The sequence below is a fragment of the Sus scrofa genome, chromosome 6 (genome assembly GCF_054392235.1).
Source record: "Sus scrofa isolate SSC_HxYL_T2T_F1_AM1 chromosome 6, Sscrofa_HxYL_maternal_Yorkshire_Landrace_v2.0, whole genome shotgun sequence".
In the NCBI taxonomy this organism is placed as follows: Eukaryota; Metazoa; Chordata; class Mammalia; order Artiodactyla; family Suidae; genus Sus; species Sus scrofa.
In genome coordinates, this window is record NC_139388.1 from 56,386,698 (window position 1) to 56,527,119 (window position 140,422).

General features: G+C 50.6%; 5 protein-coding genes and 3 long non-coding RNA genes across 35 annotated transcripts in view; 6 read left to right on the top strand and 2 right to left on the bottom strand.

Moving 5' to 3' along the window:
- Positions 1-3,184: 3,184 nt before the first annotated feature.
- Positions 3,185-4,576, bottom strand: LOC146402395 (insulin growth factor-like family member 1). Its single transcript, XM_084965672.1, is given in 4 exon segments — positions 3,185-3,376; positions 3,379-3,471; positions 3,584-3,626; positions 4,562-4,576. Coding segments are annotated over 4 exon segments (306 nt in total). The 3' UTR covers positions 3,185-3,221.
- A 728-nt stretch (positions 4,577-5,304) lies between these two features.
- On the top strand, positions 5,305-8,328 carry LOC146402396 (uncharacterized). The gene is made up of 4 exons (XR_014806392.1): positions 5,305-5,393; positions 6,368-6,512; positions 7,497-7,706; positions 7,787-8,328. It is a non-coding gene; the product is annotated as an uncharacterized LOC146402396 (long non-coding RNA).
- A 5,140-nt stretch (positions 8,329-13,468) lies between these two features.
- On the top strand, positions 13,469-46,898 carry HIF3A (hypoxia inducible factor 3 subunit alpha). 27 transcript variants are annotated; one of them, XR_014806398.1, is made up of 15 exons: positions 13,469-13,530; positions 19,551-19,741; positions 20,264-20,409; positions 22,831-22,915; positions 23,240-23,352; positions 23,840-24,054; positions 26,437-26,543; positions 26,707-26,854; positions 32,949-33,296; positions 34,394-34,584; positions 35,532-35,636; positions 38,885-39,156; positions 40,056-40,173; positions 41,766-41,847; positions 43,519-46,898. XR_014806398.1 is itself a non-coding variant. In XM_021094603.2 (15 exons), exons 1-15 carry the CDS (start codon positions 13,505-13,507, stop codon positions 43,614-43,616), a joined length of 2,016 nt encoding a protein of 671 aa, XP_020950262.1. In that variant the 5' UTR covers positions 13,469-13,504; the 3' UTR covers positions 43,617-46,898. The 27 variants fall into 27 exon arrangements, 8 of the variants coding, with proteins under 8 accessions (XP_020950262.1, XP_084817349.1, XP_020950261.1 ...); XR_014806399.1 differs by having other exon boundaries at positions 41,782-41,847; XM_021094603.2 differs by having other exon boundaries at positions 33,178-33,296.
- A 2,427-nt stretch (positions 46,899-49,325) lies between these two features.
- Positions 49,326-72,626, top strand: PPP5C (protein phosphatase 5 catalytic subunit). Its single transcript, XM_003127234.7, has 13 exons — positions 49,326-49,460; positions 55,966-56,207; positions 63,299-63,446; positions 64,139-64,260; positions 67,037-67,102; positions 67,404-67,502; positions 68,303-68,408; positions 69,715-69,857; positions 69,942-70,029; positions 70,701-70,741; positions 70,836-71,014; positions 71,857-71,938; positions 72,109-72,626. Exons 1-13 carry the CDS (start codon positions 49,340-49,342, stop codon positions 72,169-72,171), a joined length of 1,500 nt encoding a protein of 499 aa, XP_003127282.4. The 5' UTR covers positions 49,326-49,339; the 3' UTR covers positions 72,172-72,626.
- Positions 72,627-77,876: 5,250 nt separating this feature from the next.
- LOC146402397 (uncharacterized) lies at positions 77,877-87,626 on the top strand. Its single transcript, XR_014806413.1, has 3 exons — positions 77,877-78,014; positions 85,622-85,661; positions 87,394-87,626. It is a non-coding gene; the product is annotated as an uncharacterized LOC146402397 (long non-coding RNA).
- A 12,464-nt stretch (positions 87,627-100,090) lies between these two features.
- On the top strand, positions 100,091-104,140 carry PNMA8A (PNMA family member 8A). The gene is given in 6 exon segments (XM_005664614.4): positions 100,091-100,297; positions 100,299-100,479; positions 100,482-100,574; positions 100,576-100,722; positions 100,725-101,504; positions 102,005-104,140. Coding segments are annotated over 6 exon segments (1,317 nt in total). The 5' UTR covers positions 100,091-100,229; the 3' UTR covers positions 102,053-104,140.
- Positions 104,141-130,066: 25,926 nt separating this feature from the next.
- PNMA8C (PNMA family member 8C) lies at positions 130,067-130,959 on the top strand. Its single transcript, XM_084961226.1, is given in 3 exon segments — positions 130,067-130,630; positions 130,632-130,765; positions 130,768-130,959. Coding segments are annotated over 3 exon segments (609 nt in total). The 5' UTR covers positions 130,067-130,208; the 3' UTR covers positions 130,821-130,959.
- Positions 130,960-138,496: 7,537 nt separating this feature from the next.
- Positions 138,497-140,422, bottom strand: part of LOC146402399 (uncharacterized) — a 12,269-nt gene continuing 10,343 nt past the window's right edge. For both annotated transcript variants that reach the window (XR_014806412.1, XR_014806411.1), the window contains exon 2: positions 138,497-140,422. This exon is cut by the window's right edge and continues 151 nt beyond it. This is a non-coding gene — a long non-coding RNA (uncharacterized LOC146402399).

Consider the following 140,422-nt stretch of genomic DNA (forward strand, 5'->3'; position numbering starts at 1 on the left):
ACGGCCTGGGGCCACATTCCTACCCCCTCATCTGCAACCTTCCTCATCTTCTCTTTAACTCAGTTCTCAACAAAGCTGCACCTGCATCCAACCCCTTCCTGGAATGTTCTAGTGAAGAATGACTTGAGAGGGTGTCCCAAGGCCACCTTCTCCCCCTGGAACCAAACTCCTTTCCCTCTCCTTGCTCTTACTTCCCGGGCCAGTCCCTTCCCTTCCTGGGCCCAGGGTTAGTGGTAAACTTATGTAATGTATTTTTTGAATTGTGAAAGCAGTGAAGCTGATTTTCTACCCATTAATTTTATTTTATTTTGTGTGTGTGTGTGTGTTATAGAGCCACACCCATGGCACATGGAAGTTCCCAGGCTAGGGGTGGAATCGGAGCTACAACTGCTGACCTACACCACAGCCATGGCAATGCCAGATCCTTAACCCACTGATCGAGGCCAGGTATCGAACCCACATCCTCATGGATACTAAACGGATTTGTTTCCTCTGAGCCACAGCGGGAACTCCCTAATTTTATTTTAAAACAATTTTAGGGGGTTTCTTCATGGTGCAGCAGGTTAAGGATCCTGCGTTGTCACTGCCGTGGTGTGGGTTTGATCCCTGTCCTGGAGAACATCTGTGTGCCGTGGGCACAGACCCTAAAATAAAAATTAAAAAAATTTTATTTCAAAATTGCTCAGAATAGAGTGATACTCTGGGCTCTTGATTTGGGGTGTCCCAAACGGGACCTCAGACACTCATGACCACCCTCCCCCGCTTTCTGTTCCAGACCCTTAGGAAATGCTGGTGTCACAGGAGGGGTCCTTAGAGGGACCTGGGCTGAAACCACTTTCAGCTGAAGGTTCAAACACTCTAGATATTTCCAGGCCCCTCATTAACCAGAGCTCACTCCAGAAGGGGATTACAGGTCATCCACTCTGACCTTTTCCTCTGCTTTGAGTTAATACATCCAGATCTGTTTCCAGAACCTTATAATGCTGACAATTTTGTTTGTTTGTTTGTTTGGTCTTTTAAGGGCCGCACCCATGGCACACGGAGGTTCCCAGGCTACGGGTCAAATTGGAGCTGTAGCCGCTGGCCTAAGCCACACCCACAGCAATGCCGGATCCCTAACCCACTGAGTAAGGCCAAGGATCAAACCTGAATCCTCATGGATGTTAGTCAGATTCATTTCTGCAGAGCCACCACGGGAACCCCCAATGCTGACAATTTTTGATTTATTCCAAGGAAATCCTTTTTTTTCTTTTTCTTTTTTTTTTTTTTTTTTTTTTTTGCTTTTGCTTTTTACGGCCGCACCTGCGCATATGGAAGCTCCCAGGCTAGGTGTCCAATCGGAACTGCAGCTGCCAGCCTACACCACAGCCATGGCGCTGCCAGATCCCAGCCACATCTACGACTACACAGGCAAAGTGGGATCCTTAAGCCCTGAAAAGGGCCAGGGATTGAACCCGCGTCTTCATGGATCCTAGGGAACTCCCAAGGAATCCCTTTAGGAGACAAGAAATTCGTAGTGTGTGAGAGTCCCAACTCTCCACACCACAGTTTACTGGCTGGTAAACGTCTAGCCCTGGGTTGGATTTTCCACCAGAGTTTTCTCCCTGCAGCTCGAGGGCACCCCCTCCCTCCCTGGTCCACGAGCAGAGCCGCCCCGCCCTGTCTTGAGCCAGTGCCCTCCAGGGGGCGCGCCGGCCCCGGCTCCGTCCTTTGGGGAGACAGGTCTGGGCTGAAGCTCAGCGCTGAAGGCCCCTCCCTCCCTGAGGGAGGGCTCCCCCACCCTGTGCCACACCCTGTTGAGGTCCACGCAAGTGAGCTGAGCTTGCGATTGAGATGGCACTTTTATTCAGTGAGACCAGGAGGTCATGAATTTTTTCATAGGCAGAGCTCAGGGGGTTAAGAATCCGACCTGGTGTCCGTGAGGATGCGGTTCCACCCCTGGCCTCACTTAGGGGGTTAAGGATCCCGCACTGTCGGGAGCTGTGGTGTAGGTTGCAGATGTGGCTGGGATCCCGAGTTGCTGTGGCTGTGGTGTGGCCTGGCAGCTGCAGCTCCCATTCTACCTCTAGCCTAGGAGCTTCCACATGCCACAGGTGCAGCCCTAAAAAGAAAAAAGAAATTGTTCGTATACAGAAAAGCAGGCAGACCTTGCCGCCTCTGGAAGCTGGCAGAGGTTTATGACTATTCTCAATACTTCAAGCTCCCACCGTGACTGTACATGCAAAATTGCAAAATGTGGAAAGTACCTCATGTTTTGCACCTGGTGGAGAAAAATGCCGAAAGCTACGAAATCCCTCATGAAGGGTCCGCAGTGCCGGCCTGGGGACTGTGTCTCATGATATTGGCCATGGGGTGACTGGAAGAGGTCAGGGCTCATGGCACCTCCAATGGCAAATAATCTCTCGTGATCGTCCATGGTCCCAGAAAGGGGACCGGTCATCCTACTCAGGACAGATTTGGGGTGCATGTCAAGGAGGGGGAAGACCGAGTCTGAGTGTCCTTGTCCCCAGATGCTCATTCCACCTCCCACTTCTATGGCACCACCACATCCCTCTCACCAGGCTTATCCAGGAAGCAGCATCCAGCCACTTTCTGGTACCCTGATTCCCTGTCAGCTGACACTGAAGAGGGAGACAGAGAGAGAGAGCAAGAAGGGGATGGACAGGGGTGGAGGGATAAGCAGATCATGGGCAGAGGAGTGGAAGAGAAAGATGCAAGATGGACAACAAAGGATGCGAGAGAAATAAAAATGAAAGGAGAAAGAAGCAGCAGAGAAAAAGAGAGCGGTGGGGTGACTAGAGGAGGTGGACAGGGACAGAAGAAGGACACTGAGAAAAGCCCTGGGGGGGTGTTTAATCCTAGAATGAAGAGGCATCCAGACCTTGCCCACTGCCCCTCACCCCCTCATCCTTTGGATGGAAGGGACAGAACCCCACCTGTGACAAACCCTGTCATCCAAGGATGGGGTCAGGTAACAATTTTGACCTTTCTTTTTTTTTTTTTTTTTTTTTTTGGCTTTTTGCTATTTCTTGGGCCGCTCCCGCGGCATATGGAAGTTCCCAGGCTAGGGGTCGAATTGGAGCTGTAGCCACCAGCCTACGCCAGAGCCACAGCAACGTGGGATCCGAGCCGTGTCTGCAACCTACACCACAGCTCACGGCAACGCCGGATCGTTAACCCACTGAGCAAGGGCAGGGACCGAATCCGCAACCTCATGGTTCCTAGTCGGATTCATTAACCACTGCGCCACGACGGGAACTCCAATTTTGACCTTTCACCTTCGTCACGAAGGATTCCTGGGGCCTCTTCACTGACCATGGGCAGCACTGCTCAAAGCTGACTCTGCAGGTGCGGTTGCCACACTTCCGGGTCCTGTGTTGTCATAGCAACAGTGCTGCAGCGGGTTGTAGAACTTGTCCCAGGAGCTCCCGCGCGGCTGGCACAGCATCAGGTGAGGGCGCACGGGGGACACTGGAGGAAACAGAGCTGGTGTGGCCCAGGTGGCAGGGCAGGCAAAGCCCTAGGCTGGGTCTTCTAGGAGCTGCCCCCGACCCCTAAGCACCTATGTCCCTCCTGGTCTCACCTGGGGCTCCGTGTGAGCAGAGGAGCAAGAGGATGCAGAGTGGCTGAGACAGCGGCGGGAGAGGAATGGAATGAGGTGACACTGATGGGACGGCCTCTGGTCCACCCCAGGGAGCCCTGCCTGGAAGAGGGGAGGGTCTGAGGGGCATCTGTCCTGACCGAGGCTCAGGGACATGTTAGCGGCAAATCTGTTCAGGTGTCGAGTAATTACGGATCCCTGGAAGTGGAGGGGATGCCGGCGGTGCTCTTAGAAGAAATGGGTTTCGGGTTCTGAGGAATGTGGGTGTTTCCTGGGAGGGAAGAGTTTAGAGTAGGAGGTTCAGCTGGGGTCCGGCTCTAAAGGGGCTGAGCTGACACTGGTGTCGTGTTGTGAATGTGACCTATGTTAAAATCTAGAAGATTGGGGAGTTCCTGTCAGTGGTAATGAACCCAACTAGTATCCATGAAGATGTGGGTTTGATCCATGGCCTCACTCAGTGAGTTAAAGGATCCAGTGTTGCCTTGAGCTGTGTTATAGGTCGCAGACATGGCTCAGATCTAGTGTGGCTGTGGCCGGCAGCTGCAGCTCTGATTTGACCCCTATCCTGGGAATTTCCATATGCAGCACCCACTGCCCTAAAAAGACAAAAAAAAAAAAAAAAAAAAAAATCTAGAAGATCGGGTTTGGAGTGGGAACCTGGGATATGCATGGCATTGGGCATGTGTGGGGGAACTGGGTCAGGGATGCGGATGGGGCTGAGCGTGGGCATGTGGAAAAGGTGTGGCTATGATGGAGTCACTTGTCTGGCTCGGGGCTGGGAGGAGGATTAGGCTGAGGTAAGGATGAGGCTGTGGCTGAGACTGAAGATGGGCTGCCGGGGAGTTGGGGTTGGGTCCTTCTTACCCAGGATGCAGCGTCTTGGAGTCATGGCTCTGGGGTGGCTGCAGTGGAGTCAGTGGAAGTTTGGCACATCCCAGCTGGTGCTTTTTTGCCCCCTACCAGAAATAAGCTCATGATGTCATCAGCTCTCCAGCTTTCCTGCCTGGCCTGCAGAGACACGCTGGGCCCTTGGGGCAGGAACAGCTTTCAGACGTGGAGTCCATCGCTCTCGAACATTCTTAATCTTTTTTTTGGCTGTGACAGCTGCAGGCAGAGGTTCCTAGGTCGGTGATGGAACCCACACGGCAGCAGTGACCCAAGCTGCTACAGTGACAACGCCTGATCCTTAATCCACTGAGCCACCAGGGAACTCCCCAAAGTCACAATTTTCATGGAGTTCCTGAAAAGAGAGGAAGAGAAAGACAAAGAATCACAGTTGGAGTTGCTATTGTCAATGTCACTATCAATATTCCTTGTCCGTGGGGGGAATTCCACCCCCACCAGTAGATTCTCAAGGCTTTGACACTTAGCATGCATGTTTAGCGGGAGATGGATGTGTAATTTTTTTTGTCTGAGAAGCACTGCCTTGGGATCTGCATGTGAAGACAGAAGGGGAGCATCCACTTGCCTGAGGGATGCTGTGGGCTCAGTTCTGCAGGTCGCTCTGTGCAGTGCAGACTAGAAAGTCCTTCTCCCAGATCCTGCAAGAATCCATCTCTTGGGGCGGGGAGACACTAGACTGCCCCCCAGCAAGGACAAGTTACTCTCCAGAGCTTGGAAGGGTGACTGGTCACATCTGTAGGGCAGCTGCACCCCGTTTCCTGCACTTGGAAAATCCCTGCCTTCTGTGTCTCTGCTTCCCCAGTGGAGCCTCCAGTGCTGGTCCTCTCTGTGGAGCCCAGGCCCAGACGCAAGCTCCTCTTGAAATGCTCCCCTTCCGGACAGAAGCCATGTGAGTGACCCAGTGGAGAGATTCCTTCACGGTAAGGCAGGAAGTGCATCAGTGTCCAGACCCAGCAGGAGCAGAGGATTTGGGGGAATAGCCAGGTCAGCTCGAAAAGTTGTCCCCATGCACATTCTGGGGGTCCCCCGGGTGAAGGCAGAGGGGTCCTCACCAGCCCAGTTCTGGGGGTGGATGTGGTGTAGACACTGATGTCCACATGTCCGGTTTCCTGTTTGGAAGTTGGCTTTACCCCTCTGAGCCTCAGTTTCCTTCCCTGTAAAATGGAGATAATCAGCTCAAGTTGAACCCCTCTTTTTTTTGCTTTGAGGGCCACACCCACAGCACATGGAAGGTCCCAGGGTAGGGGCTGAATTGGAGCAGTCACAGGCACACAGAATCCAAGCCCCGTCTGCGACCTACACCACAGCTCATGGAAATGCTGGATCCTTAAACCACTGAGAAAGGCCAGGGATCGAACCTGTGTCCTCCTGGATGCCAGTCAGATTCATTAACTGCTGAGCCATGACGGGAATGCCAGCATTTTTTATTTTTGTTTATTTTTCCTTTTTAGGGCTGCAGGCTAGGGTCGAATGCAGCTCCCGGCCTATGCCACAGCCACCATAGCCACAGCAAGGGGAGCTGTGGGGTAGGTCACAGATGCAGCTCCAATTCGACCCTTAGCCTGGGAACACCCTATGCTGCAGGTGCGGCCCTCAAAAGGAAAAAACAAACAAACAAAGAATTAAGGAGGTATTTGGATTTTAGGGAGACGGCATGTGTATATGAATATGAGGTCAGCCCCGCTGGGTTCAGGGTGGCTCCTGGAATCAAGAAGATCAATATTTCCTTGGTGAAATGTGGGCTTTTCACACCACAGTGAGATAAACACAGATTTAAATATTTATATTCAAATTTATTTGAATAGCCTGTGTCAGGTCATGTTTCGCCATCAAGTATGCCAGACAACAATCTCTCCTTTTCAGAGCTATTTGGATCATGGAATTGTGGATGACTGAGGGCGAGCCTGCAATTTATGATACCTATGAAGTGTTCCATTAGGGCCAATGTTCACAGACATTACAGGACCAAATATTCCTGCTGCTGACGGGTTGTAAGTTTAGATTTAAGGTAAATAAGACAAGATTCAGTCAAATATCTTTCATTATAGTTGACACTTTGAAATGAGCGCTAAATAAGTATGTTCATATGTCGGAATTCCCATCATGGCGCAGTGGAAATGAATCCGACTAGAAACCATGAGGTTGCGGGTTCAATCCCTGGCCTCGCTCAGTGGGTGAAGGATCCAGCATTGCCGTGAGCTGTGGTGTCGGTTGTAGACGCGGCTGGGATCCTGTGTTGCTGTGACTGTGGTGTAGGCTGGCAGCTGTAGCTCTGATTCGACCCCTAGCCTGGGAACTTCCATATACCGCGTGTGGGGCCGTAAAAAGAAAAAAAAATTCATATGTCTATTAAGAGAGAAGTCACACAGATCCCTGGTGGCCTAGTGGTTACGGAAACAGAATTGTCACTGCTGTGGCTCAGGTTCAATCCCTCACCCAGTAACTCCTGCACACTGCAGATGCGGTCAAAAATGAGAGAGAGGAGAGAGAGAGAGAAGCCAAAAAAAGACTGTAACAGGCTAGATAGTCTGGGATTCCAGTGCCGTAAAGAGACTGACGTGGGTGCTATGATTCTGTGACATGGCCAACACTCCCAGGATCACTTCTGCCCTCTTTCGGGTATGATCATTCCTTTTTTTTTTTTTTTTTTTTTTGCTATTTCTTGGGCCGCTCCTGCGGCATATGGTGGTTCCCAGGCTAGGGGTCAAATCGGAGCTGTAGCCGCCGGCCTATGCCAGAGCCACAGCAATGCGGGATCCGAGCCGCGTCTGCAACCTACACCACAGCTCACGGACAACACTGGATCTTTAACCCACTGAGCAAGGGCAGGGACCGAACCCGTAACCTCATGGTTCCTAGTCAGATTCGTTAACCACTGCGCTACGACGGGAACTCCCGGGTATGATCATTCCTTGATTCACATGCAGCTCCTGGGAAATTCAGAGTACATTAAAATAGTGCAAAATTCTTGCACTCTTGCTGTTTATTGTAGAAATGGGAGCGGCTGTGGCCTGAGCTGTTAACAGATGCTTCCTGCGCCCGCGGACTCCCGCAGGACCCAGGAAACCCTTCCTGGTCTGGGCTGCGCAGTGCATCGCAAGAATGTGGATTCCCTGGCCCCGGCCACCAAAGCCTTACAGATTTACACGCATCTCCCAGGACGGGCCCCATCTACAGACTTACTGAACCCTGAGAGAGGGATGTGAGCGCGAGGGGGCGGGACTCCGGGCGCTGGGAGGGGCCTCCCGGCCTCCCAGAGTCGAGCCAGAGATTTTCCTGCAGGGGGCGCCAGAGAACTGAGCACGCGAGCGGGGGACTTGAACCGCAGGCTCTATCACACTGTGGCGGGGCAGTCGCGTGCACCTGCACCAACAGATACATCAGCGTCTGCACAGGGAACCGTGACGTGCAAGAGACTTTTCCCTGCGTGTGGCTAGAGACGTGTGTGTGAGTTTCACATGTTTTATTGGTGACAGGTGCCTTTATTACAGAACCCAGTTATGTACCCATGTCATTGTCCCTGCATGCAACATGCTTCCATGTGCTGACACCAACAAGCAGGCTGACATCAAGGTACACCTAAGACTCAGGCATAGCTCTTGATCATGGTATGTGCAGACGTGTATTTGTCAGGACCCGCGTGTTCATGCTGCATTTTGCGTTAATGGCAGCCTGTTACATGTCACTTACGTGTCTGACATCAACATGCACATGGACACATGTGCCTGTGGACATGTGGACAGTGAAAGTGCCTCTCTCAGCCTTGTGTATCCAACCTCCAGGATGAAGCCCCTTGGCTGGAGATTTGGAAACAATAATCCAACCTACCACACGGGGTATTATTATTATTTTCTTTTAGGGATATATATTCCTGTGGCATGTGGAGGTTCCCAGGCTAGGGGTCAAATCAGAGCTGCAGCTGCCGGCTTACGCCACAGCCACAGCAGTGCAGGATCCCAGCCTCATCTGCAACCCAAGCCACAAGATGTGGCAACTGGATCCTTACCCACTGAGTGAGGCCGGGGATGGAACCCACATCCTCATGGACACTATGTCAGGTTCTTAACCTGCTGAGGCACAGTGAGAACTCTGGGGATAGTATTTTTTTATTAAATGCATTTTTCAGAAATGACTCTCTGAATCACATGCCCAAGGTCACACAGCTGGCAAGTGATGGAGCCAAAATTTGAATCCAGGCTGGCTGGTTCTAGAACCATGGGTCACAACCACTAACCTACAGGAAAATAAGGGAGCTCGCCTAAGGGAGCTGTCATGAGGTTCCAATAAGAGCAGGAACAGCACTTGGCACTGAACCCGGGCCTAAGGCTTAGGGCTTGTCCTATTTACTTCCATCACCTAATTCCAGCTTGGCCTTGGCTCAAGTTTTGGAGGGAGTTTCTGCCCCTGGCAGTGTTCCAGGAATGCCAGTTGACCTTTATAAACCGGTATGATGAGGAGTCAGCGTCAAGGGAAGGGAGAGCGGAGATAAAATCAGATCACAGGAGGCAGCTATTGAGAGGTTAGGAGTCATTCCCCACAGTCTTGGGCAGCAGGGAAGGCGAGTCACGCAGTGGTGAATGAGCAGACGCGCGGCAGACAGTGGCCAGAACCGCTGACGTGTCAGATTGTGTGTGCACATTGTTCTTCGGGCGTTATTGCTGAACCCTGTTTCTCTGTTGATAAAAAGCATCCCCCCCCCCCATATCCCAAAACCTAAGACTCCACTGCCATGGCCCCGCTCATAGGCAGAGCTCCAAGACAACATCCCATGAAGAGTGTGGCAGATATTTCTTCAAAGTGGCCACAGTCATATTTCCAGGTCCACGTGTTCTTCCCTGTGGAATCTTGAGCTTTCCCATCAGGAAGTGGAGTGTGTTTCCTTCCCTTGGGCCGGGAGGCGTGACTGCCTTGATGAAAAGAATGAGGAGGGAGTGACACTGCATGACTCCCAAGGCTAGGTCTTAAAGGAGACATGGTGTGCCTGTGCCATCTCCTCACTCCCGCTCCCTCACCCTTGTGACCAGCCACCATGCTGTAAGGAAGCCCAAGCAGCCATGTGGGAAGGTCCCATGTAGACAGTCCAGCCACAGCCCCCCCTCAGATCATTCCAGCCCACAGTCTATAAGCTGCCCCAGCTGATGCCATGTGGAGGAGAGATGAGCTGTCCCCACTGAGCCCTGCCCAGACTGCAGATTTGTAAGCAAAATAAATCCTGTTAGGATGCTTTGTTTTGTAAACCAGGGAACTTCCAGGTCTTTCTAACCTGAGAGGAAAGAGGACTTCATTCAGACCTAATTGAGGGAGTTCCCTGGTGGCCTAGTGGTTAAGGATCCAGTATTCTCACTAGGGTGGTATGGGATTGATCCTTGGCACGAGAACTTCTGCATGCCAAGGTCGTAGAAAAAAAAAAAAAAAGGAATTCCCATGGTGGCACAGTGGAAACAAATCTGACTAGGAACCATGAGGTTGCAGGTTTGATCCCTGGCTTCACTCAGTGGGTTAAGGATCTGGCATTGCCATGAGCTGTGGTGTAGGTGGAAGATGCAGCTCGGATCCCACATTGCTGTGACTGTGGCCAGCAGCTGTAGCTCTGATTCGACTCCCAGCCTGGGAACCTCCATATGCCATGCGTATGGCCCTAAAAAGCCAAAAAAAAAAAAAAAAAAGAACTACTGTGCTGATTTTTTTTCCCCCACCATAGATGAGCCTTGCACGTTCTGGCACGTCTTAGAATTGATGTCACATTGCATTCTCTTTTGTGTCTGCCTTCTTTCATTCTGCATAATAATTCTGAGATTCATCCATATTGTATGTGTATCATAATTCATTCCTTTTTCTTACTGATAGTATTCATTGTATGGGTGTCCCTCAGTGTGTTTATCCATATCGATATATTAATATATTAATATATGCATGAGTCTCAATATCTGTCACTCTGTCACCTCTCCTCTACCCCCTTGGCCCCTTCCTTGGCCCAGACATCTCTTCTTTACACGCAGGTCTGCACCCCAGCCCTCTTCCTGTTCTCTGACCTCCAGTCTCACCTGTGTTATCCATTCTTTGTACAGTAACCAGAGGAATCTTTATAAGGCGCACATCGTGTTCCTGTCCTGCTCAAAACTCTGCCATGGCTCCCCAGGGCTCCCAGGACATTGCCCAGCCTTCTTTAATGGTGTTCGGACCTAGTTTGATCTCACCTGCTTGCACCACTCCGCAACCACCTCTGCCTCCTCTCTTTACACACCATGTTGTAACCATAGGTAATTCTCAGGTATCTCAAAGTACCAAGACTTTTTTTTTTCTGTGGCCACACCCATGGCATATGGAAATTGCAGGGCCAGGGACTGAATCCGAGCCGCAGCTCTGCAGCCTATGCCGCATCTGGAGCAACACCGGATCCTTAAACCCACTGGGTCAGGCCATGGATAGAACCCTTGGTCACCATAGAGACCAGAACCACTGCAGTCAAATTCTTTGTGTGTGTATGTGTTTATTTATTTTATGGCTGTACCTGCAGCATATGGAAATTCCCTGGGCTAGGGCTAGGGCTTATGCCACAGCCACAGCAACTTGGGATCTGAGCCTCATCTTCGACCTACACCACAGCTCACAGCAACGCTGGATCCTTAACTGACTGAACAAGGTGGGGGATTGAACCCTCATTCTCACGGACACTCTGTTAGGTTCTTAACCCACTGAGCCACAACAGGAACTCCTGCAGTCAGGTTTTTAACCCACTGTGCCACAGCGGGAACTGTTTTTTGCCTCTGAGCCATTGTATTCTCTTCCCTCTGCCAGGAATACTTTTCTCTCCCGCCCTCTTTACCTTCTTCACTCCTATTCATCCTTCAAGTCTCCATTTACATGTCACCTCCTTAGGAAATCTCAACACCCCCACAGCCTGGGTGAGGTGACTCCATTAAGCTCCCAAAGTTCCTGGTGGCTCGGATCACTCTATATTTTATCTTATTTTATATTATTTTATTTTATTTATTTTATTTTTTGGCCACACACACAGCATGCAGAAGTTCTGGGGCCAGGGATCAAACTTGAGCCACAGCTGCACCCTGAGCCATGGCAGTGACAACACCAGATCCTTAACCCTCTGTGCCACCCAGGAACTCATCTACATTTTACTAATGACAAATTCTGCCCTAAACTTCTGCTCTGGGACCAAAATTTGTCTCTTGAGACAAACAGAACATATCCTTCTAGTAAGAGCTCAAAACCATTTCAACAAACACATTTTCCATATTGCCTTTGCTTCCACGGACCACCAAGTGAAGTTTAACGCTAACCTACATCATAGATGCTTCATGCATCCATGTATAAAACTTTTAGTTCTGTTTTAAGATTTGTTTAACAAGCGCCAGTTTGCCTCGGGCACTGGAAATCCTCAGATTGCCTATCTGGTAGGACTCAGATAATCCCTGCTTCTTTGGATAGGACACTGCTTCCCTGCAGCCCTTTCTAATTCAAGCCTCTCATTCATATCAGCCCCAGTCACATATCCCACCCGCTTGGCAACTCCAGCAGAAAGAGAACCTCTTTCGTGGTAGTTGCAGCAAATGTCTCAGGGTTGCTTCTCACTGGACCAGGTTAGGGCACATGCCTTCCTGGAACCAATCCCTGTGATCAGGGGAAGAGAATAACCTGAAGAGGTCTAGTCCCTGGAGCTGGTGAGGGGAGGGGTATGGCCAGCCATCTTCAAATTAAATAGAATGAGAGGGGAGAGAAGTGGTTTCCCCAAAGAAAACTGAGTAGGATGCCAGGGTGGGCAACAACCACAGACTCTGCTAGAGTGTCCTCTTCCGTGCCCCAAACTGCATCCAGAATACTGATGCAGAAGTCTTTGGAAGTTCCCATGTGACACAGAGAGTTAAGGATCTAGCGTTGCTGCAGCTGTGGCGCAGGTCGGAATGCCAGCAGGGGTTCCATCCCTGGTCCCAGAACTTCCATGTGCCACAGGTGCAGCCAAAAAAAAAAGAGAGAATATTGATCCTCTTTGGATAAGTGCCCCACTACACACACCCACACACACACCCACACACCACACACCACACACACACACACACACACACACACACACACACACACACCCTCCTGCTTCTTATCCAGTTGTAATCCTTTGGCCACTCCTTGGTGACATTGTGCCTTTCACTTCTTACTTCGCTGATAGAAAGTCAGCATTTCTCTGCTCTTCTTAAAAGTGGCTGTGATTAACTTTGACATGTTTACTTGACATAAAGTTAATCACTCAACACAATGGGAACCTGAAAAGGGAGAGGCAAGGAGGTGGGGCTGGGGTACAGAGGGTGCCAGACCGGAGGAGCTGGGGCCGGAGGGAGTGGGCACCAGAGGAGAGATGAGGGTGGAAGGAAGGGGCCGGGGACGAAGAGGGAACGCTGGGGGTAGAGGGGGCGGGGATTGTAGAGCTGGGCTGGGGCGGGGAGTTGGGGGCGGAGGAGAAAAGCGGGGGGTCTCAGCGGACTGGGAAGAGAAGCTAAAGGAGGCAGAACTGGGCTACTGAGGGGTTGGGCTGGGAGGTCGGAGGGGCCCAGCCGGGGTGGGAAATAGAGGGATGGGAGTGGGAGTCAGAGGGCGGGGCCTGGGGTGTAAGGAACAGAGTGAACTTGGTGGATTCCGAAGAGTATTGGTGTCCGAACTTGGCGAGAGAGCCTGGGCCAGAAGTCTCGGCCCTCGGCCCGTGCGTGGTGAGGGATACACTGCCGAGAAGTCCGCGGCCACGGGTGTGGCTGGCGGGGGGTGTGTGTATTCCATGGTACCCGCCCCCCCATATACACACACTCCGGAGTTCCAAGTCTTCGTCTCTGGTCCCGCCTCTTTCTTGGAAGTGACAGGCCGCTCGCCCAATTAGAGCCGCGGGCCTGGCGCGGCGCAGCCAACCGCGCGTCGGGGGGCGGAGCTGGGGAGGGGGCTCGCGGGCCAGGGGAGGGGGCTGGGGGCCTCGAAGGGCTCCAGAGCGGCGAGTGGCGAGCCATGGCGCTGGGGCTACAGCGCGCAAGGTACTGGGCCTTGGGGGGCAGGAATGTTAGGAATTGGGGGGCTCTTCTTGCAGCGACCCCCTGAGCCGGGTGGGGAAGACGTGAGTGCGAGCCTAGGGCGCCCTCGGACGCGCGGTTGGAGGTACATCCCCGCCTCCCCCTCCACCCTAAGGGATTGCCGGGTGGGGGCATTTCCCCAAGTCCCCTGCTGCCACGCCCCTCTAGCCTAGGGCGACTTCGGGGTCTAATCCTTGATTTCCTGCTGCTCCGGGTTCGCTTCCCCTCCTCGTAGGGGGTGAAACTCGGGGTCCCCACAGAGTTGGGGGTGGTTGCGTTTGAGCAGTTCCCGGTTTCTGCAGGAGGTATTTTCCGTCCGCATATTGACCATCTGGCCCCTGACCCCCCAGAAGTGAAGTTGTTCGTTGCCACCAGACCCGTGGGATCCTAGGGGATACGAGGTGTCTCCAAATTGAGCCTTCCCAGATATAGTCTCTAGGAAGCGAAATCCCCTTTAATTGGACCCTCCCTGACATAGTCTTCCAAACCTTAGGTTCCCTAGAACTAGGCAGAGGGGGTCACCTTTCAGAAGCCACCTGGGACCCTTCCCAGGGGCCTTTTTGTATCCTTTGGAAGGTGGGGTCACCCCTTTAATACCAGGAAAACAACCTGACCCAGTTATCAAGGTCCAATCTCTTATCTCACTCATCCACCCCCACGTAGTCCCTGAGAGGCTGGGAAGGGGCACCCAAGCCTTATTTTGGGAAGACCCCAGAGAGGTGCCCAGCCTGATTCAGGTCCAGCTGTGATGGGAGCGCCCCTTGCCACGGGCCCAGGTGGGGTCACCCTGAGCAGGGGGTGGGTTTCTGTGTTCCCTCGCCAGCAGGTGCAGATCTGCTGGGGCAGCACAGACTGGTGCTCTAGGGCCACTGTCAAGGGGTCCTCTCTGGTCATGTTTTCATGGGACCCGGGAAAATGTCCCTGACCCTTAGGTTTCCCCCATCTAATCTGAGGCGTCCAGGAAGCCTCACCCCTTCCCCTCCTCCCTGGCTTTGCAGGTCTGATTGGATCCGTCCACACTTCCATGTTTTCTAACCCCACATCTATTCCCCCCCACCACCAATTCTATTCCAGTCTCTGGCTCTGGGCCTGCCAGGGAACTCTATCCCACCCTTTCTGGGCCAGCCCTGGCCCAGCCCCTTCCAGCACCCCCTCCTGGTCGGGTGGGGGCCCCTCTTAGCTGAGCTGGGGCGCGCCCCCCTCCCCATCCAAGGCCAGCCCTTTCCTGTGGTGTCATCCGAGCCCACGCACCTCCCATTCATAACTCGCACCCCGATCCCGGACACACTCCATCCCCTCCTGCACCCCCAGGATGGCACGTAGGCCAAACAGGGTCTGGGTGATGGTGAGTGGGGCCCCCCCATACTCCCTTACCCCCATCCCTTCTTCCAGCGTGGCCTTATGCCACCCCACCTCAGGCAAGGATGCTTCTCGGGGGATCCCTGATGGGCACTCAGCCCCAGGCGTCCCCAGGTCAGAGGGTTCCTGGAGAACATAGGACCTCGGGCACAGGCCCCTCCCTGGATTACCATGTCCTTGGGAATTAACAGAGTCAGGGGTAGAGAGACTCCCCCCAACCCCAAGTCCCTTCTCAAATCCAGACTCTGGCTCTGGCCCCTTGGGTCTCTCAGATCACCTCAGGGCAATCCAAGAGGCATCTCTGCATGGATTTCAACCTAAACACCCCCCCAACTTCTGCACTCTCTGTAAGACCCCCAATATCCAGCTGAGTGTCAGAAGAGAGAGGTCCAGGGGCAGCGCTGAATGTGAGGGAGGGTGTCCCGCTTTCTCCGTGCCTTTGCTCCTGGGGGCAAGTTCTTCAGGGTGGGGAAGAAGTGGGCTTCTCCCTCTCTTGGCTGGGGTTGGGGGGGCACCAGGCCTCTGTCCCCGTTCCCAGACCCTACCGTGGGGCCTCCCAGCCTGGCCCCGCCCCCTGTTCTCTGCTGGAACACAGAGGAAGGGTGGCAGGGTTCCAGCTGCACGTCCCAACCTGGGCAGAGTGCCAAGGGGCTGGACCAGGGCCGGCAGGGAGCCAGCTGTGGAGAGTGGCCAGCTGGGGAAATCCGGAGGCAGTGGGGTGGGACAAGGGGAAAGGACTGGGACCACTGGGCAGAGAAGGGGCAGGACAGGGGTCCTTCGAGTGGCACGCCCACCAAGGCATGGCATTTAAGAACACAGGCCCAAAGTCAGGGTTCACATCGCCGCTCACCCACTTCCTGGCTGTGCGGCTTTGTGCGGGCGATTGCCCTTTGAGGCTCAGTCAGTTTCCTAGCCTGGGCAGTGAGGGTTATGCCCCCCGACCTCGGCCCCTGCACCAGAGCAAGATAAGGAGCAGTGAGGGGACGGATCTTAGGGGTGGGCCACCTCAGAGGTGGGCAGTAAACTGTGCACAAGTCAAACCAAGTTCTGGGCAGAAGCAGGTACGTGGTGGGACCGACAGACGCGGTGAGCGTTGTTGCACATTGGCCGAGGGCCCCAGGATGACTACCTAGGTTCTTTGGGCCGGATTAATGCCAGTGCTTAGAGCCTCCGTTTCTGACTCTATAAAAGGGAGCTCGCCTTTCCTGGTTCATAGAGTTACTCCAAGGATTTAATGGGGTCTCCAAGCTCGCAAGTGTCCAGTACAGCAGAGCGTTCCTTATTATTGCTGTCACTATGATTTAGTCTTCTTTTCACAATCACACACACACACACCCTGTGGGGTTACCACGGAAGCCCAAGGGTTTCTCTAGTGCCTAGGAGGCTCCTAAACCTTCCACACCTGATGTGGACAAAAGCTTTATACAGCACTAGCCAATGGCCAGGCCTGGTACCAAGCCTTTAATGTATATTCACTGAACCTTGACAACAACCCTGTGAGTTTGTGTGGTTATTAGGCTCAGAGAGGCTGTGCAACTTGTCTGAAGTCACACAGCTAATAAGTAAGTGCCAGAGTGGAGATTGGAACCCTCGAACTGGAGGAACCAGCCACTACTCTGTTTAAAGAGAAAGGCTAGATCATCTGTGAGGCAAGCAAGAGGCCCACACTTCCTGTCAGAAGAACCTCTGGAGAACTGGCTGGGAGCTAGAAGGAGGGTCCCTCCGCAGCCACTAGCTACTCCTTCTATGGAGGGAGCAGGCACTGGGCCATGGAGAGGATTATAGAGCCCAGCTGCCCAGGAGGTGGGGGGCCAACCCCACCCCCACCCCATTCCTCTTCCCACCCCCTGTTCCCTGGGCCTGGGCCCCCAGCTCAGGGAGGCCCACCCACCCCCACCCTCTGGGCAGGAAGACAAACAGGGCTGGAGCAGAACGGGACAGGAGGACGGAATGTCCTCTGGGCGGAGCAGGACTGGAGGCCCCTGCCCCCCGCCAGCCAGGCGGGAGAGGGTGAGGGCAATTGCTGGCTCCCTCCATGCCTCCCCCAGCCTGGCCCCTTCTATGCCTCCCACCCAGTTGCAAGGAACAGTTTTTTCCTCATCTGTCTGCGGAGAAAGGAGAGTCCCCTCCTCTCCCCGGACCAAGCCTCTGGGTGGGCCCGGAGGTCTCCTGCTGGGGAGGACAAGGAGTGAGTCTGGTGCCAGAAGTAGCCTCTGGCTCTTAGGAAGGGGCAGCTTTCCCTCCTAGAGTTTTGTTTGGGATGTGTGTGTGTGTGGGGGGGGCGTGTGGTGTCACAGGGAAGGAATTAGAAAAATGAAGGGTTTGGAACCTCACTGTCTGAGTTCAAATCCCAGCTCTGCCAGTTAATGGCTTTGTGACTTTGGGGGCAAAGGACTTCACTTCTCGGAGCCTCAGTTTTTGTTTTTGTTTTTTTTTTGGAGCATTTTTGTTTTTATTTATTTTTTAAGGCCACACCTGGAGCATTTGGACGTTTCTGAGCTAGGGGTCAAATCAGAGCTGCAGCTGCCAGCCTACGCCATAGCCACAGCAATGCTGGATGCAAGCTGGATCCTTAGCCCACTGAGGCCAGGGATTGAACCCGAATCCTCACGGACACTGTGTTGGGTTCTTAACCCATAGAGCCACAATGAGAACTCCTGAAATGGAGGTTTAAAGTGCCCTTTGCCTGGTGTTCTCTTGGGATTGAATGAGTATCTGGAGGCTGAGCACTTACTTAATGCAATGCCAGACACATAAATACCTAGAAAATTATAGCTGCTTATTAATTGTTTTATCAATATCATAAGTATAGAGAAGATTACATATACTATATTATATGCAATACATGCTATAATTTTTTTGTCAAAACTATAGAGTTTGGATTCAGACAGACCTGGAATTTAACTTTTTTTTTTTCTTTTTTGTCTTTTTGCCTTTTCTAGGGCCACTTCCACGGCATATGGAAGTTCCCAGGCTAGGGGTCCAGTCGGAGCCTGGAACACCACAGCTCATGGCAACGCCAGATCCTTAACCCACTGAGCAAGGCCAGGAATCAAACCCGCAACCTCATGGTTCCTAGTTGGATTTGTTAACCACTGCGCCACGACGGGAACTCCTGGAATTTAACTTTTAAGACAGTGGCAGAAACAGGGAGATGTACTGAAACCTGGAGATAAACTCAGGGACATACAACTGAGGAAAGCGAAGGGTTCAGGAGTTCTCACTGTGGCTGATCAGTAACAAACCCAACTAGTGTCCATGAGGATGCAGGTTCGATCCCTATCCTCGCTCAGTGGGTTAAGAATCCTGTGTTGCCTTGAGCTGCAGTGTAGGTTCTGGATGTGGCTCAGATCCTTCGTTGCTGTGGCTGTGGTGTAGGCCAGCAACTGTAGCTCTGATTTGATCCCTAGCCTGGGAACTTCCACATGCCGAGGGCGCGGCCCTAAAAAGACCAAAAAAAAAAAAAGGAAGTGAAGGGTTCAGGCATACCAGTGTTCAGACCTGGGCTTCACTGCTTATGCCCAAGCACTCTCCCTCTCTGAGTGTCATCTCTTTTTTTTTTTTTTTTTTGGTCTTTTTGCCATTTTCTTGGGCCACTTCCATGGCATATGGAGGTTCCCAGGCTAGGAGTCGAATCAGAGCTGTAGCCACTGGCCTACGCCAGGGCCACAGCAATGCAGGATCCGAGCTGAGTCTGCGACCTACACCACAGCTCATGGCAACGCTGGATCCTTAAACCACTGAGCAAGGGCAGGGATCGAACCCTCAACCTCATGGTTCCTAGTTGGATTTGTTAACCACTGAGCCATGATGGGAATTCCTGAGTTTCATCTCTTTAGTGAGGATAATTTTATTACCCTGCTTCTAGGGGTGTCAGAGCTAAAGGGGTTAATGTAAGTTACACATTTGGCACAGGCTCTGACACAATAGTAGAAGCTGGATAAGTGGCAGATATTTCTGAAAATACGATACTCATCCACTGCTTCCAACCCCAAAGGCAGAATCCTGGCATTTGAAGTGGATTAAAGGGAAGGAATGAGTGGTTAGCCGTTGGCTGGACAGACCCTGGGGTTGGTTAGCTGTGTCACCCTGGCAGGGCCCCTGATGGTGGGTGGTTGGACTTTGAGATCTGTGCGCCAAGATTCTGAGAACTCTGCTCAGATGAGGAGGGGAAAGGGCAGGAGAGGGGGTTTTGGGAGGCTGCAGCGGTGGGGACCTGCGGGGGCTGTAGGCATCTTCTTCATGCGCGCTCTCTTCCCTGGCTCCTGGCCAGCTCTGCCACCCTCCTTCTAGCAGGAGGCCTCCCTGTTCCCCAGTCGCCCCAAGCGCGGGGAATAAACAGCAGATAAGTCAGGGAGGGGACAGAGCGGCCCTGGGCAGCCTTGGAGAGAAGTGAGGCGCCAGAGGGCAGCATGGGCTAGCGCGGGGACAGATAAAAGCCACTCCACGGTATAACCCAGCCAGGCCCTGAGAACTCTGGGAACTCACCAGGGCCACACAGCGAGGCCCTCACAGTCTCGGCCCTGCCCTCTGTAAGCCCAAGGCCCATGTGGCAGCACCCCATGCGCTTGTCCCATCCAAGTCCCTTCCGGGGCGCCGCCAGTGAACTCTGCCCATGCCCTCAGGTCGAGCACCGAGCTGCGCAAGGAGAAGTCCCGGGATGCGGCCCGCAGCCGGCGCAGCCAGGAGACCGAGGTGCTGTACCAGCTGGCACACACGCTGCCCTTCGCGCGTGGGGTCAGCGCCCACCTGGACAAGGCCTCCATCATGCGCCTCACCATCAGCTACCTGCGCATGCACCGCCTCTGCGCCGCAGGTGAGCCCCGCCCCTGGGAAGTCCCCCCTCGGCGAGGCCCTGCCCCCGAAAAGGTACTTCCCCAGGGAGGCTCCTCCTCTGGGAAGCCCTATTCCGACAAGGCCCCGCCCCTCTGGAATCGACAGCCCTGCAGAGGCCCCGCCCCCTTCGAGTTATGGGCCCATCGGAGCCCCGTTTCCTAGAAAGCCCCGCAGTCTCTCATTTGCGAGGCCTCGCCCCTTGGAATGCGCCCCTGGGGAGTTCCACCAGGGAACGGGAGGCCCGCGAACTCCCAAGGGTTTTCCTTTGGAAGATCCCTACCTCCTTGGAATTCTGCCCCACCCCCACCCCGGAGGCCCTGCTCCCTTAGAATTCCGGTCTGTGGTGGTCCCACCCTCTTCTTGGGACTCCAAGCCACTGGGACGTGCCCCGCTCCCCTGGGAGTAACTCTAAGTTCCTCTGAGTGAGGGAGGGAGAGGGTGGCTAGCCAGGACGGGCTCACGGCTGACTAGAGATGCCCCATGACCCTGGCCGGGACACCAGGGGAGTGGAACCAGGTTGGAGCAGGGGGCGAACCATTGGACGCCTGCTACCTGAAGGCCCTGGAGGGTTTCGTTATGGTGCTCACCGCCGAGGGAGACATGGCTTACCTGTCGGAGAATGTCAGCAAACACCTGGGCCTCAGTCAGGTAAGAGGAGCTGCCGGCTCTGAGCAGGAAATGCAGGGATGCAGAGGTGACCACAATCTCCTTAGCCCTGTTTTGACACAGCACAGTGGGGAGACAAATATGTCATCAGACAGGAAGATGTGGAATGCGCAAGGCTGGGGCGGGGCAGCCTGGGGGCTGTACAAGCCTGGCGTGGAAGGTGGTACCTGACCCCTTCTGGGACGGAATTGAGGGCTTCCTGGAGGAGAAGGCATCTGAGCTAGAACCTGAAGGACTTAGCCGGGGGGCATGGATGGGGCCAGAGAAGACTGGCCTTGTACGTGGCTGAGGAACAGAATATGCAAAGACACAGAGGTGAGCCAAAACAGCATTTTCAGCATTCTCTGTGGCACAGCAGGTTAAGGATCCAGCATGGTCACTGCAGTGGCTCTGGTCACTGCTGTGGTGCAGGTTCGATCCCTGGCCTGGGAATGTCCACATGCCAAAAAAACAAGAACAAAAAAAACAAACTCCCACCTGAGCATTTTGGGGAAAGAAAGGCATTTATACAATCTAGATGTAGAGGCAGTGGGGAAAAGTGAGAGAAAAAAAGGCTAGACAGGTCATCATTTAGGACCAGAATAGAAGGTTTATCTCCAGGGTACTGGGGAGCCATGGAAGGATTATTAAGCACGGGAGAGGTTGTGTCAGAAAGGAAGAACCTGATTTATACTGTATGAAAGATCCCTCTAGGTGCTGCACAGAGATAGGAATTGGAGGGAGTGAGACTAGAGGCTGGAAAATCCATAAGGAGGAGGATGCAGGGCCCCAGGTGGGAGAAGAGGAACAGGGGTAGCGACCTGGGGATGAGAAGACAAACAAGAGACATGTGGGGAGTAGAACCACTTCCAGCTGCTCCTTACAGCGAGCACCTGGAAGGGCTGCCAGCCTTCCGCCCAGCTCACATCCACAGTTGGCATCCGTTCCTTTCCCCCGCCTGGTTATCCCACTTGGTACCAGTTTCTCTGTCAGTCTGAGCTACAAGAGCTACTGTCAGGAGTTCCCATCATGGCTCAGTAGTTACTGAGCCGGACTAGTATCCATGAGGATGAGGGTTTGATCCCTGGCCTCGCTCAGTGGGTTAAGGATCCGGTGTTGCCGTGAACTGTGGTGTAGGTCGCAGACGCAGCTCAGATCTGGCGTTGCTGTGCCTGTGGTGTAGGCTGGCAGCTACAGCTCCGATTCGACCCCTAGCCTGGGAACCTCCATATCCCGCGGGTGCCGCCCTGAAAAAGATAGAAGACAAAAAAAAAAGAGGTACTGTCAGGTGAGGGCCCTTGCACTCCTCCCCTAGCCAGCATCGGCTCAGGGCTGGGAGCTCTGGAGGTTCCCTTTCACTTATCCATCCCCTCCCAGCGCCAGGCTCATTTTCCTGAACCGAAACAAGGAGTTGGGTCTTTGGCTTGCCAAACAAGTGGGATTTGACTGGAGTCTCACCACAGGGCCTTTGCACTTGCCGTTCCCTCTTTCTAGGACACACTACTCCAGAGAGCCACAGGGCCACCTCACTGGCTTTGTTCAGCAATTTGTGTAAATGTCACTTCCTCAAGACACAGTCCCTGACTTCTGCCCCTAAGATAGCATCTCTATCACTTCCTCTTCTTGCCCTGCTTTCATTTCCGTCGCATCATTTAGTATATTGTTTGATGCAGTGCGTTGTTTTCTTTGTATTTGTTCATTGGCTATCTCCCCCACAAGCCAGTAAGCTCTGAGAGGCAGGGATTTTGTTTTTTGTAGTCACTGCTGTGCCCATACCATTTGGAAGAGTACCCAGCAACTAGCAGGCTGAAGAAAGGAATGAATGAATGAATGAATGAGTGAATAAGGAGACTGGGGGAGACATCCAGGGTCATGAATGAGGGCAGGGCGACTAGGTGGGAAGGAGATGGGTCAAGGCCCTGATGAAAATGCTTTTCCTGGTTGTTCCTGTCATGGCTCAGTGGTTAACAAATCCAACTAGGAACCATGAGGTTGCAGGTTCGATCCCTGGCCTTGCTCAGTGGGTTAAGGATCTGGCGTTGCCGTGAGCTGTGGTGTAGGTCGCAGATGTGGCTCGGATCTGGCGTGGCTGTGGTATAGGCCGGCGACTACAGCTCCGATTGGACCCCTAGCCTGGGAACCTCCATGTGCCATGGGTGCGGCCCTAAAAGGACAAAAGACCAAAAAAAAAAAAAAAAAAAAAACACTAGGAGTTCCTAGTCATGGTCCAGCAGTTAACAAACCTGACTAGCATCATGAGGGCACAGGTTCGATCCCCAGCCTTACTCAGTAGGTTGGGGATCCGGCGTTGCTGTGAGCTGTGGTGTAGGCCAGCAGCTGTAGCTCTGATTTGACCCCTTAAAAAGCAAAAAAAAAAAAAAAAAGCTTTTCCTGCAAGACACCCTCCTGTTTCCCCCCTCCCAGCTTGAGCTGATCGGACACAGTATCTTCGATTTTATCCATCCCTGTGACCAAGAGGAGCTTCAGGACGCTCTGACTCCCCGGCAGAGTGAGTTCCCTGGAGGCCTCTGTCCCCACATTTCAGAAACAGGCTTCATTCTTCCCTCGGCATGCCCCCTCCCCCTCTGGAACACTGGCCTGAGAAAAATGGGAAGACGAGGACGTGGCCCTGTCTAAGGGTCTATGGGGACACGGCCCCAGCCTGGGGGCCTGAAGGAGCACGACCACCCCTGGGAGAGCCTCTCTGGTTCCAGGTCTCCATTTGGGGGGTGAGGCTGGGGAGAGCTTAGTAACCAGGGTGCTAGAGGGAACCGGGCTCTGCCCCCAGCTGCCCGGTGACCTGCTCCTCCCGGCACCCCTGTGGCCCCCTCAGGCCTGTCCAAAAAGAAGCCGGAGGCCCCCACCGAGCGGTGCTTCTCCTTGCGCATGAAGAGCACGCTCACCAGCCGCGGGCGCACCCTCAACCTCAAGGCGGCCACCTGGAAGGTGCGTGGGGCCTGGCCTGGAGGAGGGTGAGGGGTGCTGGGGCTGGGCCTGAGCCCTGAAATTCCAACAGTGGGTGGGCGTCTGGGGGTTCCCTGGGCAGGGATGCAGTGGGGGCGTTCTCAGGCTGGCTCTAACGCCTCCTTTGGGTACCTAGGAGGTTGGGGATCTGGGGGGGAGGTGTCTTTGTATCTTTTCTGAATCTGGTCTCCGTGGGCCTGGGGCGGGGGTCCTCAGCATCCCGGGCCTGGCGTCTCCATGGGGTTGAAACCCGGTGTCCTTAGAGCTCCTTGAGTCTTAGAATCTGGAGGTTGTTAGAACCTCCTTAGGTCGGGTCTCTAGGGAGTTGAGGTCTGGGGGTCCTCAGAGTTCCCAAAGCTGGGTCCCTTCTCCACCTCAGCTCCCTGAGGGGAGGGGCCCACAGGGACGTACCTTCCAGCCCCTCGGGTAGCCTCAGGTCCAGGGGCATCACCGCCTTCCCTACCCTCAGGTACTGCACTGTTCTGGACACATGAGGGCCTACAAGCCCCCTTCGCAGACTTCCCCCGCTGGGAGCCCCGGCCCCAACCTGGAGCCCCCCCTGCAATGCCTGGTGCTCATCTGTGAAGCCATCCCCCACCCTGACAGCCTGGAGCCTCCGCTGGGCCGGGGGGCCTTCCTCAGCCGCCACAGCCTGGACATGAAGTTCACCTATTGTGACGAGAGGTGGGCAGGAGCCTGGGGCCCACCCATCCCCTACCCACCCACCCGCCCGCCAGCCCGGAGCCTCTTCTTCCTTTCTGCCCAAGTTCACTCACCAGCCACTCTCCTACTCCCCAGCTTCTCCCTCAGGTCTGTTACTGTCTCTCTGACTCAATCTGTCTCTGTCTCTGAATTTTCTGTGAGTCTTCTTGTTTGGGTTCAGATGGTGGGATTAAATACCGGCTGTTCACCCTTGGCCAAGTGACTTCACTTCTCTGTGCTCCTTTCCTCATCCACCCTATGGAGCTAACACAACCTACTTGGAACAGGTGTTCTGAGCACTCAGTTGTCTAGAATGAGGCACTCTTGAAGTGCCTCTTTTTAAGAAATCATTATCATCATGATTACTTTTTTATTTTTTATTTTTATTTTTTTATTTTTTAAAATACTATTTTTATTTATTTATTTATTTATTTATTTATTTATTTATTTATTTATTTATTTATGTCTTTTTGCCATTTCTTGGGCCGCTCCCGCGGCATATGGAGGTTCCCAGGCTAGGGGTCAAATTGGAGCTGTAGCTGCCAGCCTACGCCAGAGCCACAGCAATGCGAGATCCGAGCCGCGTCTGCCACCTACACCACAGCTCACAGCAACGCCAGATCCCTAACCTGCTGAGCGAGGCCAGGGATCGAACCCACAATCTCATGGTTCCTAGTCGGATTTGCTAACCACTGAGCCACGATGGGAACTCCCATGATTACTGTTTAAAAAAAATTCTTTTGGCCATGGTGTTCAGCAGCTTGATGTGGGATTTCAGTTCCCAGACCAGGGATTGAACCCGGGCCGCAGCAGTGAAAGTGCCGAATCCCAACCACTAGACCACCAGGGAACTCTCCTTGTGATTACTTTTTATTTCTATTTCTTTCTTTCTTTTTTTTTTTTTTTTTTTTTTTTGTCTTTTTGCTATTTCTTGGGCCGCTCCCGTGGCATATGGAGGTTCCCAGGCTAGGGGTCTAATCGGAGCTGTAGCCACTGACCTACGCCAGAGCCACAGCAACGCGGGATCTGAGCCGAGTCTGCAACCTACACCACAGCTCACGGCAACGCCGGATCGTTAACCCACTGAGCAAGGGCAGGGACCGAACCCACAACCTCATGGTTCCTAGTCAGATTCGTTAACCACTGCGCCACGACGGGAACTCCCTATTTCTATTTCTTCTTTCTTATCTTTTGGTGGTTTTCTGTCTTCCTTTCTTGTCCCCCTCTCCTATTCTTTCATGTTCTTTTTTTGCTTTCTTTTCATCCCTCTTCCCGCTTTTACCCTCTCCCCTCTCATATTCGTTTCCTATGGCAGCTGTAACAATATCAGGTGTAGTGGCTCAAAACACCACAAATTCAGGAGTTCCTGTCGTGGCTCAGCGGTAATGAACCTGACCAGTATCCATGAGGATGTGGTTTCGATCCCTGGCCTCGCTCCGTGGGCTAAGGATCTGGCGTTGCCATGAGTCGTGACGTAGGTTGCAGATGTGGCTTGGATCTGGCGTGGCTGTGGCTGTGGTGTAGGCTGTCAGCTATAGCTCTGATTCAACCCCTAGCCTGGGAACTTCCATGTGCTACAGGTGCGGCCCTAAAGAGACAAAAATGAAAACACCCCACAAATTCTCTCTCTTCCCCTTCTGGAGGTAGGACGTCTCCGGATGCTAAGATCAGGGCTGTGTTCTTTCTGGAGGCTCCAGGGAAGACTTTCCTTCCACAGCGGCTCCTGGAGCCCTCCCACATGCCTCGGCTCCTGGCCCCTTTCTCCATCTTCCAAGCAGGTCACTTCCATCTCTACCTCCACCATCACATCTCCTATTCTCCCCTCTCTTCTTTTTTTTTAGGGCTGTACCTGCGAATATGGAGGTTCCCAGGTCAGGGGTCGAATTGGAGCTGTAGCTGCTCGTCTGCACCACAGCTCACGGCAACGCCAGATCCTTAACCCACCGAGCAAGGCCAGGGATCAAACCCACATCCTCGTGGATTCTAGTCGGGTTCGTTACTGTTGAGCCTCAACAGGAACTCCCACCAGCTCCCCTCTTATAAGGACTCCTGTGATTACACTGCACCCACCCAGATAATCCAGGATAACCAATCTCAGGATCCTTGATTTAAGCACATCTGCAAACCCTCTTGCCCTGTAAGGTGGCCTATTCACACGTCCCAGGAATTAGGATGGGGCCACCTTCAGGGGCCATCATTCAGCCTCCCATGCTCCTTTTTCTGTTTCTCACTCTCCCTTTCTTTCTGTGACAACCCTGTCTCTCTCTGTGTTTCTGGCTTCCCCCCTGGGCCCCGGCCCCGGCCCTCGGCCCCTCTTCTGCCTCAGCCAGTTGAACTGACCGGGCCCCACTGCACCCACCTCAGGATCGCGGAGGTTGCCGGCTACAGGCCCGATGACCTGATTGGCTGTTCCGCCTACGAGTACATCCACGCGCTGGACTCGGACGCCGTCGGCCAGAGCATCCACGCTTGTATGTGTTCAGGTTCCATTTCCGGCGCTGCATGGCCCCCGCCAACACCAGCTCCCTGGTTCCCGCTCCCCCAAGGAAACTTCTCTTCCCTGGCCCCTTCGTGCCCTGCCCCCAGAGCCTTCTCTCCCCAGTTGCCCTAACCCCTCCCCCTGCCCCTCCCCAGTGCTGAGCAAGGGCCAGGCAGTCACGGGGCAGTACCGCTTCCTGGCCCGGAGTGGTGGCTACCTGTGGACCCAGACCCAGGCCACAGTGGTGTCAGGGGGCCGGGGCCCCCAATCTGAGAGTATCGTCTGCGTCCACTTCCTGATCAGGTAAGCGGGAAGGAGGTGGGGTGGCTGTGTGCAAGGGTCTGGTCTGAGTGTTTGTGTATTGTGCACAGGTGTGTGAGAGGGCGTATGCGTATGTATCCGTGTGGAGAACACGTGTGACTGACCACACACGTGTCTGCATGTAGACACAGATGTACATGTATGCTGTTAGTTTAAAATAAAAGCACTCTATATTCAAGTTTATTTTATTTTTATTTTTTTGCTTTTAGGGCCGCACCCGCCGCACATGGAGGTTCCCAGGCTAGTGGTCAAATCAGAGCTATAGCTGCCAGGCTGCGCCACAGCCACAGCCACAGCCACATCCACCCCAGATCCGAGCCGTGTCTGCGACCTACACCACAGCTCATGGCAATGCCAACTCCCCCACCCACTGAGCGAGGCCAGGGGTTAAACCCACATCCTCATGGATACCGGTGGGATTTGTTTCCACTGTGCCACAACAGGAACTCCCCCCAGTGTGGAATTTTTTCTTTTCCAGAATATCATGTACATGGAATCCTACAGTATATAGCTTTTTGAATCTGTCTTCTTGCACTTAGCCTAATGTATTTTATTTTATTTTTTAAATTTTTTATTATAGTTGATTTACAGTATTCTGTCGATTTCTGCTGTACAGCAAAGTGACCCAGTCATACATACATACATATATATATATATACACACGTTCTTTTTCTCATATTATCCTCCATCATGTTCTATCAAATGATTGGATATAGTCCTCTGTGCTATACAGCAGGGAGCCTCATATATTTTAAATTTATCTATATTGGGGGGTGTGTCAGTAGTTCCTTTTTTTTTTTTTTATCTTTTTTGGGGCTGCACTTGCGGCATATGGAGGTTCCCAGGCTAGGGGTCCAATCGGAGCTGTAGTTGCCGGCCTACACCACAGCCACAGCCACGCCAGATCCAAGCCATGTCTTTGACCTACACCACAGCTCACAACAACGCCGGATCCTTAACCCACTGAGCGAGGCCAGGGATCAAAGCCATGACCTCAGGGTTCCTAGTCGGATTTGTTTTCGCTGCGCCAGGATGGGCACTCCAGTGGTTCCTTTGGATGCTGAGTAGTATTTTATGGTCTGAACAAAGGACCACAGCTTACCCATTCACCAGCTGGAGGACATTCCCGACCGTTTCCTATTTTGGGTGATTACAAAAACAGCTACTGTCAACATTCTCAAATAGGATTTTATGAGATCATATGTTTTCATTTCTCTTGAGTAAACACCTAGAAGTGGGATGGATGGGTCATATGGTCAGTATATGTTTAACTTCCTAAGAAGCTGCCAAACTGCCTTCCAGAGTGGCTGTACTCTTGCATTTCCCGTCTGCAACGCGTGAGCCTTCCAGTTTCTCTGCATCTTTGCCAGCATTTTGTATTGTCTGTATTTTTTTTCCTCGTTTGTTTTTTTTTTTTTTTTTTTTTTGTCTTTTTGTCTTTTTTTTTGTTGTTGTTGTTGTTGCTATTTCTTGGGCCGCTCCCGCGGCATATGGAGGTTCCCAGGCTAGGGGTTGAATCGGAGCTGTAGCCACCGGCCTACGCCAGAGCCACAGCAACGCCAGATCCGAGCCGCGTCTGCGACCTACACCACAGCTCACGGCAACGCCGGATCGTTAACCCACTGAGCAAGGGGCAGGGACCGAACCCGCAACCTCATGGTTCCTAGTCGGATTCGTTAACCACTGCGCCACGACGGGAACTCCTCCTCGTTTTTTTCTTAACTGGAACCATTCTAATGTGTGTGTGGTGGTAAAGAACAGGCTTCCCCCCTCCACGCATCTTACAAGTGTGTCACCTTGATAACAGTGGGACGAGGGCAGCAAATTATCACACAAAACAGAATTATCGCTTTTCTTTGAAGATTCTCTTCTAGGACATGGCATTTATTTCTAAAGCCATAGGAGTTTTCCCAGAAGTTTTGCATCAAGAACGGATTCTACTCCCCCCAAAAAATTAAAAATAATAAACAGTAAAGAGGAGTTCCCACTGTGGTTCAGTGGGTTAAAGACTCGGCATTACCATAGCTGTGGCTTAGGTTGAAACTGTGACTCAGATTTGATCCCTGGCCTGGGAATTTACACGTGCCAAGGTTTAGCTATAAATAAATCAATAGAAATAAAAATACAAGGAACAGATTCTATTAGAAACCCTAATAGAAGTTGGTAACAGGAATATTCATACAAGTCTTCAGGCCACACACAAAAACAGGACTGGTCATCTTTGAAACGTTCTCACTTTAACACCTTTTCAAATCAGAATCTTTGAAAAATGTGTGTAGCCATGGAAAGAGGTCTCTTCGTTTTCAGAGCAAAGAAGGGGAACCCTCCCCTGTCTCTTCTGGAAGCTCCTTATCTTCATCATGAAGGTCTGCCCTTTTTTCCCCCCAACATTATGCGGAAGTTCCCGGGATTGAACCCTTGCCACAACATCGACCTGAGCCATAGGGAACACGCCAGATCCTTAACCCACTGAGTCACTAGAGAACTCCTAGGTGTGCCTTTGGATGGCCAGGCGCTGGGATTTCAATCCTTTGTCCTCTAAGCAAAGAGCAGGCCTGGGGAGTTCAGTGTTCCTGCCAGGAAAGTGGGTGAAGAAAGTCTAGAAGTTTACTTAGTAACAGTGAGATGAGGAGCATAAGGTGTGACTCATCCTTTGTGCTGGGTACAAACTGTGTGGCGTGCAGCTGCGTGGCTCTGTGTGTGCACTCAGGTGCTTATACTCTGCAGCATCTATCCCTCTTCTTCCACACCTAAGCCTCCTACCACTGCCATGAACGCTTGCTCTGCAGGAAGAAAACTCAATGGATCCTTTTAACCCACTGTGCCAGGCTGGGGATTGCGCCCCGCCTCTGAAGTGACCCAAGCCTCTGCAGTCAGATTCTGAACCCACTGTGCCACAGCAGAAACTGCTATAGCTATTATCGATCCCCATTTTTTAGGGGGGAAAACTGAGGACCAGAGAGGGGAAGTCACTTGCCCAAAGTCACAGAGCTAGTAACTGGCAGGGCAGGCTTTTGACCCAAGGCTGGACTGGAGGTTACACTTCCAACCACCAGATCGCACAGTCTCTTTTCTAACCATGTGCTGAAGTCAGAAACCCAGGAGTCTCTCCCGCATCCTTTTTCTCATCCCCTCCTGCTCCCATCAACTACCCACCTCGGGAATGTATTTTGAATTTGTTTCCCTTCTCTCTGTTTCCATGGCCACCACCATTTCACACCTTGTTTATAACATACCTCCTGCGATCTAAAGCTGGTCTGGACCCCACTGATCACACCACAGCCGATGTCAGGGAGCAGGTTCTGAAATACAGATCAGTGCGTGTCTCTTCCCTGTTCAAAGCCCTTCTGCGGTTCCCCCGTTTCCCTGAAGTAACTTGACATGGCTCGCCAGGCTGTGTGTGACCTGACTCCTGCTGGCCGTGCCTTCTCGCTCCCAACCTCAGGGCCTTTGCACATGTCGTCTCCTCTGCCCAGGATGCTCTTTCCTCTTCTCTCCTCCTCTTTCTCCTGAATTGTACCCACTCATTCTTCTGGTCTCAGCTCAAACATTACTTATCTGAGCCCCTATAAGAGGTCAGATCTCCCCATTTTCTCCTCTGGTACCCTGTACTTTTGTTCCAGAGCAGTTAAAACTGTTTGTTCAAATTCCCTGGTGGCCTAGTGGTTAAAGATCTGGCATTGTCACTGCTGTGGCTCGGGTTCGATCCCTGGCCCAGGAACTTCCACAAGCCGGGGTGCAGCAAAAACAACAACAAAAACAAACCGTTTGTAATTCTCTTATTTGTGTGTGCAACGAGGCCTTCTTACTTGATTGCCCCTTTTCAAAAGTGCAAATCTCCTTCTCTGCTTTTTTTCTCCCCCAATACTATCTAACCCAACTCTGCCCTATAAAAGTGTGACATGAGCCACATGTGTTATTTTGCATTTTCTCATAGCCATTAAAAAAGTAAAAAGAGGAGTTCCCATGTGGCTCAGTGGAAACGAACCTGACTAGTATCCATGAGGATTTGGGTTCGATCCCTGACCTCACTCAGTGGGTTAAGGATCTGGCATTGCAGTGAGCTGCAGTGTAGGTTGCGGATGTGGCTTAGATCTGGCGTTGCTGTGGCTGTGATGTAGGCCTGCAGTTGCAGCTCTGATTCGAACCCTAGCCTGGGAACTTCCACATGCCACGGGTGTGGCCCTAAAAAGACAATAAAATAAAATAATACAGTGTTCAATTCATTATTAATGTAATTAACAGCACACTATTGATGTATTATACATTGGTTGTCTTTTTTATTTTATTTTTTTGGCCATAGCGTGCACCGGCTTGAGGTGGGATCTGTTCCCAGAGCAGGAATTGATGGCCATTGTATCATATGTATTCATGTATATATTACATGTACATTATATGTATACATCCCAAGCTGTCGTTTCAGCAAGGCATCCATATTAAAAATGATTAACAAGGTAGTTCAGATTCTTTTCTCATACTCAGTTTTTTCAATCCGGTGTGTATTTTTACACTGATGGTACGTCTCAATTCCAACCAGTTATGTCTTGAGTACTTCATTTAGGGAAAGATATGAATTCTATAATGATAGGTATATTTGCCAGTAAATAATTATCTTCTATTTAGAGTGTGTCTTTTCCCACTAGCATTTAAGCTCCATGAGAGCAGGGAGCTGTATGTCTTGTTGGCTGCTAAGTCTCCAGTGCCTAGAACAGTGCCTGGCACGCAGTAGTCACTCGATAAATAACTGCAAATACTTCCATAGAGCTCACCCCGTGCCAGACACAGGTCTATGCCTTTGACATGTATTAACTCATTTAGGCCTCAGGACAACCTGAGAAGGAGGTACTATTATTATTCCCTCTGTACAAAGGAGGAAAATGAGGCCCAGAAAGGTTCAGCCAGATGCTCAAGGTTACACAGCTCCTAAGAGGCAGAGCTGGAATGTGAACCCAGTGGAATGTGAACCCAGGCTGCTGGCTGAAGAGTCCTTGCTCTTTTTTTTTTTTTTTTTTTTTTTTTTTTTTGCTTTTCAGGGCCACTCCCACAGCATATGGAGGGTCCCAGGCTAGGGATCCAATTGGAGCTACAGCTGCTGGCCTACGCCACAGCCACAGCAACACAGGATCCAAGCCACATCTGCAACCTACACCACAGCTCACTGCAACGCAGGATCCTTAACCCGCTGATCAAGGCTAGTGATTGAACTCGCAACCTCATGGTTCCTAGTCAGATTTGCTTCTGCTGCACCATGATGGGAACTCCCCCAGAGTCTTTGCTCTTAACCGTTAAGTGTGACTGGTTACCTAGGAACGGTCTGCGGAATGAAGGAGTGCGTGCTTCCGTGTGGCATGTGTGTGCCAACACAGGTGTATAGCGTTTGTGTGCGAGTCTGACCTTGTATATATACACCTGGTCGTACATGGATGTTCCTGTTTGTGCCTGTGAATACCGAGTGTGTGTCCACGTGTGACTCTGAGCTTGCATTTTCCCAAAGGGGTGACGTGGCTTTGGTGCAGCCTAAATTGGCATGTTTCCAGCCCAGGAGTTGGTGAAGCTGGGAAGGGTCAGAGCTTCTCAAAAAGCTGGTGGAAGGACCACCCACGGTCTGGCCTGGAAAGTGTTATGCAAATGAGATGCAAATGAATGTCTGGTCCTCCACCCCAGACCAATTCTCCAGAAGCCAAGTTGCAGAGGGAACATTTGGGTTGCTTCAGCAGCTAGAGACTTGGGGGGTGGTGGGGTGGCAGGGAGGTGCGAGGAACATAAGGATGTATTTATAAATTTGTTCCCTTGAATATGACAAATGGCTATGAATAGAAGCTTCATAACTAAAACCTTATTCATAAAAATATATCCCTATAAATTCTTCACATTTGGTAACATAAGAATATGGTAAAATATATTTTTCATCAATACGCCTTTAAGAATGTGTTTCTAAGTAAATACCTATAAAGAGAATATTTAGTTATGCCTTTCACTCCCCTGCTCTCTGTCCCTTGGGGTCCCTCAGTCTCCTCTCTTGACCCAGTCTGTGCTAAACGCCAACTCTTCCTTTTTCCTGTCTTTCCTTCCACAGAGGGAGTTTGGGAAGACACACTTGACTTTCTTTTCGGTGCTATTATAATAAAAATCATTCGACAAAATTTAAATTCTCAAAAGAAACAAGCACGGTCTCTCCTGTGCCCTGTGCCCTCCAGCCCCTGGATGAGACTGTCTCCTCTAGCAGGACATCAGCTGAGGAGGCTTCCGGGGCTGGAGCCAAGGATGCTCCCCGACTCCCGCCCCCTTTCTGCCCTGTACCCCAGCCAGGTGGAAGAGACCGAAGTGGTGCTGTCCCTGGAGCAAACGGAGCGGCACTCTCGCAGACCCATTCAGCGGGGCACCCCCTCTCAGGAGGATGCTCCTAATCCTGGGGACAGCCTTGGTATGGGCAGGGCTGGGGCTGGGAGGGTGTGTGTTCCCAGGACACCTGGGAGAAAGCCCCAGTGTCTCAATGTGACTCACTTGGCCTTGGCCCTGTGTGATCTGCCTCCTGTCCCCCTTGCTGCCATTTTTTTTTTTTTTTGGCTGTACCTGCGGCAGGCATGCAGAAGGCCATGGCTGAATCCTTAACCACTAGACCACCAGGGAACTCCCTCCTTCCTCTTCTTACTCTGTGAACCATACCAGCTTCCTTAGTGCTCTGGGAACAGACCAGACTTTCACGTCTCAGGGCCTTTGCACCTGCGGTTTCCTTTACCCAGAATGCTCTCCTCTCCTCCTGTGTCCCTGATTGCTTCGGTTTTGTTGCTCTCTGCTCTGAATCCTGCTGTGGCTCCCGACTGCCCCCACTTTCTCTTTGTTCTCTGTTCCCACTTCATTGTTCTTTGGCTTCCAGTACTCCTGACCCTTCCAAGTCTGGCTCCATTCTACCTCTTCCTCCTGCCCTGCTTGACCCCTGCCCCCCAATCCTGGATCGATGAGCTTCCCTCCCTGTTTGTTCTTCAAGGCCTCACCTTCTCCAGACTGCTGCTGGCAACCCATGCTCCTGGGTGTGGTATCCTTTCCTTTTCTGGCTTAGAACTGGCTCAGGGCCACACCTGGACCTCCAGGAACCTTAGAACTTTCTTGAGGGCCTTGGGTCAGGCTTTTCTCCTAACATGCCACCCTCCTGGAACCGAATGGCCCAGTGCTGTTCTGGGCTGCTGGTGAATCTGGTCAGTCATGTGCCATGATCCAGCCGTGTACCTTTTAATACTAAAATATTTCCCCACCATTGGGCAGTTGCTACTGTCCTGAGCCTACTGTGTGCCCCCACATGTTGGCTTCTCCCCTAGGACCCTCCAGGGCCTCACCACAATCTGGTAACTGAAGGGACAGCACCTGGCCCAGCAGAGGTCCTCCAGGACTGAGCTCCCAGCGCTGTGAACGGGGTCCACACTGATTATTCAGTCCACTGTGCTCCCTGGGGGTGGCATGGAGGGTCTGCCCATCACGCAGGGTGACCGTCCTCTGTCTTCTCCATCTCACTGTGTCCTGCAGACACCTCTGGTCCCCGGATCCTGGCCTTCCTGCACCCCCCTACCCTGAGTGAAGCTGCCCTGGCCGCTGACCCCCGTCGCTTCTGTAGCCCTGACCTCCGTCGCCTCCTGGCACCGATCCTGGATGGGACTTCAGTAGCTGCCACCCCCAGCGCACCCCCGGCCACACGGTGCCCCCAAAGTCCTCTTCCGGTAAGCAGTCCCTTCCAGTTCAGCCCTGAGGATCCAAGCTCTTTTCGGCCTTTGGCTTGAACCTTGCTATTCTCTGGGACTCGGTTGCTCCCTCTGTGTCATGGAAGGGCTGGGAGGAGATGGTGTCCAGGGTTCCTTTAAGATCGAGACTCCAGATTCTTCGACTGTTACCTGGACCAAAACCTAGGATGTTTGGGACTGGCCTGGGGGACCCCCTCGCGCTTAGGACCAAGCATCCAGGCTCTCTGAAGTTTGACCTCGAAGAGTCAAGAATGTGTAACATCTTAAGTTACACAAACCTGGATTCAAATCCTGACTCTGCCACTTACAGCTGTGTTACTCTGGGCACGTGGGGCCTCAATTTCTTCGCCTGGAAAATTAGGATAATATCAAGTAGCCATGTCATTGGTTACTGTGAGGGTTCAATGAAATCATTCATGGAAAGCACTTAGTAGGGGCCTGGCACCTAGTAGGTGCTCGACAGACTGTAATGGTTACTGGTTTTATCTAAGAGTCTGGATAGTCAGACCTTTGATTCAGGGGTCCGTATTTATCTGCTGTTGACTTTCCATATCCCCACTGTCACGACCCCCTCCCCCCCCAAATGTCTTCTCTCCACCAGAGAAATAAACGGTGACCTTTGGCCTCACCCTTTACCCTTGGGACAACTGGACTTTTCAGTGTTTTCCCCCAGACTTCAAGACCTTTAACCCCAGAGGGTTAAATATCTTGGCCTCAGGCTTTGGACTTTTGAACTTTTGATGTCAGGCACTGAGACTTTTGAATACCCAGGTTCACAACTCACATTTGCTGTTTGACCCACTTGGTGTCCCAGCTATCTGGTGTTTGACCCTCACCTTTACCCCTGAGCGCAAGGGTTTAGCCGGCCTTACCGCCGCCGTCTCCCAGGCTCAAGGCGTCCTCAAGTCTCTACTCTCTCCCCACAGGCTGATCTCCCAGATGAACTGCTTGCAGATGTGGAGAACGCACACAAATTCTTTGCCTCTGGGAAAGACCTGGATGCAGTGGAGACAGACCTAGATATAGCTCAGGTAAGGGCTGGCGTGCGTTTGCTTCTGGGTTCTGGCATATCTAAGCTTTCGAGAAGGATGGTGGGACAGTTAAGGGGAGGAGGGGATGGATGGATAGATGGGCAGCTGCATCATTAGGTGGATGATGGCAGAGAGGCAGATGGCTGATGCTTAGCTACTCGGATGGTTGATGGATATTTGGATGGGTAGCTGGATAGATAGGCCGTTGGGTAGATGATAGATGGATAATGCCTGGAAGATTGATGGACTGGATAGATAAGTGACAGTGGTATGATGTATTAGCTGTATATCACTTTGTAACAGATGACCCCAAAACTCAGCGCCTTAAAACAAACATTTATTATATCACACAGTTTCTGAGAATCAGGTACCTGGGAGCAGCTTAGCGGGATGGTTTTTTCTCAGTCTCTCATGAGGTTGAAGTCAAGCTCTCAGTCAAGGCTACAGTCATCTGGGGCCAGAGGGTCTCCTTCTGAACTCATGCCCTCCATCCCTCACTGGCTTTGGCTGGAGGTCTCACTTCCTCACTACGTGGGCCTGTACTGAGGCTGCCTAAACATCCTCACAGCATGGCAGCCGACTTCCCCCAGGAAAAGTAATCCAAGAGACAGAGAGTGGCCCCAAGACAGGAGGGACGTGGTCTTTTATATCCCCAAAGATCCATGACTCTTGCTCACACAAAATATACCTACCCCCTTGCAAGGCCCCCCAAGTCTCCTCCCATTATAGCATCACTTTAAGTCCAGAGCCTCATCACCTAAATCAGGTCTGGGTTATGTCAAAGCACCTCGAATACAGTTCCTCTTGACCTGTTGGCCTGTGGACTAAAGAGACACATTGTCTGCCACCCACAGGTCCAACATCCAGGGGTGGGACAGGGATAGAATAACTGCCCAAAATACTCCTATTCAAAAAAGCGGAAAGGTGGGCACGCAGGTATCACTGGTCTACAGCAGTTTTGAAATCCAGTTGGACAAATATCAAAAGTTCCTTGGTCAGGAGTTTCCACTGTGGCACAGTGGGTTAAGAATCCGACTGCAGCAACTCAGGTTGCTGTGGAGGTGTGGGTTTGATCCCTGGCCTGGCGCAGTGGGTTAAAGGATCCAGTGTTGCTTCAGCTGTGGCTCAGATTCAGTCCCTTGCCTGGAATTTCAATATGCCACGGTGTGGCCTTTAAAAAAAAAAAAAAAAGTTCCTTGGTCAGAACTCATTCCTACTTCTTCCCAGGAGTTTTTCTCCATGGTTCTTGGCCCCACCCTCTGGGTGCTTGGGAATTCTTCAAGTCATCCTTCCTTTTTCATAAAAGGGTAACATGTATTTGCAGTTGAGTGGTTTTCATAGTGGGCCGACTGCTTATGGAACTTTAAGGATCCAAGATCTCTTTTCATTTGGCACCATCTCTGGCCCTTTCAGCGCATGCTGGCAATGCTTCTGTTCATATAATTCTCTTCAAACAAACAAACAACTTTGTGTGTCTTACATGAATCTCTTTGGATGTTTGTTTACTCCATCAGACAAAAGCCATACCCACAAACCTCTGAGATAAACCCTTCTCTACTTCAGGCTTCTGTCGAGATGGCTGAGGTTTAATAGAAGCCCTGCTGTTGGACTGAAGGGATCCATGAGGCACATCCTTAAACTCTAGAGCACCTTTTGTCTGACTGAGGATATCCCAGGGACACCTTTTGTCTTTCTGAGGTCTTAACGAGGAATTTTAGGGAGTTCCAGTCATGGCTCAGTGGTTAACGAATCTGACTAGGAACCATGAGGTTGCGGGTTTGATCCCTGGCCTTGCTCAGTGGGTTAAGGATCTGGCATTGCTGTGAGCTGTGGTGTGGGTCGCAGATGCGGCTCGGATCCCGTGTTGCTGTGGCTCTGGCGTAGGCTGGTGGCTGCAGCTCCAATTGGACCCCTGGCTTGGGAACCTCCATATGCCACGGGAGCGGCCCTCAAAAGGCAAAAAGACAACAACAACAACAAAAAAACCAAGGAATTTTACAAGCACACCCTGAGCTTAATTTTTAGAGCATGCTTTTCTGAGAGTACCCTTCTTTGTTCAGAAACCATGTCTTCATTTTAGCGTCACTTGCCATTTGGGGAGTACCCAGTCAGCAGACCCCAGGTGAGAGGCACAATCCTTCAGACTGCTAAGTTTGTCCAAGACTTCTCATGTCAGCCTCATATGTGGGGGTCCCCTGGGCCACTCTCACTTAGGGCAGCTCTCTACAAATCCAGAGATTCCCACGGCCTCCCTCAGGTTTGGCAATTCACTAGAACCAGTCATAAAACTTAGGAAAGCACTAGCCTTTTTTTTTTTTTAATGGCCTCTCCTGCATCATATGGAAGTTCCCAGGCTAGTGGTTGAATGGGAGCTACAGCTGCTAACCTGTACCTCAGCCACGGCAATGCTGGATCCTTAACCCACTGAGCAAAGCCTGAGATCGAACCCACATCTTCCTGGACACTATGTCGGGTTCTTAACCCATTGAGCCACAATGGGAACTCCAAAAGCACTCTGCTTATGATTACACTCTTCTCATAGCAAAAGAATATTAGAGCCAAAGGAAGAGATTCATAGGGTGGAATCTGGGATGGAGAGAATCCCAAATGCAACTTTCCCATCCCAGGACGGTTTTACGCTCCTGGCATTGATGTGTGGCAACTGGCCAGTGAGTCCAGGAAGCTCACCCCAGCTTTGGTCCCCAGAGTTTTTTTTTTTTTTTTTTTCTTTTTAGGGCTGTACCCATGGCATATGGAAGTTCCCAAGCTATGGGTTGGATCAGAGCTGCAGCTGCCTCCTACACCACAGCCACAGCAACAGCAGATCCAAGCTGCATCTGTGACCTATACCACAACTTGCAGCAAGGCCAGATCCTTAACCCACTGGGTGAGGCCAGAGATGGAACCTGCATCCTCATGGATGGAACTCCATCTTTTTTCCTCCCCCCACCACCCCATATCTTTATAAGCTAATGTTGGAAGTCACACACCATCATCTCAGTACCCTACTGTTACCAGGGCAGCCCTAGGCCCTCCAACAGGAGACATGGATACCAAGGGGTGAGGTCTGTGGGGGCCATCTTGGCAGCTGGCCACGAGAGTCCTTCTACCCATTTCACAGATGAGGAAACAGGAAGCTCAGACTCTTGTCCCCAGGCATACAGCTCAGAAGTGGTGGAAATGGGACTGCAGCCCAGGCCCACCCAAGACCGAGGCTCGTGCTCCTAACTCCCTCCTGCCCTCCGCAGGACGCCGACGCTCTGGATTTGGAGATGCTGGCCCCCTACATCTCCATGGATGATGACTTCCAGCTCAACTCCAGCGAGCAGCTGCCCAGGGCCTACCACCGACTTTCAGGGGCTGTCCCCCGGCCCCGTGCTCGGAGTTTCCACGGCATGTCGCCCCCAACCCCTGAGCCCACTCTGCTGCCCCGCTGGGGGAGCGACCCCCGGCTGAGCTGCTCCAGCCCTTCCAGAGGGGTCCCCTCAGCAGCTTCCCCCATGGCTGGGGCCCGGAAGAGGTGAGCCACAGTGGAGGGGTTATGAGGGAAGTGCAGAGAGGGCCCCAACCCTGTCTTTCTCCTCCCTCCTCCTGCCCTGAGCTCAGGCCCTCAGTGTGCCCAGCACAGGCCATGTTTGTTCTAGCCTTTACATCTTTGCCTAGGCTGTACCCCCATCTGAAGGGCCCTCCAGGGACCCCTTGTTTATCCACATCCCATCAATCAGCCTGGGCCCTCGCCTTTAGAGCAATTTGCATCTGGCCTAGTGACAATTTTTGTCATAGTTAAGAGGACCTTGCCACAGCATCAGAGAAACTGTCTAGAACTCAGCTTCCTAACACTTTTGAGGACCTGCTGAAAGCTATGGTCTCTTCCCAAGAAAATGTACACACACATGCAGGCACACAGTTTTGCACATAACTTCAGGGGCTCCATGTCCCCCTTCCTAAGATGTCAGATGACTAGAACTCAGGCGTTTGCCCTTCGAGTTGTAGACACGTGCCCATTTAGTCTCCAAGGTAGTCTCGTTACCATCCTTATAAGGCTTTCACGGACACGTGTCTTCATTTCCCCAGGCTCCCAGCTTGGTGCTAGATATGCAGTGGGTGCCTAATAAAGATGCACTAAATGAAAGAGGGAGGGTATTAGTGAACACAGTAGGTGGATGGACGGATGGGGAGTGGCTGGATGGGCAGATGGGTGACTGGACAGAGAGCTGGATGAAAGTTGTATGGGTGGGTAGGTGATGGATCACTGGAGAGAGAAATGGGAAGAGGGACTGGGGGATGGGTGAATGGATGACTTGGTGGGCGTGTGAGTAAAGGAATAAATCAGTGCCTGGGGGAGTGAATGAAGCTCGTCACCTGCCCACAGCTGCCCGGCTTTGCTGGATTCTGAGATTCTTGCCTGTCTTCCTCCAGGGCCCTGGCCCAGAGCTCAGAGGATGAGGCAGAGGGGGTGGAGCTGCTGGGAGTGAGACCCCCCAAACGGTCCCCCAGCCCAGAACCTGAAAACTTCCTGCTGCCTCCCCTCAGCCTGGTATGTGCGGGGATTTGTGGGATTCTCTGGCCCTCAGAAGCCAGCAGGCTTAAACCTCCTGTTCTATAGACGGAAAAACCAGAAGGGCAAGGGCCGGCTGAAGCCCACTGGCCGGCCGGTCGATTCGCCGGTTCAGGTGATAGGTATGGAAGGGCTTTGCGAATAGATGTAATATGGTGGCAAGTGTCAAGGAGAACAAGTCAGCGAGGCAGAGGGAGAGATGCCATGGCCGAGTGTCTGTAGGGATCTTCTCTGCTCTCATGGAAACCCCCCTCCCGACGCTAACACAGGTCTTGGCTTTGGATTATTAGTGTGGCTTTAAGAGTATAGACACTAGGAGTTCCCTGATGGCCTAGTGGTTAAGCATTCAGCACTGTCACTTCTGTGATGTGGGAATCACTTCAATCCCTGGCCCTGGAACTTCTGCAAGCCTCAGGCACGGCCAGAAAAAAAAGTGCAGACAAGACTAGAGTCAGACTGGAGTTCCCATCGTGGCACAGCGGAAACGAATCCGACTAGGAACGATGAGGTTCCGGGTTCGATCCCTGGCCTCGCTCAGTGGGTTAAGGATCCAGCGTTGCCGTGAGCTGTGGTGTAGGTGGCAGATGTGGCTCGGATGTGGCATTGCTGTGGCTGTGGTGTAGGATGGCAGCTGTAGCTCCCATTGAACCCCTAGCCTGGGAACCTCCATATGCCACAGGTGTGGCCCTAAAAAGCCAAAAAAAAAAAAAAAAAGATTAGAGTCAGACTGACTTAGGTTTGAGTCCCATGTCCACCACCTCGTAACTGTGAGACGTCACCTGTGTCTTGGGTGGCTGATGTCACCGCTCTGAGCCTCAGTTTCCTCATCTGGGAAGTAGTTACATTTCACAGGGTCGGCATGAGATGCAATGCAATCAGGCCCTTTGCCGATCCTCAGTGGGCTGTGGGCAAATGCTTGTATAAAACAAACCCACAAAAGCAGCACCCGTGGTTTCTCACTCTGAACAGGGCTGTTTGAACGTGAGAGTATGGTTGATAATATCTGAGCTCATGTGCCATATGCTGAGGCACTCAGCACATGCCAAGACAGCACGCTTAAATGGGGCGCTGAGGAAAATCCAGGACCACGGCTGCTGGCAAAGGTGTGGGTGGTACCTAGGACTCAGCGAGGGCTGTGCAGTGCCCTGGGAGCTAGCACTGTCCCTCCCTGAAGGCACAGGGCAGGATGTGGTCCCCGGATCCTGGAGAGAGTAGGGCCAGCTCTTGTAAGAGCTGAAACCTTCCGCAGAAGGCAGGTGGCCAACCCCAGCGGCCCAGCGGGGAAGCAATTAGGTCCAGCAGCCCGTCTCCCTCCTCCTACTCCTGCCGCCATCTCCCGTCGCCTGACCCCAAATGCGCAGAGCAAGGCTGCGTGTGGCTGGGAGTCCACACGCACAGATCAGCCTGCTGGGGCAAGGAGGGGAGAACGAGGCTCTGGACTGCCACTCTCCCACAGCCACAGAGCCAGGGAGAGGCCGCTGAACCCCACGCTGCCCTTAATGACGGCAGCGTCTCAGCTCCTTGGACATGATGATGGTGGTGATGGTGGGGGCTTTGTCTCTGTCCCACAGAGTTTCCTTCTGACAGGAGGGCCAGCCCCAGGGAGCCGGCAGGACCCTGGCACCCACCTCCTGGAACTGAATGAGCCCCTGGGTGAGTAGCCACCTGGGCAGACAGAGAGGCCCTGGGTCCCCCTCTCCTGTGGGAGGTGCCTTAGATGGCTGGGGGGGCAACCCTGAGGGGTTGGGCGGGGGGCTGCTGCCAGTGCCTGGACACAATCCTAATGGAAACAGGCCGCCCCTTGCTCTTCTCAGGGGCACCGAGGCAGGGGAGAGAGGCCCAGAGGGAGGCAGGGCTGGCCAGATCTGCCTCTTGAGGTGGAAGCTGAGCCTGGGCCCAAGCCTAGGTCTCCGGAAGCCTGTGTCTGATTGTGCCTTGGTCATTCCCAGCTGGGTGTCTGTGGGCACTGGTTTCTGCTATATCAAGAGTTTGTACTTTAAGGAGATGTCCTGAGGATTTGTGGGGATGCAGAACAAGAAGCGCTTAGCACCAGACCCATTTCACAGTAAACGCTCAGGAAATGTCACCCTTGTGATGCTGGTTCCAGAGCCCACCCTTCCCCTCACTTCTGCCCCCTGCAGGGTACAAGACAAGCTGCTGTTTCTGCTTGTGTTGCTTCCACCATCTCCCACCCAAAACCTCCAGGCATCAGGAGGTTTTCTTTTTTTCTTTTTTGTCTTTTTAGGGCCACACCTGTGGCATATGGAGGTTCCCAGGCTAGGGGTCCAATGGGAGCTACAGCTGCTGGTCTACACCACAGCCACAGCAATGCCAGATTGGAGCCATGTCTGCAACCTACACCATAGCTCCCAGCAATACTGGATCCTTACTTAACCCACTGAGCAAGGCCAGGGATCGAACCCACAACCTCATGGTTCCTAGTCGGATTCGTTAACCATTGAGCCATGATGGGAACTCCAATGTCGTTATTCGTTTATCGTCAGTCATGCAGGGCAGGGGTCCTCCACTGTGTGTGCGAGGCTGGGCAGTGGCTGGGCAGAGAGAGCCGACATTTATTTAGTGCTCACTTTGTGCCAAGCTTTGTGCTAAATCTGTTATGTAAGTGATCCAATCGATTCCCCTCACTGGAATGCCAGCCCCGTGAAGGCAGCAAGTTTCCTCTGTCCTGTTCACTGCTGTGTCCCCCGTGCTTGGCACACACCAGGTATTCAGTAAGTTTTTGTAGGGGGGGCTGTGCCCACAGCATTTGGAAGTTCCCAGGCCAGGGATCAAACCTGAGCCTCAGCGGTGAGAACACCAGATCCTTAAGCCATTAGGCCACCAGGGAACTCCCTCCCCTCAATAACTATTTTTTGAATGAGTGATTCTCATGAAGGAGGTGGGTCTAAGTATCCCTGTTTTCCAGATAACAAGAGCTCACTGAGCGCTGTTCACAGCGCTTTACATGGATTCACTCAATTACCCTCCTAACAGCCCTGGGAGGGAGGTTCTGCTCTTAGCCCACTTTGCAGACGGACGAGGTTAGGTGAGGCACGGAGAGGTAACGTCACCTGCCCCCGGGGCATACAGCAAGTGAACAGTAGAGCCTGGATTCAAACTCAGGCAGCAACTGGCTCTGGGCTTCCTGACTCCTGCCTTAAACATCCTGGACACCTGAGGCTGAGGGAGACCGTGCCCAGGATTTCACTCCTGGTTGAATCCAGGCATGCCAGCCTCGCCAGCCATACTCTTAACTGTTTGGAAGGGAGGCCGGGTTAGGGTGCATGACTCCTGTGAATCGCTTATCTTCCGTCTCCCCCACAGGCCTGGGCCCCTCCCTGCTCTCCCTCTCCCGGGATGAGGACGCCGCCCAGTCCAGGAGCCACTTCCAGCCAGCGGCAGACTTGGCCCAGGCCCACTGAGCCCAGCCCTCTTCCCACCTCCCTCCCGCCCCCCGCAGAGAGGACGCCAATCATACTCCAAGCCGGCAGCCAACGCACAGGGTGGGGGTGCCGGGAGAGGGGTTCCCTCTCCTCTCAGGGGCCCCCACCCGCCTTGGGCCTACCTCAGCCCCCACCCCTCCGTACCCCCTACTGTCTGGGGCGCTCTGGAGTGGTCTCAGCTCAGTGACCTCTGGGAGGGGGTTCCTGGCCCCCTCCTGCTTCTCTCAGGACTTCCCTTGGGGTTCTCAATACCGGTTACCTCATCCCTTTCTCCAGCTCTCTCGGCTTTGCTTTCAGTAATCAGGGGTTGGGGAGGGTGGGGTTCAGAGCTGTATTTGCAGGCTTGGGGGAGTGTGGATAACCATCACCAGGTTTCTTTCCATCTTTCTTTCATTCTTATTTTGATTTTTGTTGTTTTCATTATGTTTTTAATCGCTGCAAATTACCTGCGGTTCATAATAATGTGGAACTCTCATCTTCCCCCCCGCCCCCGGCCCCAACTCAGGTGTCAATGGGGAGCGGGGGCCCTCTGGGTCAGATCTCACACCTCAAGATAGATTTCTGATCAAGCCCTTAGCTTCCCAAGTGGCCCCTCAGCTCTGCCCACTCCTCCCCCCTGGACTTCTGCTGGCCCCTCCCTGGCGTAGACACCAGCTCCATTGGTGGGCTTCCACTGGGGGGGGGGGCCTCCACTGGCTACACCTAGGACACTTAGCTGGAGCCCCCAACCTCTGCTTCCAGACCTTAAACAGCAACACTCTATGGTTCTAGACCACACAACCCCCAGTGTGGTCTGCTTCAGGCCTTGCAGCCTCCAAAAGCTCTGATTCCAGATCTAACAGTCTTCATTTCTTTCTCGTTTTAGAATGCGCAACCTCCGAAATCGATTTTCCTGTTGCACAGTCTCTAAGGTTGTCTGGTTCTAGGCCTCACAGCCTCCAACTCCCACAGGCCCATGACCATCAGCGTCCTCTGGCTCTAGAGCTCTCCCCATAAAGATCGCTTGTTCTCGATGGTACATACCCCAACTCCTGCTGATTCTGGCTCTTACGGCCAATGATTTCCTTTGATTCTGGACCCTGCAACCCTAAGCTTTGAATTGCTTCTAGTCTTCCTGATCTGTAATGCATTTGATTGGTTCCAAATCCAGGCTTCCGAATGTCTAAATCATTTTGATTCTAAACCTCAAGATGCCCAGCTCAATTCTTTTTTTTTTTTTTTTTAATTTTTATTTTTTATTTATTTTCCCACTGTACAGCAAAGGGGTCAGGTTATCCTTAGATGTATACATTGCAATTACAGTTTTTTCCCCCACCCTTTCTTCTGTTGCAACATGAGTATCTAGACATAGTTCTCAATGCTATTCAGCAGGATCTCCTTGTAAATCTATTCTAGGTTGTATCTGATAAGCCCAAGCTCCCGATCCCTCCCACTCCCTCCCCCTCCCATCAGGCAACCACAAGTCTCTTCTCCAAGTCCATGATTTTCTTTTCTGAGGAGATGTTCATTTGTGCTGGATATTAGATTCCAGTTATAAGTGATATCATATGGTATTTGTCTTTGTCTTTCTGGCTCATTTCACTCAGTATGAGATTCTCTAGTTCCATCCATGTTGCTGCAAATGGCATTATGTCATCCTTTTTTATGGCTGAGTAGTATTCCATTGTGTCCAGCTCAATTCTTTTTCAATGCTACATGCAAGACTTGCTTTTCTCATCAAAAAGAAGCAAAATGGGTTTCCCGTCTTGATCTTATACCAAGTACCTTCAGAACCACACTTTTTTTTTTTTTTTTTTGTCTTTTTGCTATTTCTTGGGCCGCTCCCGTGGCATATGGAGGTTCCCAGGCTAGGGGTCGAATCGGAGCTGTAGCCACCGGCCTACGCCAGAGCCACAGCAACGCGGGATCCGAGCCGCGTCTGCAACCTACACCACAGCTCACGGCAACGCGGGATCGTTAACCCACTGAGCAAGGGCAGGGGCCGAACCCGCAACCTCATGGTTCCTAGTCGGATTCGTTAACCACTGCGCCACAACGGGAACTCCAGAACCACACTTTTTAGTTCATTTTTGCTCTAGACTTTAGGATCTCTACTATCTACTGGGTCTGGACTATATAACCTTTACACCTTACAGTTTCCAGGGCCCTCTGATTGCGGATCTGATGATCTCTCTTTTCTCTGGTTTTAGAAATTGGCTTCGAATGTCTTCTGATTCCACACCTCATCCTATACCTGCCTGGATTCTAGACAATCTCCAATTCCCCCTCATTCCACATCTTATGGCTCCAAATCACCCTGCATCTAGAACTTGGCCTTCACACATCTTCAGATTAGAGACCTTGCCCTATAAAATTTTCTGGTTCTAGGCCTACTGCTCTAAACTCCTGATTCTAGAGCTTATGACCCCAAATTCCTTTTGGTTCCAGAACTTGGTCTTAAATTCAGTTCTTACTCTAGAAATTCCTCTGGTTCTAGGCCTCACAGCTTCCAAGTGCCTCTGATCTCAGATCCAAATTCTTCTGATTCTAGAAATCAGCCTCCAAATGCTTCTGATTTGAGAGTCTGGACCTCTCCCTGTAGACTCCTCTGGTTCTGAATCTTAAGACCTCTGACTCAGATTCTGGGCTTCCCACCCGACTCCACTTGCTCCAATTCCTACTCTTAAGTCTTCCTATTCCAGATCCCCCCCTCCAGGTCCTTGTGCTAGTGGACTTCACGCTCAAGCCTCTTCATTCTCAAGCTCCTATCCCTAAAATTTCTCCGTCCTAGAACTCCCTCCATCCCCCACCTCTCAGCCAGCCAGATGTGCACGTACCTTTACTTATCCGGGGAACCTGGGGCTCCCTCACAACCCGCAGACTTCCCCAGCCGCGCAGGCACACGCACAGCCCTTCTGCATATCATGGGGTGGGTGAGAAGACAGGTCTCCTCAGTACTCCGCCACCACTTATGTGTCCCTGCCCCACCCTTCTTTCTACGATGGTGCTACTCTTACCCTTGAAGAGGCCTCCCTCTCTCAACCCAATTCACCCCCTTTTTGGAAGGCACTTCTCACTCTTTTGTCCAGGGATGGCCTGTCCCGATTGGTGCTATGGGGAGAGAAGGGCCTGACCCCTCCCTCCCTCTGGGGGTGACCTGGGCCCTCAATGGAGGGAATTGTGCTGGGCTGGGGGAGGGAAAGGGACTGAACCAACAATGCTGGCTCTGAAACCCACTAATCTTTAAACTCCTATAAAGAGCTCTCCTTGGTAGGCACCAGCGCTCTTGTGTGTTGACTCATCTGTAGGGTCACGTCACCAGGTGTGGGTGCACTGGGTGTCCATGTCACTCTGTGATTCTGTGTGTGAGTGACACTGTGTTCCCATGTAGGTCTGTAACACTCTGTGTCTGGTGATGTTTTCATTCTGTGTGTATCTCTGTGACACAATTCTGTGAACCTGTGTATGGAGAGGGCTGTGTTTCCTCCTACACATATTAGTGTCTGGGTGAAGTGATTCAGCCTTACGTGTGTTTCTCATTATTTTGGATTTCTGTGTTCTGAGTGTAGGAGGCACTGCAAAATTTTTTTTTTTTTTTGGTACCTATGTGTTGTCTGTGTAGTGTTGCAATTCTAGATATACCTATGGGGCTGTTGTGACACTAATTCTGTGTACTGATGTCTGCCTGACATGATTCTCTGTGTGTGTGTGTGTGCGCATGTGCAAAAGAGAAATCGTGAATCTACAGATTCACATGTGGATGGGTGTGCCTGTTCTGTCATGTCACCCTCATAAACCCTGTCCTATGTTCCACAAAGGAATCTTTTCAAAGGAAGAAAACCATTTTTTTTTTTTTTTTTCTTTTTAGGGCCGCACCTACAGCATATGGAAGTTCCCAGGCTAGGGGTCATCTTGGAGCTACAGCTACCGGCCTACACCATGTCACAGCAACACGGGATCCAAGCTGTGTTGACAACCTATACCACAGCTGATTGCAATGCTGGATCTTTAACCCACTGAGCAAGGCCAGGGATCGAACCCACATCCTCATGGATGCGCGTCAGGCTCATTTCTGCTGAGCCACCACGGGAACTCCCAGAAAACCATTTTGAAGCCTTGGCACTTCCTGTTCCCTCTGTTTTAAATGTCTTTCTCCCTTCCCCCATCCTCCCTTAGTTACCTTCTAGTCATACTTCAGATCTTGGTTCAGACATCCCCTCCTCCAAGTCTTCCCTGCCTACCCTAGCCGGGTGAGGTTCTCCCACAACCTCCTGAGAGCTAACCCCCAACCACCACCCACTCTATCATAGCTTTACATACTCAGTCCCACTTTGAGTACTTATAATGGAGTGGAGTGGGATATAAAAAGTCCTTACTCTGTGTTAGGCCCTCTGTCACTTTATTTATGTGATTTTATCAAACTCTTCTCTAATCCTATACCATAGGCTCAGTTGTGATCCCAATTTGCAGAGGATGAAACTGAGGTTCAAAGAGGATGGTCACTTGCTCAAGGTCACACACCAGGGAAGGACTGAGCCAGACTCGAATCCACACACACCAAAAAAAAAAAAAAAAAAACAAAACCAAAACAAAACTAACCCAACAAGGTAGGCTCTGGAATATACAGCGACGGTAGAGGAGGAATTGAGAGCACAGGAATTAGGGGGGGCAGGTTCAAGTTCTGCCTCATCCACTTTTTCCTTGCACGACCTTGGGCAAGTGCATTGATCTCTGCAAATCTCACTGTCCTTATCTGTAAAATAGACATGGTACAAGTATTTACCTTCGAGGGCGATTGCTGGCTGTGGTAGGGTCAGAGTGACAGGATAAGAAGGTTTGAGAGTGAGAGAGCTTGCGCTTTCAGGAAGGGAGCCAGAGCAGAGCCTTCAAGGATTTAGTGCTACTGTTCCGCTAGCAGCTGAGGATTTGGAAAGGATGGTCTGGAAGAGTGCAGTGAACGAAGATTGGGGACGGGAGTGGCGACTGGAGATGCTGCTTGAGGCTAGACTCTTCGGGGTCATCAGAAAGTTTTGGTTTTCTCCTAAAGGCGATGAGGAGCCAGGGAAGGCCGATGAGTGGGGAGTGAGGAAGAAGAGAGATGGTGCAACCAACTTCTGAGCTTAGGGGATCCATGGCACCTCTGGTTAACAACTTAGAAACACCGACCCTTTCTTCGGTTGGTTTGAGAAACCACCCCTTTTTCAGAGAGGTAACTGAGGCCCTAGACTGGAAGGGAAGCTTTGTTCAAGGTCACACGTAATTTACAGCAGGGATAGACTCCCGGCTCTGGTCCGACTCTGCTTCCGCGCTGGGCATCCTGCTGTCGCACAGAAAAGCCACACCCACCAGCAGCATTCGCAACCCACCTACCCACCGGAGAAGACCGCTGCGAATCGCGCTTTAAGACCTCAAGAAACTTCGGCGGCTCGGAACACGGTTAACTTTGGGAGCCGGGCCACGCCGGGCCTTTTTTGCCCGCGCGTCCCTTTTCGCTTTCCCCATTGGCTCATTCTAGGAAGGGCGCCGTCAGGGGGCCCTCTGGTCACCTTGTCCTCCGCGCGCTCTATGGCGAAAGGGCCGTGCGCAGGCGCGCGAAGGGCGCCTTAAGGGCCCGCGCTTTACGACACTTGTGCAGCAGCGGCAGCGGCAACTCGGCACTCCTTCGCGACGATTCGGCCGGGTGCCGCTGGCGGCCGTTGCCAGGGTGGGGGTCGCTTTGCGGCATGGCGATGGCGGAGGGCGAGCGGACTGAGTGTGCTGAGCCCCCCCGGGACGAGCCCCCGGCTGATGGCGCGCTGAAGCGGGCAGAGGAGCTCAAGACGCAGGCCAACGACTACTTCAAAGGTGCGCCCGCCTTGGAGGGAGGAAGGGAGGGTGGAGAGCGGCCCAGGTCAAGGGGTGCCGGGCCGCGCGGAACCATGGCAACGCGGAGCGGCAGCCGGGGCGCGGGACAGGCACTACCAAGTGGCCGGGCGTGGGGAGGCTGAGAATGGCGCTACCAAAGGGCGACAGAGGGGGGTCTTGATAGAAGGGGTGATGCCTAGAAGTGGCGTGCAGAGCGGGTGTTGCTAAGTGGGGAGACTGACGAGGCCACTACCGAGTGTGAGGCGGGAGGAGAGCGGGAATGAGGGCACTACCAAATGTGAGACCCCAGAGGTGCCACCTTTTGGTGAAACCTGAAGAGGGCGCTACCAAGTAGTGACATGAGGCAGCCGACTGATGGCGCTACCAAGTGGGGGAAGACCCAAGTGGAGAGGAGCCAAGTGGGGAATGGGGGGAGGGGAACTGTCCCAAAAGAGTGGAGAATCGTGGGCGTGGGGAATTGATCATTAGGTGGGAGGGCGAGGAAGTAGGAGATTTGGACTTACTCCAGGAAGAGGGAGGCTCTGGGAGTAGAGGTGAGGCAGTCCCAGAAATAATGGCTTAGGACCTTGGGAAGGTAACGTGTAGGGGTACCCGTTCATTCATTGATTCTGTATGTTGATTGAGCGTCTGCTGTGTGCTGAGGACAGTGCTAGATTTTGAGGATATAGCAACAGAGGAGACAGATGCGGCCCTGCCTTTATATGGCTTGTGATTTAGCAGGACAGTTAGACATTGAATAAATACACAGATCAATAATGAAATATTTAGAAGCTGTGATGAGTCCTTTGAAAAAACCCCAACAGAGTGTGAAATAGAGAATAAGGGTTGGAGACTGTTTTAGAGAGAGTGGTCAGGGAAGGGCTTGCTGAGAAGGCATTTTGAGTTGGGAAGGAGTGTCCCGGGTGGGTGGAGCTGCATGTGCAAAGGCCCTGAGGTAGGAAATGAGACTGCCGGCTTGGCTGGAACTTTAGTGAGTTCGCCAGGAGACTGATAGATAAGCTTAAGGTGGGGGCTAGATCACTTAGGGTTTCACAAGTCATTGCCAAGACTAGTTTGGATTTGGAGTTCCCGCTGTGGCACAAGGGGATCGACAGCATCTGGGGAGCGTTGGGATGCAGCTTGGAACCCCGCCGCTGTACAGTGGGTTAAGGATCCGGCTTTGCCATAGCTGAGGCTTAGGTCGCGGTTATGGCATGAATCTGACCCCCAGCCTGGGAAACTTCATATGCCATGGGGCGGCCAAAAAAGAAAACAGGAAAAAAAAGACTAGTTTGGATTTGACTTGGCTGTCCAAGAGGAGACATTGAGTACATAGACAGGCCAGTGTGGAACTCTTGAGGAGAGGAATTTGAGAATGATGGGCGACTGAATGGACTAGAACACTGGGGGTGGATGAGGTCACCTAGGAAGAGAAGGGGCCGGGGACGGAACCTCGAGACATTCTGATGTTTAGAGCAGAAGAGGCTGCATAGGAGTGGTCTGTGAGGTGGAAAGAAAATTAGGAAAGCTGAGAGAACAGAATGCTTCTAGAGAGGAGGGGCTGTGCTTTAGGTCAGATGCTGCCACGGTGAGGACCAAGATTGCCACTGGGTTTGGCTCCATGAAATGTTGGTGGTAGCCTTGAGCAGAGCAGTTTCTAGGGAATGGTGGGGCGGCAGCAGAGGGGAGGGCACCAAAGAGTGAATGGGAAATGAGGGAGTGGAGTCAGCAAATGTGGACAGGTGTTTCAAGGATTTTGGTCTGGCGGGGAGTGCTTCTTTTTTTTTTTTTTTTTAAAGATGGGTAATACTAAGAGTATGGTCCAATAGAGAGAGAGAGAATTGATCTAGCAGAAGAAAGAGGAGACCTAGAGCAGCAGAGCCCTGGAGAAAGGGTGGGGAGTGGAAAGAGACTAGAGCTTTAGTGGAGAACTGGCTTCTGGTGGGAACACAAACCCATTTCAAGAATGGGAAAGTCGGGTCAGGCTGGAGCAGCGAGGAGGTGGGACTGGTGAGAGGGGAGGCTGGAGGTAGAGCCCTGGAGGCAGGTCATGGAGTGTGGACATCGGCCTTAGGGTGGGAAGAAGCCATGGAAAGTTTGGAGAGAGGAGTGACGTGGTCTGATTAGCCTTGGGAAGAAGACCCCCTGGCTGCTTTAAGGAGACCACACCCAAGGGCAAGGCTGGAGGCCAAGAGGGGGACTAGAATGATGGCCAGTCGAGGGGGTGCTGCTGCCCACCAGGCTGGAGAGAGGGAAACTGACTCGAGAAATACTTGAGGGAAAATGACAGCGGCTGCCTGGAGAGAGGACGAACAGGGTGGCACAGGCCCAAAGGTGAGCAGAGCCTGGCACGGAGGAAGTGAGCGGGGCTGGAGCGTAAGAGGCAAGAGGAGTTTGTGGTGAGGCTGCAGGGAGGAGGAGCCTGGGCTTTCCGCTTGAGGACCCTGGGGAGCCGTGGGTGGTTCTGAATGGGGAAAGGACAGGCCCGGGGTGCGCTTTAGAAAGACCCCTCTGGAGGGGCAGGACTGGAGGCTGGGAGATGCAGGAGGAGGCTGGGGCAAGAGAGGGTGAAGGCCAGACCAGGGCAGGGAAGGGCTGTGGGGATGGAAGTGAAAGACTATGTTGGAGAGATGTGTGGGAGGCTGATTTGACGGAACAGGGTGACTGCCTGACTTTGGGGCTTGAGGGATCAGGTGTCGGGGCGGGGGTCCAGTCTCCAGCTGGGGGATGGCAGGGCTGTCCCTGAAATGGGGATGCAGAGGAGCAGCAAGTATAGGGGTGGTGCTGAGGCGGGAGAAGGATTCTGGGAAACGTAAGCCATTGGGAGGGGCTTCGTGCCCCCGCCCCCAGGACCTGGGGTTTGAGCCCTTAGGACCCCTGAAGCTGGGCAGGTCTCCAGAAGTCCTGGCACGGAGCTGGAACGGAGGGGAATGCCCCTTCAAGTCCAGGCCCCTTCCTGTCTGGCAGACAGCCGCAGCCACAGAGCCCCAGTCTCCAGGGCTGGGGGAATAACAATAAAAAGAATAATTGCAGCTCGCCTTAATTGAGCCCCTGTGGTGGCCAGGTACACCACTTTGCCTAATCCTCCCCCCCCCCCCCCCCCCCCGGCGCTGGGAGGTAGGTAGCGGTAGCCCTGTTTGTTTTATAGAGGAAGCTGAGGCTCAGAGAAGTGAAACCACTTGCCCAAGGTCAAAGCGTGTGAGCAGCAGAGCCAGGATATCCCCCTTCCTCACCACGTGCTTGGCTCCCACGTTCCCGGTCCTTACCCACAGCCTAGCCTGGAGCCATCCTGGCCTGGAGTGGGGTGGGGAGAGGGCCCTCAGGGACTCAGAGGAGGCCCCCCCCCCCCCCGCCATGGCTGGGTCATCTCTGGGAGCTCAGGCCCATTCCAGAGGCCTGGGGGTGTGTGGGGGGGACAGAGCCTGATCCCTGCTGTTCAGCTCTCCCCTTCCCTCTGGGCCTCATTGCCTCCCACCCCCTTCTGTAAAAAGAGAGGGTTCTATTTAACCCCTAAGGAGGCCTCCAAGCCTAGGAGTTAGTAGACATAGTTAAGAGCTCAGGCTGCCTAGGTTCAAATCTTGTTTATTTCTCTTACCTGCTGTGTGACCCCTGGGCAAACCTTAACCTCTCTGTCCTCAGTTTCCTCCTCTCTAAGATGGAAACTGCCTTGAGGATTAAATGTGCTATATTTTAGAGCACATGGAGCAGAGCTGGGACCTGGTGTCCCTGGGTAGCTGGGTAAAATACAGGCCCCTCCCATTTCCTCTGCTCTAGTCTCTTCTTCCTTCGTTTAGTCATTGATTCACTTGTACAAGTGTCTGCTGATTGCTTTCTCTGCTGTAGCCCATTTCGTCGTGAGTTCCTTTAATCCTCACATCCACCCCATGAGGCAGGGCTGCTTGTGATTCCCGTGTTTCAGATGAGTGGGCTGAGGTTCAGAGAGGGGAGGCCACCTGCCCCAGGTCTCGCGGTCGGCATCCTCAGGGCCAGGCGTCAGGCTCCGAGGCACCAGGCTCCCCACCCCATGCCAAACGGCCACTCGAGTAACACCTCCTTCCGCAAGCGTGCTGGCCATTGGGCCAGCCTCTGAAGCCCAGCCAGGAGACTGGAAGGAGTCCTCGAAGGTGTTGGCATTCCAGGGAGGGTCAGTCAAAAAGGGCTGCGTGGTTCTCCCCGGGCTTGTTTCTGGGAAGTCCTGGGCCTGCCCTCTGGGGCTCACTGTCCTGGGGGACACACCCTTCCCCTAATGGTGACTACCCAGCGTGGGCAGGCCTGGACTAGGGGAGACCAGGGGCTGGGGCAGCCCAGAAAAGTGCCCGACTCAGCCTGGGTGTCAAGGAAGGTTTCCTGAAGGAGGGGGCATCCAAGCCATTTGAAAGATTGCCAGACACTAGCCTGCAGAAGGAACCATTGTTATAGTTCCGTGGCATCCCCCAGTACCTGGCTTCTCCTTTCTCTGCTGTTGGGGTCTGTCTCTCTCTCTCTCTCACCTACTTCCTTCCTTCCTTCCTGAACCGTTCATGGGGCCTGAAACCGTCTTCTTTCATTCTTTTCACCAGCATTCATTTCTCCTCCTCCAGCTCGCAGCTCCAGCATCCTCTCTGGGTTGCCCAGCTTCAGCATCATCTCTAAGTCATCACTTTTTGGGGGCGGATTTGTGTGTGTGTGTGTGGTTCATTCCCCCCTCCCCCCCCAGACCAGGAGTCCCACAAGGGCAGGGCTGGGGGCTGCCGTGTCTTTAAACAGGACAAGGATTCAAAGAAGTAAGAACAGGGCCCCTTCTCTTATGGAGCTTACGTTCAGATTGGGAGGGTAGATTATAAGCAGGCAACAAAGTCATGGTTTATCAGATAGCTCTGGAGAAAGTATAGTAGGAGTCAGGACAGGAATTCTCATTTTAGCCTGGGTATCAGGAAGGAAACTTTAGCCCAGAGGGGGTGCATGAGTTGTCCAAGGACACACAGCTAGTGAGAGTGCAGCCAGGGTCTGGGCCCAGGTGGCCTGCCCCTGTGTCTGCTCCTAGGCGGGGCTCCCGCCCAGAGGCTGCCTGGTACAGGGGATGAGAGTGGGACATTTAGAACTGCCCTGATTCAGAATCCCTGCCTGCCACTTGCCAGCACAATGGGGTTTTGCTCTTAGAGCCTCAGTCCCGTCATCTGGAAAATGGGGTTAATGCAGCCAATTTCATGGCTGTGAGGGTTCAGTGAGGGGGCTCAGGTACCAAGAGCCCCCAACGGCAGCTGGCACATCCTGGTCCCCCAGTTCAGGCACATCTCCTCGCTTCAGTCTCCTGCCTGTTGAGTGGCCACATGGGAGGGGTCCAAGACCGCTCTGCAGATACTGACGGAGTGTTTGACCTTGAATGAGACTTTGGCCACTCACCGTAACGTGAGCACCTGACAGGGCTTATGCCATGGAGATGGGAGGATTCCACGCGTCGAGGGGAACATGCAGGTCACAGCCATAGCTCGTTTCAGATAAAATCGAACTTTTCCCTTGGGCCGGATGTCATACCCTGTCACTCTCCACTTAGAGTGTCATGTCCACACCCCACTGGGGCTGTGGTTTTGGGAACTGACCTGCCAGCCCCCCTGCCCTTATCTCCTGTCCTCCCCCAGTGCAGTTCCCCCCAGCCACACCTCCCTTTCGCTGGCCCTAGAATGCAGTGCTCTCGCGTCCCCCCTCCCGCCAGGGCCTTTGCACCTGCTGTTCCTTCCGTTGGGAATGCTCTTCCTCCAGCCTGGTTTGTCGCCTCCTTTGGGTCTCTGCTGCTGTGTCCCCTTCTTTTTTTTTTTTTGTCTTTTTTTTGCCTTTGCTAGGGCCACTCCTGCAACATATGGAGGTTCCCAGGCTAGGGGTCGAATCGGAGCTGTAGCCTCCGGCCTACGCCACAGCCACAGCAACGCGGAATCCTTAACCCACTGAGCAAGGCCAGGGATGGAGCCCGCAACCTCATGGTTCCTAGTCGGATTCGTTAACCACTGAGCCACGACGGGAACTCCTGTGTCCCCTTCTTGAGACTTAAGTAGGTTCCTTTTCTCTTCCTACTTCCTATTCTTCTACTAAACCCCCTCTTTGGGCTTGTTCATCTGCTTCGGGGGGCTGGACAGCCAAGGGGCTAAGGGCAGACTCATCTGCTTGTTCATGTCTCAGGTCCGGCATCAGTAACATATCCTCCTAGCCATGGGGAACATTCAGGAAGACCTCTTGAAGTCCTGGAGGAAATACAGCCCAGCTGCGGCCTCAAGGGGTGATGGTTAGGTGGCTGGTGTGTGGAAGTGATTTGGGGTCCCAGGGATGTGGGCCTGAGGAGGCGAGGCCTGTGCGAGGATGGGACAGTCAGGACAGGGAAGTGGTGGGGGGTGCTGAAGAGAAGTATCCGAGCTCAGCCGTGGACCTCAGCTTCCCCATCTGTAAACAGGACTGGGCCAGTCCCAGCCTAGGGCCTGTTCTGGCTGGGTGGGGGCAGCCCTGCCTCATGCCGCCTCTTCCTCCGTCTTCACAGCCAAGGACTACGAGAACGCCATCAAGTTCTACAGTCAGGCCATAGAGCTGAACCCAAGCAATGCCATCTACTATGGCAACCGCAGCCTGGCCTACCTGCGCACCGAGTGCTACGGCTACGCGCTGGCCGACGCCACACGGGCCATCGAGATGGACAAGAAGTACATCAAGGGTTACTACCGCCGCGCAGCCAGCAACATGGCCCTGGGCAAGTTCCGGGCCGCCCTGCGCGACTACCAGACGGTGAGCTGGGCCCGGGGGTGGGGTGGGTGGGGCGGGCTGGCGAGGCTGGCGAGGCTGGCGGAGCAGACAGGGTGTGAGTGTACACGTGTTTAGTCACCGCTCAGCTCATCCAGCAAATGGCCATGAGGCCCCGTGGCCCCCAGCAGACGACCTGGGTTTGCAGCCAGGCTCTGCCATCACTGCCTGGTGACCCTGGACAGAGTACTCTCTATGCTTTCTTTCCTACATCTGTGAAATGGGAGAACAGTAAGACCTGCCTCCCAGCGTCGCCACGAAGAATAAATAAATGAGTTTCTGCTTTTCAGACATTTAGAGTAGTGCCTGGTACGTGGTTGTTGTTCTGTAACAATTAAGTGTTATGATTATTGTTGTTGCTATTATTGGTGAACAAGAGGCACACAGCCCTTCTGCCGGCAGAGCTTGTCATTCGGAGAAGGGCAGAAGAGAAGCCCGTGTCACGGCCAAGGTAACCAGCATCCTCACAGGGGAGGGTGTGGTCTGGAAGGAAACAGGGCCGCCTGCCGTCAAGGGACAGCAAGCGGAGGCCGTGTGTTCCTGCAGCAGCGAGCACAAGCACGGCTGGCTGGAACTGGCCAAGCGCGCTTGCTCATCCGCCCGGCCAGCGCCGGAGTGGCTCTGACAGTCCCCATAGTGGGAACGACCTGCAGAGCGAGCGGGACAGGTGGCTTCTATTCCCTTCACTTAAACTGGCTGGTTGACCCATGCGGCAGCCCTGTGAGGTGGGGGCCGTGGTTCCCCCCACTGCCCAGATGAGACGGAGGCCCAGGAGGCTCAAGTCACCTGCCCATCAGGCAAGTGGCAGAGCTGGGATCTGATGCGGGCAGCCCAGCCCTCCGACCCATGTCTTTCCCTGCTTCAGGGAGTCGCTCCTTGAGAGTAGGGGTTTTGTTTGTTCTGTCCATCGGGGTGGTGCTTGGCACCCAACAGGGGCTCAGTGTTTGTTGAACAAATTGCTGTTCTCCCCCTGTACACACACACACACACACACACACACTCTCTCTCTCTCTCTCTCTCTCTTTCTCTCTCTCTCTCTCTCTCCCTTCCTCCCTTCCTCCCTCTCTCCTTTCTTTTCATTCATCACACGCTCTGAGAGCTCCTGTTGTGTAAGGAGGGCGCAGGGGAGGTTGAGAGCCGCAGGCTGCAGGTGGAGGGAGCCAGGTCACCCGGCCGGGGCTGGCTGCTGGCTGCTGGCCCAGAGAGGAGCGCGGGCAGCTTTCAGGCCAAGCGCAGGCTTGAGCCAAGCCCTGGGGACACCTGGGTCAGGGCGGGGGCAGAGGCACGGAGGAGGAGATGATTTACAGACGGGAGGGGGCGGCAAGGAGGAGGGGGCGGGGGGCGATACTCGGGAGGATAAGGGAAGGCACAGCAGAGCAGTGTTCTTACAAGCTTGGCCTCCCAGGCCACCCCCCTGCCAAGCCTCCTCCTTGTCCCTTGGTGTCCTTGTTTGGAGAAGAGCGATAAGAGGAGTGGCCTCCTGGTGGCTGCGGGGCTCTGGTGAAGTGGCATGAGGCATTGGGGTCACTGGGGTGGAGGGCTCAGTAATGAGGAACTCAGGAGGACAGCTGGGGTTGGACGGGGCAGGGCTTTTCTTCAGGTCTCAGGTGCGGGGAGGGGCCTGGGGCAGATTGAGGGGGCGGAAGACAAGAGGACCCCCAAGTGCAGGTCTGCACCTGGGGCTTGGCCCCACGTGCTCTGCGAGGCTAAGAAGGTCAGGCCAGCCGACTTGCGGGCGCACCCCATCTGAGCTTTATCCCAGGCCTTGGCGGGTGCCGCGGAGGGCTGGGTCATGGCCCATTTCTCTGTGGGTGCGCTGCCAGCAGCCCTGGGGAGTCCCCCCACGAGATCCTTGCCTGCAGGCTGTCCTTTCTGACATGCTTCATCCTTCTCTGGGTGCGGGGCAGAGGGGCAGGGCCCTGGGCTGGCTCCCCATCCAGAGTCTGCTTCCAAAACTATTTTGTGACCTGCTGGAGTTTCGTGGAGGACGTACCCAGGCCTCCTCTTAGATCGTGGCATCCTTGGAGGTGGAACCAAGGCCCTAGGCCCTGGTGAAGGCCTTTCCTTTCTCAGCCTCAGCTTCCTTATCTGCACACTCCCTGTGGGCCTAGCCCCATTGGGAGCTCTTTATATGTATTTTACCTGAAGGAAACGCATTCAATCTAGCTTACAAGAGGGAAACTAAGGTCTGGAGAGAGGAAGTCCCTCCAAGGTCACCTAGCAGAGAAGAGGCAGGGCTGAGACCTGAACCCAGAGTCTGCACTTGTAGCTGTTGGTGGGCCCTGAGGTCAGCGCGACGGTTTGAGACCAGTGGAGTAGGGAGAAAACAGCAGTTCACTGGAGCAGGTACGCATGTGTCTGTGAAGGCTGCTCTTCATCTGTGTGCGTCCGAGGGGTATGGGGTGTGGTGAATGCATGTCTTTCTTACTCTGAGTTGTGGTCAGAAATGCTGAAGGTCCCTCGGCAGGGCCTCCAGGGTCAGATGCGCAGCTCTGAGCCGCGCAGCTCTGAGCCGTGCAGCTCTGCGTGCTTGGGCTCTGGCTTTGCGTCCTCACCTGTAAAAGGACGGGAAGAGCAGAGCCGCCTCGGTGTCCTTGTGAGGAATTGGCGAGCCGTACGGTTAGAGTCAGGCCTGCCCCTGTGGGTCCTGGTGCATTTCTCCTGGGGGCGTCTGGGGAAGCACTGCGGCCTTGGGCTGGGTTGGGGGTGGTCCTCCATTCTGCTCTCCCTCCAGGGCCAAGCCTTGGACTCTTAGCAGGAGCCCAGCTCCCCTTTCCATGGGCCCATGTTGAATCCCCCCACCAACGCCCCTTCTCTCCCAGTTCATCTTTCAGGGGGACTTTGGCTTCAGGACTCCCTGCCCCCGCACTGGGTCATCTTCTCGGAAGATTCTGCCTATCTTCTTTCCTGTCTGTGGCTGGGACTCAGGCGGTCACGTGGGCCCAGGCTGGATCTAAGGGACCCCTTCGGCACTCTCCACTCCACCCCTTCCTGGGGCTTGGGGGTTTGGTTTGAAATATGGTTTGCGTTTAAGTTCCTTCTCAGAGCACATAGCCCAGTGCCGTTGGGTAGAAATGCCTTTTGTCCTGCACGTCTGTGCAAGCGCCTGTGCACCTCAGGTGTGGATAGATGATAGTGACAGGAACAGTCACAGCTGGCACCTGACACCTGGCCTTCGCACTCTGAAAACTCATGTGATCTTCATGACAACCCCAGAAATGGGGCCTGTTACTATCCCTGATTGACAGGTGAGAAAGCCGCAGCCCAGGAGTAGGTCCCTCCCCTGAGGTCCCACAGCCAGGCAGAGACAGCCCGGTCCCAGAGTCAGGCTCCTGACCACTGGACATAAGCAGTGGCCAGAATTTCTCAGCCTATTACTTGCCCTTAGCTCAGTGTCTTGCTTCTGTTTTATTGTGAAAGGAGTGTTGGTGTGACTTCCTAAATGAGTTCACTCGAGTTTTTCCACTTGTGGGGTGCAGACCCAAGTGTCGTGCCTCCACTGCCTGCCCCGAGCACCTGGCTGGCCTCAGCTGTCCCTGTGCCTCTGGCAGGCACAGCCCCTGCCTGGGCTATGTCCTGTCACCTCTGCACTGGAAATAATCATGGAATTCCTGCTGTGGCTCAACGGGCTAAGAACCCGCCTGGTGTCTGTGAGGGTGCGAGTTTGATCCGGTGGTGCTGTGGCTGTGGTGTAGGCCGGCAGCTGCAGCTCCGATTCGACCCCTAGCCTGGGAACCTTCATGTGCTGGCGGGTGTGCCCTGCCCCCCGAAAGAAAATAATCATAATGGCCCGCCACATGTTGTCATGTCACCCAGAGGTCAGGAGCACTTGGTGAGGGACCTGGTTTTTGCTGCTGGTCTCTAGTCCCTCACCTCAGTTCTAAACCCAACTGTTTGAAAAAACAGTCTGGTAAGTTCAGTCAACTCGTTTGGTGATGAAAGCTGACCTGGACTTAAAATAGGAGGCTGTCAATGGTCTTGAATGCTCCCAGGTGGTGCAATTGGAGGTTTTGCTGCAGAAACAGAAGGGTGTGTAGTCTCCAGGTGCCACCTGGTCCACTGGGGGCGTCACATAACATACAGCCCTGGCACCGTGTCACCTTTCTGAAATCCGGGCAGTTCCCAGTTCCCCAGTACACGCAGCCCCCATGGCTTCACATGGGGATGTTGAGCCTGTGTTAGCGTTTTGTCGGTTGGAGCACTGTAGTTACTGCCCATTAGTACTCCCAGCTGAAAAGGCTCCTTTTTGAAAACAGCTTTTAATTTTGAGAGTGCCATAGCTTCACTCGGAGTTATAAGAAGTAATATAGAGGTCCCATTCTCCCAGTTTCCCCACTGACATAACTGGCATCATTACGAAAATACCATAGTCAGATACTGACACGGACATGGCCTAGATCCCACTTTGTTGGGTTTTTTGTTTTTTGTTTTTTTTTTTGGTTTTTTTGTCTTTTCTAGGGCCGCTCCTGCAGCATATGGAGGTTCCCAGGCTAGGGGTCTAATCAGAGCTATAGCCGCCGGCCTACGCCACAGCCATAGCAACGTCAGATCCGAGCCACATCTGCGACCTACACCACAGCTCACGGCAATGCCGGATCCTTCACCCACTGAGCAAGGCCAGGGATCGAACCTGCAACCTCATGGTTTCTAGTTGGATTCATCTCTGCTACGCCACGACAGGAACTCCGGGGCCCGATGTTAAGTTGTCACATTACCCCCCCCACCCCAGGATTGCTGGCACCCTCCTTGCTTTCTAGATGCTGAGGGAGGCCAGAGAGGTGGGGCTGCCTGCACTCTGACCATGACCAGCGTCTCCCTGAAGGGGTGCAGGGCGCTGTGGGGACGATGGCCGAGAGTAGGGAGGTGAGCACGTCCCAGCGTGCATGGCGGGAGTCACAATCTTATGCAGGGAGAGAACCAAACGCTGGCTTCTTAGATCAGTGTCTTTGCCTCTCTGGGCCTCAGTTTCCTTATCTGTCCAGTGGAGATTGTGATCACACCACGTAGCGCTGCTCTGACGATCAAGTGAGCAGGGCAGTTGCTTACACCCTCAGACGCATAGTAAGCACTGCACTGGGTACGCTTGCCGCTGCTGTTACTGCCCCAGCTCCTTTAGTCCCGGCAGCGTAGTGTTGTCTGAGAACCCGGCAGGGGCTCAGAGGAGATGCTTGGGGTGGCGGGGTCGTCCTTGTCCAGTCAGGACGTTTGTTGACATCTGGGACTCAGCCTCAGCTCCCGCCTCCCAGCCACCTTCCAGTGGGGAGGCAGGTTCCTGCAGTACTCGGCCTGCTGGGGAGCCCCGAGGGGGTACCTGACGCAGCCTGGCGGATGGGGGCAGTGGTTGCACATGAGGGAGCTGAGAGCCGGAAGAGGAGCAGGAGCTAGAAAGGAGCTGGAGGTGGAAGTGTGCTCTGGGCCAAGCCTGTACGAGGCCTGGAGGTGAGCGGGAGCTGGCCCCTTTGGGGACTTGTGAGTTTGGTCTGGCTGGTAGTGCTGAGCAAACAGAGGGTGGCTTGGACTTTATCCTGGGGTGTGGACTATAACCTCTCCTCGTTGGGAAGGACTCCAGGGAATGCCTGGTGCTGCTTTTCTCCTAAGCCTGGCACGGTGCCCCCACCCCAGGTGGAGCTGCCTGGCGGGGTGCCCTAGCCTGAGCCTGCCCAGACCCAGCTCCCTGCCACCCCACCTGGCCTGCATACCCATTCTGGGGGGTGGGGGAGCCCCATTGACCCTCGGGGATCAGCAAGTGCCTTTGTCCGGGCTTCTGACCCTTTCTGGTGGTCTCTTTCCACCAGGGACATGGCAGCCCTGGCAGCCCTTCCTGCCCGCTGTGGGGAGCAGGAGCTGAGGGGGCCCACACCTAGGGAGGCCAGCAGGATGGGCAGGTCAGCCAGGGTCCACTCCTAATCGCACTGACAGTAGCTAAAGGGCGTCTCGGAGTGAACTCACTTGCCCAAGGTCACACAGCAAGTGAGGGGCAGAGCCGGGCTCTGCGTGCAGGCCTGCCTGCTTCTGAGCTTGGAGGAGTAGAGTTTGTAGGAAGCAACGTAGAAGGGAGGGACAGCGCCGGCTCCTTTTACTGAGAACTAAGCGTGTCCTGAGGTCTGGGGCTCAGTGCGTGTGATCTCATTTAATCCGCACAGCAGCCTATGAATGGCGGCCGAGGAGGGCAGCATGTGAGCATGTGGAGTTGACTCTTGCCCGGCCCCGCTGCGTGCACTCACTCAGTCCTCTCAGCTGCCCGCTGAGGGGGACGGGGTCGCAGGCAAACTCATTGCCCAGGTCACGCTCCTGATGATTGCAGAGCTGAGATTGGAACCCACGAGTCCTGGATCTGTGACCCAGTCTCTACCTTCCTTCAGAAGAGAAAACTCAGGGGCTCATTTGCCCTGGGTCCCTCCCCACCTCCCGCAAAGCCCAAAGTTGAATGAGGGCCTTGCCACCACTGGGTGCCGGCTGCTGCTCGCCCACCCAGGCTGCCCGCCAGGCCCTGTGTTCATTACTTAGCCTCCCAACAGCCCTGGCAGGTGGAGCCTGTCGTGTCTGCATTTTGTGGATGAGAAAACTGAGGATCATGGAGTCCAGGTTCCCCGGCAAGTCATTGCCTCTTCAGATGAGTCTGGGCTGTTAACAGAGACTTTGGATCAGCCCCTGCTTTCCTCTCAATCCCACCCACCTTGGAAATAACATCATGAACTGTGCCTCGGCCCACCCTGGTTCCAGCGAGGAAGCTGGAGCTGGACGCGTGCCTCCAGTGGCCAGTTGATGGTGGTCAGAGCTGAGATTTATTATGAGTGTCTGTGTGGGTTAACATGTTTACCTTCTCAGCAGCCCTGTGTTGGCAGCTCCGTCAGGCCCACTTTGGGGGTGCAGAAACCGAGGCCTAGAGGCTGAGCCCAAGCTTGTATCCCTGGTACCCGGTGGCCCAGCCACTCTGCTCCACGTTGGTGGAGCCTGGGGCCAGGCAGGCCAAAGATGGCCATGGCGTCTGTCTCCTTGAGGCTCCTTTGCCCGACCTCGGCCTGGGCGTTGATACCTGTTCCCTTCCTTCCCCTCTCACCCACCCACACACCCAGGTGGTGAAGGTGAAGCCCCACGACAAGGACGCCAAGATGAAGTACCAGGAATGCAACAAGATCGTGAAGCAGAAAGCCTTCGAGCGGGCCATTGCAGGTGATGAGCACAAGCGCTCCGTCGTGGACTCACTCGACATCGAGAGCATGAGTGAGTAGGGTCTGGGTGCGCTCTCCGTGCCCTACCCAGAACATTGCACATCCTGGCCTGGACCTTCCATTCCCCTGCATGCTGGGGCCTGGGGGCCGTGGGGCTCACGCACCGTCTGTTGCTCCTCTGCCTGCGCACCTGGGGACTCCACAGTCCAGAGCTGGGGCTGCAGGCCCCCAGGTCCAGCGAGCTTCCCTGCTGTACTGCCCACCCTGCCACCCACAGCTGCACCCACCTGTTGTGGACCTTCCATGTCTGATTTGTCCTTAGGTCCCCTAGGCACTCAGATGAGTCATTCATTCCGCAGATGACTGTTGGGCACCTCCTGGGTGCCAGACGCTGGTGTAGGCCCTGGGGATGCAGCTGTGGACAGACCTGTCCCTGCCCTCGAGGGGCTGGTGTCCCGGTGGGGAGAGGATGGACTCGTCAGCTCACAGTGCTGAGCGCGGTCACGTCCTGGCAGGGAGGGGCCGCGGTAGACGGGGAGGGCACCGAGAGGGCCTGGGAGCTGACCTGAGCGGAAGGAGCGGCCATGAGAGGCCCCGGCCAGGGGAGGACGCTTCTCTCACTCCGTCCCCCTCTCAACCTGTGTGTCCAGAGCCGTGTCTGCCCCGTGCCTGGGAGCCCGGCCCCACTTCCCACCCTCCCAGTGGCCGTGGCCACTGACTCTGGTCCCCCCATTCACACACCAGCCATCGAGGATGAGTACAGCGGGCCCAAGCTGGAGGACGGCCGAGTGACAGCCACCTTCATGAAGGAGCTCATGCAGTGGTACAAGGACCAGAAGAAACTGCACCGGAAGTGCGCCTACCAGGTAACGCCCCGGCGGGGGCTGCCCAGCGCCGGCTGTGCCTGAAGCCCACCGCAGAGGGCCACTCCAGGACGGGGGTCCCGGTGGCCCGCGCTTGCTGAGCCCGGGGCGCGCCAGGCGCCATGCAAAGGAATCCTTTACTTCTAGCGTTTCCACTGGCTTATTTTTGAAGACCGCTTTCATCTCTCTGCCACATATGCTCGTGCATGTCATTTGCCTTTCCTGCTAGAGCCTTTAACACATTTTTCATGGTTATTTTCAAGTCTCTGTCTGGATATTCCACCATCTGGGTCATCTCGCGGTCTGCTTCCATTGTCGGCTTTTTGTGTCTTTAAATTTTTTATTGTATGCCAGACATTTTGTGTAAAAGAACAGTAGTTCTCTTGTGGCAGTGGGTTAAGGATCCGGCATCATCACTGCAGTGGCTCAGGTCACTTCCATGTGCCGTGGCCACGACCAAAAAAAACAGTAGCGACCAAGGCAAATAACGTTTTTCTGCACATCATGGCAGGACCTGGTTCTGTCGGGCTGCTAGTGGCAGGGCTGTGTCCCTCTCGTCGGCAGTCGAGGGGCAGCTCTTCTTGGCCTTTGTTCACGGCTGGCTTCAGATTTTTTTCAGAGTGAATCAGGACGCTCCTGTCAGCAGGGCTTGGGATCTCAGCCCTGCCAAAATCCTGGGCATGTCTTTGCGCTGTCAAGTCTCCAGCTTTTGAAACTGTAGGAAAACGCTACATTTTTTTTTTTTTTCCCCCTCTACAGACCTGCTGCCAGATTTTGGGGTGGCTGGTGAGTTTTCCGCTCTCTAGTCTCGCCCCCACTTTTGTGCCTCAGAAGGCCTCTCTCCACCACGCCGCCTCGTGCCCGCGTGGCCGTGGAGAGAATCGGTGGGCGAGGGCACAGGCCTGCATCAGGGGCTGCTTGGGGCTTTGTCATGCCAGCTGCCCCGAGGGAGACAGTCACAGTCCCTTTTTCCTGGGAACCCTCACTGTCCCCATTCGAGTAATTCAGACCTCTTTGCATCCTTGACTCAGATGTGTTTCAGAGTGTTTGTTTGTTAATTTGTTTTTGGTGTTTGGGTTTGTTTGTGGTTTTTTGTCCCTTTGGCTCTTTCTCCTCATGGGCCAGAGGGACTATCTTCGATAACTTTCCGTGTTCTGACCAGCAGTGGCCATCTACTTGACTTTAACACTTTGTTGTCCTAACGTTTTATGTAGAAACGTGTCAAATCTACAGAAAAGTCAAAAGAACAGTTCTGTAAACATCTGTACCCTCTTCACCTAGATTCACTAACTGTTCACATTTTGACGCCTTCTGTGTATACATGTATATGCGTGTGTGTCACGCACACCCTTTTTACTTTCGCCCAACCACTCGAGAATAAGTTGCATCATAACCTGAATCCCCTAAAAACAGGACATTCTCTTGCTTGACTGTAACTTAGTCATCCCACCGCAGAACTTTAGCTTGGATACAGTAATACCAGCTAAGGCGGACAGCCCCAGGCCGACCATAAGACCCGCAGACACTGTCAGATGCACATGACATTGTCAAGGTCATCTTCAATCACTGAGAACGGGCACTATCTGTGTTGCCAGGCGAATATTTTAATTTCCCCCAGTTATTTTTCAAAACATCATTTTAGCTGTTTTTTTATTTTTATTTTTATTTATTTATTTATTTTTAATTTTATTTTCCCACTGTACAGCAAGGGGATTAAGCTATCCTTACATGTATACATTACAATTACATTTTTTCCCCCACCCTTTGTTCTGTTGCAACGTGAGTTTAGCTGTTTTTTTTAAAATGCAGAATCCAAGAATCAATTACTGCATAGGACCTGCATTTTTTACCTCTTTCCATCTAGAATAGTCAGTCTCATACCTTTTTGCAAAATTCTTTTTTTTTTTTTTTTTTTTTTTGTCTTTTTTGCTATTTCTTGGGCCGCTCCTGTGGCATATGGAGGTTCCCAGGCTAGGGGTCCATTTGGAGCCGTAGCCACCGGCCTACGCCAGAGCCACAGCAACGCGGGATCCGAGCCGCATCTGCAACTTACACCACAGCTCACGGCAACACCAGATCCTTAACCCACTGAGCAAGGCCAGGGATCGAACCCGCCTAGTCTTATTTATTAACCGCTGTGCCATGACGGGAACTCTGTTTTTGCAAAATTCTTTTGTGACGCTGATATTTAGATATTTCCAAGCCAGTTGTTTTATAAAATGTTACACATCTGGATTCAGCCTGAGAGTTTCTTTTTTCTTTTTTGTCTTTTTTCTTAGGGCCGCACCTGCAGCATATGTAGATTCCCAGGCTAGCAGCTGAATTGGAGCTGTAGCTGCCGGCCTGCACCAGAGCCACAGCAATGCCAGATCCATGTCTGCAACCTACACCACAGCTCACGGCCACACCGGATCCTTAACTCACTGAGCGAGGCCAGGGATCGAACCTGCATCCTTTTGGATACTAGTCAGGTTCATTTCCGCTGAGCCACGACAGGAACTCCCAGCTTGGGTGTTTCTTGGCGCTGATTGTTTTAGGAGAAATCAGGAGTCTAGGGCTTCCTGTGAAATAATCCTAATATTTAAATGCTACATAGGCCACTCAGGTCATAGCCTGGGGGCCACCTCTGTTTCCGGCTGGGCCTCCCCTACCTGTTCCTCTCAGCACCCCACTTCTCACCCTCAGCCCAGCAGCGTCTCCTGGCCAGTCCAGTCCCCAGGGTCGGGGTGGGTGGCAGGCCATCCAGCTGGCCCCGCTCACAGCCCGTCTTGCCTTGCAGATCCTGGTACAGGTCAAAGAGGTCCTCTCTAAGCTGAGCACGCTGGTGGAGACCACACTCAAAGAGGTGCGCGCCGGGGTGGGATGCGGGCAGCCGGGGGGGTGGCTCCCTGGCTGGGTTGGGGCCTCGGGGCTCAGACACTCATGGGCCCACCCGGCTTGGTCTGCCCCTCTCCCTAACGCCCCCTGCCCTCCACCTCGGGTCCCCGCTGGCTGTCCCTCTCCGCCCTCTTCATTTCTGTGCCCCCACCTGCATCTTGCATGGTTCTTCTCGGTCCGCTCTGACCTCTCACCCTGCCCCTCCCCTCTGCCCCCTCCCCACATCTCTCTCTGGGCCCCTCCCTCTCCGGTGGCCTCTTTTCTTCCAGACAGAGAAGATTACAGTGTGCGGGGACACCCACGGCCAGTTCTATGATCTCCTCAACATATTTGAGCTCAACGGTTTACCCTCGGAGACCAACCCCTATGTATCCTTCCTCGGAAGGGCAAGCCCCTCCCCTGCCCCTCCTCTTGGGTTTGGGGTGGAGGAGGGAGAGGAACCCCTGCCTGAGAAAAAGGCGTGAACCTGAGAAGGGCCCCGAGACAGGGGGAGCGGTTGGCAGCCTTGTGTTCCAGGCCCCGGGGCCAGGCAGGCCTGTGTCGGAGCCCCAGCTTCTCCCCTCTTGGAAGAGGGCTGGATGCACCAGAGCACGTCGGCGCGGCACCTGGCCTGCCCACGCCCGGCTTCCCTCTTGGCTGTGCCATTTTCTGGCTATATGACTGGCAGGTCGCCTCACCCCTCAGTTCCTTGGGCTCCTCATTTGTGAAATAGCTGGTGGTGAAGGGCCTGTCTCCTCAACTACCGAGAGGCCTGATGTGTTAACACCTGGCAGGTGCTCCGTGACCCACGGTCCCTGCTCTATAAGTGTTTGCTGCTGTTATGATGATTGCTTGATGAATGGTTGCTGTGCGGTGTCGCCCGTGTCCTGTTTCTTCTGTGGCTTTGGGTCTGAATTTGGGGGAGAGCTGAAGCCGGCTGACCACCTGGGGTATGCACCTCAGCCATCAGTTTCCCTGAAAAGCAGGCGAGGTTGGGGACCTCAGTACCAGCCTGCTGAGGCTCAGAGGTCAAGCTGCTGGACCAGACCCACACAGCGAGCAGAGACGAAAGCCCAGATGCCCTGAGCCCTGCTGGCATCCTCGACCCCAAGCTGGTGCCACCAGGGGCCCTGGGGTGTGGAGGGGCTGGGGAGGGAGCACCCCCACCTCGTTTTCCTTAGCGGGGCAGATATTTAATGGTGACTTCGTGGACCGTGGCTCCTTTTCCGTAGAAGTGATCCTCACCCTTTTTGGTTTTAAGCTCCTCTACCCAGATCACTTTCACCTACTTCGAGGTGAGCTGGGGGGCAGGGTCTGGGGTCAGTGTAGGGCCTTCAGCAGGGCCCTCACTTTCTCCTCCATGAGCCTCCAACTTCTTAGCTGCTAAGTGGGGATACTGGTTGCAGCTCTGTTCATTTTGTGCCTTCACTGGGCTGGTGGACAGGGCTGCCGTGTAAGGTTGAGTGGGTTGTGCACTGCACAGGCGGCGTCATCTCAGTGGAGCTCTTTGGGCCCTAGTGAGGACTTTGGTCATGGGAGGGCTCTGAGCAGAGGAGGCTGACTCTGGGGTTAACAGGATCCCTTGGGTCTCTGTGGAGAACAGACCAAGGGCTGAGAGTGGGAGCATGGAGACTGGTGGTGGCCAGACCCAGGGGGAACAGTGGTTGGATTGGGGTTCTTTTCAAAGTAGAGCCCGGGGTGTTTGCTGATGGGCTGGATGTGCATATGAGGGAAAGAAGGGGTCGGGGGTATTCCAAGGTTTTGGCTGGAGCATCTGAAGGGCTGTGGCTGCCACTGACGGATGGAAGGACGGGAAGAGCAGGGTGGGGAATGGGGAGCTTGGCTCCGGATGCGGTTCTCAGACTGAGATGTCTGGGCCCGATGGGCAGGACGAGCTCTCCAGGGAATCAGGGCCCCAGTGGGTGGGGTGGGGGCGCTGAGGTGTGGGGTGATGACTGGAGGTGCAGCCAGGAGAGGAGGAAGCGAGGGCAGCGGACTGGGTTGGGGGCTCCCGGGGGCATGAGTGCTGACACCGGTCAGGCCCAGGGTTCACATGGCGACCCCAGGCATGGAACAGATGCTTGAGGAGCGCCAGCAGAGGACTTGAACAGCACGGGCTCAGCAGCCATGGGGGCCCGGCAGCTTCCTTGCCACCCTGCCCCTGAGCCCTGGGAGGGAGGAGGGAGGTTGCTTGGGGGAAGATGGAGCCCCCATTTTGTCCAGATCTCCCCCTCCTTGGCACTTACAGCCTGAGACAGCCTGAAAAGTATGACAGGTCCTTTAAGGAGGAGCCTGAGGCTCCCAGGGGCTGGGGACGTGCCTGTGGCCACTTGGGGTTGGGACCGGGGTGAACCCAGGTCTCAGCCACTCCATGGCGATCGGTACAGGCCTGGGCCCTGTGGCCACATGCCCAGGCGTCTCAGCCTTTTGCCCTCTAGAAAGGGGACTGAGGACAGTGTCTCCACCCTGTCGGGTTTCTGGGAGGGACCAGCGAGCTGCTGCACGGATGCCATTGGCTCGGGGCCGCCGGGCAGTCCTCCCCGGCCAGGGCCGAGGGTGCCCAGCAGTGCTGAGGTCTCTCTTCATCCTGCTGTTGGCTAGGCAACCATGAGACGGACAACATGAACCAGATCTATGGCTTCGAGGGCGAGGTGAAGGCCAAGTACACAGCCCAGATGTACGAGCTCTTCAGTGAGGTGTTCGAGTGGCTCCCGCTGGCCCAGTGCATCAATGGCAAAGTGCTGGTGAGCGAGCCCTCTGCCAGTCCCGGGAAGGTTGGAGTGTGGCTGGCTCCTCCCCTCACACTGCTGTCCCCACCTGAACCCCAGATCATGCACGGGGGCTTGTTCAGTGAAGACGGCGTCACGCTGGATGACATCAGGAAGATCGAGCGGAGTCGGCAGCCTCCAGATTCAGGTGACGGGGCAGGCTGGGGACAGCCCCTTCGTCCGGGGCCTTCCCAGTTTCCTCACTTGTGACTGGGGTCAGTGCAGCTCCCGCTGAGGCGGTGCTGGCCAGGGAGCATGAGTGCAGCAGCCGGCGTCCCTTATTTATTTGTTTGTGAGTTTATCCGCTGTTCCTGGAGTGACAGCATGGGGACAGACAGTGGGTGTCCCCACAGGTGGCTGTGGGGAGAGGGGGTGGACGGGGTGAGGGTATCAGGCGGTGGAGGCCCTCCCTGGGACAGCACGAGAGCACCCACCTACCTGCAGGAGGGTGGCCCGGCAAGCACAGGGGGCACGGGGCGAGCTTCCCACGACGGCTCTGCGAGGCCAGACCCTGGTGAGCCTCAGGGCCTGGGTGAGGAGCTGGGTCTTCGTTCCTAGGGCAGGAGGGGCCACAGAGGCTTGAGCAGGGCACGGACCTGATCTTAATCACAGTGTTAAAAGCCCCGTCCAGCTTTGGGGCCATAACAGATTGAACGTGGGATGGAGGGGAGGTCACGGGGAGGCCTGCAGCAGCTCTGAATCCCATCTCACGTGCCCCTCGCCCGCTCCCCGGTGGATGTCCCCTCCCAGTCCAGTCCTGACTCTGGACCACAGGCTTGGGAGGTGGCCTGTGCCTGATGCTCCCTCTCCTGCCTCTAGGTCCCATGTGTGACCTGCTCTGGTCGGACCCACAGCCACAGGTCAGTCTCCCTGGGGACAGGGGCTGCAGGTGTGGGCTGTGGGCAGAGGGCGTGGGTGGGGGGCGGCCAGCACCTGAGCACCCTGTCTCCCCAGAACGGGCGCTCGGTCAGCAAGCGGGGCGTGAGCTGCCAGTTCGGGCCTGACGTCACCAAGGCCTTCCTGGAGGAGAACCACCTGGACTACATCATCCGCAGCCACGAGGTCAAGGCCGAGGGCTATGAGGTGGCCCACGGTGGCCGCTGTGTCACCGTCTTCTCTGCCCCCAACTACTGGTACGGCCCTACCTCTACCTCTATCCGGGCCTCTCTTCCCCACCCACTGATTGTTTCTTTCTTTCTTTCTTTCTTTTTTTTTTTCTTTTTCGAACTTTTTTTGTGATAGAAAATTCCAAAATGTGATAAAATAGTGTAATGAACACCCACATACCTGTCACCTAGGTTCAGCAGTTAGCAGTGGGGGGCCAATCTCTGTAGTCTAACCACCCCGCCCCACCCCACCCTACCCCCGAGGCTGTTGTAAAGCAAACCCCAGGCATCCTCCTCCTAGTCACTGAGGCCCAGGTGTGCTTCTGAAAGAGGAAACTCTTTTCTGTACTGCTACCACAGTCACGCCTTCAAAAAAGGTCACCTGAACCCAGCAGGAGTTCCATTTCCCCCGATGTCTCATAATGTCTTTTTAGGTGATTTCTTTCAAGCAAGACCCAGACAAGGGCCGTGTTTTCAGTCTCCTTATCTTTGAGTTCCCTGTCCCCTCCCCTCTCCCTTGCTAGTTTTTGGTTGAAGAAACCAGAGTCTCTTATGCTCTGGACAAGGCCGATTCCATCCCCAGGTGGCTGGTCCCCACATTCCTTTGTCCCCTGTGTTTCCCAGTGGTTAGAGCCAGGGTGTGGTCACACTGGGGACCAGGTTTTGGCAAGAGCCCTGCTTGTGCCCTCTGCCCATCCTGACAGGAAGGCCTGCTGCTGGCCAGGCTCCCTGCGCCCTCTCCTCCCCTCCTGGCCTCTGTCCATCTGGGTCCTTGACTCTGTCTGGGGCTCCTCTCCCTCCCCCAGCCCCACACAGCCCCACCCAGCCCCTGACTGACCATATGGCCACCTCTGCTCCTGTCCTTGTAGCGACCAGATGGGGAACAAAGCCGCCTACATCCACCTCCGGGGCTCTGACCTGCGGCCCCAGTTCCACCAGTTCACAGCAGTGGTGAGTCACCCCCTGGGGTCCATGACCCGGGAGAAGGAGGCTGGTCAAGAGGGGCGAACTCGGTGCAGAGCAGCTCTCAGGGGCGGGGCTGCTTTCTGCCTCTGGGCTCAGAAGCCCCCTCTCGGCGCAGCCAGCCTCTCTGTCTGACCTGTGTGCCTCCGCTTCCGCAGCCTCATCCCGACGTCAAGCCCATGGCCTACGCCAGCACGCTGCTGCAGTTAGGGATGATGTGAGGCCCCCGCGGCAGGGCCCCGCTCCCCATCGACCCCAGGCCCAGCCCAGGGCAACGTTGGACCCCCTTTTACTTTGTAAAGTTTGTATTTATTCCCCTTTAGGTTTGCAGAGGGGGTGGGGGGCTGGCCAGATGGTCTGCTCCCTGGACAAAGGAGGAGGAGGTGGAGAGGCTGAGGGTGGGGCGCCGACCGGGCATTCTGGAGGGAGGCCAGCACCGCTGTGGGCGGGGCGGGGCCCAGAGGCTTCCCCGCCCCCCTCGTTTGCATGGCCCCTCCCCTGCTAAAGCAATAGGGCCCCGCCATAGGAAGACCCCTGGAAGGAGGGTCATCAGGGAGGCCTCACCTGCACCCCCTCCTGGCAGCCCCGGGGCGGGGCAGGCTGGGGCTCACCCCCTTCCCCAGCTATTTTATGTCTGTAATTAAATATGTTAAAATAAAGTCATTATTGTAAGTCAGCTCGTCTCGGATGGGTGGAGCCTCGGGAGCTGCTGGGACTGGGGTGACTCCTTCATTGGGAGGAGATTGGGAGGGGTCGGGAGCCCCACCCCCTTATCTCTCATCTCCCTGGGGGGCACCCTGGAGCTGGGCAGGTGGGTCTGGGGTTGGCCATCCTGCCAAGCAGCCCTGTGTCTGCCCATCGTAGTGGCTCCTGAGGGGGAGTTCTGCTCCTGGGCCAGAGAACCCCCATCTCTGCACGTGTGCAGGTGGGGAGAGCAGGGCGGAGCCAAAGCTGGAAGAAATTCCTCTCTGCCCTCCCCATGGCAAGTGTCACCGAGGCTGCTCACAGTCCAGCTCGCAGACCCCTCTTGGGGGAGGCCAACCTCGGTTCTTACATCCCACAGTGAGGCAGAAGTTTCCGGCCACCGAGGAAGATGAGGTATTTTCTGCCACTTGCCCTTTTATTCTGTCCATCAGAAGTTTATGTTGAATCCCATTCAGGTGGCTCGCCTTGGCTAGGCCTCTGGAAAGATTTCCCTTTTGAAGTCTGAGCTCTTTGGACCTACCTTTTCCAGATGACACCTGATGGAGGGTCGAGTCCAGTGAATACTTTGACCCCTGTTGCCTCCCCTGGGATAGAAATGAAGTCCTGGTTTCTTTGGGGCATTCAGAGAGGCCCCGAAGGTTGGTCCCCTTATCAAAGCAGGTGGGTGTGAACCACCTTCCGGGGGTATGCACTGGGGTATCCTGAGGAAAATGGGCACAAATCCCACTTTGCCAGCTGCATTTACTTCCCACGGGAAACCAGGGTTGTGAGGAGTCTTCAGACCTGCAGATGGATCCTGGCAGGTGAGACACTGCAGGGCAGCACTGGGCATCCTGGGGGCTGGGTTACCCCTTGCTACTCCAGTTGGAGACCCCAGGCCCACCCCCATGTTCAGTCACTTGCTAGAAGGACTCAACCTAGGAAAGCTTTTATATGCATTATTACAGCTTCTCACAGCAAGGACAAAAAATTAAAATCAGAAAAAGAAGAGGTGCACAGGGTGGAGCGCAAGAGAGACCACGTGTGGGCTTCCGGTTGTCTTGGCCAGTGGAGTCACCCGGCTGACACTGGTTTCTCCCAACGACAGTGTGACAACATGCAAGGGAACCACTTGAGCCTTGGTTTTCAGGGTGTTGACTGGGGTTGGTCACATTGGCTGCCCAGCCCACATGACAGCCAGTGTGTCTCCAGAGAGACTGGATGATGCCGTGCGGCCCAGGGTCTCCGGGATAAATCACGACTAAGTACGGGCTGCCTGGAGTGGCCCAAGGTCCCGGGTTAAAAGAAAGACCCTCATCAAGGAGGGGTTGGAAGTCCCCCTCAGCCACACCTTTTTTGGGGCAGGGTTATTCCTTTACTGCACAGCAAACCCTAAAGCCACTGGCTTTAAACACACATACTCATCTGTCTGTCTGTCTGTCTGAAGTCCCCCTCAGCCACACCTTTTTTGGGGCAGGGTTATTCCTTTACTGCACAGCAAACCCTAAAGCCACTGGCTTTAAACACACATACTCATCTGTCTGTCTGTCTGTCTCAGTTCCGTGGGTTGACAGGGCTGGGCTGTGCAGTTCTCACTTGAGGTCTCGGGCATTTGTGGAAGGTGGCCTCTGGGGCTGGCCTGGCTGGACATCCAGGATGGCTCCCTCCCATGCCTGGCGGCTGGTGCAGGCTGCGGCTGGGAACTGTCCCTGGAGCTCCACTGTGGCTTGGGCTTCCCACGGCGCGGTAGCCAGGGCCCATGAGGGAGCATCCTAGAGGCCCAGGCAGAAGCCGCAGGACCTCAGGGCCTGGCCTTGGAAGTCCTGATGCATCCCTCCCACCACGCCATGTCCATTGAACAGGTCGCTTAGACCATCCCCCAGCATGCTGTGGGCCACAAGGCCTTGCCAAGACGGCACTTTCGGAGGAGGTTTTTAAATAATTTACTTAAATTTTCTTTTTTTTTTTTTTCAGTTTTTTAGGGCTACACCCACAGCATATGGAGGTTCCCAGGCTAGGGGTCCAATCAGAGCTGTAGCTGCCGGCCTACACCACAGCCACGGCAACGCCAGATCCGAGCCATGTCTGAAACCTACGTCACAGCTCACAGCAACACCAGAGCCTTAACTCACTGAACAAGGCCAGGGATCAAACCCGTGTCCTCATGGATGCTAGTTGGGTTTGTTAACCACTGAGCCATGATGGGAACTCCTAATTTACTTAAATTTCTGATTAAAAGCAAATTTATTGGTTGGTCCCAAGATGCTTGGAATTAACTTTAAGTTCAGAGCTGCAGTCACTCCTATAGAAAGAGGCCCATAGCTAGCATTTAATTTGACGACTGGCTTTTTATTTAAAGGATGACTCCATTCCGGATTGCATACTGCTGGCAGGCCTCTAAAAATAGTGATAGTTTCTTGTTTCTTTTTTAACTTTGTGTTTGGAAACAGCTTTAAACGTAAAAAGTTGCAAGAAAGTTCCAAAGAACACCTGTGTATCATTTATCTGGGTTTACCTATTACGAAATATTTTATTCCATTTGCTCGCACTGGATCAGGATGTGTGTGTGTGTGTGTGTGCTTGCATGCACACGCGCACACACACACATACACACACACACTTTTTCTGGGTCATTTGAGTGTAAGTTGCATAGCGTACATCATGATCTTTTGTCCTTACCTGCTTCAGTGTGTTTTCCTAAGATTGAAGGTACATTGAAGTTCCCGTCATGACTCAGCAGAACCAAATCGGACTTAGCATCCATGAGGACGCGGGTTCGATCCCAGGCCTCGCTCAGTAGGTTAAGGATCTGGCATTGCTGTGAGCTGTGGTGTAGGTTGCAGGCACAGCTGGGATCTGGTGTTGCTGTGGCTGTGGTGTAGGCTGGCGGCTACAGCTTGGATTTGACCCTTAGCCTGAGAATCTCCATATGTCATGGGTACAGCCCTAAAAAGACAAAAAAAAAAAAGTTGCACCCATATAATCACACACGCAGCCACTAGAAAGTGTAACCTTGCAGTGCTGTTTGTATTTGAGCCTACTGACTGTATCCAGTTGCATCTGTTGGCCAATCAGTAATGCCCTGGGTTGCCCTTGGTTCTCCTGGCTCTTTGGTCTCTAATGGGGAACATTTCCTCGGCCTCTGTCTTTTATGATAATGACATTTGTGGAGAAGACAATCCTTCTCCCCATCCTTTTTCTTTTTTTTTTTTTTTTTTTTTTTTTTTGCTATTTCTTGGGCCGCTCCCGCGGCATATGGAGGTTCCCAGGCTAGGGGTCAAATCGGAGCTGTAGCCACCAGCCTACGCCAGAGCGGGATCCGAGCCTCGTCTGCAATCTACACCACAGCTCACGGCAACACCGGATCGTTAACCCACTGAGCAAGGGCAGGGACCGAACCCGCAACCTCATGGTTCCTAGTCGGATTCGCTAACCACTGCGCCACAACGGGAACTCCCCGTTTTCTTTCAAGAATGTTCATTTGGGGTCTGTCTGGTGTTTCTTCCTGATCAGACTGGTTGTGGATCTCCAGCTGTAACAGCACAGAGTGAGGTCCCAAAAGGCCCTGTATTTGTGATATATGTTGCATATGATTTTCTGCCTTTATTTTTTTTTAAGATACTATTGTGGTAAAAAAATCACCGGAGATCCTACCCAAGTCTGTCTTTTGTCTTTAGACTTCGTAGTGCTCTTGCCATGCAGAGGTGTATGTTTAAGAAATCAGATGCATTGGCTTCTCTTTTACTGCCTCTGGCCTGTGAGTCAGAGGTGGCACGCCTTCCCCCGCCCTGGTCTCAGGGAGGTTCCCTCAGGTTCCCTTCTGGTATTTGCCTGATGAGGGTGAGGAACAGGCCCCACCTGCTCAGGCGCACAGTGAGCCAGGACTCAGGCTGGACACCGCCGCCCCCAGGTCTGTGCACGTGAGTTAACATGACCACCGGGCTGGAGGCCCAAAGAGTGAGGGGAACCAGCTCAAGGAATTTGCACATGAACTTGGATGGAAGCAGTTGAAGCCTGAGGGTGTGGGGCGGGCTGGCTCGGTCGGGGGGTGGAGGGCGCATCTCAGAATGGCTAAAGGGGTAGTGTCGGGTTTGGGGGGGGCCTTGTGCTTTGCAGCGTATACTTTAAAGCCCAGCAGCCTTGGGGAAATGAGCCCTGTGGGTGGTAGGGATGGAAAATGGCGCAGCCGCAGTGCGGGCTGGTGGTTTCTCCCGAGGTTGAAGGGACCCCGCCTAGGCGCAGTCCCACGTGTGGCAATTCCACCCGAGGTAACCTCCCCAAAGAGGTGAGATCAGGTGTTCAAACCAGTTCTCGAATGTTCACACCAGCGGATTCACTCTAGCCAAATGGCAGCAACAACTCAAATGCCGGTCAGTGCATGAATGGATAAAAAATGTGGTCTGTCCATACAATGGAGCATTGCATTAACTCCGCCTTAGGAAGGAATGAAGGTCTGATACGTGCTACAGCTTGAACCTGGAAAACATGCTCAGGCAAGAAGCCAGACACAAAAGGCCGTGTCTTGTAGCATCCCGTTTATCTGAAAAGTCCCGAAGAGGTAAACCCATAGTGACAGGAACATGAATGGTTGCCAGGAGCTGGGCGGAAGGGATCCGGGAGTGAGTGGCTGCTGAATGGATACGAGGGTTTTTAAGGCTGATGGAAAGTTTTGGAACAAAATAGATGCGAAAGTTGCACAATGTCATGAATGTACCAGGTGCGCTTGAATCATACACTTTGAAATGGTTTAAATGGTCATTTGTGTATTATGCGTATTTTGCCACAATAAAAAACAGCCCACATTTGCAAAAAAGAAAATGCATTCACTTTAAAAACGTGGATGCCGGGTACTGGAGTGGGATGCAGACGTGGGGAGGAAGGCAGTGAGGCTGGGGAAACCCACCCACCCTGGGCTCGCAGAGTCCTTGTGTAGGATCACAGTCTGCCCAGACCTGTGGGCTCTGTCCCCGACATTGTGTTGGGTCCTGGGGGGAGGCCTTCAACGAAACCCTTGCATCTGTGTAAGCTTGTCTCCTCCCCAATAAAATGGAGACCTCAGGCGACTCATAAAGTCACTTAGAACAGGGCCAGCTCTGTTCTAAGTACTTGACATGTTTTAACATTGAATTCTTATGTCAACACGATGAATAGGCACACTTCTTTTTTTTTTTTTTTTAACAGATGAGCCAATTGAGGGACAGAGAGGTTAAGTTATGCGTCTTAGGTCTCACCGCCAGCAAGGAACAGAACTGGAATTTGAACACCGAGCTGGCTCAAGTCCGTACGCTTAACCAGTTTGCAGTAATCCTGAGCACTCTCCGTGTCAGGCAGTTCACAGGCCTGAACACAGGGGCTCCTCACAACTGTCGCCATTTTACAGGTGAGGAAGCTGCGACACAGAGTCGGAGTAATTTGCCTTAGGACACAGCAAGGAAGGGGCAGAGCTGCTGCTTTTTCTGGTTCTACCACTTCTTTTATTATTTATTTTTGTCTTTTTAGAACCATACCCATGGCATGTGGAGGTTCCCAGGCTTGGGTTGAAATTGGAGCTGTAGCTGCCGGCCTACGTCACAGCTCAGGATCCAAGTCACGCCTGTGACCTACACCACAGCTCACGGCCACATTGGATCCTTAACCCACTGGGCGAGGCCAGGGATCGAACCTGAGTCCTCATGGATACTAGTCAGATTTCGTTACCACCGAGCCACAACAGGAACTCCCAGAGCTTCTTGAATGGGAGATAATAAAGCCTTTGGTGTTAATGCTAAAAGCAGAACATTTAGGGGAAAGCCTTTGGCTCTTTTCTGCAAACAAAATAGACAAATTTTCATGACGATGAGGCACAGAATACATAAAGATTTCAGTTCAATAATTAAGAATTCATCCCTCCTAGGTAATTTTCTCTTTCTTCTCTTTTTGGGACAGATGGTTCCCAATCTTGCCGCTGATAATAAAGGCTCATGAGTCCCTCAGAGCTCTGCAGTTCTCAAAGCGTTTTTGCTGAGCATCTGTCCTTTCCGGATTTCTCATTAGATGCTTTTGTGACTGTAGGCTCTAGGGGGCGCCACCAACGTCCGGTGTTCCATACTCATTACGGCACTGTTCCAGCAGGGGGCAGTGAAGATCCGCGTGTTTGGTTTTTTTCCTCCCTAATCCTTATCATCTGTATAGGATGCCCATATTTCTAATTTGCATGATTTAGTTTCAAATCAAAGCCTGAAATCAAAGTGTATGGCGTTTATGTTTTTCTGTGTCCCCTCCTATCTAGACTTCAGTCTTCCTGTTTTTAAAGGAGTTCTCAGGAGTTAGTGTTGTGGCTCACAGGGTTAAGAACCCAACTAGTATCCATGAGGATGCAGGTTTGATCCCTGGCCTTGCTCGGTGGGTTAAGGATCCAGCGTTGATGTGAGCTGCGAGATAGGTGATGGATCCTGCTTTGCTGTGGCTGTGGTATAGGCTGGCAGCTGTGGTTTAGATTCAACCCCTAGCCTGGGAACTTTCATATGCCTCAAGTGTGGCCCTAAAAAGCAAAATAAAAGTTTTCTTGGCACCTCTTTCCCAGAGCTGCCCCACAACTCATTTGGGGCAGTTTCTGTCTTTGGAGCTGGTAAACCAAAGACTGGCTGCAGGCTCCCCAAAAGGCATAGCAGTCTCCCTCCAGACCTTCCGTGTGGGCCCAGCCCTCCCTCCCTCAGCCCTTTCTAGCTCCCTCCTCTTTCCTGGGCTCCAAAGCCCTGAATCTAATGTGAAGATACAGGTTCACTGTTGGCACGTCGTGTCCTCATGTGCAGGGTAGGGGACAGCCTTGGACTGCTGTCAGTGCTTAAAGGCCCAGCAGGATTTATACGAGAAAGATGAGAGAGGAGCCCCTGCAGATGGTCTGGGAACGAGTTTTGTTTTTACATTCTTTGGGGGCAAAATGATTATCTGGAAACTAGAAAAGAGCAGGCTTGCTGAGGCCATTAAAGAAAAGAATTTCAGCAGTTCCCTGGTGATGCAGTGGGTTAAAGATCAGGAGTTATCACTGTAGCAGCTGGGGTTGCTGCAGTGGTGTGGGTTCAATCCCTGGCTCTGAAACATCCACGTGCTGCAGGTGCGGCTTAAAAAAATTTCCTTTCAGATGTTTGGGATTTTCCAGAAACCCTTGCTGTGGAGCATATTGCATGTAGTTCCCTGGGCTGTACAGTGGGTCCTGTTGCTTATCTCAGGATGACAGTCATCTTGAGGGGTTTTTTCAGTCTGTTTATTTGGCAGAGCGGCTGCCATGTGCGAGTTCCTGGGTCAGAGATTGAACCCATGCCACAGCAGTGACAAAGCTGGATCCTTAACCACTAGGCCACCAGGGAACTCCTCCTGAGATCCTTAATTACATTGGTAAAGATCTTTTTTCCAAATGAAGTCGCAATCACAGATTCCAGGGGTTGGGTTGGGATGTAGACATTTCTTTGGGGGGTTGCCATTCACCTCACTGTGGTGTATATGTCTATATGTCTATAGCCATATCTTCAACCAGACCCTTATCTATAGCCAAATCTATATCTACATCCTTTCCTTCATTTATACCCATATGTATATCATTATTATTTTTATATGGCCACACCAGCAGCACATGGAAGTGCCCAGGCCAGGGATGGAATCTGAGCCACAGCTGTGGCAACGTTGGATCCTTAACCCACTGCACCAGACCAGGGATCAAACCTGCGCTTCTGCAAAGACCTGGGCTACTGTGGTTGATTCTTAACCCACTTTGCCACATTGGGAACTCCTGCATATGCTCATTTACATCTATTTCTGTATCATATTTATGTAACAGAGGTTATAAGTATACAACCAAGTAACAATAGGGATTGTTTTTTGGTTAAAGGATCCTAGTTGATGGTGTATGTGACTTTATCCAAATTCTTTCAGTGAGCATGTATTACTTTTTTGTTTTTTGGCTGTGCCCACTGCATATAGAAATTCCCAGACCAGGGATCAAACCTGAGCCGCAGCAGTGACAACACCAGATCCTTAACCTGCTGTGCCACAAGGCACTTCCTTTATGGATTATTTTTAGATTGAAAAAACCCACTGCATCGCATGCTGTTTTCACACACATGCTTGGATATAAATATTAAATAGGAGGGAGCGGGGATGCATGCAGTTCATAAAATTAAAAATGAAACCAACCCGAACATTAAAAAATAGCACATGGTAGCTGGAGTGATGAATAAGGATGAAAAAATAAATCTAAGACAGCAAGAGTGGCCCAACATCACTGCTCCAAAATAGCTATAAAAAGTATTTGGAGATTCAAGTGACAAACCATCTGTTCTGACTTGGTCAGACTTCCCAGTCTGTGCTGAGGCACACTGCAGCTTGTAAGTCCCCTTCTCTGTCTTCTGGTGAACACTTTCTGGCATGTCTTCTGGGGAAAACTGGAGAGACTGCCCTCTGGAGAGGCACTTGCAGTCCTGTTTTGTCTGGGTGGAGCTAAAGGTCCCACAGTCATTCTCATTTTTCTGTTGTGGAATACGCTTCGTAACACCAGTCTGCCAACCCTGAAGAAATTCAGCTCTATTTTTCACCTCTGGCTTCAGATAGCAAATACCTTCCTGTTTTCTCTCTTCAAAACATAAAATGGCAGGGTTCCTACTGTGGTGCAGCGGACACAATCTGACTAGTATCTCTGAGGATGCAGGTTCAATCCCTCGCCTCACTCAGTGGGTTAAGGATCTGTTGTTGCCGTGAGCTGTGGTGTAGGTTGCAGCCATGGCTCGGGTCCCCTGTTGCTGTGACTGTGATGTAGGCCAGTAGCTGTGGTTTTGATTGGATTCTTTGCCTGGGAATCTCTATATGCTGGTGCGGCCCTAAAAAGTAGCAGGAAAAAAATAAAAAAAACTCCGCACCTTAAAATGGCGAGTTCTCTGATAGTCTAGTGGTTGGGATTCGGTGCTTTCACCGCTGTGGCCCAGGTTCAGTCTCTGGACTGGGAACTGAGATACCACATCAAGCCACTGCAACCTCAGCCAAAATAACAACCAAACAAACCTTAAATGCCTTGGTAATCATAATTTGATTAGAGTGTCACAGTAACAAAAAATCATGAATTTGTAGGTGAATGGACTTGACAGAGGACCTTTTTTTTTTTTTTTTTTTTTTTCCGTTTTGTTCTGTTTTGTTTGTCTTTTTAGGCTCACACCTGCATATGGAAGTTCCCAGGCTAGGGGTTGAATTGGAGCTGCAGCTTCCAGGCTTGGCCACAGCCACATGCCAGATCCAAGCCATATCTGTGGTCTATGCTGCGGCTTGCTGCAATGCCTGTTTCTCAACCCACTGATCGAGGCCAGGGATCAAACCTCATAGATACTAGTTGGGTTCTTAACCCGCCGAGCCACGACGGGATCTCTGACAGTGGACTCTTAAAACAAATCCACCTTTTCAGGCCATCTTTTGACTCCATGATAGCCTTTGGTTACCAGCTGTCTATGAAAAAAGTTGTCAAAATGACCATGGTTCACAGAAGACTCTTCCAAATTTTCTTAGAATGACCTTACAGCTGTGGGCTGTAATAAGAACGCTTATCTCCACAGATTCTAATTCAAGCCTACATCTTCTCACAATTTAATAAGGGCAGATGCTCACGCTGGGGTCCGAGGGCAGAGTCAGCAATGTCCACCTGGAGCGGGACAAACCCACTGGGGTGTCGTCCCCACCAGCCGCCGCCAGAGGGCGCAGCGTGGAGAATTGTCTCCAAAACAGCCACAGTCAACTCCCCCTGCCTGTGCCTGGTACATTTCCCACCAACAGGTAGAGTCTGTTTTGCCTCCTGCGCTGGCCTTATGGCTTGGTTTGACCAAGGAGTCAGGTCTCAACCAGTCACTCCTTTCCTCTAACCCTCTAATGACTTCCTATGTCAATTATGTCCAAAATCAAAGTTCTTATAGTGGTCTAGACCTGCTCTGTCCAATAGGGTAACCAGCGGCCACAAGGGGCAGTCTAAATTTAAATGCGATTAGGAGTTCAGTGGAAACGAAGCTGTCTAACATCCGTCAGGATGCAGGTTCCAGCCCTGGCCTCGCTCAGTGGGTTAAGGATCTGGCTTTGCAGTGAGCTGTGGTGTAGGTCGAAGATGTGGCTCGGATCCCGCGTTGCTGTGTCTGTGGTGCAGGCCAGCGGCTACAGCTCCGATTTGACCCCTAACCTGGGAAACTCCATATCCTGCAGTGTGGCTCTAAAAAGACCAAAAAATAAATAAATAAATAAAATTTAAATGTAATTAAAATTAAAAAAGAATGAACATTCCTCAGCCACACCTGCTGCCTTACAGGAGCCACACATGGCCTATGGCTACCATACCAGTGCAAAATAGGACATTTCCAGAGTTCCCGTCGTGGCTCAGTGGTTAACGAATCTGACTAGGAACTGTGAGGTTGCGGGTTCGATCCCTGCCCTTGCTCAGTGGGTTAACGATCCAGCGTTGCTGTGAGCTGTGGTGTAGGTTGCAGACATGGCTCGGATCCCGCGTTGCTGTGGCTCTGGCGTAGGCCGGTGGCTACAGCTCCGATTCGACCCCTAGCCTGGGAACCTCCATATGCTGCAGAAGTGGCCCACCCAAGAAATGGCAAAAAGACAAAAAAAAAAAAAAAAAAAAAAAAGACATTTCCATCACCACGGAAAGTTCTCTTGGATGGCATTGGTCTACTCGGTCCCCATGTCCCTTCTCTACCTCACGGTCCACCACTCAGGTGGTTTCAGCCTTGCTGTTTTCCTTCCTGTTCAGGGAACATGCCAGGCATATATATTCCTGCCTCAGGGCCTTTGCACTTGCTGTTTCTGCTGCTTAGGGTGTCCTTCCTCAGGATGTTTGCAGGGCTCTGTTCTTCATGTGGGTCTTTCTTCAAAGGTCACATTTCTGACCTCCCTATCAAAACTAACCCTCCCAGCCTATCCCCACTTTCAGAGCTCTGATTGTCATTTGGCACCCGTGTTTCTAAACAGCGCACTGTTTGTCAGGGGGGTTAATATAGGGCATTGGTGACACGGGTATTGCAGGTGAAGTTCAAAAATGGGAAGGTCAGATTGACCAAAGATCGGGAATGCATCTGCTGCTCCCGCTCAGGGGAAGTCCTGCTGCCCCAGCCCAGGTTACCCCACCTGGAAACCTGGAGCTGCCCCGGGCCCCCGAGCAGGACCAGGAAGGGCCCGAGGGAGTATGTGGGTCACCAAAGACATGGCAGGGTCATAAGCTTCCTAGACAAGTACAAGCTACTGCCGGTGGAGGGCAGGGGTCGGAGGAGGTCGGGGTGGGAGAGGGTTATCACCTAGTTAAGGTGGCTTCTGAGTAAAGGCCCAAAGGAAGGGAGGGTGGAGGCCAGTGGATGCCCAAGGGAGCCCACACAGGAGGCAGGAACGGCCGCCGGTGCAAAAGCCCCTGAGCCAGGGCTGTGATGATCCGGGTTTATTCACGTGTAACCCTTGACCCCTCCAGTGCCAGGACTCCAGGTTGGACGTAGGGGAGACAAGGTCTCCCAAAGAGGCCACATTCCTTCACGGGGGTGACTAATTGGATTCCACGAGACTGGAGTTTAGATTGCAAACGTGCAGAGGTCCTTAGGGTGGGATGGAGTTGAGGCGTGCAAACCGGCAGGGCGCGTGCTCCCCGTCCCCTTGGGACCACGAGGAGGCGCTCTCCCACCCCTGGACCAGATTAAACCCTAGGACTCCCTGGGATGTGACTTGGCTGTACAACGGCCCAGAGGGAGAAGCCAAGTCTCCAGGAACAGAAAACAATAACCTTTTCCCTCCAACCGGTTCCCCCAAACCGGGTGCCCCCAAGTTCCCGCCTTTTACATTGCAGGCCCCGCCCTTCACACAGCAAGTTCCGTCCCCCAACCTCCAGGCCTGCGGAGGTAATAACTCAGGCACGTTGCCGTGCCGCATTTATCCACCAGATGGCGCTCCAAGACCGCTGGTTAAAGTCGAGACAGCCGTGGCTCTCAGGGTGCGCCCACGGTCTCCACCAGGAGGCGCTCCAGGACCGGCTATTAAAATTGTGGGAGCGTGATGGCGGCCCCTGGATTCTGGAGGTGTGCAGGCTCTGGCCCTCCGTCTTAAGCTCCAAAGCTCCGCCTGTTTTTCGAAGGCCAGGTTGCAGGAAGGGAACCTTTTCTGCGGGACAGCAGCTTTCAAAGTTAGATCCTGAGACCAGCAGTGTCAACTTAGAAACATATATTCTAGGGCCCAGCCTGGACGTACAGAATCAGAAAGTCTGAGGGAGGAGCCCCATACTGTTATGTTTTAAAAGGCACTCCAGTTCCTCTCGCGGCTCAGCGGTTAGCGAACCCGACTAGCATCGATGAAGATGCGGGTTTGATCCCTGGCCTTGCTCAGCGGGTTAAGGATCTCAGCGTTGCCATGAGCTGTGGTGTAGGTCGCAGACGCGGCTCGGATCCAGCGTTGCTGCGGCTGTGGCGTAGCTCCAATTGGACTCCTAGCCTGGAAACTAACGTATGCCAGGGATGCGGCCCCGAGGGGGAAAAAATGTCTATATAACCGGCATGGGGGTGAGGTTGGGCAAAAACAAGGGACTGAGTAGGATGAGATGGCCATGGAGCATTTTAATGGAAACCCCAGCACTAGCCAGGAAAGAAAAAAGATGTACAAATGATTCATTTTTCCCTTCAATGTCTTAAGCTGAAAACCTTCCTGGTGTGTGAGTGGGTGGCCCTGGAGGGCAGCCTCATTCCTGCATAAACCTTATTTCCGCTGGAATAAAATCTCTTTCAGGCGTGGGTCAGATGTACGCTTCACGTTGTCATGACCCCTCTGTCCTAATGGCTTCTATAACCCAGTTCCTTGCATTTAGGGCTTAAATATATGTGTTTTTTAAAATCATTTTTTAAATTGAAATATAGTTAACTTACAGTGTTGCATTAGCTTCAGGTGTAGAGCACAGTGATTCATTATATATGTATACTTATATATGCCTATATTTTTCCATTATAGGTTATTACAAGATACTGAATATAGTCCCTTGTGCTATCTGGTAGGTCTTTGTGTTTTATCTGTTTTATACACAGTAGTGTGTATGTTAATCCCAAACTCCTAATTTATCTCCCTCCCTCCCCACTTTCCACTCTGGTAACCATAACTTTGTTTTCTTTCTTTCTTTCTTTCTTTCTTTCTTTCTTTCTTTCTTTCTTTCTTTCTTTCTTTCTTTCTTTCTTTCTTTCTTTCTTTTTTCTTTTTTCTTTTTATGGCCGCACCCTCCACATATGGAGGTTCCCAGGCTAGGGGTTGAATCGGAGCTACAATGCCAGCTTGTAAATCGGAGCTGCATCTGTGACCTATACCCCAGCTCACGGCAACGCCAGATCCTTAATCCACTGAGCAGCGTCAGGGATCAAACCTGCGTTCTGGGAGTTCCCGTCGTGGCGCAGTGGTTAACGAATCCGACTAGGAACCATGAGGTTGCGGGTTAGGTCCCTGCCCTTGCTCAGTGGGTTAACGATCCGGCGTTGCCGTGAGCTGTGGTGTAGGTTGCAGACGCGGCTCGGATCCCGCGTTGCTGTGGCTGTGGCGTAGGCTAGCGGCTACAGCTCCGATTCGACCCCTAGCCTGGGAACCTCCATATGCCATGGGAGCAGCCCAAAGAAATAGCAAAAAGACAAAAAACAAAAAAAACAAAACAAAAAAAACCTGTGTCCTGGATGCTAGTCAGATTTGTTTCTGCTGAGCCAAGACAGGAACTCCATAACTTTGTTTTCTGTGTCTGAGTCTATTTCTGCTTTGTAAAGAAGTTCGCTTATATCCTTTTTATATCCTTTTTAGATTCCGCATGTAATTGATATCATATGATATTTGTCTTTGTCTGAATTACTTCGTTTAGTATGTTTTTTTTGTTTGTTTTGTTTTGTTTTTTGTCTTTTTTTTTTGCTATTTCTTTGGGCCGCTCCCGCGGCATATGGAGGTTCCCAGGCTAGGGGTCGAATCAGAGCTGTAGCCACTGGCCTACGCCAGAGCCACAGCAACCGGGATCCGAGCCGCGTCTGCAACCTACACCACAGCTCACGGCAATGCCGGATCGTTAACCCACTGAGCAAGGGCAGGGATCGAACCCGCAACCTCATGGTTCCTAGTCGGATTCGTTAACCACTGCGCCACGACGGGAACTCCCATTTATGTTAATGTCTAGGTCTATCCATGTTGCTACAAATGGCATTATTTCATTCTTTTTTTATGGCTGAGTAATATTCCTTTGACTCTATGTACCACTTCTTTATTTAGTCCTCTGTCAATGAACACTTAAGTGGCTTCCGTGTCTTGGCTGTTGTAAAGAGTGCTGCTATGAACACTGGGGTGCATGTATCTTTTTGAATTAGAGTTTGCTCTGGATATATGCCCAGGAGTGGGGTTGCAGGATCATATGGTGACTCTAGTTTTAGTTTTTTAAGGAACCTCTATACTATTCACCATAAAGGCTATACCAATTTATATTCCCACAACAGTATAGGAAAATTTCTTTTTCTCTCCACCCAAGTACACGTGATTTTTGTTCCCACCACATGATATCTCCCAAGCCCACAAGGTATGATCTCTTTCTCTTCATACTGTTCATCAAATGTGGTTTACCAGTTGTCTTTCTGCCATGTTGCTGTCTTCGAGTAGAGATTTACAAACTTTGGCAAAGCTAAACATAATTTAGAATTCAAAGACAGCAATATACATCTTTCAGAAAAATTAAATATTTCATTCTCTCTCTCTGGTTTTTCCTTTAGTTACGGTCTTCAGACAAAAAGGCAGCATTAATCACCAACTAGGATTATTCTCACCACGAAACACTTTCCAGACACCAGGAAGAAACATGATCACCTCAGCGACATAAACAAGTCTACCCTCCCTGGTTTTGCGCATTTGGTTTACAAGTGTTTTTTTAAACACACACTTGTACTGCTGGCTTCAGATTTTCATCTGTGGAACATTCTAGAAAATAGACATAACATGTACTTCACTGCTGTACCCTGAATGAGTTACTGCCTTTAAAAAACATGTTTACGAGTTCCCGTTGTGGTTCAGCAGGTTAAGAACTCGACCAGTGGGAGTTCCCATTGTGGCTCAGTGGTAATAATACTGACTACTACCCAGCAGGACATAGGTTCAGTCCCTGGCCTAGCTCAGTGGGTTAATGATCTGGCGTTGCCGTGAGCTGTGGTGTAGGTAGGTCACAGACATGGCTCGGATCCCATGTTGCTGTAGCTGAGTCGTATGTCAGTGGCTATGGCTCCAATTCATCCCCTGGCCTGGGAACCTCCATATGCCATGGGTATGCCCCCCCCAAAGGACAAAAGACAATAAAAGACATGTTTAAAGGTCATGGAATATGTAGCATGCGTACTGAAATATGCCCCAGACACCATTTAACAAATAAAGGTAACAAACTGTGATAATACGATCCATCATGTGTCCCACAAACTCCTCCCCCCACCATGGTAAATAATACCCCCTTTTGTGATAAACGCGTCTTTGCTTTTCTATAGATATGTAAGTTTATAACCAAATTATGCATCTCTTGACAGCTGTAGAGTGGACTGTTTTTGAACATGATATTAATGCAATGTTCCCATACGGATTATTTTGCTGTGTGGCTGTCTTTTAGGAAAAATAAATTAAGAAAAAGGACACGGGGCCTCTCAGTTTCCTGGCCACATTTCCTCCCTTGGAACTTTGTGTCTTTGCTGTAGAGAGTGCAGACAGCTGTGGATTTTTTTTTTTTTCCTTCTCGAGAGAAAGTTCAGGGTCTGCAGCTGGGGGGCGCAACCCGAACCCCAGCGCAGAGAAGAGCACCTCTCTCCCCCTTCTAAGTGATCCTGGGCTTTGTTGGTTATTTCTAGAAAGGGAGAGAAAGAGCGAGGGAGGTAGGGAGAGAGAGAGAGAGGGAGAGAGAGCTTGGAAAGGCCCCAGGAGGGGATCGAGTTGCCAGGTCTGTGGTGTGGATGCATTGAGGCTGTAGCTTAGGTTCCTGTTCTGTAGGATGAAAACGGACACGCAGACACACCCTAGGTCTTTGAAAGAGCAGCCTCGTGTCAAACAAGTTGAGAAGTCACATCTGGATCCAAGCAACGTGAAAACCACCCACCAACGCGTCCCCCGCTCTTGGTTTGAAATTGAAAAACAGTCGGCAACCCCCCCCCAACAAATCCATCCATGAGGGAGCAGCCCATTAACCCACGGCCATGGCCACCGCAGGCCAGTGACCACCGTCCATGGTAAGAAACACGTTTTACTGTGACCCAGGACGCGTGGGTGCACACACCACACACATACACTGTAGAAAGTAAAGCTTCAACACACGAGATGAATTCAGGTATTTTGTGTGGTTTCCCCTTTTCTTTTTCTTTCTTTCCTTCTTCCTTGCTTGCTTCTTTTTTTTTTTTTTTTTTTTTTTTTTTTTTTTTTTTTTTGGCCACACTGGTGGCATGAGGAAGTTCCCAGACCAGAGATCAAACCTGCACCACAGCTGTAATCAGAGCCACAGCAGTGAGAGCACTGGATCCTTAAACCACTGAGCCGTGGAGGAACTCCCAGATATTTTATACTCTGTTGTTTTTGTGGGGAAAAACGGGAGTTCCCGTTGTGGCGCAGTGGTTAACGAATCCGACTAGGAACCATGAGGTTGCGGGTTCGGTCCCTGCCCTTGCTCAGTGGGTTAACGATCCGGCGTTGCCGTGAGCTGTGGTGTAGGCTGCAGACGCGGCTCGGATCCTGCGTTGCTGTGGCTCTGGCGTAGGCCGGTGGGTACAGCTCCTATTCGACCCCTAGCCTGGGAACCTCCATATGCCGCGGGAGCGGCCCAAAGAAATAGCAAAGAGACAAAAAACAAACAAACAAACAAACAAAACAACAACAACAACAAAAAAAAACCGGAAAGGCCTTGAGATGTGCTAAAAAGCTGACTGGTGTCTTGGCTGAAAAATTTGCGGTGTCTGGCGCCCTTTCTTGAGTTTCCCAGTTCCATGGGGTCTCTGAATCTGTGACCTCTTTACACCTCTGCAAACGGCAGATAACAAAACAGTGCAGACCGTTGTCCATAGACATGCAAGGGAAGGTTGTCTGGTGGATGTGCTATTTCCTTCTCCCACTGCGCAAGAACCAGTTTTCTGTATATGAAGGAAATTCATTTTAGCCTCCCTAATGGCCTACCTGTGTGTCTGCCCTGGGGCTTTTTCTTTACTTTTTTTTTTTTTTTTTTTGTCTTTCTAGGGCCAGACCCATGGCATGTGGAGGTTCCCAGGCGAGGGGTCGAATTGGAGCTGTAGCCGCCAGCTTACTCCGGAGCTACAGCAACGCCAGATCCGAGCCGCATCTGCCACTTACACCACAGCTCACGGCCACGCCGGATCCTTAAACCACTGGGCGAGGCCAGGGATGGAACCTGTGTCTTCATGGATGCTAGTCCGATTTGTTGCCACTAAGCCATGACAGGAACTCCGGCTTTTTCCTTTTGAACTGGTCGTACAATCACGGAATTCTTTGATGAGTGAAACAGAACATTTGACTTGTGTCCATTTTACCCTTGGATGAGAGTGGAGCCCTTACCTTTCACAACGTGGTAACGAGGTTCTCCACGCAACGTGAATTTGTGGGAGATTTTTCGTGTCCTCTTTTCAGTATTTTCTTCCCTAATAGATAGATACTGCTCTCTTTTGGTGTCTATAATCAGATTAAAATGCTGACTCTTAGGAACGGAGTGGGAGGTTGGGGTCAGGCGGTGTAAGCTGTTGTGCACGGAGCAGGTAAACGATACATTCCGACTCTACCGCACAGGGAACTGTGTTCAATGTCCTATGATAAATATAATGCGAAAGAATATTTTAAAAGAGCGTGCGTGCGTGTGTGTGTGTGTGTACATAACTGAATCACTTTGCTGTACAGCAGAAATTAACACAACATTGTAAATCAACTATACTTCAAATTTTAAAAAATGCTTATTCATATGTGCTTCTCCCCCCCGTCCCCCATCAATTTGGAAAAGATAAAATAGGAGTTCCCGTCTTGGTGCAGCAGAAATGAATCCGACTGGGAACTGTGAGATTGCAGGTTCGATCCCTGGCCTCGTTCAGTGGGTGAAGGATCCGGCGTAGCAGTGAGCTGTGGTGTCATGAGCTGTGGTGTAGTTCGCAGACGCGGCTCGGATCCTGCGTTGCTGTGGCTGTGGCATTGGCTGGCGTCTGTAGCTCCGATTAGACCCCTAGCCTGGGAACCTCCATATGCTGTGGGTGCAGCCCTAAAAAAAACCAGGAAAGGTAAAATAAGTGCTTGCTGGGAAAACTCATTCATGTCCCCATCTTGGATGTTGATAGTGATGAAAGCTGGCGTGTGCCGCACAAGTTCTCTGTGCCTGGCCCCATGATTCACATGCATCATCTCCAGCATCCTCCCAACACCCCATTTTGCAGACAGAGAAGCTGAGGCTCAGAGAGATGGAGTGAAGAGATGGAGTGACAGGCTTAAAGTTTCCCAGCTCTCAGGTCATGGGGTCTGGGCTTGAACCCGAGCCTGACCCAAGTTCTCGCATCACCTTAAATTTTCTCCCTTCTTACATTAGTGTCTTTGGAGAATGTGTGGCAAATCTATCCAATAAAAATATTCCCCGGGCCCTTCCTCTGTGTCTGGCCTGTATTGGGGACACAGAGGTGACCAATGACAGTCCCAGCCCTGCCCTCCCAGGGTTCACAATCCAGTGGGGGAGATAGACCAATTTCTAGGCAGGGATGGCCCAGAGTGGGCAGAGGTGGGACGACGGAGCTTCAAGGGGGTGCTCGCCCCAGACTGGGCAGTCAGGGAGGGCTTCCTGGAGGAGGTTGAGACCTGAAGGACCAGGATTTGTGATCCAGGTCAAGAGTGACCAAGGTTGGAATTCCCATTGTGACACAATGGGATCAGCAGCCTCTTGGGAGTGCTGGAACACAGGTTCGATCCCGGCCCTGTACAGTGGGTTAAAGGATCTGGCATTGCCACAGCTGTGGCTCAGCTCCCAACTAAGCTCGGATCTGATCCCTGGTCTGGAACTCCAAATGCCTCAGGATGGCCAAAAAATAAAAAGAGTGACCAAGGCTTTGCAGAGAGAAGCCCACGGCACTAAGAGTGTCCAGAAAGACTCAAAGAGTGTCCAGAAAGACTCAAAGTGAGTGGAGGAATCCAGACTGAGCAAGAAAGATAAATTCCAGCCCCTCCCCTAAGCTGCTCTTGGATAATCATATACCTCAGGACTGGCCATGAGGTTTGGTCTCTGGCTGGCGGCTGATGGAACAGAGGGAAGTCTCTGCTGAGGGCACCTGGCAGACTCTGCCAGGACCAGCCCTGCTCAAGGCTCAGTTCCAGAGCTGGGCTCATCAGGCTGGCCTGGTGACCCTTGCTTGGGGTCCAAGTCCCCCATCAGGGAACAGCAAGGCAGACAGATATAGGTTCGAATTTTGGCTTTCTTGCAAACTGGATGTGGTTTTTTTTTTGGGTTTTAGGGCCGCACTTGAGGGTTATGGAAGTTCCCAGGCTGGGGGTCGAATCGGAGCTGTTGCTGCTGACCTACACCACAGCTCACAGCAACACCAGATCCTTAACCCACTGAGTGAGGCCAGGAATCAAACCTGCATCCTCATGGATACTAGTCAGGTTTGTTACTGCTGGGCCACAACGGGAACTCCCCATGTGCCTTTTTGAGGGTTAAATTCAGATCAGATCACACCTCTGCTCAGAACCCCTCAGTGTCTCCCATGTTCCTCTGGAGAAAAAGCCAAGTGCTGCTAAGACCCCATTCCCTCTCTGATCACATCTCCCACCCTCTCCCCCTCCCTCACTCTGCACCAGCTGCACGGGCCGCCTTGCTGCTCTTCAAACATCTCACGATCTCCAGCCCCTGGGCCTTTGCACTGACTGTTTTCCTTGTCCGGAAAGCCTTTAGTCTGTCTGCAAGGCTCATGGATTTTGTCTGTTTTGTTCACTGCTGTATAAACAGTGCTAGAACCTTGCTCAATAATCATAATAACAGACATTTTACATTATATGAATATGATAATGATTATAGTAAAGATAATAATTACAAGACCCCCCCCGAGGCATATTCAAGGGCTCAGCTCCATCCATGCGTTCACCTTGTTACCAAGTCCAAGTTCGTACTGGTCACTGCACAACAGACTAATACAGCAAGAGATGAATTGTTGGAGTTCCCTTGTGGTGCAGTGGGTTAAGGATCTGGTGTTATCACTCCAGCATCTTGAGTCACTGCTGTGGCTTGGGTTTGTTCCCTGGCTGGGGAACTTCCACATACTGCAGCAACCCCCCCCCCCAAAAAAAAGAGAGAGAAATGAACTTTGGGGACAAAGAATAGTGACTTTATTTGGAAACAAAAGGCAGCAAACCCAGAAGGTGGACTAGCGTAGAACCATCATGCCCAGGGCGGGTGCTGGTTTCTTTTATTACAGAGTAAAGAGGGGGAGATGAGGAGGTAAAGGAAAAAAGCTTAAGCTGCTGCAATTTATTTCCAGGTTCCAGGCAGACCCCAGAGGGGCTGTGTTGATTGCTTCCTGCCTGCAGTCCTTCACAGGTGGGCCTGGTTGGGATGTTTCCTGTGAGCTAAACAAAGGTACTTAACGTCATGCTCAGGAATGGGAGGCAGGGCTCCTGGAGATGGGCCGCTAGGTATACTTTAAACTGCAGGTGACATCCCTTTAGTGATTAACTTGTAGCAAAAGCCATCGAATACAAAGGTTAAAGTAAAAGAAGGGGTTCCAACATGGAGTCAGATTTGCTCTTCGCTATTACAACCCCCCTTCCCCTGGCCCCTCCGTTCTCTGGGCCCCAGCATGCATTGCAGCCAGCCCTGCGGGGCTGTCCTAGAAGGTGGTTCTCACTGGCTCTTTTCTCAACTGATGGGTTTTTCTAAAGCTGGACCACCGGGGAGAGGGAATTCAAGAAATCCCCTGGGAAAGCCTACCAGGCAAAAAAGCATATGTTTTGTGGTTAAGGCCTGTTACAAGCAGTGGAGATGTTTGAAAATGTATGTGTGTGATGAACATGGAGCTGGGGGGGGTGGGGGGGAGACAGACTTGAGCTGCAAATACTCCAACCTTGACGTGACCTGAGCTTAGAGAGAGGAGGCAGGGAGAGTGAAGATGGGCAAGTTTCCCAGGAATGCCACCCAGAGGACTGAGGGCCACTTGGAGTAAATGGCCTCATTGACTGTCACTGGGTGGGGGGAACATCTCCCTCCAAGGCACGGGAGGGCAGGAGTCTCTGATGCAGTGTTTACTGTTTACCTGTCTACACTGAAGACTAAGCATGCCTTTGTTCCGGCTTTGTTCTCACAACCCTCTTTCTTCTTATTTATTTATTTTTTAAGAGAGCACCTCGCTCTCTGGCTTCAGCGTTACAGTGGTCGTCCCGGTGGCCCACTCCATTTCCCACGCAGGATAGTCAGTGGACACAGTCACTTATTCATTCAGCAAAGAGTGATCCACTGTCCCTCTCTGGTGAACACTGTCTAGGCTCTGGGGAATCTGATGGTGAACGAATAGGGACGGTGACTACTTTTGAGGGCCTTGCTTTGTCCCTAATGGGGGAATACACCTTTGGATAGTGTAAGCACTATCTTTAAATTACTCTGGGGAGTAATTTGTTTGTTATGCACTGATGCTAACGGATACACTAATAAGCCAATGTGATTTTTGTGAATGTGTGTGAGGGGAAAACTCCTGCACTCAGGTGGAGTCTGGTGAGGCTTCTTAGAGGAGGTGACATTTGGATCAAGGCTTCAATGACAAGGAGGAAACCACACGAAGGACATATGGAAGGAACAGCGACATCCTAAGGTGAGAATCATGGAAGAAAGGGGCTGAAAAAGACCTAAATGAGCAGGGAAGAGCTTCCGTTCTTAAGCCGGGGATGGGGTGGTGGGCAAACTGGCATCCAGGTGCTCATTCAGTTATTATTTGTACTTTTTTTTCACATATCTAAGTATTTAATAATGACATTTTTTTTCTTTTTTTGCTGCTTCATGGCATATGGAATTCCCGGGGCCAGGGATCAACCCCAAGCCACAGTTGTGACCCATACCACAGCTGCAGCAATGCTGGATCCCTAACCCACTGTGTTGGGCCCAGAGATACCGCTGATCCTGTTTTGCCACAGTGGAAACTCCAATAATGACAATTTTTAAGACTATGAGAACAATTATTTTATTATTATTATTATTATTTTGGTCTTTTTGCCTTTTCTTGGGCTGCTTCCCACGGAATATGGAGGTTCCCAAGCTAGGGGTCTAATCGGGATCTACACCAGAGCCACAGCAACCCTGGATCCAAGGCGTGTCTGCAACCTACACCACAGCTCACGGCAACGCTGGATCCTTAACCCACTGAGCAAGGCCAGGGATCAAACCCATAACCTCGTGGTTCTTAGTCAGATTCGTTAACCCCTGCGCCACGACGGGAACTCCAAGAGAACAATTATTTAAGTAGAGAACATGATACATACTTATTTGCTTAAATATCTGAATAAAACAAGGAAGGATAGGGTGCCTCCTTCTAATCAGTTAGCAATAATGGATTTTACCTTTTTTTTTCTTTTTATGGCCACACCCAAGGCATACGGACGTTCTTGGGCTGCATCTGCAACCCCAGTGGGGTCCTTTAACCCACTGCACTGGGCTGGGGATCCAACCTGCACCTTCACAGCGAGATGAGGTGCTGCAGTCGAATTCTTAACCCACTGCACCAAAGCAGGAACTCCAGAATTTTACCTTTTAAAAGCTATAGTACAGACTATTTTATTAGAACAGTTGGGTTAAAACAAAATTCTGTGGGGAAGCATTTTGCTTTTTCTGTAAGCCATGTTACTGAGAGAGAGAGAAGAGGGGTGGGGAGGGGAAGAGAGGAGAGGAGGAGTTCACCTCAGTGGCTGAAGGATCCGATGCTGTCGATGCAGCATCTGGGTAGCTGCTCTGGCGTGTGTTCGATCCCTGGCCCAGGAACTTCCACCCCCTCCTAAAAAGAAAAGAAAAGACCGGAGTTCCCGTCGTGGTGCAGTGGTTAACGAATCCGACTAGGAACCATGAGGTTGCGGGTTCGGTCCCTGCCCTTGCTCAGTGGGTTAACGATCCGGCATTGCCGTGAGCTGTGGTGTAGGTTGCAGATGCGGCTCGGATCCCGCGTTGCTGTGGCTCTGGTGTAGGCCGGTGGCTACAGCTCCGATTCAACCCCTAACCTGGGAACCTCCATACGCCGCGGGAGCGGCCCAAGAACCAAGAGATAGCAACAATAACAACAACAACAACAACAACAACAACAACAAAAAAAAAAAAAAAAAAGAAAAGACCAAAGGCAAAAGGCATTTAAAAAAAAATTTTTTTTTTCTTACGGAAATTTAAAACTGTAAACAACAGCAGAAAAAAAGAATATAATGACCTCTGTAGGTAATAATTTTTTTTCTGGGTCACCTCATGGCCAATCTTGTGTCATCTATCCTCCCATCCTCTTTTTTTTCTGAAGTATTTTAACAATATTTTTTTAAAAATATAAATAACTAAAGGAATTTGGAAATAATCTGTATTTTTTAATGATTATGTGAGATGGAGAAATATATGTGCCAACTCACACCAGATGTTTTTGATTGTTGTTTTTTTGCTTTTCAGGACCACACGTGCAGAACACGGAGGCTCCCAGGCTAGGAGTCCAATCAGAGCTGTAGCTGCCGGCCTACGCCACGGCCACAGCAACATTAGATCCAAGCCTCGTCTGCCACCTACACCATAGCTCACAGCAGCACTTTTACCCCATGGGGAGCAAGGCCATGGAATGCACCTGCAACCTCATGGATACTAGTCGGGTTCGAGACCCGCTGGGCGACAATGGGAACTCCTCACACCAGATGTTGAGGCTGGCAGTCTGGGGGTGAGTGACGAGGGGGAAAGCCATGTCATGTGACCTTTAGAAGTACAAACTAAAGGAAGTCTGAAGCCAGAAGGAGCTCTCCCAGCACAAACCAGATAAGTCACAGGGCCAACATGGCGGGTCATTACAACTTACTTGGCAGAGGAGAGCTGGGTGGGAGCCCAGAGCACCCCCAATCTTCTGTGTGTTCAGTATGCATGGAAATTCTGTGCGTTCTCAAATGAAATACACAAGAAGACAAAATAAACACCTAAAGGCGAAATGGGAAGAGAACACAAAGGTAACCCTACAGTGCAGAGATGGGTGGAAGAGTGGGGGTTGCTGGGACAGGTCGTCATGGAAACTGCAGTTGGAAGTGCTGTCATGGAAACCACAGCCAGAACTCCTACTAAGGATGCTTCAAAACTATTTTAGGTCCACTGGTAATCATGGTGTTTCACTGATGGGAGGAGGGGCAGGTAGCTGACTCCACTTATACACACACACACACACACACACACACACACACACACACATATAATTGTATATTTATAAATATGTATTTGTATATAACTTAAATTTGTGTGTATATATTTAAGGGTTTTTTTGGTCCTCTCCTGTGATCTGCGGAGGTTCCCAGGCCAGAGCTCAAACCTGAACCTTGAAGTTAGGACCTGTGCCACAGCTGTGGCAACGCCCGATCCTTAACCCACTGCACCACCGGGCAACTTCCCAAATGTAAGGTTTTTTTTTCTCTCATGTACTTATTTATGCATCTCTTAAACATTTTGGAATGCTTAATTACTTCAGTAATCTGTTTCTCTGATCGAACTCTGCTTGAAATACTAAAATAATGATAATAGTTTAGTATTTTAGTGTGTGAACATGCTATACAGTTTAGTGTTCTTCTCCTGATTGGTGTTTGGGTAATTTCTAGATTTTAGTTACCGTGAACAGTGCTGCAACCAATATCCTCGCCCATGGCTTTTAGTGAAGACATTTCTGTTGAGTGTTTACACAGTTAGGCATGGAGTTCTTAAGTTGCAGGGTTTGTGTTGGTTTTTTTTTTTTTTTTTTTTTTTTTTTTTTTTTTTTTTTTTACTTTTTAAAACGTTTTCAATTTATTTTTTTTTATTTTTAAATTTTTTATTTTTCAACTTTATTTTATTTTTTATTTTTATGACCGCACTCGTGATGTGTGGAAGTCCCTGAGCCAGAGCCAAGGATTGAATCGGAGCAGCTGCGGCAACACCAGATCCTTTAAGCCACTGCACTGGGCCGAGGATTGAACCCTCATCTCTGCAGCCACCAGAGCTGCTCTGGTCAGGTTCTTACCCCACTGAACCACATCATGCACTCTTGTTTATTTACTTATTTTTTAAATATATGGTTTGCTTTAGTAGGTAGAGCCAGAGAGTTTCCAAAATATATGTACATGAACTGTGCACATGTGAGCGATCCAGTTGCTCTTCTGGGTTTTTTTTTTGTTTTTTTTTTTTCTTTTTTGTCTTTTCAGGGCTGCACCCGCAACATGTGGAGTTTCCTGGGCTAGGGGTCTAATCAGAGCTGTAGCTGCCGGCCCACACCACAGCCACAGCAACTCGGGATCCTGAGCCATGTCTGAGACCTACACCACAGCTCATAGCAACGCTGGATCCTTAACCCACTGAGCAAGGCCAGGGATCAAACCCGCAACCTCATAGTTCCTAGTCAGATCCATCAACAACTGCGCCACGACGGGAACTCCAGCTCTTCTTGGTTTTGTTTTGCTTTATTTTGTTTTTGTTTTTCTTTTTGTTTTTGGCTTTTTAGGGCTACACATTTGGCAACATGACAATGGGAACTCCCAACATTTGTGGGTTTTTTTGTTTTTCTTTTTGGCATATGGAGGTTCCCAGTCTAGGGGTCTAATCAGAGCTGTAGCTGCCGGCCTACGCCACAGCCACAGCAACTTGGGATCCGAGCCGTGTCCGTGACCTACACCCCAGCTCATGGCAACACCGGATCTTTAACCCACTGAGGGAGACCCGGGATCAAATCTGCATCCTCATGGATACTAGTCAGCTTTGTTAACCACTGAGCTACAATGGGGATTCTTTTTTGTTTGTTTTTTGCTTTTTAGAGTTGCACTCATGGCACACGGAGGTTCCCAGTCTAGGGGTCGAATCAGAGCTACAGCTGCCGGCCTACACCACAGCCACAGCAACGAGGGACCTGAGCCTCTTCTGTGACCTCCACCACAGCTCATGGAAATGCCAGATCTCTGACCCACGGAGCAAGGCCAGGGATCAAATCGACGTCCTCACAGATGCTAGTTGGGTTTGTTCCAGGCCACATCAGAACCTCCCAATCACACAAATATTGATAATGCCCAAGTTCAGGGATGCCAGAGAGGAAGTGAAATGGATATTTGGCTCTTTGCCCCTGTAAAGGCCGAGTCCAAAATGGAATTCAAGCAACAGATTTTGGTTGACTACCTAGGCCCACTGCATCTTTCATACACGCTCGCCCTGAATTTTCAAAATTTCCGGATCCGAAAAGTTTGTATTTGTATTCCTACTGTGGAAAAGAGGAAGGAGCTCAGAGAGCTCAAATCGCTTAAATGGCACGGTTAGGAAGCTGCATTGCCAGGTGGCTGTATCCGTGAGGCCTGGACATGAAGCATGGCAACTCAAACCTAGTCATAAGGACTGCTCCATTAACAAAAGTGCTGTCTGTTAGGCAGTGATCGGAGGAAATCAGCAAAGATGAGGCACCATCCTCAGGCTTGCGGGGGTTGGGTGTGTGTGTGTGTGTGTGTGTGTATGTGTGTGTGTGTGTGTACACATTTCTAAAGGCTTCTGGAAATCTCTGGAAAAAGGAACTGTAGCTGAAGGAGAAGGCTCACAACAAAAGCTCTGGCTTTTGTTAGAGGAACTCAGGGATTGAAGCCAGTCTTTCTCCTCGCTCTCTGACTTCTGGTGGTGCCCATGAGTCCTGCTGGCTGAACCCAACAGGAAGGTAAAAGGCCTCGTTAGCGCAGCCTCATTAGTCAACACTCCCCACCTCCCGTGCCAGACGCTACTCACATAGAGCAGGGTGGAAAGGCTGCACGCGGAGGGACAATCAGAGAACACGCCTGGATTGGTCAACAGCTGAGCAGTAAACTTCCGCCCGGCTCCCCCAGCCCAATTACGAAGCCCACGCGCAGGCCCCTTGCAATCATCGGTTGCCATGGGGACCGCGGGCCTTGCGCGCCGGGCTGCGCGGGAGCAAGTGCGAAAGTGCGCAAGCGCGCACCGCCGAATCGCCCCCCTCGGGCTCGGAGCTGCTGACTGGATGAGGCCAGATCCCTTATGACCCACTCGGGTTCGAGTTGGAACGGACGCTGGTGTCCCCGGGCCCTTGGTCCGAGCTGGCACCTTCGTGCATCAGGGTGGCCTTTCTTTGGTTTTTGGTTTTCGGCTGATTCCGGGACACGTGTGAGCAACCGGGCACGGTTTGGGGAGGAAGGCCCTGGGAAAGCGCGAGGCCTCTGCCGCCCAGCCGTGGAGGGGACCGCTGAGATCTCTGAGCCTGGCCTTGTTCCCGGGAATGTGACCCCCCGCCTCTTGTCACCTTACAGAATTGCTATTTAGGGACCGCTACAGCCCGGGTCTTCCCAGTAGACGCTTCAGTACACGTGGGATTGGAGACGTCAGGGGTCTGCAGCCATGGCGGTGACCCTTTTGGAGGACTGGTGCCGGGGCATGGATGTGGACTTCCGGAGGTCCCTGTTGGTGCATCCCGGAGGACTGTGGGCAGGCGGAAATTGAGGAGACCTTGAATGGGGTCCTCTCCCCACTGGGCCCATACTTCGTGCTCAATAAGATTTTTTTGAGAGAAGAGAATGCCAAAGCTGCCCTCATCGAGGTCGGCGAGGGCGTGAACCTGAGGGCTATACCCCGGGCATTCCCAGGAAGGGGGGGGGGGGCGTCTGGAGAGTGGTGTGTAGGGACCCCACCCAGGATGCTGAGTTTTAAAAAAACCTGAATGAATTCCTGGATGCGGAGGGGCAGCACCTGGGAGGATGTGGTCCACCTGCTGCAGCTCAACCAGCCCCGACCACCCCGCAACCAGAATCAGCCCCCGGAGAACTGGGCAGAAGCCTTGGGGGTGCTTCTAGGGGCAGTGGTGCAAGCTATCTTCTACACGGATGCCGAGCTGCGCGGAGCAGGGAGGAAGCTAGGGCTCAGGAGCTTGCTGAGGCCCCGGTGGTGGCATCCTTGGCTTCTGCAGCAGGGAGGAAGGTCAAGAAGGAGCCAGGGTGGGCTGCAGAGGTGGGCTCTGCCTCGAAAGTGGAGAAGGTGGACGACTGGAATGATGTGGAAGCTGAGGGTGACCCTCCTAAACCTTGGGTTAGAAAAGCTGGAGCTAAAATTCGCTCCAGGAGAACTAAGCAGAAAAAAACTCCCAAGCGGGAATCACTGCCCTGGAAGAAGTCTAAAGGCAGCCATTCTCGTGGCTCGGCCTCTTTGGAGGCTCCTGAGGCTGGTGATGCTGAAAATACAGAGGGTTCAGAATATGTCGGGGGCAGCAAAAAGCCCTGTGTGAAGCAGGAATCAGCTCTGAAGAAGCCAGTAGTGAAATGTGCCTGGAAGTTTCCCAGTAGCACACTGGACGATGCTGGGGCAGGAGCTGGGAGCCCTGGAGTTGCCTCTGAGTCAGACCAAGATGGTGGTCCAGAGGGCCCACCAAAGCAGAAGGCCATGGGCTGGGCCCCGGCCAAGAGCCCTGCCCCCAAGCAGAAGAAAAAGAAGGTGAGCTTGGGCCCTGTCTCCTATGTCCTTGTTGATTCGGAGGACACCAAGAAGAAACCAGTGATTCCGAAGAAAGGGCCAGGCTCGGGAAGGAACATAATGGTCCAGAAGGCCCCTCAGGGCCCACAGCCTGCTGAGTCGCCAGCCTCAAACTCACAGGGTCCAAAGGCCAAGCCACAGCCTCCGATGGTGAGAATGACGACAAGTCACTTGGGTTGAGTCAGCAAATGGGGGGGAGGAGCAGAGGGAGGTGGGGGCAGAGGAACCCAGGGGGTCGGCACATCAAATAGTGGGCGAGGCGGGCCCCAGTGCAGTGGAGGAGGCGGGTGACGCCCTAGTTGAGGTTTTAGAGGTTGAGAGCCCTGACTCCCCTCCCAGGATCCCCTGAAGGCCAACATTAGGGACACCTCTGGGGACAGGAAGTGGCAGAGCCAACCCACTGACCTGTCTTTTGTTTGTGAGTGTCTCTGGGGTATTCTCCAGCCACCCAACCCATCTCCGTCCGCAAAAGTTGGGTTGTTTGGGGTTATGTCATTTGTCAGGGTAGGTGGCTTTGAGGGTGGAGTTTTCTGGAGGCCTGCTCGGGAGTTAGAGATGTTCAAGGACTTCGAACGTTCAAGCAAGTGGGAAAACTTCCCAATGACTCTTCGCCCCGCTTCTGTTCTTTAGCTGTTCTAATTTATCCACAGAACCCCGAAAGCTTTGATTTGGGGGACCACCCGTACCTGAGGAGTTGAAAGAAGACCAAGGAAGAAGTTCCAAGTCGGGAACAACGTTTCTCTGGACATTGACTCTTGACTCGTTTAGGGACCCAGTTTGTAGAAATTCGGCTCTCAGAGGTAAATGGCGTGTGAGATCTTAGGTGGGAAGAATTCTGGGGGCTGGAGGGGGAGGCAGGCGTACCCCTGTGGTTTATTCCTCTGCCAGGCCTGCTTTTTTACCTTCTCATAGACTCACCTGCAGAGATTGGAGCATCGCTAAGCAGATGGGGCACATTCTAGAACACTCTCCCTTACACATGGGCAGGGTCACTGTTACCTGGATCTGTGTTCGGCTTTTCTCCCCCACTCCCCGATTCCTCTTCTGGATGGTCAGCCGAGCTCTGCAGGGCCCTGCGTCTTAAAGAGCGGGGGATCATTCGCTCCTCCCGCCGCCTCTGTGCTTTGACTGCTGGGTCAGTTGAGTCAAGGTCTTCGCTGCAGACCTGACTTCCTTGTCCTCCTACTGGTCTTTAGTGGCCATCTGCCAGTCGTCTAACCAGAGGGCGGTAAGGTCCCAGGAGTTAGTTTTGGGGAAAAACATGTCCACTTGGGTCTTGAAAGTGTCCAGTTTTAGGTTCTGTTTGTAAAAATGGCACTTGGATTCCCTTTTGGGGTAAAACCCGTGCAGGAAGCCTGCGGGCAAGAAGAGTGATGGGTAGGAAGGACTCTGGGATGACCAGCTCTCCGGCTCTAATTCCATCTGGTGCTCCTAAACTCTCAATGTCTTTGAGGTTGGAGACTTTATCTCATGGTATAGGGAGACAGGGGAATACAGTCTTTAAAGATGATGTTAGGAGTTCCCGTTGTGGCTGAGCAGAAACAGATCTGACTAGTATCTATGAGAACTCGGGTTTGATCCCTGGCCTCACTCAGTGGGTTAAGGATCCAGTGTTACCATGAGCTGCGGTGTAGGTCATAGGCATGGCTCGGATCTGGCGTGGCTGTGGCTGTGGCATAGGATGGCAGCTGCAGCTCCGATTCAATCCCTAGCCTGGGAGCCTCCATATGCTGCTGGTTCTGCCCTAAAAAGACAAAAAAAAAAAAAAGAGAGAGAGAGATCGGACGTTCATTTCTGCCCTCTGAATAAACCAGAAAACCGTGTTTCCTCTGTACGTGGGAGGAGGGCAAGGGGCAAGTTTCCTGAGCTCAGTGGCTTCCAAACTGTGTCCTGGAGAGGCCCCAAGTGTGCTTAAAGAAGTAATCTGAATCTATTTCTTCCTGCATTTAAACAAACAAACAAACAAACTGGAGTTCCCTGATGGGTGAGCGGGTTGAGGATCTGGCATTGTCACTGCTGTGGCTTGGCTTTGATCCTTGGCCCAGGGACTTCTGCATGCCACAGGTGTGGCCAAAACCAAAAAACAAACAAAAGAATTGAAAAATTGCTGCTTGAATACGTCATAAGCCCATCAGTCACGTCAGATTGTGAAAACATTCCCTTGCTTTCAGCAGTTGCTTGCTCTGGGGTAGGTACCCAGTTCCCCGATCCTGCTGTCCATTTGCCTGTCATTGAAATTCCTGCAGAGTGACTGAGAGGAAAGTCTCCAAGTGGGAGAAGGTGGTCCTGCGCATGCCCGTAGATCACTGCAGGATGTCTCCCTTCGGGACTCACAGGCTCTTGTCCTTCCCGTGATACTCAGCTGTGGGATCGTAGGAACGAGGCACTCGGTCGTCACATTCTCTCCGAGTTTTAGCTCTTTTTGTTCTCGGGGTCTCTCCTCTGACTTGAGTTTTTGTGATAAAAAATGTGAACGGTTGTTAGCGATTCAACTTGGAACACAGATTTCTTGTGACAATCATTTCAAAACCCTGGATGAGTCTGAGGATGTAGAAAAAAGGAAATGGTTTCCCTTTGCAGCCCTTCCTCTCTGTGTGGCACAGTTTTTCTGGGGTCTGAGCAAAACAGAACACAGGGGCGAATGGGCCTTTCAAGGTGATGAAAGCCTGTGGTTCTCCAGCTGCTAAGTTGGGAATCCACTAGGGTTTCATTGTGTTAACAACTTGACACTGTGGTGAGCAAATGTGAATCTATATGTTATAAAATAAAGTTGCTCAAACTCAGTATCTATTGAGTCTCTTATGGATGCCCGTGGTGTGAACTGTTTATTTATTTGTTTATTTTGTCTTTTTAGGGCCACACCCACGGCATATGGAGGTTCCTGGGCCAGGGGTTGAATCAGAGCTGTAGCTGCTGCCTACACCAGAGCCACAGCAACACGGGATCCAAGCTGGTCTGCGACCTACACCACAGCTCACGGCAGTGCCGGTTCCTCAACCCACTCAGCAAGGCCAGGGATTGAACCCACAACCCCATGGTTACTAGTGGGGTTCGTTCACCACTGAGCCATGACAGGAACTCCAGAAAGTAAATATTTTAAACAGGGAGTGTCTCTGGGGAGGGACTGGGATGTGAGGGGAGGAGAATGTCTTTTTCCCTTTGCTCCTTTTTTTTGTGCCTCTTATGTTTTTAGCTTTGCATGTGAATTCTTTTTACTTCTGTAAAATATCAGTAGAGCTTTTATCTGAGAAGCAGGATGATAGGCCATTTTTTCCCCTCCCCAGTATTTGTGTTCTGTCGCTTAAAGCCCATTGATGAAGGTTGTCAGGATAACCTGTTTTTCTGGAGGTTTTGGAATAAAGATTCTCCTTTGAGATGTGAACACCTATTGGACATTGTGTTCAGTGTGCCATGGATAGGATAAGTAGATTGGTAGCCTTCTGCCACTTTTTTAAACAAATTGTGGTAAAATACACATAACATAAAATTTAACATTTAGCCGTTTTTAAGTCTACAGGCCAGTGGCATTAAGTACATTCACACTGTTGTTCAGCCGTCACCCCCATCCATTCATAAAACTTTTTTCATCTTGTGAAACTAAAACTCTAAGCAATAATGATGACTGTCCACTGCCCCCTCCCCCCAGCCCCCAGCAACCACCGTTCTGCTTTCTGGCTCTGTGAGCTTGACTCTTCTAGGCACCTCGTATTGGTTCTTTTGTGACTGGCTAGATTCACTTAGAAGAGTGTACTCAACACTCATCTCTGTTAGAGCAGGTCTCAGAATTTTCTTCCTTTTAAAAAGGAAGAGCAGGAATTCCCATTGTGGTTAAGAACCAGTGGGTTAAGAACCTGACTGGTATCCAAGAGGATGTGGGTTCCATCCCTGGCCCTTGCTCAGTGGGTTAAGGATTCGGAGCTGCAGCGAAGTTCGCAGATTCGGTTCCCATCTGGCGTTGCTGTGGCTGTGGTGTGGGCTGGCAGACGCAGCTCCGATTTGACCCCTATCCTGGTTACATCCATAGGCCGTGGGTGCGGGCTTAAAAAGAAAAAAAAAAGGAAGGTGGTGGCCTAGCAGTTAAGGATCTGGCATTGTCACTGCAGTGGGGTGGGTTGGGAACTAGCCTGGGAACTTCTGTGTGCTGTGGGTGTAGCCTAAAAAAGTAATAAGGAAGATTAAAATATGTTTCCTGAATAATATGCATTGTATTGTCTGCCGCATCTTGTTTATCCATTCATCCATCGATGGATATTTGGGTTGCTTCCACCTTTTGGCAACTTCGAATTGTGCTGCTGTCAGTGTGGACGTACAAACATCTCAGAGTTCTCACTTTAATTCTTATGGGTACATACCCAGAAGTAGAATTACTGGATCATGTGGTAATTCTATCTTTAATTTTTTGAGGAAGGGCCATACAGTTTTCCATCGTGTTGCCTTGATTTCAAAATGCCAGCGTAGGTATACCCTCTTCTGCCAACCTGTAGTAGCAGGGGGGCTCAACCATGTGGCAGAAACTTCTCCAGCCCATCTGCTGCCTGTCTGCTCCAGTTTCACAGTGAGACTTATGGGAGCCTGGGACAGACTTTGTCAGCATAATCTGGTGTAATAGATGACTTTCATGCCTATTTTAAATTTGAGGTGTTCTCCTGATACCCTTTGTTTATGGGAAAGAATGTGAGCAGTTGTTAGGTAGTGTTAAAAATTCAATGCTGCAATAAAAAAAGAATGTGTTTATATGTATGTATGTCTGAGTCACTTTGCTGTGCAGCAGAATTTGGGCACAACATTGTAACTCAACTATACTTTAAACAACAAAAGTCTCTGCCGAAAGTCTGAACATTAAAAAAAAGGTCAACACAAACAAAAATCTCCCACTCTTCTTCCAAGGCTTAAGATCTGTTTAATTTGACCATTTCCTGTAATTGTAGGATGAACAGTTTTAACATCCTTACAGCTGGATTAGCCAAGAAAATGCTAGAAAAGACCAGGAAAGAGGAAGGGCCGTGTGGGTTATTAAAAAGCTATTATTAAAATATATTACGAATCGACAGTCAGTGCAGCAGAAGAGATGAGCAAGTCCAGAAATACATGCATAGATTTGGGAAATTTTGTTTGGTGGTTTTGCAGATCAGTGGGAAAAGAGATTATTGAACAGATGGTGCTGCAGCATCAATGGGAAGGGAATCTAGTTTTTATAAAAGAAAATTCCAGATTTATTAAAGAATGAAGTGCAAAAAACTAAAATTATAAAAGTTATAGAAAAAGCACAGGTGAATTTGTCCATCTTTGTGGCATGAGAAAAGCTTTTTCTTTGCTTTTTAGGCCTATATCCACGGCATATAGAGGCTCCCAGGCTAGGGGTTGAATTGGAGCTACAGCTGCCGGCCTACGCCACAGCCACAGACACGCAGGATCCGAGCTGCATCTGCAGCCTACATCACAGCTCATGGCAGGTTGTGGCAACACCAGATCCTTAACCCACTGAGTGAGGCCAGGGATTGAACCTGCAACCTCATGGTTCCTAGTCGGATTTGTTTCCACTGTGCCACGACGGGAACTCCAAGAAAGGTCTTTCTAAGCAGGATACAAACCTTAGGGGCCAAGAGGGAGGGGGAGAGAGTGGGAGGGACTGGGAGTTTGGGGTTAGTAGATGCAAACTACTGCATGTAAACAGTGAGATTGTGCTGTATAGCCCAAGGAACTATATCTGATCACTTGTGTTGGAACATGATGGAGGATAATGTGAAAAAAAGAATATATTTATATGTATGACTGGGTCACTTTGCTGTACAGCAGAAATTGACTGAACATTATAAATCAACTATAATAAAATTTTTTTAAATTTACAAAAATAAAAAATAAAAATAAAAACAAACTCTAGGGGCCAAACCAAGGAAGAAAATGCATTTGCCAACATAAAAATTGAAAGTCAACCTATGACAAACACTACTATTAAAAAAAAAGACTTGGAGGAGTTTCCGTTGTGGCACAATGGTTAACGAATCTAAGAACCATGAGGTTGCGGGTTCGATCCCTGGACTTGCTCAGTGGGTTAGAATCCGGCATGGCCATGAGCTGTGGTGTAGGTTGCAGATGCGGCTTGGATCCCGAGTTGCTGTGGCTCTGGCGTAGGCCAGTGGCTACAGCTCCGATTGGACCCCTAGCCTGGGAACCTCCATATGCCATGGGGGAGGCCCTAAAAAGACAACAACAACAACAAAAAAGACAAATAGGAGTTCCCTGGTGACTCAGTGGGTTAAGTATCTGACATCACAGCTCTGGTTTGGATTGCAGCAATGGTACGTGTTCAGTCCCTGGCCCAGGAACAACTCCCGCACATCTTGGACACCCCCCCAAGAAAAGACAAATGATAGACTCGCAAAATGTTTCCAGTATATATTATAGTAAAGATTTAGTAAGATTGGTTCTTACTAAGTTCTTTAGTAAGTTGTTTAGTAAGAACTGCTTCGAGTTAATATGCAAAAAATGAACAACCTAATGAAAAAATGGACAGAGTGTATGAACAGGCAATTCACTGGGCAGATACTACAAATGGCTGATCACTTACAGGAAAAGTAAGCTTATGGCACTCGAACGACAATCAGTGTAAATCAAAACAAGATAGGGAGTTCCCTCGTAGTCTCATGGTTAGGGCTCAGCACTTTCTCTGTTGTAGCCTGGATTCAATTCCTGATCTGGGAACTGAGATTCCAGATCAAGCCATTGCACCCCCCCAAAAAAAACAAACCCAAAAAAACAGCAAGATAGCATTTTTCACCTGATGGGCAAATCATCTTATATAGTCCATACTCTCATGGCAATCATATTAGAGAAAGGAAGCTTCATAGAGCATATTTGTTTATTTAAATTGGTGCCAACTTTCTGGAGCTTTTATTGATATTTGGCAATTACAGCTGTTTTCAAAGAACACCAGTGAACCTGTGTTACTTTTATAAAATCTCATCAGTTCGGTGGTTCTACTTGAGGGGTAGAAAGGATTATGCTACATTTTTAAAATTTACTTTTTTCTATCTCCTCACATTAAAAAATACACCACCACAGGAGTTACCTGGTGGCTTAGCGGGTTAAGGATCCAGCATTGTCACTGCTGAAGCTCAGGTCACTGCTATGGCTTGGGTTTGAGGAACTTCTGCATGCTGCCTGCATAGCCAAAAACAAAAAAGTACAACACTACAGACACTTAAAAGCGCACAGATATGTGGTTCAACCCAAACATTAGCCGTGTAGAAGGGTGGATTCATTTCTCCACAGGTAATGCAGTAATTTTTTCTGTCTATGCCTGCTTAGAGATTTGCACTTTTTGTGACAAAATATGTGGCTGAGAAGATTAGAGAGGTGTGCTAACACCACAGGGCACCTCCAGACCTGTAAAATTGTCCCCGTGAGTCCTGGGTCTGTACAGTGCATGTGTCCCACTCAATTAAACATCAGGCAGGAAGTTCCTGTCGTGGTTCAGTGGTTAATTAATCCGACTAGGAATCATGAGGTTTCGGGTTTGATCTCTGGCCTCGCTCAGTGGGTTAAGGATCCAGCGTTGTCGTGAGCTGTGGTGTAGGTCACAGATGTGGCTTGGATCCCACGTTGCTGTGGCTGTGGTGTAGGCCGGTGGCTACAGCTCCGATTCGACCCCTAGCCTGGGAACCTTCATACGCCGAGGGTGCAGCCCTAGAAAAATACAAAAAAAAAAAAAAAGACACAAATAAAATAAAATAAACATCAGGTGGGTAAAAGCTCCTGGTTCGTGGGGTCCTAGCTCTCGTCCAGTCCTAATGGCCATGAAACAGAGAATGCGGGGCAGGTCTCAGCATGACCGCATGGCGTTGGGATCTTCTTGGTGCCTGGTGTATGGTTTGGGTTTCTCCTGTGACTTCTGCAGTTTTGATGAGCCAAGGAAGGCGTCTTTAGGTAGACTTAGTGGTTCCATTATGAGACCACATTTCCTGCAACTTCACTTTCAAGCTTCTGGCTCCATTTTAATTGAAGTGTATCCTGGATTTGAAAAATTATTATCATGAGAGAAGATAGGGACATTTCTGGGGAAAAATATACAGAGGAGGGCTTACCCTGTAATCCCCCCAAAATGCACAGAACACATAAACGTGTATGTTTTAATGCATTTAGAGGTATAGAGTCTGGGTTCTTAGCCACTGAAAAAGAAGTGAAAAAAAAGATAAAATGCATATTGTATAACTGAACATAATATTGTAAATCAACTACATTTTAATTTAAAAATAAGATAAACTGCAAACTGGAGAAAATATTAACAGCATGTGTAACACACATGGGCTGACTTCTTATTTACCAAAAGCAGATAAGAATAAGAAGAAAAAGACAACCTGGGAGTTCCCGTCGTGGCTCAGTGGTTAACAAACCTGACTAGGATCCATGAGGACACGGGTTCGATCCCTGGCCTCACTCCGTGGGCTAAGGATCCGGTGTTGCTGTAAGCTGTGGTGTAGGTCACAGACATGGCTCAGATCTGGCATAGCTGTGGCTGTGATGTAGGCCAGCAGCTGTAGCTCTGATTCGACCCCTAGCCTGGGAACCTCGGTATGCCATGGGTGCAGCCCTAAAAAGCGGAAAAAAGAAAAAGACAACCGGAAGGAGAATATGCAAAGAGCAGGGACAGGCAGTTTGGAGAAAAGACATTGAAGCAGCTAATAAGTGTGTGAAAAGAACAACACTCAACCCCATTCCTATTTTAACTGAACTGATTCAGTTATATATCTTTTTTTTTTCAATGAGCTACAATTTTATTTATTTATGTATTTATTTGGCTCCCCCCCCGCCGCCCCCGGGGTGGGCATGTGAAAGTTCCCTGGGCCGGGGCTCAAACCTATACCACAGCAGCAGCCAGAGCCACAGCAATGACAATGCCGATCCTTGAACTGCTAGGTCCCCAGGGAACTCCGTGTCTATCTTATATATAGTAGTGTGCATGTGTTAATCCCAGACTCCTAATTTCTCTCTCCTTCCACTTTCCCTTTTGGTAATCATAAGTTTGTTTTCTATGGTTGAGTCTGTTTCTCTTTTGTAAATCAGTTCATTTGGATCATTTTTTTAGATCCCAGGTATGAGTGATATCATATATTCATTTTTCTCTGTCTGGCTTACTTCATTTAGGATGTTAATCTCTAGGTCTATCCATGTTGCTGCAAATGGCATTATTTCATTCTCTTTTACGGCTGAATAATAGTCCATTGTGTATCTATACCACATCTTCCTTATCCATTCCACTGTTGATAGACATTTAGGTTGCTTCCATGTCTTGACTATTGTCAGTAGTGTTGCTGTGAACATTGGGGTGCATGTATCTTTTCAAATTAGTTTTCTGCAGATATATGCCCAGGAGTGGGACTGTTGGCTCCTATGTTAACTCTAGTTTTAGTTGTTTGTTTTTTTTTTTTTGTCCTTTTTTTTTTTTTGCTATTTCTTGGGCCGCTCCCGCAGCATATGGAGGTTCCCAGGCTAGGGGGTCGAATCAGAGCTGTAGCCACCGGCCTACGCCAGAGCCACAGCAACGAAGGATCCGAGCTGCGTCTGCAACCTACACCACAGCTCACAGCAACGCCGGATCGTTAACCCACTGAGCAAGGGCAGGGACTGAACCCCCAACCTCATGGTTCCTAGTCGGATTCGTTAACCACTGCGCCACGACGGGAACTCCTAGTTTTAGTTTTTTAAGGAACCTCCATTCTGTTCTCCGTAGTGGCTGCAACCAATGTACATTCGCACCAATAGTGTAGGAGGGTTCCCTCTTCTCCATATCCTCTCCAACATTTATTATTTGTAGACTTTTTAGTGATAGCCATTCTAACCAGTGTGAGGTCGTATTTCCTTGTAGTTTTAATTTGCATTTCTCTAATAATTAGTAATACTGAGCATCTTTTCTAAAAAACCTCATATGAAATTTGAACTTTAATCATTACAAGTATTTTGACAACCTACACTTGAAATTTTGAATAGAAAGTTTCTTTTATTATTATTATTTGTCTTTTCAGGGCTGCAGCTGTGGCATATGGAGGTTCCCAGGCTAGGGGTCGAATCAGAGCTGTTGCTGCCAGCCACAGCAACTCAGGATCCAAGCCGCGTCTGCCACCTACACCACAGTTCACAGCAGTGCCGGATCCTTAACCCACTGAGCAAGCCCAGGGATGGAACCCGCATCCTCATAGATCCTAGTTGGGTTTGTTAACCACTGAGCCATGAAGGGAACTCCTAGGTTCTTTTTTAAAGTAGTCAGTATTCAGCCATAAAAGGGAATGAATGAAGCGCCGGTTCATGCTACATGCGGCTGAACCTCAAAAACATGAAGCTAAGTGAAAGAAACTAGGCCCAAAAGGCCACATATTGTATGATTCCATTTGTATAAAATGTCCAGAGTTGGGAAATCTGTAGGGACAGAGAATAGCTTAGTGGTTGTCAGGGGCTGGGGCAAGGGGAAATGGCTTACATTTTGGGGGTGATGAAAATGTTTTGGGAAAAATAGAGGTGGTGGTTGCATTACATTGTGTTTATTGAATGCTGAATTGTACACTTCAAAATGGTTAATTTTATGTTATGTGAATTTCAGTGCAGTTTTTTTTTTTTTTTTTGTCTTTTTTGTCTTTTGTTGTTGTTGTTGTTGTTGTTGTTGTTGTTGCTATTTCTTGGGCCGCTCCCGCGGCATATGGAGGTTCCCAGGCTAGGGGTTGAATCGGAGCTGTAGCCTCCGGCCTACACCAGAGCCACAGCAACTCGGGATCCGAGCCGCGTCTGCAACCTACACCACAGCTCACGGCAACGCCGGAACCCCAACCCACTGAGCAAGGGCAGGGACCGAACCCGCAACCTCATGGTTCCTAGTCAGATTCGTTAACCACTGCGCCACGACGGGAACTCCTCAGTGCAGTTTTTTTAAGTAGTAAAAAAATCTAGCATATGAATCTTTTGGGGGGAGGTGTACAATGGGGGTCCCCCCCTTTTTTTTCTTTGAAAAATCTTTTGGAGTTCCTGTCGTGGCGCAGTGGTTAACAAATCCAACTAGGAACCATGAGGTTGCAGGTTCGATCCCTGGCATCGCTCAGTGGGTTAAGGATCTGGTGCTGCCGTGAGCTGTGGTGTAGGTTGCAGATGCAGCTCGGATCTGGTGTTACTGTGGCTCTGGCGTAGGCTGGTGGCTACAGCTCTGATTAGACCCCTAGCCTGGGAACCTCCATATGCTGCAGGGAATGGCCCTAGAAAAGGCAAAAAAAAAAAAAGAAGGTTCTTTATTTTTTAAATTTTCATTTTTTAAAGTTTTTTTTATTATAGTTGATTTGCAGTGTTCTGTCAATTTCCTCTGTACAGAAAAGTACCCAGTGATATATCTCTATGCATTCTTTTTCTCATATTATCTTCCATCATGTTCAATTACAAATGATTGGCTATAGTTCCCTGTGCTATCCAGCAGGACCTCATTGCTTATCCACTCCAAATGCAATAGTTTGCATCTACTAACCCCAAACTCCCAGTCCAACCCACTCCCTCCTCTTCCCTCCTGACAACCACAAGTCCGTTCTCTAGGTCCATGAGTTTATTTCTGTTCTGTAGATAGGTTCATTTGTGCCATTTTTTATTTTTAGTTTTTAGTTTTTACTTTTTTGCTTTTAGGGCCACATTTGTGGCATATGGAAATTCCCAGACCAGGGACTGAATTGGAGCTACAGCTGCTGGCCTACACCATAGCTCCTCACAGCAATGCCAAATCCCCGACCCACTGAGCAAGTCTAGAAATCGAACCCACATATCATGGATTCTACTCAGATTTGTTTCTGCTGTACCACAATGGGAACTCCCATTTGTGCCATACTTTAGATTTCACATATAAGTGACATATGGTATTTGTTTTTCTCTTTCTAACTTACTTGACTTAGTATGAGAAGCTCTAGTTCCATCCATGTTGCTGCAAATGGCATTATTTTGTTCTTTTTTATGGCTGAGTAATATTCCATTGTGTGTATGTACCACATCTTCTTAATCCATTCATCTGTTACTGGACATTTAGGTTGTTTCCATGTCTTGGCTATTGTATATAGTGCTGCAGTGAACATAGGGGTGCATGTATCTTTTTGAATGAAAGTTTGTCTGGATATATGCCCAGGAGTGGGATTGCTGCATCTTATGGTAGTTCTATGTTTAATTTTCTGAGCCACCTCCATACTGTTTTCTATAGTAGTTGTACCAGTTTACATTCCTACCAACAGTGTGGGAGGGTTCCCTTTTCTCCACACCCTCTCCAGCATTTATTGGTTAACTTACTAATGACAGCCATTCTGATTGGTATTAGGTGGTACCTCATTGTAGTTTTGATTTGCATTTCTATAAGAATTAATGATGTTGAGCATTTTTTCATGTGCCTGTTGGGCAAGCATATGTCTCCTTTGGATAAATATCTATTTAGTTCTTCTGCCCATTTTTCAGTTGGGTTGTTTGTTTTTTTGCTGTTGAGTCGTATGAGATGTTTGTTTATTTTAGAGATTAAGCCCTTGTTGGTTGATCATTTGAAAGTATTTTTTTCCATTTGGTAGATTGTCTTTTTTTTTTTTTTATGGTTTCCTTTGCTGTGCAAAAGCTTGTACGTTTGATTAGGTCCCGCTGGTTTATTTTTGGTTTTATTTATATTGCCTTGGGGGAATGACCTAAGAAAACATTTGTACAGTTGATGTCAGAGAATGTTTTGCCTGTGTTCTCTTCTAGGAGTTTTATGGTGTTTTATGTTTAAGCAATTTTATGTTTAAGCAATTTTGAGTTTATTTTTGGGCATGATGTGAGGGAGTGTTCTAGTTTCATTGATTTACATGCAGCTGTCCAGTTTTCCCAGCACCACTTGCTGAGGAGACTGTCTTTTTCCCATTTTATATTCTTTCCTCCTTGGAGGTTCTTCTTTATATTTTCCTCTGCATTAAATAAACCATAAGACCAAACGCGCATGTTAGATGTGGAAACCACATTACCTCTCACTGCCTGGGAAACCAGCTCTGCCTCATATCTTGGAAGAAAGTTTTTACTGTCATCTTTAGATGTGTATTTGAGTTTTGTAATAAACATGTTTTTGGTTGGAAAGCTTTTAGTTCCCCAAGGGTCAATTTTTTAAATTCCAGCCTGGCTCTTCCATTCTTGCAAAACTGGGAAAGCAAGATGACTTACAGAGAGTGTAAGGCTGGTCATGCTCAAGTAAAGCAAAGCCTTGGGGCACCTGACTCAGTGGGAATGTCCTGGAACAACCGTGAACGAGTAGCTAAGGTCAGCGATTATAGTCCACTTTCATGCCCCAGGTGAGTTCTGGGTGTTCTCCTGTGACTTTCACACTTCGATAAAAAGCGTGAGCACTTCCAGAAGGTTCAAGAGCAAACCCATGATGTGAAATTCTCTGACCACCGCTTTTCCATGATTCTGCACATGCTTAACCGAAGTGTTTCCTATGAGTGCAAGCTGAGCAGTTTTTAAAACTATCAATATATGAGCCTAGAGAAGGAAGCATCTGAAATAAAGAACCAAAAGACAGAGAGATAAGTCAGTAATGCAGGATTGGCTCTGATAAATATTAAGCTGTATGATGAGCCTGTAATAATTAAAACAGTTCAGTAGAGACTGAAGAAATGGAGAAGCAGGGCGCCCTAAATATATGAAGAGTGTTTACAATATGGATGGGGCTTCAGATCAATGTGGGACAGATGAATTATTCAGAAAGGGGTCTTGGGACTACAAGGCTTACTGTTTGGGGAAACAGAGCCCACTTCTTACATCAAAATAAATTCAAGGGGAGTTCCCGTCGTGGCGCAGTGGTTAACGAATCCGACTAGGAACCATGAGGTTGCGGGTTCGGTCCCTGCCCTTGCTCAGTGGGTTGACGATCCGGCGTTGCCGTGAGCTGTGGTGTAGGTTGCAGACGCGGCTCGGATCCTGCGTTGCTGTGGCTCTGGCGTAGGCTGGTAGCTATAGCTCCAATTAGACCCCTAGCCTGGGAACCTCCATATGCCGCGGGAGCGGCCCAAGAAATAGCAACAACAACAAAGACAAAAAATAAATAAATAAATAAATTCAAGACAGGTTAAAATTTTATAATATGAAATTGTAAGGGTTGGGGAGGGAAAGATGAGTAGATCATTGATCATCTTGGAGGAGAGGAAGCTTTTCAAAGCCCACTGGGCTTGCAAAGTGCAAAGATCTGGTTACCCTCACACAGCTGGGACCCAGCGAATGGTTCCAGTCTCACGCAACCTGAAACCACCGAGGAAAACCGGCTTCTTAACCACTGTGGTGAACAGAAAAGTTCATTTTTTTTCATATGAGGAAAAAAATAACAAAGTCAAAGCTAGTGACAAACTGGAAAAATAGAGATTTCATACCTCCCTTTACAAAAAGCTCATATAAATAATCAAGAGAAAGAGGATTAACTCCTGAGAAAAAAGGTCAAGTGACATGAATTGGAATTTTCCTGAAAAACAAGCATCCACAGCTAGTAAACACATAAAAAGATGCTCAACATCACATTTAATTAAAGAGACGCTCAGCAGACATAGTCGCAAGATAAGGATGGGCTTCTAGATCAATAGAATAGAGCCGAGAGCCTAGAAATCAACTGTGAGATACCATTTTCCACCTATCTGATGGGCAAAAGTTCTAAAAGTTGTGCAATAGCCAGTGCTGGCCGGGGCGTGATGAAACAGTGTCACTCACTGTTATCAGGAGTGTGATCTGGTCCAAAGACCATTTGGCATTTGCTGTCCAGTTTTCAAAACGAATTTTGCTTTGGGTCCCAGGGATCCTGCTGCTGTTTTCTTGCGCAGCATGGCGTCAAACATGCGCCATAGTAACTTAAGAGGTTTTAAAGGGGAGAATTTGTAAGAGTGGAAGATGAAGTCGGCTGAACGTCTGTCAATATGGAACTGATAAAATAAGCCCTGGGAGGATGGGGCGTCCTATAGATATTGTTAAAAATGCTTAGATGTCTATTGCTGATGGCAGAACAACTTGGAAGATATTTTAAGTGAAAAATACCAAGATGCAGGAGGACACATGGGATCACCTTCATAGAAATGAAAAATGTCATGTGGTTATGAACAGGAGTATGTGCCTCAATTTTTTTTTCCTGGAAGGAAAAACAACAAACTTTGAAAACAGATGGCTTCTGAAGTGGAAAATTGAGTAGAAGGTGGGTGGGTGGGGAGTTTTATTACCGTCCATCCCTCTCTGTAACTCTCACACTTGAGAATGCTGATGTGGTGAGAAAGAAAGATATTGCACATTTTCTCTGTATTTCTTTGCATTAAAAAGCAACAGTAAACTTAAAAAAAAGAAAGCAAGATCACCCCCAAATCACATTCACGGATACTGCTAAGTTAACCAGATTTTTCTACGGTTCTTGGCAGCATTTCCTGCCTTTTCTGAGCAAACACTTGCGCTTCTTATAAAGCGTCTTTGTTTCGGAAGGTGTATTCCTGTGGACGCTGGTTAATTTTTAAACATTTTTGGTCTGGGCATGTCTTTGCCTGACAAACTCCACCAACTCTTTCTGCAAAGCACATGCCTTGTCACGCTCACCTCAGTGACAAGTAAATCTTGGGCATGGCTGTCGTGGAGAAAGCTCCCATTCCTGAGTAATAATAGTTCTGTAAAAGCCAGGGAATGTGTTTAACACCCGAGGTGTGATCACGTGCTGTGGGGGACTCAGGCTGGGGGCCTCCCTGTGACATGGACATTCAGACTAAGCAATGTGAACAGCTGAGATTCTGTGTAACTTAATGCTAAGATGAAAATTCCCCATTACCTGTTTGTCCGCCTTCTGGAACTGAACATAGGTAGGCAAGATGGACTGTTGAAACATTGTTACCATACGAGCATAGGGGAGAAACCTGGAAGAAGCAGCATGGTATGTGGTGGTGGCAAGAGTGAGCCCTGTCATTACAATGGATAACGTTCCTAACAGTTTGGTGCCTGCAGATTTTCGGCTTTGACGAAGGCAGTGATCCATCTTATTGGGCAAGATAAGGACCAAGATTCTGTCTTTGGAGACTGAGGGGATAAACACTGGATTTCTTCATTCCTTTTTCTAAAATCCAGATAGAGCCAACATTTAAATGCAAACCTCGAAGCCATCAAGCATGCCAAAAAATGGGCGAATTAATATATGCACTTAGAAGCCGGGGAAATATTTTTCTAAGTGGAAAAACAAAACTCAGATGCTATTGGGGCAGGCTTGATACATTTGAATGCTAAAGCTTGTACATGATCAAAGAGTCATAAGACAGTCTACAAAACTGACAAACTGAATGCATATATTTGTTTTTTTTGTTTTTTTGGTTTTTTTTTTTTTTTGTCTTTTTGTCTTTTTTGTTGTTGTTGCTATTTCTTGGGCCGCTCCCGTGGCATATGGAGGTTCCCAGGCTAGGGGTCGAATCGGAGCTGTAGCCACCGGCCTACGCCAGAGCCATAGCAATGCGGGATCCGAGCCGCGTCTGCAACCTACACCACAGCTCACGGCAACGCCGGAACCCCAACCCACTGAGCAAGGGCAGGGACCGAACCCGCAACCTCATGGTTCCTAGTCGGATTCGTTAACCACTGCGCCACGACGGGAACTCCTCCTGAATGCATATATTTGAAATCATTCCGTTGATGTGTTCTTTTTTCTCCTCTCTTTACAAAATCTTTTCGTTATTGTATTTTTCTCAAACAGTTTAATGGTTGTTAAATGAGCTGCTCTCAACTTTCTTTTCAGCAAGGCCCCAGCTTGCGTGACTTGGTAACAGTTTTTAAACAGCTGCCAGTTCTAATCTCGGTTACACAGATCCAGAAGGATTCAAAGTGGTGCAATGGGAATTTTTTTTTTTTTTTTTTTTTTTTTAGTTTCAGAGCAGAATTATGAAACTCTCGTCATTTCTAATCTTGGTTACACAGATCCAGAAGGATTCAGTGTGGTGCAGTGGGCGAATTTCCTTTTCTTTTCTTTTTCCTGAACGAAATTGTGAAATTTCTCATTTCTTACCACAAATGAGAAAGTCCCAAGGGAAATACCCTAAATTTGCCAGCATGAAGCTATCTACAATAGCAAACCCTTGTGTGCAAACTCGTTACAGTTATTCGTTGTTAAGGGGCTCTTATGTCACAGGCCTGAGTAAATCCTTAGCAGATGCTCTTGTCATTTCCTGGGGCCTGAGGAATGTGAGAGGTGGCAGCTGTCAGCGTAAACAATTTCACAGGCAAGGACGTGCCCCAGCCGGGCTATTTAGCTAAGGCTGCAAGTATTTTTATTCAGTGACAGGTTTACAGGAGCAATTGGACCTGCAGAAAAAGGAAGGGAAAGAAGAAAAACGAATCACTGCAGCTGCAGCCAATAATGTGGTCTTGGCTTCCAACACATTTTATTTTTAGGTCGTGCTGGTTTGGTTTTTATTTAATAAGGATCCATATAAAGAAGAAAACAAGAAATGACCCATTGACCCACTGCCAAAATAGCCCCTGTGGACATTTAAAAATAAGGTATACACAGTGTTAGACCTTCGAGCAGTGCAGATTTGAAAATAGAAAACCCCACTCCACCCCACTGCTTCTCTGCCTCCCCTAAAGGCTACGACCATCATTTTTCCTTCTAAAAGAGAAAAGATGTGTGTGGATATACCGGCACCTCCCTGTCTCTATCTTTGTGTATGCATGTATGTTGTGTGTACATGTGTGTAGATGTATGTATATGTTTGTGTATGTGCATGCGTATATAAGTGCATTTGTATTTGTATTTTATATGTCTAAACATGATGTGTGCACATGATATGTGTGTATAAATGTATTCATGCATATTGGCGTTCATGTATGTATTTGTGTATGTGTGTGTGTGAATGTGCATATGTCTGATAACAGCTGAAGTAGCAAGAAAGTGTGCATCTCTTTATGCACATTCAGTATATCACGAAGGATCTGTTAAGAAATAGCATCAGTTCTACTTTCCAGGTGGGCCCAGAATCCATCCACTTTTTACCTTGGTTTGGTCTCCATCTCCTCCCACCTTCCTGCCTGCTCCCAGGATTGCCAGATAAACCCACTGAAAGTTAGATTTCAGATAAACAATTCCATTTGGCATATGTCCCAAATATTGCATGGGACATGCTTAGAACTGAAATAGTACTCACTCTTTATCTGAAATCCACTTTTCCCTGGGCATCCTCCTCTGTTTTTACCCGTCATATCCAGCAACCTCCAGCCCTTCTCCAGAAGATTCCCTATATGCATCCAGAAGGCTCCTGTCAGCACCTACGTCGGGTCATGTCGCTCTCTGCGCAGAACCCTGGCTCCTATCTCCCTGAGAATAAAAGCCCAAGACCTCATCACAGCCCTACTAATTTTTCCTTCTGTTTACTTCTTTGACTTCATCTCCCTCCACTCTCTCCCTTGTTGGCTCTGCTTCAGTTACCCTGGCCTTTTGCCGTCCCTTGATCACAGTAGGCATGGTTCTGCCCCAGCGCCTTTGCACTGGCTGGTCCCTGTTCCTGAACTGCTATTGCTCCGAATCTTTCCATGACTTCCCCTCTCATTTCTTTTAAGTCTTTGTTCAGAAGGCATCTGTCCAACGAGACATACTCTGGCCACTCTGCCAGAAACTGCCACCCTCCTCCCCACCTCTTGTGCTTTAGGACTTACCACTTTCTTACTTACTGTATCATTTACATATTTATGTTTTTTGCTTATTATTTGTCTGCTCCTACCAGAATGTAAGCTCCATAGAGGCAGGGATTTTCATTTATTTTTTGTTTACTGATACATCCTAAGCACCTAGTTTTATTGTTTGTTTGTTTTGGAAACTTTACGACAATTGGGAATATGAACAGTTCTCTCTCTGAGTCTCTCCTCCCTGCATGTCTCTGCCTGTTGACTTCAGCTTTTGAATCTGAGACCAACTGTTTTTTGCTTTTTTTTTTCCCAGGACAAGCTCCTGGCACATTCTAAACTCACATTCCTGAAATTCTCATTTTTCCAAAGAAGAATTGAGGCAGTCTCTCTCTGGCCTTAAGGTCTGAGGCCCATACCTGTCCTCCGCTGCAGTCCCATCTTGGTACCTCCAGCAATTATCTGTGTAACACTGAGTATCCCCAGTGCTCTCTGGACCCAATTTCGCTTCTGTAAGTAAACCAGTAAAGAATGCGTTTGACTGCAAGTAATAGGAGACAATGATGTAAGTACTTATTTTTCTCACGTAACAAAAATCCTGAGGAAGGTGACGTCTCATGTCCCAGGTGATTTGTCTCTTTGCCTCGCCATCCTTAATGTGTGGACTTTCATGGTTGTGCCTCTTGCCTCATGACCACAGAATGGCTGCCACAACTCTGACCATCACTTCCGCTTTCAAGGCAGGGAAAAAGGGAGAGCCCTTTCTGGCCCTTGTTAACAGGGACACAGAGGTTTACCAAAGGCCTCCCAGCTGACTTCTGCTTTCATTGCCTCGGCCATGATAGTGTTATGTGACTGTGACTAGTAGTCAAGGATGCTGGCAAAAAGAGTCCCTGGCTTTCAGCCTTAGAAGCAGAGGTGGGTAGTGATGAAGGGGGCTGGGAAGGGTGTTACCATAGTAACCACTTGGAGTTGAGTGTCATGATCGTGATGAATAAGGAAGAGGTTGAAACACAGAGGAGATAGAAGGTCCTATGGAGGTGAGGATTAGTCCTCTCCCCAGAGAGCGGAATTTACAACCTGGGGGTGGGGGGGATCCATGATAAGCTGTGACTCTGGGATCTTCTGTGACAAGGAGGAAATAACAACAATTTCCATAACAGTAATAATTAGCATTAGCATATGTGCCAGGCACCTGCTCTGCAAACACAGACTTTATTTTTATTGCTCCAGCAAACCCTATTATTAGTCCTATGATTATATCCTCACTGTGCTCACAGCTTCACTCCCACTCCCCACAGCGTGGTCCCCACTCAGCCATTAAAACTGAAGTCAGTCAGAGCCCTCCCACAGCTCCAGCCTCACTCCCAATAAAAGCCAGAGCCCCCAAAGCTGCAGACCCCCTGCCCTTCCTCCATCTGCCACCTCTCTGGCCTCACTTCCCCCTAATTTTCCCCCTGCCAGCCATACTGGCCTTCTTGCTTTTTTTCTTGCAAACTCCAGGCCTGCTCCCACCCCAGGACCTTTGCACTTGCTAAAACCTTCTGCTAAGGTTCTTCCCCAATTTCCACAGGACTTGATCCCTCGCCTCCTTCAGGTCTCTACTGAAATGTCCCTTTGTCATTTGTCCCTTTGTCATTGACAAGACCTCCCTAACCCAGTCCCACAGCTCTGTCAACTCCCCCTTCTTGTTTGCTATGTACACTTACTACCATCTGACCTCCCATAGAGTTTACTCATTTCTTTTGTTTTTCTCCTTCCCTAGAATGGACGCCCCCCCTCCCCACGAAGGGCTGGGGTGGGTGTGTGTCTCATTCATGCTGCATTCCCAGCACTTAGAACAGTGTCCAAAACATAGAAGATGCTCAATAAATGTTAGCTGGAGAGAGGAATGGCTTATCTCCATTTGCAGAGAGCTGATTTATTGTGCACTTACTGTGTGCCAGCCACCACCCCAAGCACTTCCAGTGTATCTGTGCATCAAACCCTCATCCCAATGCTGTGAGGGTTCAGCTCTCCCCAATTTGCAGATGGAGAAGTTGAGACCCAGGGAGACGAAGATACTTGCTCTACCAAGCTTCTGCGTCTGTGATGGTACCACGCACTTAGTGGCTTAGACAACACACATGTATTGCCTTAAAGTCTGGAGGTTAGGAGTCTAAATGGGTTGGCAGGGCTGTGTTCCGTCTGGAGGCTCCGGGATGAACCCCTTTCCTGGCCTTTTCCAGTGTGTGGAGGCTGTCTGCATTCCTTGGCCTGCCGCCCTTTCCTGTATCACTCAGAGCTCTGCTTCCCTCCCTCTCACTCTGACACTCCTGCTTCCCTCTTTTCTTTATAAGGAGCTTTTTTTTTTTTTTTTTTTTGGTCTTTTTAGGCCCGCACCTGCGGCATATGGAGGGTCCCAGGCTAGGGGTCGAATGGGAGCTGTAGCTTCAGGCCTACACTACAGCCATGGCAATGCCAGATCCAAGCCGTGTCTGCGACATATACCACAGCTCATGGCAACGCCGGATCCTGAACCCACTGACCAAGGCCAAGGATCAAACCTGCAACCTCATGGTTCCTAGTCGGATTCATTTCCGCTGCGCCAGGACGGGGCCTCCTATAAGGAGCTTTTTGATTCCTTTGGACAATTCCGTTGTCCACCTGGACAATCTAGGCCACTCTCCCCAAACCCTGAACTTCCTTTTTGCCCCGAGAGGCAACATATTCCCAGGATCAGCATGGCAGTTGTCATTGGGGGATTTTATTCAGTCCATCCCAGTTCCCAAAGTGACATCCAAGACATAACCTGCAGTTCTGACCTTCAGACTCGCGCCTGGCTGACTCCACAGCCCCGGGTCTATCCTTACTCACCATGACTGTGGGAGCCCCACCCCGCCCCTCAGGACCCCATTCTCTCTGGGGTTCAAAGCAAAACTTCCCAAGCTGCCTTGGAGGCCCTCCAAATCCTGGGCACCTCTTTCCCTCCAACCCCACAGCTCCCCTTCCTGGAAGGGAACTTGTTTCCTTTGGACTTTGGCCTGTGACAACACTTCCAGGCCCTCCTCTCCCTCTCAGCCTGGGGACCTGCTTGGTTGGGAGCTCAGCTCCCACAGCACCAGGTGGCGGGTTGGAAGGTCTTGGGGGCCAGCTGGCTCCAGATTCCAGGGCCCAGAGTGCAGGGAGGATTTGCAGATGGGCTGGGGACTGGGGAGGGGCCCCACTTCTCCTCGTGCCGAAGCCAGGCCCTGCCACGATGCAGGGAAAACTCAAAGAACCAGCCTCCCGGGTTTCACAGAAAACCCAGTACCACAGACCTCAAATGCGTAACCCTCTGTTTTTCTGGTAAGTTTTCCTCTCCAAGGCTGGTGATTCTCCCCTCTCCACAAACCTCCAAATGTCCCCACCCAGCCGGAATCCCCAGCTGCTGATCTGGCATCTTCCTTTATTAAGAACAGGGGTGAGATTGGCTACGCCTGCAGAGAGGTGTTTTGGGGTAGAGTTTGGGTGTGGATTCTGCAGCCTGATTGCTCAACATTAGGAAGCCTTGCCTCTTACCAGCTGTGTGACCTTGGGGAAGGCACTTCCCCTTTCTGGGCCTCAGTGTTCTCATCAGTAAGATGAGGATGCAGTCATAGCAATACCTACCTCAGAGGATTTGTATGTAGATAAGCTGAGTTATATTTGCAGAGTGCTTAGAACAGTATCTAACATGTAAGCACTATATGTTTTCGTTAAAAAAAAAAAAAATACAGGAGTTCTCTGGTGGCCTAGTGGTTAAGGATCTGGCATTGTCACTACCGTGGCAAGGGTTGCTGCTCTAACACAGGTTCAATCCCTGACCTGGGAACTTCCACATGCCACTAGGCGTGGCCAAAAAAATAATAATAATAAAAAATAAAATACAAATTTGCTTCTTTAGCTCCCCACTGTGAAATCCACCTTGGTCTCTGTGGTTGAGGGGATGCTTCAGCCTCACCCCCATGTTTTAGGATTTTTTTAGCGGTGACTTGTTCTTGAAAAGTTGTTAGTTGTTCTTATGAGGGGGAGTTACGTCAGGAATGATCTGTGTCACCACCTTGATGACATCACCTCCCAGGTGAAACCAATTCATTTACTGCTCTATTGATGGACATTTATGTCATGTCAAACACTTGGGTAACACACACACACACACACACACACCCCTGGCTTGTTATGTCAGCAAGCTTCCTGAGGCTTTCAGTACACTGTTTCACAGGAAGGGACTTGGATATTGGATATCAGCACGCAGAGAACTCCCTCCTGCTTTCCTTCCCATGTGCACGTGTTCCATTACACGCTGGCACCACGATCTGCTAAAAAGTCCTTTAAAAAGTGGGCATCTCATCCACTTCCAGTCTTTGGCTACTGCTCTCTTGGCTCTGCAGACACACCCTGGAGGGGCTCTCCTGCCCCTGCACCTCCTGGGCCATCCCTTTTCTTGATTCCTCCTCTTCTGCCTGGCATTGATCCACCCCAGGGGCCACTTTCTCTCCTTTCTCCACGCCCTCTCTCTAGATGAGCTCATCCTGATTAAAATACCTCCCATGTGCCAATGACGTCTAAATTTATATCCCTGCCTCATCTCTCCCTTAAACTTCAGGCTTGTGTGTCTAACTCTGTTTGGATGTCTGCTACGCATATCAAGTTCAAGGCGTCCCTAAAGGGAATTCCTGATCTCTCAACTCATTCTTCCCTTACGCTTCCCCATCACAGTGAAGAGACCCACTGTCATTCTTTATTTCATTCCGTTACAGTGTCTTCTGTGTGTGACAACAGATAATAAAAGTATAGTTTTCAGACAGTTTGGGGCTGGTCTATATATGGACAAACAGTTCAACAGGACAGACAGGAGTGGAATACATATGTGTGTATATATGAGAACAGTGGAATTTCATATCATTGAAGAAAAAATGTATTTTTCTCCATAAATATAAGACAGCTGAAAGACACCTGGAAAATTATAAACGTGGATCCCTAACTAAAATATAGTCCAGGTAGATTTATGATTTAAATGTTTTAAAAAAAATGACACTTGAGGGGTTCCCATTGTGGTGCAGTGCGTTAAGAATCCAACTGCAGCGGCTCTGGTCACTGTGGAGGCACGGGTTTGATTGCTGGCCTGGTGCACTGGGTTAAAGGATCCAGCATTGCCACAAATGTGGCTCGGATTCAGTCCCTGGCCCACAAACCTCCATATGCTGCGGTGCAGCCATTAAAAAAAAAATGACACTTGAACAGAAGAAAAAATGATGAATTGGTTTGTAATGTTAGAGCATCAGAGCCTTACTAAACATGACACAAACCCTAGGTCGTGAAAGAAAAGATTGATGCATTCAATCACACAAAACAATTAATTGTGCAAGACATAATATACCCTAAAGTCCAAAGACAAACAGCAAACTTGCAAAAGTAGTCATGATGGGGAGTTCCCGTCGTGGCGCAGTGGTTATCGAATTCGACTAGGAACCATGAGGTTGAGGGTTCGGTCCCTGGCCTTGCTCAGTGGGTTGAGGATCCAGCATTGCCGTGAGCTGTGGTGTAGGTTGCAGACTCGGCTTGGATCCCACGTTGCTGTGGCTGTGGCGTACGTAGGCTGGCGGCTACAGCTCGGATTGAACCCCTGGCCTGGGAACCTCCATATGCCTCGGGAGTGGCCCCAGAAAAAGGCAAAAAGACCAAAAAAAAAAAAAAGTAGTCATGATGGGTGATGCAGACAGTATGTTCATTTTCTTTACTTGTACAGCTTTCTTTACTCCTCAGCTCAGGGGAGAAAAAAAACCATGAAGTTCCCATGTGGCTCATCAGATTAAGGACCTGGCATTGTCACTGCTGTGGATGGCTAGAATACAACTCACACGTGGTGCACACATCATGCTAATTTCCTTTATTTTTAAAGCTTTCCTACTCCAGCAAAAAACAAACAGGAGTTCCTGTTATCGTGGCTCAGCGGTTAATGAGCCCAACTAGTATCCATGAGGATATGGGTTCAGTCTCTGACATTGCTCAGTGAGTTAAGGATCTGGTGTTGCTGTAAGCTATGGTGTAGGTCACAGATGCAGCTCAGATCCCACGTTTCTGTGGCTGTGGCGTAGGCTGGCAGCTGTAGCTTGCATTCGAGCCCTAGCCTGGGAACCTCCATATGCCATGGGTGCAGCCCTAATAGGACAAAAAACAAACAAACAAAACCACAAGAGCCTCAAACTTTTAAAAATGGGCAAAGATATAACAGAAAATTCACAGAGGAGTTCCCTGGTGGCCTAGCCAGTGAAGGATCCAGCATTGTCACTGCTGTGGCACAGGTCACTGCTGTGGCGCAGGGTCGACTCCTGGCCTAGGAATGTCCACATGCTGTGGGCATGGCCAAAAAAAGAAAAGAAAATTCACCGAAAAAATTTACATTGCATTAAAATCAAAGTTCCCACTGTGGCACAACAGGATCTGGGGTGTCTCTGGAAGCTGAAACACAGGTTCAATCCCTGGCCTGGCACAGTGGCTTAAGGATCCGGTGTGTAGGATCTGATTCCTGGCCAAGTAACTTCATATGCCACAGTGCAGCCAAAAAAGAACAAGCAGGAAGGAAGGAAAGAAAGGAAGGAAGAGGAGTTCCCATCGTGGCACAGTGGTTAATGAATCCGACTAGGAACCATGAGGTTGCAGTTCAGTCCCTGGCCTTGCTCAGTGGGTTAAGGATCCGGCGTTGCCATGAGCTGTGGTGTAGGTTGCAGGTGCGGCTCAGATCCCACGTTTCTGTGGCTCTGGCGTAGGCCGGTGGCTACAGCTCCGATTCGACCTGGCAACCTACATATGCTGTGGGAGTGGCCCCAGAAAAAGACAAAAAAAAAAAAAAAAGGAAGAAAGAAAGGGGGAGAGAAAGAGAAGGAGGGAGGAAGGAAGGAAGGAAGCAGGAAGGAAAGAAAATTTTAAAATTAGCTATTTGTAAGGCCCTAGCAAAGTGTTTTAACTTCTCTGGTCGTTTTCTGACTATAAAATACAGGAGCTTCTCAAATATTTTTTGAGTGAATGAGCAGCTAAATCAACCAACAATGTCTAGCTCATAAACTGTGGTAAAAATTTAATGACTACAGATCCAGGGCTTAAAATGTTGTCTGGCACATAGCATGTCCTGTGTAAGTGATAGCCATGACTCCTTTTAAAGACAGTGCTATTGTTGTGGTTATTACATTTGTCCTTCAAGATCCCTTCCAGTGTCACCTCCTACAGGAAGCCTTCCTGGATGAGGCCAGATAGGATCAGTTACTCAGGGCACTTTATGTAGTTCTGTCTTTCAACTTCAGCAAAACATGTCCCAATTAGTATACCCTGTTCTATGTCCCACACCAAGGATCAGAACATATCTTTGTGATAATTATAAGGCTTCTCTCCCTGGCTGTAAACAGGCTGGCTGGGTCTGTCATAACCACTGGACTAAGCTCCTAAAAGCAGAGCTTGTTTCATTCGCTCAAGTATGTCCAGCACGTAGCCCGAGCCTGGAACAAGGAAACTTTTCAGGCAATACTGGTGGATCCAATAAATGAACCATTCTGTCGCCTGCCTCTCAATTTGGAATGTGTATAAACCCAGGGGTGTTCAATGGTGCCCCAAGGATTCATAAATTCATGGCAATTTTTTTTACAAGGAGCTTGTTAGAAATATCTTTATTTTATTTTATTTTATTTTGTCTTTTAGGGCTGCACCCACAGCATAGGGAGGTTCCCAGGCTAGGGGTCCAATCAGAACTGTAGCTGCCAGCCTACACCACAGCCACAGAAACGTGGGATCTGAGCCACACCTGCAAACTACACTACAGCTCACGGCAACACTGGATCCTTAATCCACTGAGCGAGGCCAGGGATCGAACCCCCGTCCTCACGGATGCTAGTCCAGTTTGCTGAGCCACGATGGGAACTTCTAGAAACATCTTTATTATATAAGACTTCCCCACTCCCCAGTTTTATTGAGAAATAATTGACGTACATCACCATGTAAGTTTAAAGCATAGAGCATGACATTTTGATTTGCCTATATTGTGACATGATTGCCATAAGTTCAGCTGACATCCGCTTTTTCATACAGCTTACCATAAAAATAAAGAAGGAAAGGGAAAGGGGAAAAAATTTTCTCCTTGTGTTGACTCTTAGTACTCTTTTTTTTTTTCTTTTTTATATTTCACATTTATTTATTAGGTGAACCATACCTTTACAAAATCATCAGGGAGTTCTTGTTGTGGCACAGCAGAAATGAATTGGACTAGTATCCATGAGGATGCCGGTTTGATCCCTGGCCTCACCCTGTGTGTTAAGGATCCGGTGTTTTCAGGGAGCTGTGGTGTAGGTCGTAGACACCGCGGTTCGGATCCCGCGTTGCTGTGGCCGTGGTGTGGCTGGCAGCTACAGCTCCAGTTCCATCCCTAGCCTGGGAACCTCCATGTGCTGTAGGTGCGGCCCTAAAAAGCAAAACAAACAATCACTGCCGAGAATTAGTGTTCTTTTCACAACTTTCCCATACATTGCGCAGCAGCGTTAAAGTCCTCATGTTGTACATTATATCCATGGTACTTATTTATTACTCTAAATGTTTATGTATGTTTTGACCACCTTCACCCATTTTTTCCACTCCTGATCCTTTGTCTGTGGCAACCACCAGTCCATCTCCCGTGTATATATGAGTTCGGGCTTGGGTTCATATTAATTATGTCACATCTAGGGGAAAGAGACTAATCACAAAACTCCTAACCTTCATTCTTACTGGGCTGCGTTCACGCATCCAGCCCTTAACTGATCTCCAAGATGCAGGAGGTAGAAGGCAGGGATTGGCTTAGGCCCGGGTTACCTGGGTGACCATTTCTGAGCCAATCACTGTGGCAGGGGGGTGGGGTTATGCTGATTAGTTCAAGCCGTTCAATGCCCATCCCTGGAACTGGGAGTTTGGAGGATGTCAATCTGATTCAAACTTACCGCTATTATTACTGGGATAGTGAGAGGAGAAATGGCCATTGTGAAGGTCATTTGAAACTCATAAGCTTAGAGGAAAGTTGCAAGTAGGGTCAAAGAACTTTTTCCCCTCCTGAACTATTTCGAGAGTAAATTGCCAGTCTGGTGCCCTATCATCTCTGAATATTACAGTGAGTGTGTCCTACAAACAAGGACATTCCATGATAAAGATACTTTGGTTCCCTTTGATTCATAAGTTATGTGAGAGAATGGAATAGCCCACATTCCTCCACCAAACTTTCCATTTATTCATTTACTTATATCCAAATAGATTGATGGATTCTTTTTTTTTTCCCCAAGATGTTATGACCTGTTGCTCTCATTTTTAATGTTGACGCTCAAAAGGTCCCACTTTTGGCCAACAGGAGCCCTTCAAGCTGGCTCTGTGCCTTTCCACCTGTTCTCATCATTCTTTGAATATTTCCTTACTTTGTAACCCCAAATATGTTCCAGGCTCATCTTGTACCTGCCCTGTCCCCCGACCCCTAGAATCAGCCATTTTCTCAAGAGAGAAGGGAGGGTACTTCTGAAGGCAGCGACTGACCCCTCATCCCTGAATAACCCCCTCGGACTCTGATTTCAATGCGACTGGGTTGGGCCAGTGGCAGAGGCAGTGTTCTTCTGTTGCCATGGAGACCGCTGCCCCCGCAGAGCTGAAGGAGGCAGTGAAGTCACTTTGGGAGCAAGTGCTGCGGCCATATCCTTGCCTTAGCTAGGCCATGGGGCAGTGAGGGCAGCCTCTGGGCCAGTAGCAAGAAGTCACCCTGCCTGAGGGCACCCACCCAGGACACCTGGGAGGCAGCAGCCTCTAGGCAGTCAGCAGCCCCAGATCTGCTGGGACCACAAGGGCCTGGGGACCTTTGAAGACTACTGCCAAAGAAGAGGGAGCAGCATCTTCAGAGCCTCCCTGGTGTGGCCTTGCCTAGGACTCAGGATCCACGAGCCAGCTGGCAGAAACCCACCCCTGCTTCACTCTGTGTAAATCCCTAAGAATTTCCAAGAGCCCCCTCAGAGGAAGGCTACAGAAGGCTGGACACTGTGCAGCCCTAGCACAGGGCCTGGAGCATCCTTGAATGAGGTGGATGATTTGAGCCTTATGAGGCCTCTCTCTTAGCCTTTGAGAAGGGATCATGGTATCCTGGATAGGTTTTTGGATTCCCGAGGTAGCTCAGGTGTGCACCAACAGGCATACTGCTGCCTCAGAGAGCTGGGCAAGATGCTCTTTGGAGTAAAGGACATTGCACGGTTGGAACACGGGTGCCAGGCCCTCGAGGTGGACAGTTACAAGTCCCTGATGATCCTGGGTATCCCAGAAGACTTCAACCACGAGGAATTGGAAGAGATCATCCAGGCCCCCCTAAAGCCTCTGGGCAAGTTTGAAGTGGCTGGGAAGGTCTTCCTAGAAGAAGATCAATCCAAGGCAGTCATCATTAGGCTGGCAGAAGACATCAGTTATGCCGTGATCCCCCAGGAGATCAAGGGCAAGGCTGGCATGTGGAGAGTGGTCTGCATGCCCTGGAAGCAGGATATTGAATTCCTGACCAAGCTGAACCTCTTCCTGCAGAGTGAGGGCCGGACGGTGGAGGTTGTGGCCCACGTCCTGAGGCAGGAACTGTGTCCGACAGTGACAGGCCCACTTTCTGCCTGCCAGAAAGTGCCATGTACCCCAGCCCGGGAGGAAGCCTGGGGCTGGGGCCACTGCCATGGTGGATAGGGTATCATCTCTGGACTCAGCGGAGAAGGAGAACAAGGCTGGAGATGGTAAGAAAGGCAAGCGAAGCACAAGAAAAAATGTTGCCGGCACCATGCCTCTGATAAGAAGCTGTGAGGTGATGTGGGGTGGGCGTAGGGCTGGCTGAATGAAGGTGGGTGTCGGCTGAGTGGGTGTGGGTGACCACTGTGGGAGGGTGGATACCCTCTGAGTTTGGGCAGTGCCAGTGAGTGTGGATAATGCAAGTGAGAATGGATATCGTTCACATGATTGGGTAACTTCTGAGTGAGAATGAATAACTAGTCATCTGACTAGTGTGAGTGAAGGTGGGTATTTTTATCTGTTACTTTGTGGGTTACATCTGAGTGGATATGGTTAACATCTAGTTAACTGTGGGTCACTCATCCATCCATTCATTCATTCTACAGATATTTGTTGCACACATACTATGTCCCAGGCACTGTTCTAGCAGCTGGGGATACAGAACTGGACAAATCCAAAGTAACTTTCTGCCTTCACGGCCCTCATAGTGAGTGGGTGACCTTCGAGCTACTTGGGTACATCTGAGTGGGCGTGGGTACCATTTGAGCAGAGGTGGATAATATTGGGTTGAGTAAAGATATTCATTTCAATAAATATTTCCTGGGCACCAACGGTGTACCAGGCACTGGGGATACATCAGGGAACAAGAGACCCAAATCTTGCCCACGTGGCACCTATATTCAATATTGAGTAGACGCGGGTAGCATCCAAGTTGTTTGAATCCTTGAATACATGGGAGCAAGCATGGGTACGATTTGAGTGTGTGGGTAGCATCTGAATATGAGTATGTAAGCTCGAGTGAAAAATATTTGAGTAGTTGTGCTCAACATTTAAGAATGTGGGAATGGGAGTTCCATTCTGGAGCAGTGGAAACGGATCCCACTACAAACCATGAGGTTGCGGGTTTGATCCCTGGCCTTGCTCAGTGGGTTAAGGATCCGCCGTTGCCCTGAGCTGTGATGTAGATCTCAGACTCTGCTCAGACCTGGCATTGCTGTGGCTGTGGCTTGGGCTGGCAGCTGTAGCTCCGATTAGACCCCTTGCCTGGAAACCTCCATATACCGTGAGTGCGGCCCTAAAAATCAAAAAAAAAAAAAAAAAAAGAAAGTGTGGGAGTAACGTCTGAGTATGCGTGTGGGCTTTGTTTGAGTGGTGAGTGAGGGTAGCTTCTGAGTGAGGAAGGGTGTCAAAGATCAGCGAACTACGTCTCGCAAACGGCAGATGCCGCCGCAGGACCAGCTGCGCAGTCGCGGTCAGAGCAGAGCAAGGCATCTGTCAGAATGGAGACCACGGGCGCTTGCTAAACCTCTCCGAGGAAATGGAAAATGAGAAGCTGGGTCCGGAATTCCAAGGGTTTGCAGGTCTCTTATGAGGGTTGAGGAAAAGCCAAGCAGGAAGAACGTGTCAGCGAGGTCCGTGCTCCAGAAAAAGGACACTTAGCCCCTTCTCCATCCTTTGTGGCCTGAGGTTGGAGACAAACTCTTGCTGAGTGTGTTTTGTGGAGAAGGCCCAGATCCCTCCAGCTTTGCTGGACAATCCTATCTTTGCCAAGTCTAGAGTTGTTTTCTGCTTTTTCCAAGGATGTACCTCGACAAACTTTTCCGGAGTGGGTCACTCTTTTGCAGATGACAAGCAGAGACCATAGCTGGGAAATTAAACTGCCTCCTCGCCACATCTGAGGATCTTACAGCTTTGTGTGTGACTCTGAAAAAAGCTGTCGCTATTCTCTACATGCTGGATCTCTCTTACAGAGATGATCAGATGTGGGAGGGGCCCTTCTGCTCTAATCGGTGCCTGGAGTGAGGATATGGGTCTCCCCAGATTAAATCCCAGAAGCTCTGACTTGTGCTCCACTCTCTAAAATACAAAAGGCAGAATTTCCAGGGAATGGTCCAAAAGGAGATAATAATTGGAGTTTCCATTGTGGCGCAGCGGAAACAAATCCGACTAGGAACCATGAGGTTGCAAGTTCGATTCCTGGCCTTGCTCAGCGGGTTAAGGATCTAGCGTTGCCATAAGCTGTGGTGTAGGTCACAGACGTGGCTTGGATCTGGCGATGCTGTGGCTCTGGCATAGGCCAGCAGCAACAACTCCGATTAGACCCCTAGCCTGGGAACCTCCATATGCCGTGAGTGCGGCCCTAAAAGGACAAAAGACAAAAATAAATAAATTAAAAAAAAAAAAAAGGAGGTAATAATTAAGAGGTCACTTTCCAGAGTTATTGGTTGACAACATTAACGGATAGTCCCCAAGACTATAAGCTGAGTCTCCCGTGCTGGTGAAGAAAAACCACAAGAAAAGTAAAATCCAAATATCCTCGGATAGATGGAGTTAGCTCTTGTTCCAGATGTCTGACCCGTGAGGTTGCAGACTTCCAATTAGTTCAGGGATTTGCAAAGGTTTGAGCTGAATTTATTTTCAAAAATGCAATTTGAGGAGTTCTCTTGTGGTGCAGTGGGTTAAGGATCCCACATTGTCACTGCAATGGCTTGGGTCACTGCTGTGGCAGCACGTGTTCAGTCCCTGGCCCAGGAACTTCCACATGTCACAGGCGTGGTTGAAAAGAAAAAAATCTACATACCAGATTGAATTGTGATTGTGGAGATACTCCCCGCATACATTAGTGTGGTGGGCATCAGTCAGTTCTGTCTTCTGATCCAACCTCCTTTCTTCTTTCTGAAAGGCTACCCTGTTTTGGCCCCTGGCAGAGTCAAAGGTAGAAGTTCTTTCCCTACGCCCCCATCCAGGAGGCAGCCAGCATTCAGCCAGGATGCAGGCAAGTGACGCACCCTCAGGCAGTCAGAAACTCCTGTTAGAACCTTGCAAGACAGAGGAATTTTTAGAGTTCAGTTTCTTTGACATGACCTCAAACCTGGAAGACTCATTTTCCATCCATTCCCCAAGCTGGCTCTCCACCATCAGCCCAGCATTTCTTTTGTGCAATGGTTGGGATAAAGTTTTCCTGCCATCCTCACTCATATATTTGAACTTCTGCAAGTGCATCCATGGTCTAGAGGTCTGTAGCTCTCTACTTATCTTTGTATTTCATGCAAATTTCCAGCTCGTGCATACTCACAGACAGAATAATGTACTATTTTGTTTATTGTTCCCTCAGAGTCTAAGCTTGAATAAATGCTACACAAACCTCAGACACACTCATCTGTGGCATGCTGTTCTCCTACCAAGTTCCCGTCGTGGCTCAGTGGTAACAAACCTCACTAGGATCCATAAGAATGAGGGTTTGATCCCTGGCCTCACTCAGTGGGTTAAGGATCCAGCATTGCCATGAACTCTGATGTAGGTCACAGAGGAAGCTCGGATCTGGATTTGTGGAGTTCCTGCTGTGGCTCAGTGGGTTAAGAACCTGACGTAGGGGAGTTCCTGTTGTGGCCCAGTGGTAACAAACCCAAGCAGTATCAGTTGCCTCGCTCAGTGAGTTAAGGAGCTGGTGTTGGCATGAGCTGTGGCGTAGGTTGCAAACAGGGCTCAGATCCTAAGTTGCTGTGGCTGTGATAGCTGTGATGCAGGCCAGCAGCTGTGGCTCCAATTTGACCCATAGCCTGTGAACTTCCATATGTCGCAGGAGTGGCTCTAAAAAGCAAAAAAAGAAAAAGGACTGCTTTTGTGCTTCTTGTGGGTTTGGGGTGTTTCCCATACAACACTCATGCTGGTATACACAACGTGAGTGGTTGTTCAAGTTTGGCCATAAAACCCAAATATCCTACCACTTCTCTTTCTGGACCAAAGAGTTTCCTGAGCTTGCAAATCAAACTGTTGCATAAACAGTTGCCATTTGAAGCTGCTTATCTGTGTGGGTTAAGACAAGGCTGGCACACAGCAAACCCTAAGTAAATTGGATGTGTTGGCTGAGGGGAGGCTGTAGCTGGCCTTTAAAAACCCTCATTTTAGAGTTCCTGTTGTGGCTCCTGACTAGGATCCATGAGGATGAGGGTTCAATCCCTGCCTCAGTAGGTTAAGGATCCAGCGTTGCCGTGAGCTGTGGTGTAGATCGCAGACACAGCTCGGATCTGGTATTGCTGTGGCTGTGGTGTAGGCTGGCAGCTGTAGCTCTGATTGGACCCCTAGCTTGAGAACTTTCATATGCTGTGGGTGTGGCCTTAAAAAGCGAAAAATAAAATAAAATAAAATCCCTCATTTCCAAATGTGGGTTCAGTTAAAGCTCTTCATTGTTCTCTGAGGTTGATGCTATCTTGCATAAATGTGAACTCATAAAATAAATGGATGGTAGTGCAGTCAGAGCCTGCTCTGTGATATGTGAGGGGATCCATGGTAGATTTAATTTGGAAAAACAATCTGGCTGCTAAAAAAAAAAAATGTTTTGAAAACCACTTCCATAGGTTGCCTGAAGTTTTCCAGGGCTGCATTGTTTTTAAAATCGAGTGTTATCAGATCTCATAGCCAAGAGAACCCAAAACACACAGCTTTCTTCTGTCTCCTAGGTTTCCAGGGGCTGATGGGAAAGGTGAAACAATTTATCTGGAACAAAAACAATAACATCTGTCCCATGTCCCAGGCACTCTGCAAAGTCCTTCATTAACTCATTCACTGTATTTTCCCAGCCCTCAAGTCATGGGACTATCCATTCACAAACCCTGATCCAAAATCCTCCAGCCAGATGTGGTTCAGGGGGTTGGGTTTTAGGAAAGTAATACAGTGACTATATCTTATAGTGTGTTATTTGCCCCCAGGGGGATTTGTGCAGCTTGTGCAATCATATCCCTTAGTATTGTCATAGTAGAGAAGTATAGGATATTGACATTAAGTGAAACGAATTAAGACCATAAATAGGGGAGTTCCATGGTGGCACAGTGGGTTAAGTATTCCGTGTTGTCACTGCTGTGGCTTGGGTTTTATCCCTGGCTTGGGAATTTTGCATGCTGTAAATAGCTTCATGTCAGCCTAGATCTTGCTTCCAATTTTCCTTCCTTCTTCTTCTTCTTCTTCTTCTTCTTTTTTTGGCCACATCTACAGCATATGGAGTTTCCTGGGCCAGGGACTGAATCTAAGCCACCACAAGACAACACAGGATCCTTAACCCACTGTACCACAGCAGGAACTTCTTGTTTTTTTTTTTTTTGTTTTTTTTGTTTTTTTTTGGTCTTTTTGCTATTTCTTGGGCCGCTCCCGCGGCATATGGAGGTTCCCAGGCTAGGGGTCGAATCGGAGCTGTAGCCACCGGCCTACGCCAGAGCCACAGCAACTCGGGATCCGAGCCGCGTCTGCAACCTACACCACAGCTCACGGCAACGCCGGACCCTTAACCCACTGAGCAAGGGCAGGGACCGAACCCGCAACCTCATGGTTCCTAGTCGGATTCGTTAACCACTGTGCCACGACGGGAACTCCTTTTTTTTTTTTTTAATGCAAAGCTTTCAGAGCTTTGATTTCAGAAGAGGCGATATGTGATTACAAACTCTACTCTTATCATGATCATCTTCTCAGTCTATGGTTTAAGAAAGTGATGCTCAAAAAAAGTTAAGTGACTTGCCTAAGGCCACGCAAAAAAAAACTCAAGAGAAATTGGAACTCAGGTCTTTCTTTTTTTCCTTTTTAGGGCTGCACCTGAAGCATATGGCAGTTTCCAGGCTAGGAGTTGAATAGGCGCTGTAGCTGCTAGCCTATGCCACAGCCACAGCAACGCCAGATCTGAGCTGCATCTGCAACCTACACGGCAGCTTATGGCAACACTGGATCCTTAACCCACTGAGCGAGGCCAAGGATCAAACCTGCATCCTCGTGGATACTAGTCAGGTTCTTAACCCGCTGAGCCACAACAGGAACTCCCAAATTAGGTCTTTCTGACCTCGGACTATGTCTCAACACAGATCCCCAAAGAAGGGGATTGTCACACCATGGGTTGGGGGGAATCACATGAAGAAGCACCAGTGTTGGTCAGGAGGCGGAGGGACAGGGGGAACCATGGACAAGAGTCTTTAGTGTGGTTTCTTCTCGGGGGGAGCATGCACAGGTGCAGCATGCAAAAGTTCCCGGGCAAGGGATCAAACCTGTGCTACAGCAGCAACCAGAGATACATCAGTGACAACGCCAGATCCTTAAGCCACTCCGCCATGAGGGAACTCCTTTATTGTGGTTTCTGCAGGAAGGAATGAGTGAGGCAGGGTAGGAAGGCTTAGGATTGGCAAGTTTGAATGATTCCATCAGGCTCTGGGACAAAGGGGCCGTCTCTAGTTGTCCAGGACCTGGCTCTGGGGTGAAGAGAGCAGGTGGATGGTGGCCCCGACTATGGGGGCCTGATACGGAAGTACTGAGGCTGTGGGCTCTGCACCGGGTATTTGGTTCACGTTTGTAGAACAAGTGCGAGGGCAAGCATTCTTCCTTCTCTCTAGGAATTGTCTAACTCTGGAAGGAGCAGTCCCTCAAGGGTCAGCAAGGCCCCGGCTGTCAAAGCATCAGTGTACAGAAAGTAGAAGATGTGGTTAATACCGTGCTAAACATACAACACAGAGAGAGAAATATCTGTGTAAGTGCATAGAGGAGAACTAAACCTGAAATTCCTCTCATCAGCTGGCTCACTAGGCAGCCTGCCAGCTAAGGCAGCGGATGCCAATGTAGAGGTATTGGGCAGATGGCCTGGGTTTGAGTCCTGACTCCTCCACTTCCCAGAGCATGTGCCTGGGCAACCCACTTAACCTCCTTGTGCCTCAGCTTGCTTATCTGGAAAATAGGGATAGTGGGAACCTATATTGCCAGGTTTGGGGAAGAAGTAAACCTGTTTAGACATGTAAATGACTTAGCACCGTGGCTGAGAGGGGCAAGCTGTTAAGTGCTGGCTGTTGGGATCCCAGGTCCAGTAATGGTTGTTTTGCATTAACAAACAACACGTCAGCCTGGTTTTAGAGCTCAGATTCCTGAACTTGATAATCTAGTACGCAGCTCCCTCGGGACAGTATGTTCTCTGTGTGCTGACAAAAGGCTGCTTTGCAACATGGGATGCCAGAGGGCAGACTGGTGAATCTACCAAGGTAATGACCTTCAAGAGACAGTACCCACCTCTCCCCTGGCATCAGCAGGCACACGATGGAAGGAGTGTCAACAGATTTGGAGCTACACAGGCCTGGGTTCAAATCTTGACTCTGCCACCTATTAGCTGTGTGCCTTCAGGGAGCTGACTTCACCTTTCTGGGCCTCAGTTTCCCCATCTGAAAAGTGCAGCTAATGTCGCTCATGTCCAGATTCTTTGCAACAGAAAGAGTGAAAGACATAGGTTCTGGGAGTTCCCACTGTGGTGCAGCGGAAATTAATCCAACTGGTATCTATGAGGATGTGGGTTCAATCCCTGGCCTCACTCAGTGGGTTGGGGATCCAGCGTTGCCGTGAGCTGTGGTGTAGATTGCAGACGAGGCTCGGATCCCTCGTTGCTGTGGCTGTGGCTGTGGCCGTGGCTGTGCTCAGCAGCTGTAGCTCCGATTCGACCCCTGGCCTGGGAATTTCCATATGCCGTGGGTGCAGCCCTAAAAAGCAAAAAAGAAAAAAATAGAAAGAAAGAAAGAAAGAAAGGAAGGCTCTGAAATAGTCATAGCAGCTTTCATCATAAAGCTGCCACAACCCAGATCTCCACTGACCAGTAAATGGATAAACAAATTTTGTAGTATTCACGCAGTAAATTATTACATAGCAACTTAAAGGAGTGAACTACAGATACACATAGCAACATAGATGAATCTCAAAATCATGATGATGAGTTTAAAAAAAAAGCCAGACAAAAAGGACACGTGTTATATGATTCTTTTTATATAAAACTCTAGAAAAAGCAACATTTGAGGGGCAGAAATCAGATCAGTGGTCTAGGGTAGGCAGAAGGGGACTGCCACAGGAGTTCCCATCATGGCGCAGTGGTTAACAAATCCGACTAGGAACCATGGGGTTGCGGGTTCGATCCCTAGTCTTGCTCAGCGGGTTAAGGATCCGGCATTGCTGTGAGCTGTGGTGTAGGTCGCAGACGCGGCTCGGATCCCACATTGCTGTGGCTCTGGCATAGGCCGGCAGCTACAGCTCCGATTAGACCCCTAGCCTGGGAACCTCCATATGCCGCGGGAGTGGCCCAAGAAATAGCAACAATAACAACAACAACAACAACAACAAAAAAAAAAGACAAAAGACCAAAAAAATAAATAAATAAATAAATAAAATAAAATTTATCATAATGGACATTTTAAAAGGATACATCATGTAGTTCCTTTGTGGCTCAGGAGGTTAAGGGTCTGGCATTGTCACTGCAGTAATTCAGATCGCTGCTGTGGTATAGGGTTTGATCCCTAGCCCAGGAACTTCCACATCCCATGGGTGCAGCCAAATATATAAATAAAAGGTTACGTTAGGAGTTCCCATTGTGGCTCAGTGGGTTAAGAACCCAACACAGTGTCTGTGAAGATGCAGGTTCAATCCCTGGCCTCACTCAGTGGGTTCAGGATCCAGTGCTGCCCCAAGCTGCGGCATAGGCCAGGAGCTGCAGCTCCAATTCTACCCCTAGCCCAGGAACATCCATATGCTGCAGGTGCAGCCCTAAAAGGAAAAAAAAAAAAAAGACTATGTTACACAGGATATAAAGTATACTTTCATAAAGCTGACTTGTTTTTTAAAAATGAAATAGAGTGAGGTAGTCTGAAGGCTTACTGGCCCAACTTCCTCATCTGTAAAATGGGTTGATAATAATAGTATCTATTGCTGAAGGTTTTCATGAAGACTCAGAAAGATGCTGTCTGTAAGATCAACGGCACAGTAAGGGGGAGGCAACTTTACAGGAAACTTCGGTGTGAGACATGTAAATGCCCAAGGTTTCCTAGACTCCTGAGAGAAGCGAGGTCTAACCATTGGGTCGCCCTGGTGCGAGGCAGGTGAAGAGAGACAGGCAGCAGATGGAAGCTCTGCAGGCTGGGGCAGGAGCATTTTAAAACACTGTCAAAATTGCCGTCAGGCAAAACTGGCTCCCGAGTCAGAACACTGCACAAGAATTCTTTTATTTCAGGGATAATTGTTCTTGAGAAACAAGGTCAAGGAATACAACTTGAATTTGTTTTTGGCCAAGCCCATGGCATGCAGAAGTTCCAGGGCCAGGGATCGAACCTCCACCACAACAGTAAACTGAGCAACTCGAACCCATGTCACAGCAGTGACCTGAGGTACAGCAGTGACAACTGCTGGATCCTTAATTAAGTTTATGGAAGTTCCCTGGCCAGGGATCAAACCCAAGCCTCTGCAGTGACCTGAGCCGCTGCAGTTGGATTCTTAACCCACTGTACCACAGTGGGAACTCTTGATCTCATTTTAAGTAATTATATCTGCAACAATTCCATTTCCAAATAAGGTCACTTTCTGAGTCCCTAGGGTAGACACCTTCCCTCTTAGAAGTAGAATGTTTTAACTTGGAGTTTTCTTTGCTGGAGTCTGGGGAATTAGTAGCCACACTAGAGGGTCTGGATTCCTGTCCTGTGGCTCCTGTAATAAATGACCGTAGATCGGCTGGCTCAGGACAACAGTGATATATAGTCTCTCACGGTTGGTACTGCCAGCCAGCAGGACAAAATCAAGGTGTTGGCAAGGCTACACCCCTCAAAGGCTTTAGGGGAGGAGCTTCCTTGCCTCTTCCAGCTTCTGGTGACTCAGGTGTTTCTGGGCTTGTGGCCTCATCACTCCAG

Coding starts and splice junctions, on each gene's coding strand:
- HIF3A (XM_021094599.2), top strand. CDS start 16,695: ATGGAGAGGATTATAGAGCCCAGCTGCCCAGGAGGTGGGGGGCCAACC. Junction 20,410..22,830: donor AACACCTGGGCCTCAGTCAG/GTAAGAGGAGCT, acceptor CCCCCCTCCCAG/CTTGAGCTGATCGGACACAG. Junction 26,855..33,177: donor TGCGTCCACTTCCTGATCAG/GTAAGCGGGAAG, acceptor CCTGTACCCCAG/CCAGGTGGAAGAGACCGAAG.
- PPP5C (XM_003127234.7), top strand. CDS start 49,340: ATGGCGATGGCGGAGGGCGAGCGGACTGAGTGTGCTGAGCCCCCCCGG. Junction 68,409..69,714: donor TCACTTTCACCTACTTCGAG/GTGAGCTGGGGG, acceptor GCTGTTGGCTAG/GCAACCATGAGACGGACAAC. Junction 71,015..71,856: donor TTCTCTGCCCCCAACTACTG/GTACGGCCCTAC, acceptor CTGTCCTTGTAG/CGACCAGATGGGGAACAAAG.